Below are 140,169 nucleotides of genomic sequence, written 5' to 3' on the forward strand. Positions count from 1 at the left end.
TGCCCCGCCCCCGCCGAGGTGCAGTGCACGTTCCGCCGAGCTCCGCTCTTTTCCCCCTCTCCGATTGGCTCCCGCCACCACACGGCGGGGCCGGGGCGGGGACCTGGAGCGCGCCCCGCCCCTTGCCCGAGGCCCGGCCGAGGGGCGGGGCCTCGGGCTAACTCCGCCCCCTCGGGCGGGGCCGCGCTGGCCTGCGCTCGGGCGCTGGGCGGCGCTGGCTCGGCTCGGCTCGGCTCGGCTCGGCCTCGGGCTGCAGCTCCGGTGGGGGTGGGCGGCGGGGATGACAGCGGCGGTGGCAGCGGCTGCGGCGCGGGGCTGAGCGAGCGGCGAGCGAGCCGGGGAAGAGGAGGAAGTGGAGCTGCGGCCGCGAGCTCCAGAGTCAGCCGCCGCGCCGAGGTCCGCCCGTTTTGCAGAGCGAGCCGAGTCCGGACCTGGGCAGACTTCCCGTCGGGGCCGGCCGCCGCGGCTCCGCGCCTCCCCGCCGGCGCCCTGCCCTGCCCCGCCTGCCCCAGGCCGGTTCCGCGCCGGGACGCTCCCCGCCCCGCGGGCCGGGGCGCCGTGGCCGGGACGCCCCGAGCCGCGACGCTGAGCCAGCGCACCGGGGCGGGACGCTCCTGGCCCGCCACGGGGCCATGGCTGCGGGCTCGTTCCCAGCCTGTCTGTAGTGTGTGTCGGAGCCCCCAGCCCTCCGCCCAGGGTTAACGCAGGGTGCCCCAGCCCCCGGCTGAGTGCAGAGGACCCCGGGCGCCCCCGGCCTCCGGTTCCCCGACACCCGAACCTTCAGCTGCCTCCGACCCGGTGCTTCGGACTTGGGACCGTGCGAGCGCCCAGGAAGCCCAGGCCCGGGTCCAGCGCCCCGTGAGGGGTCCCAGGCAGGCTGGACAGTTGGACTGAACCGGTGTGGGCTGGTGCTGCGAGCCGAAGCCGCCACCTTCCTGCGCCCCAGGCGAGGGGCTCGGCTCCGCAGAGAACACTGGTGGCCCCTCTGCCCCGGCGGCTGGCGAGACCGAGAGCTGCAGGTGAGAGAGCCCCGGATGCCGGCCAGGGGCGGCCTCCCACCCACCCGGGCAGCTCCGGGCCGGCTGCGGGCACGTGCGGGGCACTAGCTGAGGCTGGAACCGGCTAGGAGGCGGCGCGGGGAAGGGAAGGGGGAAGGGAGAAAACCAGCACTTATTGAGCGCCCATTGTGTGTGGGTCTGCGCCCCACCCTTGCGCAAATGGTCCCTCATTTAAGGCTCGCTACTACTCCGTGAGATTAAAGGTGTTGTGTATCGCTATCGGCGCTTACATATGGGGAAACGGAGGCTCAACGGGATTGAGTGACCCTGCTCTTTTCACTCAGGACTGAGACTGGGGAAGAGGGTTAGGGTGGAGAGGGAAAGAAGCAGAGAGTGAAGAGAAAGAGAAAGGAAGTGGATAGCTGCCAGGCAGGAGGGGGTGGGGGGAACGGGTCAAGGTGGGGCCACTGGGGCATCCAAGAGCTGATCCTGAGGCTGGGGAGGTGGCTTCTCCTGGCCTCCTTGCCTTCCACTCCATGGCCATGTCACCTCCCAGGAAAGGTGACCCAGAGTTGAGGGCAGAGGTGGGAAGCTTCCTAGTTCCACAGCTTTTCTCCCTGTGGGCCCAGGAGCAGAGAGCAGCAGCCCCTGGCCCCTGTGTGCCAGACTCCAGGCTCCCTAAGACACTCTGGAGATCCTGAGTCTGCGTATCTGTTGGGGAAACTCAGTGTAGAGGTTCCCAATTGAAAGCCCATCAGAGCTGGAGGAAATGAGGTCCCTCAGCACTCACCCAGCTCACATCTTTCAAATTACTGACGTAGACACTGAGGCTTGGGGGCAATGTGGGGTGGGAGGTGGGGTGGCAGGGTGAGGTTGAGCCAGAAGTACATAGAAAACCTTCCCAAACACCCTTCAAGGTAGCCAGTCTCCCTCCCCAGTTAGCATCTTCTGGGTAGATGGCTGGGGTTTTCCCACCCCTGATGTGAGGTCAGGGTGACCACGTATGAGGCTGTTGTGAGAGACTGTGTGCTCCGTGCTGGGGTCTGAGACAGGCGAGCAGCCATAACCTTTGGCCCAGACTGAAGGTCTGACTTCAGCCTCTCCTGGACAGGGGAAATTGCAAGACACCTCTGATCCAGGAGGGGAGTGGCTTGCACAGGGTGTCAAGGCTGGGACTGCCAGGGCTAGGGGCATAGTCCCAGGTGTCTGGATTCCCAGGCAGGGGCTCCTTTTGCTGCCCCCTCGGGCCTTGCAGGGAGAAGGGTGTTCTGAAAGAGTGCTTGGCGTGGACTTTGTGGGCTCTTGTTCTGGGTGGGCAGGGGGAGGGGACGTGGCCTTGGTCTCAGCCCTGTGGCCTTGGCTGGGACCAGTTAACCCCTGCTGTGCCTAGCTTCCTGGAGTCAAGGGGAAACCACCTTGGAAAGCCCCTGGGAGGTGGAGGAGGGTGAAGAGGTCAGCTGAAGGCTGCAAGCTCAGTCCCCGGTGGAGGAGGTGGGGGAACGGGAAGAGAAGGTGGCAGAGGGGCTTGGGATTCCCCGCCCCCATCTGTGGGGTTTCAGATTCTCATAGTAATCCCTGATCTAAACCAACCTCCTCTTTGATGAGATCATTTCACACCTGTGATCTCATTTCATGGGGTGGTGGAAAGGACCTGGAGTGAGGTAGAACAGGGTTGGGGATCCCTCCAGGACTCTTGGGGGCATCCGTGGCTCCAAGCCTCACCTGTAAAATGGGGTCAAGGCAGGCTGTGCGTTACCTGCTTAGATTAACGGGGCCGTCACATCTGGCAAAGCGTCCAGGTCTAAAGAGTGTTTTGTGTTTGCCAAGACTGGGCTTGGTACTAATGGCACCTTGTGTGGGAAACTGAGGCTCAGAGAAGTGGAACCAGTTGCCCAGGGCCTTCGAGTTTGCTTCAGGAACTGAGTGCTGACTGCATACCAGGTGCCCTGGGAGTTACCCAAATAGCAAAGGAGTGGACTGACTAGCATGAGATTGGGTGGGCTAGGCGGCAGCCTGGAACAGCCACAGTGGTAAGTCAGACAGACCAGGCGCGTGGATCTGCTCTGCCTCCCACTGGCCAGATGGCACTGGGCGAATCACGTCACTCCTCGGAGCCCCAGTTTCTCTGTAAGTTAGAATTCCTCCCTTACAAGGTTGTCGTGAGGATTAATGGGATATAAATATACAGCACTTGGCCAAATATCTATTTCCTTTCCTATAAGGAAAGGAAGCTTGAATTTTGACGGGATGGTCAGGGAAAATTCTCAGACTTGCCTCTGATTAGAATGCAGGCTACCGTTGCACGCTCACAGACCTGGGTGTACTCAGCTGGGACTCCTGTGTGGGTCAGGCTCCTCTGTGCCTCCTCCCTGGTCCCACAGCCCTCTAGAATCTACTCGGGGACCCTGGCAAGGGTTTCTGGATTCTGAGCCCCTACCCCAGGGCTGTTGGCTTCCTGTGGGTTGGGGGAGCTGGTGTACATTCCCTCTGGCCCGTTGTCTGGTTTCCTTAGGCACAAAGGTGCAGTGAATAATTTATGGCTCCCCTCACGCTGGGAGGCAGGCTCAGGGAAATTGCTCTGGGCTCAGCTGAGCTTCTGAACCCCACCAGAGGAGGCAGGCGGTGCCTGTCAGTGCTGTGAAAAGTCGTGGATGTGGGGAGGAGGGGGGACAGGACAAGACGAAAGTGACCTGTAATCAGCCCTGGCTCTCTCCTGTTGGGGGGCAAGGTGGACCCACAGGACACAATGGAAACTAAGCTAGGTGAGCTAGGATCAAGCTATGGGTCTCTGATTCCAGATGGGTGGTGAGGGGTGGCAGAGAGAGGCCCCTGAGGACTGGAGTAACTGGGAAGGCTTCATCGAGGAGGTGTCTGGGCTGGGGCTGGGGGCAACTTGCTGTAGAGAGTAGGGGTCCTGACATTGGCTCAAGGTTGAATCCTGGCTGTGACAGTAAGCAAGACACCTGACCCTGCCAGGCCTGTTTGCTCCTCTGTAGATTGAGGGTAGTTATGGGTGACCGTGAGATCACATATGTAAAGCACGTGACATGATAGGTACTTAGTGAAAGGGTACTTTGCTGTGAACATGAGCCATGGGGTGGGCTAGTGGTGGAGGAGGTGGGATGGTGGAGTAAGCAGAGAAGGAGGACAACTCTGGGGTAATGATGCTGGGGTTTGTGGGGTCAGTGAGGGATGTGGAGAAGAGGAGTGGGTGACCAGATGGTAGAGGGCCTTGAATGTCACACAGAATTCACCTTTCCTAAGGCATCATGGAGTCCCCATTCAGAACCCTCTGTGGCTCCTTCCTGCCTGTAAGATGAAGACCAGGCCCCTTTGTTGTGCATTCAGGGCCTTGCCCACCGTAGCCACTGCATGGATGCCTGGCTCAGGGCTCATCACTGTCTCCTAAACACACCATTTGTGGCCCCATCGCTGCCCCTTTGCCTGTGGGGTTCCCCCTGTCAGAACCACCATCCCTGCCTCTTCTCTGCTCGCCTCCCCATCTGTGAGGCCCAACGCCGGTTATAAATTCCCCTAGAAACATTCCTGGATTACCCAACCCTCTGGTCACACCCCCTCTGAGTCTTTAACACATCATAGTAATAGATAATACCTACCACTGCATCACATTTTACAGTTTGTAGAATGCATCCAAATACTCATTAATATGATGATATTAGCAATAGCTAAAGCTTCGGGTACTTACTACAAGCCAGACACTGCTAAGCACTTTACAGACCCTCTCATTCCCAACTCTGGGAGGTAACTACTGTCATCCTCCAGAAACTGGGCTCAGAGAGGTGCCTTGTCTTCCTCAAGGTGACACAGCTAGACAATGGGGAGAGAGGAGTCAAACCGGTGCTCCTACCTGCCCCTGAACAGACAGCTTGACAGCTTTTAGATGTCCTGTCTCCTCAACTCCGCCCAAGTACCTCGAGAGCATCCTTCGCATGTAAAAAGCCTGGAAATGAGCCTTCTTCTCAAGGCTGAGGGAGGGCGGTGCTGGGGAGCGTGGGGTCCAGGAAGGACCGCTTGGCCAGGCATCCAGGGCCCTGGGCTCTACACTGGCTGGCTGTGTGGCTGGGGGTGAATCGGCCCCTCTCTGTGGTCCTGTTTTCCTGTGTCTACAGTGGGTGGGGTGGCGTCTGAGCTCCCCCTTTCTGCAGTGTCCTTTGTGACCCTGGAAGGTGGAGGAGGAGACCACAGCAGCAGAGCCAGAGGATGTGGTGTGGCAGGCAGCTGTGATTTTTGGCCTGGCCGCCGTCTGGGCCAGCAGGCTCTGTAGTTAGCTGCTGCCTCCCCCGAAGGAGGGTGGCGGCCTGGGCTGCTGGCAGCATGGTCATTAGCTGGGCAGAGGAGACCCTATGATTGGGAGTCGGCTGGGCCAGGCCAGATTGGCAGAGCCGGAGGCAGACTGGCTCGGCCACGGTGGGGTCATTGGCAGGGCAGCGGGCAGGGCAGCCGCCTCTTCTCCCTCCGCAGCCTCCAGGGTGGTGGCAAGCACCCCCTGGGCACCAGAGCTCTGTAGGCCAAGGCTTGTTCTTCCTCCTGTTGTGGTGGTCGTGGGAGGGGAGCAGTAAGGAGTCTACTTAGGCCCAAAGATGCCTCTTCCTAGAAGCTTCCAGGACCCCTCCCAAGCAGGTGGAATCTAGCCTTCCTCCTCTGCAGATCCACAGCCCTTGCTCACTCACTGACTGTGGTCTGTGGAGTGGGGTTGTATGGGTCTGCTTCCCTTGCCAGCTCGTCAGGACTAGATTCTCTTCACCCCAGTCCCCCCCTCCTCACAGAGTGCCTGGCACAAAGTGGCAACCACCCCGCCATCAGGGGAGACAGTGCGAGCTGCCCCTTGGGCTAGTTGCTCAACCTTTGTTCCTCTGTTTCCTTCCCTGTAGAATGGGGCTGATAATAACAGTTGCGGAGGTTAAACAAGATGACAGGAGCGAGGTGCTTGGCCAGGCCTGGCACGCAGGCAGGTGCTCCGTCAGCCTGAGTCCACTTGCCCATCCCCGTGGGAGCCTCCTGAACGAGTGACTCAGTAGGAAGCTGATTGAAGAGTTAAGCCGGTGGTGGCAGGAGGAAAGGTGTGCTGGGTGACAGGGAGGACTTCCCGGGGGAGGACACTTTGCTGCCTGGGGAGGACTCTGGGTCAGATGGGATTTGCTGGGCTACGATTCCCACTGCCTTCCCGGTGAGCAAGCAGCTGTCAGGTGTGGAGGGCCCAGAGCTAAGTTCAGGGCAGGGAGCAGGACTGGGATGTCCAGGGGCCTGGTTCTCCCCAGGCCTTAGCAGCAGGAATGACCCAGCTGGGAGGAGCCGTCAGGTTCTAGGGATCTGTGCTGTTCAGAGGGAGTCCTTCCTGAAGGGGAAGCACCGTTCATTTGGTCTCCCTCTCCCTTTCTCTTTCACACACACATCCACAACGTAACATGATTAGAGATTTTGGTCTGTGGGGGAAAGAGACATTCAACAAGTAGACATACAGACACAAAACTTCCAGATTGTGGAGAGCGAGCCCCTGAGGTGGGGGCCGTCCCATCCATGTCTGTGGATGGGGGTATAGGGTGATGCTCAGATGTCAGCCGAGTGCACGCACTCACTAGCCGTGTGACTTGGGCAAGTGATTTAACCTCTCTGGGCCTCAGTTTCCCTATCTGTAAAATGTAGCAATTATAGCACCTACTTTATAAGGTTGTGTTGAGGATTAAATGAATTATATGTGTAAAGCGCTCAGAAGAATGCCCAGCACGTAATAAGCTGTGAATGCAGGTTAGCTGTTGTTAGCTGTATCTCCAGCACCTAGCAGAGCGTCTAACAGAGAACAGGTGGTTGGGGAGTATGGAATGAATCCCAGGCAAAGGGCAGCTGCTCTGTGCAATGAATGAATGAACAGCCTGGCCTGGGATGGGAGGGCACAGAAGCAATGACAACACAGAGTGTGACAGAATGTGGCAGTGAAGGCCAGGGGTTGGGATTGTCCAGTGTTGGGCGGGGAGGGAGTCAGGAGCTGGTGCTCCCAGAGCTGAGTTTGAAAGTGTCATTTAACACACACGCGTGCACACATGTGCACACAGGCACCCTGGCACCACGATGAGGTCAGCACCAGGAATGGGTTCAGAAGGGAGTGGCTCCTGGCCCAGGGTAGCTGGCTGGGGGTAGAGCTCGGGCAGACCCCAGTTCTGCTGAACTCCACGGGCCGCCCTCTTCCCACCACCCCTCACTGTCTCGCCATCTGTGATGTTCTCCTTTGAGGGCACAAGGGAGGCAAGAAGGCAGGTGGGGAGGAAGTATGAGCTGAGGTCTGAGAGTCCCAGCTCTTCCCAGGCCTGGGATCAAATCTCCTCCCGAGAAGAATAAACAGGCCCTGCTAGGAGTTCTTGTATCTTCTTGCTCCCAAGGCACGCCCACTGGAGAGGTGGTCTTCCAGCATTAATCCTGCAGCTGTTTAGGTTTTGAATGAATGCACTCTGAAAAAAAGATGCCGTGAAGAATTCCTCTCACCCTCCCACCCAGGAGGCTCAAAGGGAAGTTTTCTTCTGCTGACAAGGGAACCAGGATCCCCCAAGTGTCTTAAAGGAGTTCATCCCAGAGAAACCCTGAAGTCAGGGTCCCTTATGCTGCCTGCACTCGTGGCTGGCTGTGGGGCCTTGAGGACACGACCTTGTCCCTTATAAATTGCCCATTTTTTGCCCCTCTTGTGAAATGGGGTCAGAGTAATAAAGTCCTTCTCTCCGTCCAGAGGTGTAGAGTGGGGAGCTTGTGAGGTGGGGGAGGTGTGAGTGGGCATCTGGGCCCATGGCTCTCAAACTTTGCTGCACACATGAGAATCATCTAGGAGCTTAAAAGTCCTGCCTAGGCCCCACCCTGCAAGCTGGGGCAAGACCTGGGTATCGGTAGTTTTTAAAGCCCCCTAGGTGATGTCAACGTGGAACCAAGACTGAGAACTACCGGGCGGCCCTCTGCGGCATGCCCCCTATAGCATCCCCAGGCCGAGACCTGCACATCCCCATGACAAGGAGCTCATCGCTTCCAGGCTGCTCCCTCCTCTGTGGTGCTGCTCTCCCTGGGACCTCCCTGCCTGGAGAAACCGGGAAATGGAAGGACTTTTGCAATTCGATAAACTGGATTCTAACACTCCTCTGCTCCCTGCTTGGGTGTCTTCTCTGAGCCTTGGTGTCCTCATCTGAAAATAGAAATAACAATAATCTATCTCTGAAACGGCCGTAGAGACCAAATGAGGACATACATGGTAAGCACCAGTGCAGTGCCTGACACGCCAGCAGCGTGCAGCAGAAGGTCACAGACAGTGGCAGAGCCGGGCTGGACTCGGACCCTGGACTCCCCTGCAGTGCTCTTCCTACTGCCTCTGAGATGGGGGCTGGTGGGGGAGGGATCAACACCCAGTCTTGGGGCCCTTCCCTGTCCCACTTCTCTCTAAGAGATAAGACAAGGCAGCAAGCATTTTGTTTTGCTCGGTTTTGTTTTAATGGCCAGAGCAGCAGGCTGTCCTCAACAATGAAGCCTTGTCTGAATCTGCTTGTTTTTCCAACCCGGACACCCAACAGCACCGCCTCCTTGGGGTCCCCGTCCCACCTGGGAGAACTGAAGAATGCCAGAGGTGTTTTTTCATCTAGGGGAGTGTCCTGGGAGACATCGGAGGCCTCTCTCTGGCCCTCTGCCATGACTGACCCCACTTAAGTCAGCTGCCTCTGTTGGAAGTCAGTTCAATAAAATTATTTCACAGTAGCTATCAGGATGGGTTTTGGAGGCAGAAAAACTTGCATTTGACTCCTTCCTGGCTTTGTCGCTTATTGGCAATATGACCCTGGGCGAGTCATTTCAGCTTTTTGAGCACCAGTTTTCTCTTCTGTAAAATGCATAAATAGGATATGCTTCCTTGGGTTGTTCTGAGAAGCAAATGAAGTGCTGGGTGTGTAAGGCTCAGTGCCTACCATATAGTGAGCACTCAGAAACTGACTGTGATTGTCCTCATTAGGAGCTGAACTCTGCCCTCTGCCCTCCGCCCCTCCCTTCTCTGGCCTGGTCCTGCCGCCTGCTCCCAGCCTGCTCCACGTGCTGGGCCAGCCAAGGCTGAGACAGTGGAGGCCTGCACACTTAGTAATGGGCGCCTGGGCAAACTGCTGTTCTGTACCCATTTGTTCCAGGCGTCGAGGAGTCTCTGAGAGCTGTTTGAGGGAGACTGTAGAAAGGGGGTTGTTGGTAGTCATGCCTGGTCTCCTCTGCTCTGCCCAGGCCAGAGAGGCTGTATCAGCCCAGGTGGACTGCCCAGACAACAGGGGCGTGGCACAGCAACGACGCGGAGTGCAGCCCGGGGCCAGCAGCCGCTTGGAGCAGTGGCCGCCCGGGGCTGAAGTTGCAAGGGGAGAAAGTGGTCAGCTCTATGGACAGGGGCTGGGGCCTGTAGTAGTCAACCCAGGAGACCTAGGATTCCTTCCTCCAGTCCCCCACTGGGGCTTCCCGCTGGGCGAACCTCCCCGGAAGCCAGTGGCAAGGAGCCCAATGCAGTCCGCTGAGATCAGCCTCCTGGGCCCCAAGCAGAGTGGAGAGGGGGCCTGGAGGGGCAAACGGAAGGCGTTCCTCACTCCGTCAGTCAAAAGCCATGGAGTCCATTGGACTCACCCTCCTTCGGATGCAGTTTAAGGATCCTCTGTTGTTACTTGAGGATACCCCTTATGAAGGGGGTCTTAGCCCCCGCCTGGAAGATGAACCAAAGCTTTCCAACTGCCTCAGGCCTCTCAGGGAGAGGCGTTCTGGGGGTCCCCATCTGTCCATCTCTGCCTCACCAGAGTTCCCTTAGCACCCCTTCAAGATTGGTGCCCACGCCCTGCCCACTGTGCCCACCACTACGTCCAGCTCCCCCCACACTGGTCCTCAGAGGACCTGGCTCTGACTTTTCTCCAGCCTGATCACCTGAACAACCTTCAGTGTGCCTCTGTCCCTCTTTGTCAGACAGTGTGGGGTAGTGGTTAGAACACAGGCTCTGAGACCAGACTTTCTCCTGAAATCCTGACTCTGCCATAACATGGTTGGGTAACTCTACAACGTGCCTCTTCATCTCTCTGTGCCGTGGTTCTGCATCTTTGAAATGGGGTAACAGAGCATCCTGCAGAGCGTTGTTGTGAAGATGAAATGGGTGAATCAGTGTGAAGTGCTCAGGATGATGCCTGGCGGGCCGGAAGTGCCCAGTAAATGACAGCCTTTACCATCGTCCCAAATAATATGGTGCGGCCAGACCATTAGTGAGGGGACAGGGACTGTCACTGCCCTCAGTCTAGACTGCCCCAGTGCCCATGCTATGGCAGTTCCCCGCAGCCTGGCCACGTTGTGGACGCTTGCCTGTCAGCTGTCCACCCCCCTCCCCCAGCCCTCTCCTGTGAAAAGTGGCCTCTCATTCCATCAAGCCTCAGTTTCCCCATCTGTGAAAGAAAGCAGTTGACTAGATGTCTCCAAGTTCTGCCCCCTGGTCTGTGCTGGGAGCTGGGAGGAAGAGGACTCAGGTTGTTCCTGCCCTGGAGGAGCCCTCGAGGTTGGGGTGGAGGGGAGTGGTCAGGGCACAGTCCAGTTCTGTTCCTCGTGGGGCAGGCTGGGTAGCCAGGAGCCGGAGACATGTGAGAACAGGAGCCCAGAGGAGAATGAGAGAAATCAGGGAGGCTCTGTGGAGAAGGGGCATTTGAAAGGAGTCTTGAAGGTAGGCTAGGACCTCCACTGGTCCACACTGGATGGGCAAGGCATCCTCAGAAGGGGGAAGGGTAAGCATAAGGCAAGGAGGCGTGGTCTTGGGGCTGCAGGAGGTGTGCGGGCATGCAACGGGATGGCGAGCAGAGCAGAGCACACAGCAGGGACTCACAGGTAGAGCCATATGTGGGGAGAACGTTCGGCTTCTGGGATCAGGCAGACCTGGGTTTGGATACTGGCTCAGTTTCTTGTTGGTTCTCTGTGGGCAGGTGGCTTGGCTTCTCTGACCCTCTGTTTCCCCATCTGTGGAATGGGGGCAAGCCCTTACAGGGCTGGGCAGTTATGTGCAAGTGCTGAGTGTGGCTCGAGGAGTCAGGCTGCCCCTTGACCCTGTGGCTGCAGAGAAATCAGGGACCCAAGGGGCCTACCTTGGTCCATGCCTCCTCCCCCAAATCAGGCTGCAGGTGGCTTCTGGGGTGGCCTTGCTAGGGACGGCCTTATCTCCAGAGTGGGGCAATGGTCACAGGTAGGCTGGTGTCAGGTGAGCTCAGGTGCATGGAGCAGTGGCCCCAGCCCAGAGCTGGCCCGTGTGTAGCCACTTGACATGCTCTCCTTAGAGCTGGACAGCCATTGGTGGCTCCAGGGGGCAGCCCTGGGCCCACATCAGCCTCTGACCCCCAGAAAGGGCCATCCACCGTGAGCTTAGGTGGCTCCTGGGAGCCTGTGAAAACCAGGTAAGGGGAGTATGGGGCCAGGCAGGCCTGGAATAGGCCATGTAGGGAGTGCTGGCCTATACAGTCCCTGTGATGGGTGCCTGGCTGTGGGATGTGGGGAGAGCATGGCATTCCTGCCAAGCAGGGAGCCAGAGGCACGGTCAGACAGAAGGTGTGTTGGGGCACATTGCATGGAAAGCACCTCAGAGGCCCCCAGGGCGTGGTGTCTTGGGGGCAGATATGCAGGCCTGGAACGCAGTGCCCTTTCGTTGTAGCTGGCCGCCACGGAGCACCCCGTCTCCCCCTAATAAGAGTGCTCGTGGCATCTCCAACAGCTCACCGTGGGCAGACTGAGTCCATCCTCTATACAAATGTGCCCCATCAGTCCCTGCAGTGAGTGAGGCAGGGAATGGAGCAACTGGGTGTTGGTTTCACCTTGCGGCTTGGGGGCCCAGCTGTCAGTGGCCAGCGCTCCTGACCGGCGTGGAATGCGGGCAGGTGCATCATCTTGACCGTTCACGCTGTGCTTGACCCATCTCCAAAAGACATGACTCTGGGGCGGTGGAGAGAGCCCTGTGCCGGGCCTAGAAGGCCTGGGTCCTGGCACCCACTTGACCTCTGTCTTGCTGTGTGGCCTGCAGCCAGTTAGCAACCTCTCTGGGCCACAGTAGGCCTGGTGGATGTCTGTGCCCCAGGCCCAGGTCTTTCCAGTGAAGATGTGTACAGTTCTGCCTGAAGACTCTTTTCCTGTGTCTCCCCGATCTGGGCTGCAGCCAGCCGGGGAAGCCGGCAGAGTAGGGTCCTGCTGGTGGCTGGTGGTAGTAGGGGCTGAGTCCACCTCTCAGACCAGGGCTCCCAAGGACAGGCAGTGAGTTCAAGATTAGATGGGGGATTCCTGGTGGGTCGGGCAGCTCCTTCCTCCTCAGACCAGGGATTTTGAGAGCCTGGATCTCCTCCTACCCTCTAGCTGAACTCATCCATCTAGAGGTCATTACGCTTGTTGAGTCCCTCCCTGGAGCAGATCCTTTCCCACGTGAGGTCTGCTGTAGTCCCTCATTTTGTGGGAGGGACACCCGAGGCTCAGAGATGAGACGCTGGCCTGAGGTGGGGAGTAGTGGGGGAGCCTGGAGCCCTCGATCCCACAGGGTCCCCATGGCCCCCGGGCTGGGCTGTGCCCTCTAGGTTCTCAGCAGGGGTGGAGCACAGGAGAGCCAGGTGGTTTCCTGTGTGGGAGGGGGCCCATGGGCTGGGGTGGGGGCTCCTGGGACTGCCGAGTCCTTCTCCCTGGGAAGAAGTTGGCCAAGGAATGCAGGAGGGGGGTGGATCAGGGACCCAGGAGTTCCGGGCTTTGGCCCGTTCTGAGTGCCCCTGTGAATGTCAGCATTTGGTTTCATGAAGGAATCCAGATATTTCTTGTTGGCTTTGGACACATAATGGTTTACCTTTACAGAACGCTTTGATATCTACCATGTCACCGGATCCTCACTGCAATCGTGCCAGGCAGTGTGGGGCTTGTTCGGGAGGGCGGGACGGGGTGAGCTCTGGAATCAGAAGACCTGGGTTTCCATTCTGGCTCCCACCAACTTGTTCTCCCCAGGGGAACGAGGCCCCAGCGGATCCTCAATGTGCTCCTCTGGGAAGGGGACAGGCATTCCTTCTGTTCCCTATCCCCTTTAAAAACAAGCCTTTCATAGTTTTGTTTGGAAACCTGTGTGAAGAGGATTGATCCCTTCCTCTCCCTGCGCAACGCCGATGGGGTTAACCTCTCGGGTCTGGGCCCTGTGAGCGCTGGCTCTTTGCTGGTAGTGGAGGCCGGCTGCCGCAGCACCCGCAACCCTGGTCTGCTGTGTTCAGCAGTAGTTTCTGCCTTTGCAGGTTTCAGGCTCCTCTCACCCGGACCCTTCATTCTGCTGCCCACAGACCCGCCTCCAGTGGCCCTGCACTTCTTTCTTCTCCCCTTTTGCTTCCGCGCGCTTGCGTGTGTGTGTGTGTGTGTGTGTGTGTGTGTGTGTGTCCTTCCTAATTTGCTGCTGCTTCCAACTGGGGACAGAGAAATGGGACAATTGAGCTTATTAGAATAGATTCATTCAGACCCGTTCAACCAGCCATTGTTGATCCTGAGTCTGGCTGGGGATTCATTCCAGTCAGCCATCCATCCATCCATCCATCCATCCATCCATCCATCCGTCCATCCATCCATCTATCCATCCATCCATCATCTGTCCTGACTGAGGACTTCTGCAGTGGCTTGTGATCATTCAAGACATGACCCCCCCTTCTGGCAGTGCACGCAGGGACGTGATGATGTCCATAGCGAGTGCTGCTACAGGACTGCAGTGTATAACCCGCCTCTGCTTGCATTACCCCACCGAATCTTCACAGCAACCCTGAGAATAGCATTGTCCCCGTTTTGCTGAGGACTAAAGCAAAGCTCAGCGGGACGAGGTCCCCTGCCCAGTGGCCAGCAGTGAGCACAGAATTGCAATTGGAACTCAGGTCTCCAGCCTGGCCTGTTACCTGTTCACTCTTCTGTGCTCCTTTTGCAAGCTGTATGATGGCCCGTTCATTTTCTGCTTCTGTCACAAAGGATTGGTGTTGGTGGCTTAGGTCAGCCATCTGCCTCTATAAAATGGTCAACGCAAGGAAGCGTGGCCTTGGCTGGGTGCAGCCACAAGTGCTCTTTAGCCCACATACCTTGTCCCACAGTGGACCTGCACACACCATCTCATTCACACTTCCCAAAATGTGCTCTGAGGAGCCCTAGTTCCCTGTGATGGTAACAGGTCCTCGGACACATGGGCCTATGAATTTGGGAAATGCTAGGTCACGAGAATCAGAGCAGGAATTCTCAGGGTCTTTAATGTGTTGGTGTGAATTAGGGATCCCCCACAGGTGGCATGGGTGCGGCCAGCCTCTCCCAGGCTTGCTTGAACATGCAAGTCCTTTGTCACAGAGCCAGGTCTGGGACTAATAGTCTAGCGACAGCACTCTGGGAAAAGCTGATCAGCAAACCCACACTCGCCCCTCTTGAACGCCGAAGCCTCCAGCTAGGGCTTGTTCCTTGCCCAGGGCTGTTATGAGAGAGGATCACAGGGAGCATTTTTAGCCCGAGGAAAGAACTGGTAATAATGGTGGAGTTTCAGGCAGCAGTGGGAAGTGGAAGGTGGAGATATTTTTCTTCTTTCATCCACCAAGCGAACGTATCTCAGACATCAACTGTGTGCCAGGCACAGAGCCAGCTTTTGGAAATGCCGACGAGCGTCTAAGAACCTTCCATTTCATTTACCCGTGCCCACTAAGGGTTTTTAAAGAAAGAAAAATACAAGCCTTAAAAGGAAGAAGTGATTTTTGAATTGTTCTGGGTCTTCATGGTAGGTGGGTGTGTGACACGTTTACTCAATTCATGTGAGCTTTGGTCCCAGGTCCTCAGGGATGTGAATGAGACGGGTCCAGGAACATCACCCCAGGCAGGGTGCGGATGCTGTAAGGGAGGTCAGGAGTGTGGGGAGGCTCAGAGGAGGGAGCGCTTCCCCTGGGATCCAGCAGCCTAGCTGGGGGCGGGGGACCTTGAGGAGGCTCTGAGGAGGAGCAGAGGGTACTGTGGGGGGCAGGCAGACTCTGGCCAACTGGGAAGGGCGTTCCTGGAAGAGTAACAGCCGCAGCAAAGGTATAGGGGGGCAACAGGTGGGTTCCACCTCAGGAGCCGGGGTGATGGGGGCAGAGGGAGGAAAGCAAGGAGGGGGCGTGTGGTTGGGAATGGGGTGGAGAAGCTGGCTGGGGCAGTCACCAGGGTCTAGACACGAGCTGAGTGGGTGCCCACCCAACTGGGAGCACCTTGAGGGCCAGACCACAACACATTCGTCGCAGTGTCCCAGCACCTGGCTGGTGCCCAGTAGGTTTGTGGACTGACAGGACTCATAACACCATGAGACCTTGGACAAGTCCTTCCCCTCTCTGGACCTTGAGTTGCTCATGGGCACGGTCAGACAAGGTCACCTAGCATGTCCCTTCCAGCTCCGAAGGGCTTTTAGGAATTCTTGGCATGTGTGCAGGGGAAGACGAGACCGGTTCTCCCCCAGTCTCGAGGTCCATGGGCTGCCCCAGCTGGGCAGGAGTCAGAGGCTCCCTGGGTCGGGGGCAGCCCGTTTGCTGGGGCAGAGGTCAGGCTGGCTCTGCTGGTAGAATTTGCTCCTCGTTCTCTCTTCCTTCAGCAGTTGGCCGCTGAGCTCGGGACGAAGTGCCCTGGTGTCCTCACTGATGGCTCTTCCAAGTCCCCAGACCGTGATTTGGGGAGAAGGGGAATTGAGCCAGGCTGGGGTTGAGGGTCGTGTACATGAAACAGCTTGGTGCAGGGTAGGAAGTTCTACTTCTTCCTTCTATGCGAAAATGGGTAAGTTACTTAACCTCTGGGCCTCGATATTCTCATCTGTAAAATGGGAACAGCAGTAACTCCACACTGGGCTTTTATGAAGATTCAATGAGATAAAGTTTGTGAAAGCGTACAGTAAACTGACTTACCCCACACACATGTAAACAGTTCTTATTGTTAGTAACATTTATTTGTCCAATTTCCATAATCCCCCAGGCCTCTGGCCACTCACCCCTTTCCCAGAGGTGCTCCCTGCGGGTCACTCACTGTTCTCAGGGCAGGCTTCTCCTCTGGGTACTCTATCTAGGCCAAAGCAGTGGGAGCCCATGCATTATGTACAAGTCGCACACACTGGCCGGGGCTGTTTGTGCTTCTGTGTCTGTGCGCGTTCCAATAGAAGGAGAAACCACGCTGCCCCTCCTGTCTGCTGGGCCCTGGGACCAGATACTGCCCTCTCCCCAGCTGCACCCCAGAGGCCTGCAGAGTGTTGGGTCCTGGCCCTGGGGAAGAGTGGAGAGCATGTGTCAGGAATTCCCCCTTCCCGGCTTATCTGTCCTGCTCACAGGCTGGGCCCAGCAGAGCCTGCTCAACTACGGAGGACTCTGCCCTGTGTCCCTGGGTAGCTGGTTGGGGCTGCTGGGCAGAACGAGACAGTCACCCCTCCAACCCCTCCACCTCCCAGTTGTTGCCAGGAGGTATCAGTCGGGGAAACTCAGATCTCTGGTGTGGACGCTGCTTTATTTCAGCAGGGCCTGGGGCATCCGCTCCAGGGGGCCCACAGCCTGTCACACAGAGTGCTTGGTCAAAGCCACCCTGCCCAGGATGGGGCGTACGGGGACAGGGCTGGGCTATGGCCAGCATCCCTTCCCCCGGAGTTCTGAGGGTCCCTCTCAATGCCCTTGCTCCTGAGTGGCACCCAGATGGTATCCTGGCCCCAACAGGGGTGGGGTCGGGGCAGACAGCTGGGCTCAGCTGGCACCCAGAGGCATCCCAGATGCTCCCTCTGCTTAGGCTGGCATGGGGGGCAGGCGGGGAGAAGGATATAGTGGAGCAGGAGCATAAACTTAAGCAGTTTATTGAAAAAAGAGCCAGTGAATATAAGCACCCACTCTCCGCCATCTTAAAATGGCCTGATACACTTGGGTTCCTGTCCCAGCTCTACCCTGTGCCTGTGCAACCTTGAATTTGTGACTTGGCCTCATCTGTAAAATGCTGATGATAAGACCGACTTCACAAGGCTGGTGTGAGGTCAAATCAAACCAGCAGGTGGGACACGCAGTAGGGTACCAGGCACATACTAGGCCACCAATTTGTAGAGAAGATCTTGTTCCAGCCCAGAGCAAAGAAATTGGGTTTTTATTTATTTATTTTTTTGTGAGGAAGATCAGCCCTGAGCTAACATCCATGCTAATCTTCTTCTTTTTGCTGAGGAAGACCGGCTCTGAGCTAACATCTATTGAGAAATTGGGTTTTTAGATACTTGATTCTCTCTAAGCAGGAAAGAGGACATTTCTTTTAAGCTCCTTGAAATGGTCAGTGCAGCTTATGTTCCCACACCCAGCAGAGGAGCCTCTAAATCACCCGGGTTCTGGGACCTTCCCTCTGGGACCAGGCAAGGCCAGGCCCTGGGTGCGAGGCCTGACTGCATATCCACCAGTGGCCTAGGGTGAGTCCCTGGTCTCCCTGTCCCTGTGAAAGGAGGTCATGGATGCCTAACTCTCAGAGAGTGAGATTCAGATGAGAAATTGTCTACAAAACTCTATTGGAAAGAAAGGATCACAACTGATACATAGTGGGTGCTTGGAGGCGTCTAGGGAAAGGTGGCCCAGGGTGCAGGCCAGTAGCTCAGGAAGGCGAGGCTGGGTTCTCCGTTCTGGTGACCAGCAGACTGTGACGGCCAGCTGAGTGGAGCCTCGTTTGCTTTTCCTAACGGGACAGCTGGTTAATTAGCCTCTGAGTACTCCTGACAGGTGCCCGCGTGAATGCTCCAACACGTGTCAGGGCCAGCCTCATCCAGATTACGTGGGTGCTCAGCTGGCCAGCCTTGGGCATGAGGCTGTGACCCACTGTCCCATCCCCTGATTCTCGGCTCGTCCCTCAGATGACCCCGTGGAGCAGTTACTGTGCTGGGGACCGAGGGAGCCAGAGACAGCCCTGCCTCAGGAGCCCTGATTCCAGATGGGCAGAAAGGAGGAATCCAGAGAAGGATCAATGGGGGGACCTGGCCAGGGGATGAGGGCAGTCAGTGCCTCCCGGCCTGGGAATAATTCTGCCTGGCTCCGCCACCAATTCCCTGTGACCTTGAGCACCTGCCCTTTCTCTCTCTGGGCCTCAGTTTTCCATCTAAAAGAGGATGTTGGGAGAGGTGGTCCCAGGAAGCTGGGGCCTAAAGCGAAGCAGTGTGGAGTGAGAGATGATCTCTGGAGCCAGCCAGGCCTGGGGTTCTCACCCTGGCTGCTCTGTCCCTGCTTGACCTCGGGCAGGTCGCCCAGCCTCTCCAAGCCTGTCTGACAGGGTGTACTGGCCCTGCTGGCACAGAGCAGACACACATCGTGGACACCTTGCCCAGCAGTGGCTGTTGTGGGTGGGCCTCAGGGCAGCTTTGGCCGTGCCCTCCTCCTTTCCCTGTTTCTCCTGCAGTGCCCAGAAGTTCCCCAGGACCTCTTGTCCCCAGGGGATCTGGGGGCCGGGGAGCATTGCTGACCTCGGTGCTGAGTCCTACTGGTTGTGCCAGGACCCCAGGGTCAGGATGGAGCTGGCCGTCCTCTGCCTCTTAAGGGCAGAGGAGTTCTAGATCCTCTAGAACTGCGGAATCTTTCTATTCCCGAATCTTGGAATCCCTGGATTATGGAACCTTAGAATCTTGGTCTATGAAATCAAGACTTCGCGAACCAGACTGGACTTGGAAGTGATCTTAGGGGGTCATCTGATCCAGACCTCCATCCAGCCCAGGCAGCCCCTCTGCAGACCCCCTGGCACCCTGGTGTTCGGGGGCTAACTCTGCAGACCCTCGTGTGGGCCTCAGGCTTCAGTCAGGTCACAAGGCCACCCACCGCGTCCTTGTGGGTCTGGTTGGCTGATGGGCGGGTGGGAAGGAACCTGGCTGCTGCTCCGCTAAGAATAGAAGGCTTTGTGCCATTTAAGTAGCAGCCTGATCACATCAGGCCTCCCAGCTAGGCCCCAGGGAGCTTATTAAGCAGGATCTGGGGCTACGGTGGGTTCAACTGGAGGGAGGAAGGAGAGGGTGGGTAGAAGGAGCTAGGGCAGCCTCGGGCTTCCCGGGGACTTGGCTCTTGTTTCCACGGGTGATGATTTTACTTGTTCCATCAAGTCAGGCTCACTGCCCCTCCCTCCTGCTCCCTGGGGCTCGCTGGGGAGCCTCAGCCAGGGTTCCTGGGGGAAATCTCCTCTGAGAAGAGTTCAAACAAACAAGCTGGCCTCTGAGAGGAGCAAACAGATCGATGAAAATGGCTTTGTCTTCAAGGAGAGAGCCGATAACAGCAGTCATTTATTGAGCACCTACTGTATGCCAGACCCTGGGCTCAGTGTTTTGTGCCCTTGCCTCATCTAACCATCACCAGGGTGCTGTGGGGAAGTGTCCTTAACCCCACGATGCAGATGAGAACACTGAGGCCCAGCTAGTACTTGGCAGAGCTGGGATTGGAATCAAGGACTGTCCCACCTCGTTCCTTCTGGCGGCAAAGGCTTCCTGAGTCAGGGGAGAGGTGAGAGTCAGAATTCTTGGAGAGTGCCCTGGGTATAAAGGACTTTGTGGCTCAGTATAACGAATCATGCTTTGCCTTGTGTTGGAGTCTGTCTGCTTTTGGCAGCCTGGCGTCGGAGAAACAGTCCTGGGTTGGGAGGAAGAATTACAATCCCGTCACAAACAGAGTAGGTGCAGGCACCTGTTCGTTGAGTGTAATGACGCCAAGCCCCCCCTGGGTCTCAGATTCCCCTTCTGTGAAGCGTGCAGAGGCTGCTTGGGGCAGGACCACGAGACCACAGCTCCAGATCCCTGGTCTTTTGCCAAGGGAGTGTCCTGGTCCCTCTCTCTACAGGTCCCTGTCCTGCCACCTACAGGTCCCTGTCCTGCCACCTCCCCCTCCTCTCAGAGATTATTCCCAATGTGAGAACTGGAAGGAATCCTGGATCACCCTCTGACTGTACAGATGGGAAGACTGGGGCCCCAGAAGGACAGGGAATGGCCCAAGGTCACACGGTAAGTGGGCCTGGGAGCACATAGTAGATGCTCAAGAACTCCCTTCTTCCAGGTCAGTGCGTGCTTCCCTTGGGGCACTGCTTTTGTTTGAAGACCTGGAGGGCCTGGGGTGGGGGGGCGAGGGCCTGGAGTCAGTGGGATCCTGGGAGGGAGGGAGACAGACAGGGACCAAAGGCCCAAGCCTCTGTCTGTAGTGCCCCAGGCTCATCTATACTTGCCCAAATCCTGCCCAACTCAAATGCTCCCTCTTCTGTAAAGCCTGCCTGGACTTCCCTCCCTAATACCCCTGCTAATCCCCCTCTCTACCCCAAGAATTGGAATTTTTTTAACTGTGGTAAAAAACACATAACATAAAATTTACCATCTTAATCATTTTTAAGTGTATAATTCAGTAGTGTTAACTATATTCACATAACTATATATTAACTATATAACTATGTTGCACAACAGATCTCCAGAACTTTTTCATCTTGCAAAACTGAAACTCTATACTCATTAAACAACAACTCCCCACCCCCCACCCCCCCAGCTCCTGGCAACCACCATTCCACTTTCTGTTTCTATGAATTTGACTACTTTAGATAGCTTATATACGTGGAATCATGCAGTATTTGTCTTTTGTGACTGGCTTATTTCACTTAGCCTGATGTCCTCCAGGTTCATCCATGTTGTAGCATGGGACAAGATATCCTTCCTTTTTAAGGCTGAGTAATACTCCATTGTATGTATGTACCGCATTTTATTTGTCCACTTGTTTGTCGATGGACACTTGGGTTGCTTCTATGGCTGCTATTGTGAAAAGAGTGGGAGTTTTGAAGATGAATGGACGTGAGTTGGATCCTGGCTTCCAGCATGACTTGAGCTGCGAGTCTGAGTCCTTTGTCACTTGCTACTGTGCCTAATGGGGTTGCCGCAAGGCTTAGAAATGGTTCGTGTAAAAATGCCTGGCAGATGGCAAGCTCCAGTAAGTGGGAGGTGGGATTCATTCTCATTCTCCACTGTCCATCTAGGGACAGGTCCCTTTTGGGGTATATAGGACCCACACAACCCAGCTCACCTCGACCCCCATCCAGGAGGCGAGCTCAGCGTCTGGTGAGTCTTAGAACAGTGGAGCTGGAGAGCACCTGGGGCAAGAGAGGGGCAGGGACTGGCCCAAGTTCACACAGCCAGTCAATGGTGTCCAGCCTCCCAGCCTGGGGACCTTCCTGCTGCAGTCCCCAGGATCCACAGGCCTTGTCCCTAGGAGGGCCTGGCTTTCCAGGGGCCTGTGTATAATCCTGCAGCAGGCAGGTCTGGAGGAGGTGGGGAGCAGGGCAATGAGCATCTCAGGAGAATCCCTGTGAGGGGCAGAGGCAGGGGGCATCTGCCAGGCTCCTGATCACCTTCTCCTCCCAGGGCTGTGGACAGTGGAGCCGCCCCAGGGACAAGGGGCTCGTGTCAGGCTCGTTTGCATGGTGTAGGCTTGTCTAAGGTCCCTGCCTGGCACCTGGGAGCTCACTCTGCTCTCGCTCACTCTCATTCAGCTGTTGATTTGCTTATTCCTTCCCTCAGTCATTTATTAAGCAAGCACTGCCTGCAGCCTGCTGGGAGCCTAGAGACCAGTTAGACCATGGAAGCAGTTAGTAAGGCATAGTGAATGGTATGGAATCTGGGGCTAAACTGCCTGGGTTCAAATCCTGGCTGTGCCAGTTGCTCACTCTGTGACCTTGGACAAGTTGCTTAACCTCTCTGTGCCTGAGATTCTTCTTCTCTAAAGTGGGAATAATGATGTTCCAGTTACTGTTGTTATATAATATATCACCCCAAAACTTAGTGACTTTATATAAAAACAATCATTTTATTATCTCAGTTTCTACAGCTCAGGAATTTAAGATGGGCTCGGCCAAGCGGTTCTGGCTCAGTCTCTCATGTGGTTACTGTCAGATGGTGCTAGAAGAGTGAGGAGCTGGAGCTGCTGGAGGTTGGCCGGACCTCTCTCGCTCTTCCTGTAATCTCAGGGCTTTGTGCCTCTGTGGGCTCGTCCGGGCTTCCCCACAGTATGGCAGCCTCAGAGCAGTCAGATTGTCTACATGGTGGCTGGGGCTCCAGCAGGAGTGTTCCAGCCAATGAGGCAGAAGTTACATCGCGTTTGATGGCCTGGCCTCGGAAGCCCGGTAGTGTCACTTCAGCCGTTAGCCCCAAGCCCTCCCAGATTCAAGTGGGGTAATGTAGACCCTACCTCTCCGTGGAAGAGTGTCCGAGTTACACTGTAAGAAGAGCATGTGGGATGAAAGGTATTGCTGCAGACGTCTTTGAAATACAGTCTGCCATAGTTGTGAGGGTTAGATAAGTCAAAACATGGGCACCATCTAGAACAGCGCCTAGGCATTGTATATAAGTGGTAGGTGTATATAGTCAAGGGTGATTTTGACCTTATGCACTGTACTCATGATGTGCTGTCTTTGGGACTTGACTCCCACTACAGAAGCCAATTCACTGAACAGAGCAGTTCCCATTTGGGTACTGAGGGATCTATAGGAGTTCGCCAAGCCAGGGCAAGTGGGAAGGCACCCCATGCAGAGGGAACTAGCTGTGTAAAGGTGTGGAGCTGGAGAATAGAGTCCCTGGGGCAGGACTTCTGGGGATCCCCTGAGGCGAGGAGGGGGAGGCCAGGAAGATGAATTGAGGCCAGGCTGAGAAAAGCTTTTCATATGGGGTGTGTTTGATCCTGTAGGTCCCAGCGAGTCCTTGGCTGTTTCTCAGACAGAGATATGAGGGCCTGGAGTGCCCTAGTAGGTGAGCCACTTCTGAGACGGAATCAGCAGGCCTTGCGGGTTATGGGGAGAGGTCAGGAATGATGCGGCTCAGGTGTTTGCTGGGGTATTTGTATCAGTTTTGCATGTGATATGCATACCCACCCTGGCCTCCTTCTCTCCCCTTCCAGTATATTGGATACTTTGTGATTTTTCTCTGCTCAGATTGTCTCTCCTGCAGTGGAAGGTAGAAGGGTGGGGGTTGACTGCCTTGGCAGAGGGGTCTGGAGGAGCCTGGCACCCAACCCTGGGGCAGCTGGCAGGGCCAGAGAACATCCAGTGGCCTCCTGCTAGTGGGGAACGGCCCCAGCACCCCTCATGGTCTCCCCGTTCAGCACCCCTCCCCACTCTGACTTCAGCCTCGCAGGGTCCAAATGGAACAGATCCCCAGGGTTGTGGTATCCAGCCCCCCTCACATCACAGATGGGGAAACTGAGGCCCAGTGACTTGCTCCAAATCCCATGGCAAGTCAGTAAAGGAGCCAGCCTCAGGCCCTTCACGTGGCTGCAGCCAGGTGCACTAGGCTCAGGGCTGCCTCCAGTGGGGGGTGGGGGTGGATAGGTACTCTTCAGGCACAGGGGTCCTTACTGGCAGACCCCCCACCCACCCTCTAAGGCCAGTGTTCCCTCTGAGGGAGATCGTGGCTGGGAACATGCTTTTTTTTTTTTTTTTTGTGAGGAAGATCAGCCCTGAGCTAACATCCATTGCCAATCTTCCTCTTTTTGCTGAGGAAGACTGGCCCTGGGCTAACGTCCGTGCCCATCTTCCTCCACTTTATATGGGACGCCGCCACAGCATGGCTTGACAAGCTGTGCATTGGTGCGTACCCAGGATCCGAACCCGGGCCGCCGCAGCAGAGCGCGTGTACTTAACTGGTGTGCGACCAGGCCAGCCCCCAGAACATGCTTTCAAGGAAAAGAAAGAAGGGCTTAGCAGCTGTGTGGCCCTGGGAAAGTCACCTGGTCTCTCTGAGCGTGGTTTTCTTGTCTGTAGAAGGAGTGGGAGAACACCGAGCCCAGCAGCCTGTCCTGAGCGTGAGATGACCTCACCCGTGCTGAGTTCTTATCTCTGATGCTGGTGCTGCATCTGGGAAAGGGAGCCGCCAAGGGCTACTGGAAGGGACATTTGAGCTGTGATTTGGAGGCAGGGCAGGACTAGGGCTGGGGAAGGGGAGATCTTGATCCTAAAAGCTCTGAGCTGTGACTGGGCTGGTGCGGCTCTCCCCTTGCATGTGAGAAGGGGCCCAAGGGAAAGATGGGGTGGGATCCAGGCAGGATCCCCTCTGGGTGCAGCCTCCTCCCCCAGCACTGAGAGGGAGGGTGTGATGAGAGAGGGCTTCCTGGAGGAAGAGTTTGTAGAAACTGAGAGGGAAGGAAGGGCTGAGACAGGCAAGAGTCCTCCAGGGCCGGGCATCCCCCGAGGCCCTGTGCTGCAGCCATGAGAGCCAGCCCTGAGCCCTGGCCAAGCCAACCTTGACTCCTGGAGCCCATGATGCCCAGGGAGGCTGGTGCCCTGAGGGAGGCAGTGGCCCAAGTCCATCCTGCTTCCGGGATGCCCTGTCCACGTGGGCCTGTCTGCAGATCTGTGTTAACCTCCGTGAGCTTGGACTGTGTGCGCATGTGTGTTTCCTGAGTCTGTCTGTATTATTATATATCTGTGTGTATGCATTTGCAGGCCCCGTATGATATCTCCCTGTAAATGGCAGACAGGTTAGAATGTCTCTAAAAGGGCACTAAGTGCTCATACGTCTTAAGCCCTGAGGAGGAGCAGAGCAAAGAGACAGCCCCTGCCCTGGGAACCTGCAGGCTGAGGGGAGATCCAGACCTCACCAATGGGGCAAATTCAGCAGAAAGACAAGTTCCCAGATTTGAGAAACCTCTCCCGGGGGCCCCTCTGTGCTGAGCTCGGGCTGGCTCAAATCAGAGCCTGATGGAGATGCCTTGAGATGGGAGAAAGGAGAGAGCAGGTTTAGGGGAATGTGGTGAGTTCCCTTTGGCCGCTGGAGGTGTGAGGTTCCTGTGGGATGTCCAGGGTGGGATGACCAGAGGGTCATTGGGTACTTGGGCCTTGAGCTTGGTCCAGGCAGAGACAGGTGGGGTGGTGCATGATATTGACCAAGGAGAATATGAAGGGCAAGGGAGGAAAAAATGGCTTGGGATCGAGGGCAGCAGCATGAGACCTGGGCAAAGAGGAGAGCCAGCCAAGGAGCTGGGGCATGGGCTGGAGGGGGAGGGGAGAAACCGGAGCTGTTGGTGTCCTGGAAGCCAGGGAAGGAGGCCGTTTCCAGAAGGAGGGCGAGGTCCACGGTGTCAGGGAGGCCTGAGAACTGTCCAGGGGGCTTACCACATGGAGGTCACCATGGAACTTGGCGGGAGCAGAGGGTGGTGGGTTAGCAGCAGGTGGGAGGGAGGAAGTGGAGACATGAGTGTAGACAACTCAGAAGTTTGGATGAGAAGGAAGGAAAGAAAGGGTGTGCCAGCTGGAAAGGCGTGGAGGAGGGCGAACTGGGTGAGACTCAGGCCTGTTTATTGCCTCCTGGAAGGAGCTGCCAAGAGGAGAGCAGGAGGGAGGAGGAGCCCCACGCCCCTCTGTGAGCACCTGCTGTAGTCCTCTGCAGCGCCCGCCTCGGAGGAGGGTGCCTAGAGGAAGTGGCTCTTCCTGGAGGGCTTGTTGTGGAGAGCAGAGGTGGAGGAGGTGGCATGGTGGCAGCCCTCAGTCCTGCCCTGAGCTCTGCCAGGCTCCAGGGCCTCCGTCCATGCGGGGTGTGGGGAGGGTTGGGGGCCCTCACCTGTGGAGACTTCTGACCTCCTGGGAGGGAGAAGTCCCGCAGACTCAGAGCATCCTCATAAACCAGGTTCCAGGCCAGTGGTTGAAGCTCAGGGCTGGGCCGGGTTGACCTCCGGTGGTTTTGTGTCTCCAGTGCTCGCCGAGGTGGCTTCATAGAGGCTTCAAAGGGAAGCATCAGGACAAGGATTCACCTACTTGCAAAGAGGCCACACCCAACCCCATCCCTGGGCCCAGCTCCCAATTACTGGGAAGTTCTTTCTCTAGGTCTAGCCTCAGCCTTTCCTGCTGTGCGTTCCCTTCTGGTGAACTTGTTTTTTTCTGGTGAACCTGCTTTGTGGAGCCAAGCCCATCAGCCCGCTGTGTTGAGTGGCGGCCAGTGTTTTTACAACTTGTTTTCATGAAGTTGGCTTGAAGTCTGCCTGCATTCCCAGAGTGTCAGACCCGCCCTGATTCACAAGGATTGACCAAAGCGGGGTCTGAGCCAACGAGAGGAATCTGAGGACTTAGTCATCCCCCTTGGATCATCCACAGAGTCTCCTGCTTTCCTTGCAGTAAATAGAAAGAAAGAAAGTGAGCTCCAATGGCCCGGAGGGGACAGCGTTCGGGGATGTGAACAGGCTCCAACGAGGCTGGCGGGTCTGGAGGGGCCTGTGCTTGGGCTCGGAGTTGGGCAGACCTCAGTGCAAGTCCCTGCTCCGCTGCCTGCTGCGTGGGCTCATCAACAACGCTAGGGCTCTGAGCCTCAGTTTCCTGATCTCAGAAACGGGAAATGAATGACACTACCTCATAGGTTGGGTGTGTAGAAGCGACCTTGAGACAAAGATTCAAGTCAGAGTGATTTATTAGGAAGTTTTCCAGAAAAAACTCTGCGAAGGGAATAGGGAAAGTAGAGCCAGAAAGAGAAGGAAGAGTGTGACTTCAAGCCGAGCCCCTTGGTCAGCAGAGGCGCTCTGGGGACACAGGCTGGAGTGGACTGTGGGGGCAGGGGTGCTCGAGAGCTTAGACCTCTGCCCTGGGGGATGGCCATGCCCGCAGGCAAAGAGACTCTGCAGCCTGAGGGCACGCGCCACACCCCTGCACAGGTGTTGGCTGTTGGGCGGGACCACACAACCCCGTGTGCCCCAGCATGGGAAAGGGTCCCAGAGGACGTGGGTGGAGCACGACAGAGGCCTGTCCTGAGGATAAGTGTGTGGATTATACACGATAAAGCATACACTGTGCCGATTACGCAGAACTTGGCACAGGGGAAGCACCAATAAGTGACAGGTCTTCTAGCCTGTTAGGAAGGGGGTTGCAGAATGGGTGCCCCAGGAGAGTGTGGTCAGTAAGAGGTAGGACCTTCTGAGAGCTGCCCTGTGTGCCTGCTGCTGCCCCAGCCCAGGTGCAGGCTCGCTCTCAGCTCCCAGGGGCAGAATCCCACAGAGCTCTCCAGCCCCCACGCTTCTCCCCGACCACTCGGCTTCAGGCAATCGCTCCAACCTCTTTATCAGCTCTGCTCTGGCCCTCAGCCCTGTCTGATTTGGAACCTGAACTAACCTCCCAGTGGGCAGGGTGAACTGAGCCGGGTACCAGAGTGGTCAGTCACTGCTATTGAGTCATTAGCTCGGCTGGCAAGCATTTATTAAGTACCTACTGTGTAAGGGCTTCTGTGCTCAGATGGGCAGGGGCCTGCTTTCACTGGGCTTAATGTCTAGTGCACTGCAAGGCTGAGCCCCATCCCAAGGCCTGGGGAACCGCAGGCCCCAGGGGTGGGTGGACATATTGTGGTGGCCACAGAGGAGGAAATGGTCTGAAATATCTGGGGCCTCCCTGCCCTCCCTGCCCAGGAGCAGGCAGGGAGCGGCTGGCCTGGGTGGTAGGTGCAGGGAAATGAGTTTGCTCCCTCCCGGGTATTTGTTGCTGCCTACGGTGGCTCCAGCACCACCGCTAGGGCTAGGGCTAGGGCTAGGGCTAGGGCTAGGCTGAGAGACGCTTTGATCCACCAGCAAGGCCCTCCTGGGCTCCTGCCCCGCTTCTGCCTCCTTTGTTCACACGTGCTCTTGGTGTGTCTGTCAACAGCATCAGACCATGGGCCCCTCCAGCAGGAGCCCCGTCTGTCCAGTGGGGCCTCGGGGCCTCTCCCAGCACACAGGACAGCTCAGGAAATGTGTGTTGGTGACTGGATCTATGGATGTCTAGACTGGCTTGGGAGTCAGAGTGTGAATCCTGGCTCTCCCACTTGCTTCACTGTGCCCTTGAGCAGGGGACCCAAACCCTCTTGAGCCTCTGTTTTGCCATCTGTAGAGTATACTGCAATATGGTTGGCTAAGAGGAGAAAGTGGGAGAACAGACAGAATCTCAGCCTCATACAAGCTATGGCCAGCCCTCCGGAAATGGCGGACAGCGCTGTACTAGATGGACTCAGCATGCGCCAGGCCAAGTAGGAAACACAAGAGAGATGGTGTTAGGCCCTCATCACATTGTTCAGCACTTTACAGTTTACAAAGCCCTGTCACATCCTGCTCACTGGATCCTCCCAGTCGTCCCATGAGGCAGTCTGGGCTGGCTGCAGTATCCCCTTGTGACAAATGAGGATGCTGACCTGCCTTCCAGTGGCCAAGCCAGGCCCAGAACCCAGGTCTTCCAGCTCTCAGTCTCCTGCTCTCCTGGACGCTCCTGCCCTCTGGAAGCTCCTAGATGTGAAAGATGCTGGGAAGGGTGGTGGGCAGGGAATGTGGAGATTTGTCAGCCCAGATGTCAGGAGGCCGAGTGTGCTTTCTGGTGGCTTTAGCCCAAAGGGTGTCACTGTCACCAATAGGCCCAGAGTAAGGGGGCGGGGGGACAGGGCATGGGTAGTGGTGGACTGAGTAGAGGTGCAGAGGAGGAGAAAGCCAGTTGTAGGGGCCACAGGTCCTTGGGTCCATTCACTCAGCCTGATGGACCAGAGGCTGCTAGGCCCTCCCACCCAGGTCCCTTCACAGATGGTGCTGGAGTATCAGGGACTCTAAGGAGTGCCAGGTCTGCATCTAAGCACCAGTGTGGAACGCTTTCTAAAAGGCAGACTCTGGGGAAGGCAGGGCTGGCTAGCTGGCCAGCTGATACTCAGCGAGATGAAGTGACCAGCACAGGTGGCCTGGGCCCCACAAAAGGGAGAGCTGGTGAGCAGGGAGTGGACAGGCAGGCCCAGCCCCAAATTTGCAGGGCCCAGGACTAAAATACAAATAGAAGCCCAATATAAATCTATCTTTGTCAGATATCTGAAGATTATAAAAGAGACCAAGAAACTCTTAAATAAAAGTTTGATTTTCCCATCTTGACAAATACATATTCATAATGTAAATTGAAATATATGTGTCAGGTTATGGTTTTATTTGACTGAAAGTGACAAGGTATCAAGGAAGACTGAATTTAATTATTATTACACATCTGGGGGTTTTGTTGGTGGGCTAGTGATGTTTGGGTGAATAATAAGACTTAGAATTCATACATTATTATTTATTTCATAAAATATATTTTATTGTCTTCATTTTAGCAGGATCACTATCATTATATAGTTGTAATCAAGATTTTCACATCATCTGAAAATTGTGTATTGATGGTAGTAATCTAAAGGACCAAAAATAAAATGCAATTGTATTTAAAGTATATAGAATTCGAATATATTTCCATCAAAAATGTAAATTAAATGTAAAGAAAGGAAAATTTATATTTTCAAAAATTGTTTTTATTCCTTGAAATTATCTATGGAAATTAAAACTATACACATCATAATTAATATCAGATTTTAAAGTAAAATTATTTCAATAGAGATGAAATATTAATTCAAATTTTTGAAGATTGTATAAAAATGAAACTATTCACAGTTCTAGCATTTAATGTCCATCTAGTTGCCAATGTCAAGAATTAGTATCTTCGTGTTACATTAATTTGAGTAATGTGAATTGTTAAATACTGTAAGTTGTTCCTGAGCTGCCATGTGCCTTTATTGTGAATACCACCCTGACTCATGAGAAGGTACTTTCAGAACCACAAATTGGAACAGGGAGAAAAGCCAAAAAAATAAAAGGATGATCAGCATTACTGGGAAACGGATACTTGGTTATGCAAGAAGCTATTGCACATTGCACTCTGAAAGGATTTGATAAGTTTAATTTATCAATTAAATTGCCTGCCCCCCCAAACATTCTTGCCACTTAGTCCCCTTCCACTGTTCCTCCCTCTCCCCCATCAGCAACGACGCAACCCACAGACCTTCCTCTGGACAGAATCACCTTTTGTTCTTCAAGCCCAAGAAATGGAGAAGAGTTTCTCTGGGGCCTGAGTGGTGTTAGGGGGGCCGGTCAGGCTTGTGGGTTCTCTGGATGTCGTGTGACAGGGGCTCCTGCATGTTCTTTAATATGCTTATCTGTGAGTGTGTTTGTGATGTGTGGGGCTCAGGGCACCGGCCCTCCTTCCCCGCGCCTAAGGGTGATTCAGGGGCTGGGTCTTCTTGCCAATGACATCTCTGTCATACAGCTGATAATAGATGAACCATGGAGCCTATGCTCCGGCCGGAGTTTAAATCTAGGTATCTGCACTCACTCATTCATTTCATTCATATGTGCATTTGTTCGTTTATTTGAAACCTACATTCACTTCCTCCAGGCCTTCATTTCATTGTGGAATGCCAGGCCATAGCAGTCTTGTAGTGCAGCCCCATGATCCTACAGATGAGGGAACTGAGGCTCAGAGAAGGGCACTGATGTCCCTAGGACCACACAGCAGAGAAGCCCACTGGCCGGGCTGCACAGTGCAGAGGATGGGTGCCAGGTCTGAGTTGCAGGTGAACTCTGAAGAGGTGTTGCTGTGTCCCAACCAGCCTCCCTCCCTTCATCAGACTCGGCCACCCCAGACTCCGCCACAGGGCCCTGGGGAGATCCTGCAGAGGTTTCTGCTTGAAGAGCCACTTCCTGTTTGGGGCCGAGCACTTCCTTCAAGTGACTCACAGGCTCCCAGTGGCCCCGTGCTGGGAACCAAGGTTGGGGGTGGAGACAGGCCTGGGCCGTATCACCTTCTGCCTATGACCCCAGCTGGGTGACCCTGAGACCAAGCAGGGCCACAGACTGGAGGTAGGAGATGGAGATGGGAGGAGGATGCTAGACTGTCCTCCTCACCCAGCCTGGTGGGCAGGGCTCTGAGAGAGCAGGGGCCTCAGGCCACGGTGGGCATGGGACAGGCTCCACAGCCAGCCATTCCCACTTGCGGTTTGCAGGGTGGCTGCTGCTGAGATGGGGGCTCACAGCAGAGCTGGGACCCCTCAGGGAGAGTTTGTGACACTTTCTCTTCCTTGCAGAAGGACAGTGAGGTGTGATGGAAAGAGCACTAGGCCGGGAGTCATGAACTTGGATTTCTGACACCAACTTTCTCATGAACTTGTCATCTCCCTGCCCCTCTCTTGGCCTCCATATCCATGTCTGGGGGAGGGCTTGCTGGCTGTGACATTTTGTGGCAGCTTGGGATTGCAGGATTTACATTACGAGATTTGAGTTTAAATCCTGGCTCTGCCATCTTGCTGGATGCGTCCACCTCTCAGAGCCTCCATTTTAAAATTTGAAATAATAATAATCACTTCAAGCATTTTACATAATTTAATCTTCACATCAACCCTGTGGGGCAGGTTTTTTTTTTATTATTATTTTTATTATTTTATATATAAGGAGCTTGAGGCACAGAGAGGTTAAGCAACTTGCCCAAGGTCACACAGTAATAGCCAAGATTCTAACTTGGGCCGTTTGACCCCAGCGCCCATGCCGTTAACAACTATGTTCTTGCTACTCAAATTGCAGTCGCTAGACTTGCAGCATCAGCATCACCTGGGAGCTTGTCAGAAATGAAGAATCTCAGGCCCCAGCCTAGACCTACCAAGTCAGACTGCATTTTAACAAAATCTCTAGGTGATTTGTTTGCACGCTGAAGTTGAGGAGCCCTGCTTTATTTATATTCCCTCTGTCTCTTAGGCCTTAGGATCATTGTGGGAGATGAAGGAAATAAGGTGTTTTGCAAACTGTAAAGTGCAGTGCATTCAGGCATTGTGAGAAACCTGGGGACTGGAGGTGGAGGGAGGCAGGGCTAGGGGTGCCTGAGGGTCCGTCTCTCAGCAGCTGGATGTCATTTCCAAGCAGTCTCTGAGCCCAGCTTCGTTCCCCTCCAGTCTGAGGCTGAGTCTGGCTGTGTGTTTCTTGCTGGTGCGTGGCTCCAGGGCCCAATCGGGTTGGAGAGAGTTCTCATGTTGGCATGGGCTTGGGCTGGGCACCAGGGCTGGGCAACTGCCCTGGGTCTGCAGGGCACCAGGAGGCTTGGGTCCCAGCCCTGGCTCTGCCTCTGACTCCCTGGCCCCTGGCCCCGCCAGCCTCAGTGTCCCCTAGTGGGCAATGTGGCAGCGTCCTCTGAAGCCTGCAGTGCTGACCCAGGGTGCCCCCCACCCCTTCCCCTCTCCCCGTGGCCTGTAGGTACTGTCTCTCCTCCCAGTTCCTGGGCAGGAGGGCCGCCCTGCCGGCTGTAGGAGCTGGCAATGGGGGAGGTGGTGCGTGAGTCAGAAGTCAGCCACATAATTGTGGTGCCCCAGATCCCGCCTCCAGCCCACCGGCCCTCCCTCAGCGGCTGCTTTGGAAGAACAGCTGGTTTGGCGGCTACCTCCAGAGAAGCAGGTCCCTGGACAGCACGAAAGGGCCTCTGCCCCCCAGGAGCCAGGCGCAGCCCCAGGTTTCACCCCAGGGGGGCTGGGCCTTGGATCGGGTTTCCATGGGTCCTGGACTGGGCAAGAGTGGTTCAGGGAGCAGGTTGCCCTGGGTTTGGGGTTGGGGCTGGTTTGTAGACAGCGTGTGTGGAGGTGGGATTGTGTGTGTGGGGTCTTGTGGCCCATGGCTGGATCTCCTGCGTCTCGTTGGCTCACCCACCAGCTTGGCAGCTTCCCCAGGGCAGGGACTAGATGTGAGCTGGCACAGGGTGGGCACTGGCTGGGGACTCACAAGGGTCGGGTGTGGGGGAGAAGGCAGGGTGGACTGATGAGTGACCTGACTGGGTTTGTCCCCTTGTCCCCTCAGCTCACCCAGTGAAGTGACATCACCACCTCTGTGGACAGGAGACCCCGGGAGCCCAGCTCACGGCCACTGGTACCTTCTTCCAGGTAAAGGAAAAAGAAAGGAAGGAGTGGGGGGAAAGGAGATAGAGAAAAGCTACAGAGAGCAGGTCACTGTGTTCGAAAACAGTGTCTGTCTCTCCCATGGGGGCAGCACTCTACAGTTTACCAATAAAAGGCAGGAGGAACAGGGATTATTATCCCGTTTTACGGGCAAGAACAAACTGAGGCTCCGAGTAGAGTGGTCTCTGGCTCACTCCAGTGTACCCAGTACCTGTCTGAGCACCTTACATGTGTTCGCTCATGTCGTCCTCATGACGTGAGGTCAGTGCTTTCACATCTCCACTTTATAGACAAGCAGAGTGGGTATAGAGGCGGTGAGGAGCCTGCTCATTTATTAAGTGGTTGAACTGGGTCTCACACCCAGGCAGGCTGGCTCTCATTGCCCATTCTCAATCCCTGTGATTTACTGCCTCTTAGAACCAAGTATTAAACTAAGTTTCCTTGACCTCCGACTGGGGGTTTAAGAGGCTCCCATTTCCAGGGCGGATTTGTATTTTAAGAGAGAATCCTGGAAGCAGTGATGCTTCAGCCAAAGGAATGAATAGCAAATGATGGAACTGGAGGCCTTGAATCATGGAATTGGCATGAACCTTCAAGGTGTGCTGGGCCAGCCAAGTCCTGGGACTTTCTTCCTCAGCATTCCAGCAAGGCTGGTTTTCTTTGGTTACTGAAGGGAAACCTGGAAATTTGAAAGAGGGGAAGAAATGTTCTGGGCCCAGGTTCTCAGACTTGCCTGGAAATAGAGTGGCTGCTGCTCTTCACAGAACACCATGATGAAGGGAGATATAAATGACGGAGGAAATCAGCATTCTGTCCTAGATCTGAGGGCGTCTTCTACTAGACCTGGGGCAGAAATGTGCAAACAGATATCAGAGGCTTAAGAAAAAATTGTGGGGGAAAATACTTAATTGAGACTTTTTTTAGTAACTTAATTTTTTCTGTAAATAGAGAAAAAGCTCATTATTATTCAGAGGCGGACTTGGGACCAGGCTCTGAAGTGGTTGTGCAGTTGTTGTTTAAGAGGCTCTGATCAGTTCCTTCTTTCCTTCCTTTGCACATTTAACCAGCTTTTCTGACTGACAGATAAACGGGCACCTCCTTGGTGCTGGCCCAGTGCAGGGACACAAGTCCCCTGCACAGTGACTCCTCTAGCGGGGATGGGGCCTGGGGTATCTTGTGTCCCCATCACCCAGTGCAGGGCCGCAGACACTGTGGATCTTCAGAAAAGCTTGGCAGAATGGATCAGAAATCTCTGCCTAGGGAAGCTCTCAGACTGGTGGAAAGACAGCCACGGAAGTGGATAATTGCTGTGCACAGAGGCCTGTGATCATGTCTCGAGAGCTCTGCCAGATGATGTGAGCACAAAGCGGGGAGGCAGTGGGCTTCTGTGGGGGGGTCAGGCCAAGCTTTGCACAGGGTCTGTTTATTAAGATGGGTGGGATTTGGATTGGGGGTGGGAGTGGGGCTCTTCTGGCAGAGGGCCCAGCAGGGGCAAAGGCGTGGAGGGGGAAGGCTGGGTAGTGTGGTGTGCTTGGAGCACGGCAGTGTGAGGAGGGGCCGAGGGAGGGCATGCCAGACAGGTAGGTGTGAGTGGAGGGAAGCAAGAGAAACATTCATTAAATGGCAGGTCTTGCTTCTCTTCCCATCCTCAGGGCCTGCTTGGGAAGCCTGTTTGTATAATAACTCTGCTATTTTACATAAATAAATAAAATAAATCATTGCTTCCATTCCCTCAGGGGGCAAAAACTGGGCAGAGACAAGTTTGCTCAGTGCAAGTCTCTGCCAGACTCAGCTTCCTCCTTCTCCTCCTCCCGTGCAGGCGGCCCCCCTTCCCCAGAACCCAGGGAGAGGCATTTGGAAAAAGCCAGCCTGGTCCCTGTGACTGAATCACTGGGCTCCTGGGAGGAGCCGGAGCGTCAACCGAGGGTGAGAGGACGGTGAAAGTCTCCCCCCTCACCGGGCTCTGGGGGAGGCCCAGCCAGAGGCCCTGGGGACATTTGCCTGCTCTGCCTGCTCCAGGGAGAACCTGTCTATGCCAGTGGGGGAGGGAGGTGGCAAGTGACAGGCTGCTCCTTTCAGGAGGGCCCTCCTACAGTCCTGGCTTAAAGAGGGAACCACTTGGCTTTCTAGGGAGGGAGGGGCCCATCACAGAGAGTATGCAAGCCTATGCAGGCCGCTGTGCTGGGGAACCACCACTAGGAGCTGTACAGGAGGAAGGGAGGCTGGACGGAACGGCTCCAGGCCTTTCCTGGTGCTCACAGTTGATGACTTTAATAGTCTGAAATCCAGGGATAGTTCTAAGATCCCTGTGGATTGCACTAGGATTCCATGGTTGTATGAGTCTCAGGTGAGGTGACTCTAAGACTCTGGTTTAGAGTTTGCAGCTGGAGATTTTTGAGTTCTGTGATGCTAAGCTCTGCTCTCTAGGCAAGGCCAGGTCACTCCGTGACTCCTGCACCCAAGCTCATAGCCCTGACTTGGAAAGAGAGGTCCTTTCTGTGCCAAGAAGACCCAAGGCCCCTGGGCAGAGTCCTGAGCCTGGCTCCTGTCCAGCCTTTAGCCCCAAACTCGTCTCAAACATGCAAGTCTGTCCCCTGAGGGCCTTAACCGAGGGTGTGGCTCAGCAGACCTATCCTGCCAACCACCAGCCTCGCACCCTTGCCTGTAAAATGGGCACCTGGTACTTACCTGCGGAGCTGGCGAGATGCTTCAATGAGACAATGTGTGTGGAGGCTCCGTGCATGTTATAATTGTAGCTGCAATGAGGTTGTCTCCTTGAAAGAAAGGTCCACGTCTGGTTCTCTGTGACTCTCTCGGCTCCCAGCAGTGCCTGGCACGTAGTGGAGGCCTCTTAAACAGTTACTGAAAGAGCTCCAGAGCCTTAGATATGGGACAGATGGCACTGGAGGCCACAGTGTGGAAGCCAGCCCTTCCCGAGGGAGAGGCAGGGAGCACCTCCTATGGGAGGGCAGCCGGGAAGGGCAGAAGAACTGGTAAAGCAAGCCTGCGGTGATGCCGTCCGCCTTGGCCTGCTCTTGGGAGGAAGGGCAATCAGAGGTCTCTTGGGACAGAAGTGTTGGGTAAACAGGAGGCCCTGGCATCTCCGTGGAAAGAGATTAATAATGACCCTAATTATGGCATGATTGATTCTTCGAGGGCTCCTGCTGAGCCCCAGCCTCAGCCACTGAGTAGCTTTTCCCCAAAGAATGAGCGCGCGTGACAGGGGGACAGGGGATGCTGGCCCACCTGGTCTTTTGATCTCCAACGCCTGCCTCCCGGCACCTCCTCCCCCAGCCTCTCCCCACTGGCAGCTGCCTCAGCGACAGACTTCCTTCCTGCCCTACCTCTGCCTACCTATGCTGATTTCATTAGAATCTAGGGCTTTCTCGGAGTCCCAGAGAAGTGGAGAGACTTACCCAGGGTCACACAGTGGGATGGTGGCAGCCCAGATCTCTCAATTCAAGCCATCTGATGAGGCCCGTGCCACAGGAAATGTGGTGAATCTGTGAGCATCCTCAAAAGCTAAGTGCAAAGGCTGTGCTGGAGGGTGGCGGGGCGGGGCCTGGGGTTAGTTAGTTCGTGGAGTGGGAAGTCCCATTATCAGCCCTGTCTCCCCACCTCTAGCCCCAGCCCTGGGGCCAGGGATTGGTTTTGTGGGTCTGGGTTTGGTTGGCTTTTCGGGGAAGCAGCCCAGCTGGTGAGCTGCCCGGGTATGCCCTGCCGCCCCTGGACCCCCAGAAGGCAGGCAGGCTCCTGAAGGCAGCAGACCCCACCGTCACCACCAGATAGAATCTGCGCGGGGCTCAACCTGCTGGACGGAGCCCTCAGCCCTGGGAGAGCCCCTGTTCACCCCTCTTGCCACCAGGCTTTCCTTGTGCTGTCCCCTTTCCCAGAGCCCCCTTCTCTCTCCCTTTTGTGCTACAAATCCTCCCTTACTTCTGAGTTCCGCGTAGATCCCGCCCTCTCTGGAAGCCGCCATGCAGTGGTCAGTGCTGGGACCTCAGGAAGCGCAAGGGCTCTGGGGCTCAGAGGAGACCCTGACCCAGGTGGGAGCGTTTGCTGGAGGAGGGGCTACTGAGCAGAGACAGTGGGAGCTTTCCAGGCCTTAAGGAGGGGCAGAGGGCCCTAGCTAAGGTGGTTCACAGGCGCACTAGCACTGGGAGCAGGGCATGGGCAAGGCAGTGAGGAAGAACCACAGGGAGCCCTGGTCTCGCTCCACAGCCATGTTGCCGGAGCACTGTGGGGAGGAGTCGCCAGGGCCCTGGGCCTTTTACACTTTGGGTTTTGCTGTAAGTCTGGGGTCATCACTGAGTTGTCCAGGCCATGACTCCCTCTACATTGGTCCCTGTCAAAGATGGTGGAGGCCCATGGGACTCAGGCGACCCGGCCCCTCATCTGTCGCAGGCCTTCTGGCAGCTTTCATCCTGGTTCGGCTGCTCCGGTCAGTGGCAGGCTCAGGGGTCCCGGCCGTTTGTCCTGGGAGTGGAGGGACTCTTCCCTTCGGACCACACAAGGACTGTGGGACTCCTCCTTCTGTCCTCCCTCAGCAGCCCCATCTCTGCTGTCCTCCTGGGGATAAGGAGAGAGCGGGTGGTTAAAGGGTTTTAGAAGATGAGTGCTAGAATGGCCCTTGGAGAGCAGCCAGTGGTGTTCAAACCCTCCCACGGTACAGACGGGAAAGCGGAGACCGGAGGCCGGTGGAGGTCCCCCACCTGCCGGGTGCTGGGCTCCGGTGGAGGCCCCGGGGAGGGTAGCCCTGGCCGAGGAGAAGGGGAGTATTTCCTCCTCCGCATGCGTGCTCTGCCTCCTTCTCTGGGGCCCTGGCAGGCTGCTGGAGAAGGTCAGGTCTCTGCCTCCCCCAGCCCCACACCCATCGGGGGCTTCCCTTTTCCTCCCTGAGATCCTGGCCCCACTACTTGCTCCTGCACCCCTGGTGCCAACCAAAATATTGAGCGTGGCCCTTTGAGATGCAGTTTGCGGTGACACAGATGCTGTGGCTGGCATAGACAGGGAAGGCGGCAGAAACATGAGCAGGCTCTCCCTCTGGGGCTGGTCTCACACGAAGACTGAGCTTTAGAGTTAGCAGCCCTGGATCACATCCGCCTTCCTCCACAATCAGCTCTTTGACCTTGGGAAATCACTTAATCCCTCAGGCCTACCTATCTACCTGCCTATCTATCCATCAATTTATTTATTTATTTTTTTTGTGTGAGGAAGATCAGCCCTGTGCTAACATCTGCCAATCCTCCTCTTTTTGCTGAGGAAGACTGGCCCTGGGCTAACATGCGTGCCCATCTTCCTCGACTTTATATGGGATGCTGCCACAGCATGGCTTGACAAGTGGTGCGTCAGTGCGCGCCCGGGATCCGAACCGGCGAACTCCGGGCCGCTGCAGTGGAGTGCGCGCACTTAACTGCTTGCGCCACTGGGCTGGCCCCAATATAGATATTTAAATATGTGTATTGAATTAATAGACTTTATGTCTTTTTAGAATAGTTTTATGTTTACAGAAAAATTGATCAGAAAGTGCAGAGAGTGCCTACATACTATCCCTCCCCCACCCTAGTTTCCCCTATTATTAACATCTGACATTAGGGTGGTGCATTTGTTACAATTGATTAGCTAACCTTGATACGATATTATTAACTAAAGTCCATAGTTTAATTAGAGTTTACTCTTTGTGTTGGGCATTCTATGGATTTAGACAAATATATAATGACATGTGTCTGTCATTATAGTGTCATACAGAATGGTTTCACTGCCCTAAAAATTTCCTGTGCCCCTGGCAACCACTGATCGTTTTACTGCCTTTTGGTTTTGTTTTTTCCAGAATGTCGTGGTTTTTCCAGATGGTTTTGCCTTTTCCAGAATGTCTTATAGTTGGAATCATACAGTGTGTAGCCTTTTCAGATTAGCTTCTGTCACTTAGCAATGTGCTTCTAAGGTTCCTTCATACCTCTTTGTGGCTTGATAGCTCATTTCTTTTTATTGCTGAGTAATTTTCCATTGTCTGGATGGACCACAGTTTGTTCATCCATTCACCTGGAGCCCGTATTCTAATCTGTGAAAGAAGCCTGTTGAGCTCTACTTTGGAAGGTTGTCATCAGGAGATGGCACAGGTTCATTGCTCAGCATGGTGCCTACAAGCCCCCACACCACCTACTGTAACTAGCTTCTTTCACTTAGCATAATGTTTTCAAGCTTCATTCATGTTGTAGCATGTATCAATGTTTTATTCCTTTTTATTACAGACCTGGGCCCTTTTATTGTCCTCTCATCTAGTCCCCATTTCTCAGATGTGTAAAGTAAGGCTCAGAGACAGCTAGTGACCTGTCCGAGGTCACCAGCAAGTCAGTTGAAGGAGACCAGGCTGGATCCCAGGCACTGACACCAGCCAGAAACTCCTTCCACTCGCAGGAAAGAGTGTGGGCGTGGGGCCGGAGGCAGTGGAGTCTGGGGACAGTGAGAGCCTGGCTGGGAGGGAGGAGGAGCAGGGAAGTGGGTCAGGGTTCCCAGGATGTCAGGATGGGAGAGGACCCTGGAGGTGTGGGCTCAGCCAACATCCCGCTCCCGCTCCATAGCGGGCACTCACTCCATCCCAGGCCTGACTCCTGGAAGGCCCTTCCCTGTGCAAACAGGAGGCTGTGGAAGTTCAGGGCACGGACCAAGGATTCAGAAGAAAATGCGACTTTGGGCTGAGGGGCGCCCCTGAACCTCAGGCTCAGAGGTGAGGGTTTTCTCTTGTCCCAGAGCCAGCAGTGGCTCCAGGCAGGGGATTTCTTGGGAACTTGGCTGATAGCAGCAGCCCTGGGAGGTGGCTTGGAGAAATCTATAGATCCTAAGTAATGCCATTAACCCTGGCAGAAGGAGCGGGTAGGAGGGGAGGGCAAGGAGAGTCTGGTCTCCGGCAGCTTGTCCGACTGCTCGGTGTCTGAGCAGCACGTCTCTGTTAGCAGAACTTCCAGGCCTCCTCAGAAGTATAGTCCAGGAATCCCCTGGGGCTGCCTCCTCTTGCTGTCCTGTGCTGGCCACTGGGGACGTGGGAATAACCTAGGTCATCCCATGGGAGGATCCAGGCGTGTCAACAGTGCTCACACTGGGTACCCAGGAAGAATCAGGGACGTCCAGGGCTATGGGAGGCCAGGGAGCCTCTAACCAAACCTGGGGCTCAGGGGAGGCACCTTGGAGGAGGTGACGTCTGAGCTGAGACTCCAAGGATCGGGAGGTATCAGCCAGATGAAGGGACAAAAAGTTCTGGAAGGTGAGGCTGGAAGAGCCAGAGGCCAGATCCTGGTCATTTGCCTGTTAAAAATCTCACTCTGGCTGCAGGTGAGAGCTTGGATGGAGGGGTGTAGCCCAGAGGGCTACATAGGGAGGCCAGAAGATTCCCCATCTTGGGGAGAGATGAGACCTGGGCCAGGACAGTGGCCAAGTGGTTGGTGAGAAAGGACTTTGAGAGGTGTTAGAAGCAGATTGGAGGTGGTGGAGAGGTCGATGTGGCCATGCTGGGTCTGTAGGGCCTGGGTGACAACCCCTGGGGATAGCCAGGAGCTGAGGGCTATCTCAGTTGAGAGGCAGAGACTGGGGGGTCTCGGCTGTGCCAGGTAACCAATGCCATGGGAGTGGATGAGATGGCCCCAAGAGAACATGCAGAGGAAAGAGAAGGAGGTTTGCCTCCCAAAGATGCCCCTGCAGTTATGAATTGTGTGAAAATTCACCTGGGAGAGGCGAAGCCCAGAGCCACAGTCAGCTGAGGCCTGGTGCAGGCAGTTCTACTTCCTTCTTTTCCAGATTTGAAATGGAAATTCCACTCCTGGGTGGGTTGTAGTGCTCAGTTGTGGGGGCGTGGGGGGTGGGAAGAGGGCACGTGAGAATCAGTCCAGGGTCAAGGGGGTCCTGGGACAGGAACGTGAGGGAAGGTAGGGGACCCTGGGTGTGGGCTCCTCTCGCAGAATGTCCACCTGCTGTACCTCGGTCGTTGCAACAATGTGCCCTCCTGGCTCCCCCATCATCTGGTCTCCTATAGAAGTCAAGGCAAAGGCTGTTACCTGCTTTTTACAGATTCAGAAGCCAAGGCTCAGGGAAGAGCCTTAGGGCCCCAGCCACAGAGCAAGTCAGTGGCCGATGCAGAACGAGTCCAGGCCTCTTTCCACATATCAGCTGCCTCCTCCCTTCCTGCAGAGGTGGGGGCAGATGTGGTGGTCGACCTGACAGTAGAGGCCCTAGTCTGGGGGTGCACAGGGTGAAATCTGGCTCCCTGGCTGTGGACTCTGGTCTTTTACCCCCCAGGAAGGTGTGAATGTGGGAGTGCATTTGTGAGCACACAAACTCCTTCCAGGGTGGAGTAAAGCTCAGAGCATCCCCGCACTTACCCCCTCAGACTTCCCCAACTCTGTGGGAACTAAGCAGACTGCAGCAGCATCCCCATCCCATACTGTCCCCTAAGCCCTGGGCTCAGCTTGGCTCAGAGAGCCCCCAGCAGCTGCACCATATTCCATATGCCTCCCCAGGGAGCCACGGGCATGGAGGCTGCACCAGAAAATTCCCAGCAAGTGGGAGGCTTCGGGTCAGTCGATATTCCCAGCAAGCCCCTAATGAATCTCCCCGCTCAGAGTGGAGGTTGTAATCCCTGTGCTGAGGTTGAAATTTGGTGGGGGAGGGGGTGGGTGGCGGGGTAGGTAGAGGCCCTGAGTGAGGCCCAGAGGTGGAAGTCGTGGGTGGACTCATGATGCAGGCCCTGGGGTGGGCATTTAGAGTGGTATCGTAGGAGCTCATCTGACAGGCCTCAGCTCAGAGCGGCCTCCAGGAAGCGCGCCCTGAGCCCCCCTGCACCGTGTTAAGTGCCCACAGCCTCTTTTACTGTCTCGACCATACGCTGACTTAGGATAGCGGCTCCTGAGCCATCATAGCCTGGTGGTTGCAGGAATCAGCCAGCTTTCCCTGTAAGGGGCCAGGCAGTCAGTATTTTAGGCTTTGTGGGCCATACGGTCCCTGTTGTAACTACTCAACTACTCAACTGTTATAGTTAAAGCAGCCATGGACAATACACAAAGAAATGAGCGTGGCTGCATCCAATAAAACTTTATTTATGGAAATTTACAGTCAAATTACTGAAATTACTGAAATTTGACTCTCGTATAATTTTCATGTGTCACAAAATATTCTTGCTTTGATTTTTTTCCCCCAGCCATTTAAAAATGGAAAAGCCATTCTTAGCTTGTGGGCTATACACCCAAAAATAGGTGGCTGGTCAGATTTGGCCCATGAGTTATAGTTTGCCAACCCCTGGGTTAGAGCAAGGCCCCTGGAGCCAGACCGCCTGGCTCTGCTGTGTGACCTTCGGGAAATGCCAAACGTTTCTGTGCTTCAGATTTCTCATCTGTAAAATGGGGATGATAATGTTAATACTTTGGGGAGGTAAAATGGTGCAGCTGCTTGGGGAAAATGGCTTTTAGCAGTTCTTCAAAAGGTTAACCGTAGAGTTACCATATGACCCAGCAATTCCATCCCAAGGTATGTACCCAAGAGTAATAAAAACACACATTTACACACAAAAGTTATTCATAACAACCAAAAAGTGGGAACAGCCCAAATGTCCATCAATTGATGAATGGATAAAATGGTCTAGCCGTACAATGGAATATTATTCAGCCATAAAAAGGAATGCAGTACTGATTCATGTATAACATGGAAGAATCTTGAAAACATTACGTTAAGTGAACGAAGCCAGACACAAAAGGCCATATATCATATGATTCCATTTATATGAAATGTTCAGGACAGGCAAATCTATAGAGACAGAAAGTGGATTAGTGGTTGCCAGGGGCTGGGGGTAGGCTGGGGTGGACCAGGGAGTGACTGCTACTGGGTGTGGAGTTTTCGTTGGGATGTTGAAAATGCTTGGATTAGATGGTTGCACAACTTTGTGACTATACTAAAAATAGAATATGCTAAATACTGAATTGTACACTTTAAAAGGGTGGATTTTACAGTGTGTGAAGTATATCTTGATAAAAACTTACTGATAACACTTAGCTCATAGTGTTGCTGTTAGAGTTCATGCATGGCCAGCACTTGGAACGGGGCCTGGAGCATAGTGCCGGGTTGTGCCCCTCGCTGGTCCTCTGAGTGCCCTGAGGGGTCACCGTGTCTGTCCTGTTCACACTGTCTCGGGGCCTAGGACCGGGCCTGGTACAGAACATATGGCTTAGAGTTTCTGGAGTCCCTCAGACCACAGGGTGAGTCCTGACTCCTTGGGCAAATTGTTTTGCTGCTCTGAGCCCCAGGCTCCTCATCTGTAAAATGGGTCAGTAATAACAGTGGCGTTGAGGATCAGATGATGCCCGACATCAGGGTGTGTGAGGTCCCCAAGCCAACGGTCACCTGGCCACACTTGGCCAACGCTGGCACCCAGAGACCGAGCCCCCAGCAGGTACCCCCAGGGCACCAAGCAGGGCTGGAGCAGTTGCTGCTGGTGGCAGCAACTCAACCCACAAGATACCTCCCATTGTTCTGGCAGCCTCCCACAAGCCCCACCGGGCTGGGCTCCCTGAGCCTGAGGGATTGAACACTGGGACACCAGAGCAGATTCCCAGAGTGACCACAGCCAGCTGTACGACTGCAGGCCAGGCACTGCCTCTTTCTCCCTGAGCCACGGTTTGTTCTACTGTCAGGTGGGTTTAGGACACAGTACCTACCACTTCGGGTGGTTGTGACAGTGAGAGGGGACAATGAAGGTGAAGTGCTCACACAGTGCCTGGTGTGTTTTAAGTGCTCAATACATGTCAGCTTTTATAATAATTTATTTTAAAATATTTATTTTTGGGGGTGGGAAGATTGACCCTGCGCTAACATCTGTTGCCTCTTTTTCTTTTTTCTCCCCAAAGCCCCAGTACATAGTTGTATATCCTAGTTGTAGAGTTGTAGTTCTTCTGTGTGGGACGCCTCCTCAGTATGGCTTGATGAGCAGTGAGTAGGTCTGCACCCAGGATCCGAACCAGCGAACCCTGGGCGACCGAAGCAGAATGTGCGAACTTAACTGCTGCACCACCGCGCCAGCCCTCTAAAATATTTATTTTGAAAGCCTACTATGTGCTAGGCACTATTCTAGTTTCTGGGGTTACAGCAGAGAATAAAACAGACAAAATCCTTGCCTTTGTGAAACTTACATTATAGGGGGGTAGGCAGACAAGAAACAAAATAAGTCAATTATATTTGAGAATATGATAGAGAAAAAGCTGAGAATGGCTGAGGGAGTGGGGAGGTGTTACAGTTTTACAGAAGGTGACCTGGGCAAGCCTGGTTGCGAAAAGGACATTTGAGCAAAGGCCTGAGGAGAGGAGGAGAAGGAGGGAGCCACGCATGGTTCTAAGGGGAGAGCAGTCCAGGCAGAGGAAGCAGCAGCAGTGTGCTGGGCAAGTGTGGCTGGAGGCGGGGGGTGATTAGGTCAGGTGTGGAGGGCAGGGGACTGTGCAACTCTGAGTGAGACTGGGACCTACTACAGGGCTCTGTGCAGAGGCTGACCTGCCCTGACCCAGGCTGCAATGACTTTTGCTGTGTCTGGGGCCAGCTCCTTGCCCCTCCCCTGCCTCACAGCTCTGTGCTTCCTCCCACAGGACCAGCCGGTGGCCTCCATGGGCGCCTGAGGGCCGGGCGCCAGGGCCTTGGGCACGAGCATGGTGAGACACCAGCCCCTGCAGTACTATGAACCACAGCTGTGCCTCTCCTGCCTCACAGGCATCTATGGCTGCCGCTGGAAACGCTACCAGCGCTCCCACGATGACACTACACCGGTGAGCCACGCTGGGATGGGGTCAGAAGGACCCAGGGAGCTCCAGGGTCTGGGGGGAGGGGTGTCAGCTCTGTCACTCTGCTCTGTGGCTCTGGACAGGTCAAAGCCCCTTCTGGGTTTCAGTTTCTTCCTCTGTAGAATGGGCCCATGGTCATTCCTGACTATACCCGACTAGGTGGGCAAGGAGGTGTCATGGATACAGCCAGCTGTTAACTCTCCTCTGCCAGCCTGGGGGCTGGGCTGCTCCTGAGGTCTGGGCAGGGAGGAGTGCTCCAGGAGGGCCACTCCAGGAGGAAGGGGTTACCCCAAGGTGAGCAGAAGTTCTCACCATCCTGGCGGATCCGGATGGGCAGGCAAGCAAGTGGGTGGCTGGTGGGAAGGGTGAGGAGGTGGCCAGGCCATCCTGGATCCTGGGAGCTGGCAGGGCCATGGCCTGGCACCAGGGCCCAGTCACCTGAGCTGCAGACCTGCCAGAGCTGGCAGCAGGTGCTCAGCTGGATAAAGAAAGCCTCCTTCAGTGTCCGGCTTCCCAGGCCAGGCCCCAGGCCGCACTTCCGTCCCTGGGGCGCTATCAGCCAGTGGATCTAGTTTCTTGTCTGAAGGAACTCTATTCCTTCAGGAGGGAATGGAGAGAGACAAATGGTGTTTATCTGAAAGCTTCACTGCCTGGAAAACAGCTTTCCTCCTCCCTCCTGTTTGTGTGAACAAAGAAGCCAGCCTCCAAATTCAGCCAGCCCCAAAACAGGCTGGGTTGGCCAAGGGTGGGGGTGGCGTCTAAGGTCAGAGGCCAAGCATCACAGGGCTATCTGGATGCGGAGGTTGGGGAAACTTGTCCGCCTGTCTGTCCTCCTCCTCTGCCTGTGCTGGTGAGGGACTGAGCGCTAGACAGAGTCAGGGGCCTGGGTTCATGACCTCCAAATGGTGAGAGCAGGTACCACCTGATGGGCACCTGGCCTGACTCGTTGCCACGTCCCCACTCCCAGCACAGAGGAGGCGACATGCCAGACTGAGGCAAGAGAGAGGAAGGGGGCTGCCCAAGGCCACAGAGCAGGTCCCTGCAGGGCTGAGATGGCAGCTCCCGTCTCTCCACCCCAGCCCTCCCTGGGACAGCCTTTCCCTTTGACGTGGCCATAGGATCTGCCTCCAGGGGTGCAGGCCGTGTGGTCGGGAGTCAGGCAGACCTCCAGTTCAAACTGTGCCATTTCTATTTGCACCTACTTGACTTCAAGCTTTCTTACCTGTGAAATAGCACACACCCCTCTCCAGAAGCTGCTGGGCGGATGCGATAACAACATGAAGTAGCCAGTGCAGTGCCAGCTGTGACCAGTCATTGAGACGAGTCATTCCCAACTCCCATTCCTTGGTCTCTCCGTCTCTGAAATGGATGAGGGGTTGGGTGAAGACTTCAGAATTCCTTGGCACTCTGCTTTGCTCTGAGCTCCATTCTCCCCAGCAACTGGGGGCCGGCGGCAGGGCCCCCCTGTGTTGGGAAAGTCAGGCGCACAGCAGTCAGCTGGCACCCCGTGTGCGTGTCCCAGGCGCTGTGCTCAGCACTCACACACAGCCACTCGTGTGTCTCCCCACGAGCCCAGGAGCTAGATGTCATTGCCACCATTTCCCTTGGGGAAAAGAAGCCTGGACATCAGTGACTGGGCCTCGGTCACACAGCCAGTGAGGGGCAGGGCTCGGATGTGACCCCGGGCGGTGCAGGTCCAGCATCTCCTGTGGGGGGGTGGGGGGGAGACGACTGAGGCTGAGGAAGGGAGGAGAGGGATGGCTGAGCTCCCAAGCAGAGAGCGCTTCGGCCGTTGGGGTAGATGCCGGAGGAAGGCGTATTTCCCAGGTCATCTCACACTGCTTGGTGGGCTGTGGAGTCAGGAAATGGTGGGTCTCGGCCCAGAGGGGAGGAATGGTGGGCTGAGGCCGGTTTTGAGCTCGCTGGGAGCCCGAGCAGTGCAGGCTCTGCAGGTGCCAAGGTCTGGGGTGCCAGGTATGGGCAAAGCCAGGAGGGGCCAGGAGGCTACACGCCAGCTTGTCTGGGAGAGGGGAGAGGGTTTTGCAGCAACTCTGAGTGACAGGGCCTCTGCAGAAAGGGCTGAGCTCACCTCAGGGGGCCCTGAGACTCCCAGCTGAGGACGAGCATCCTCCCTTTCCTGTCACTCATCTCACTCCGCTACTTCCCCTCCCACTTCCTGGGTTCCAGCCTCAGCCTGCTCACCCTGTCTCTTTCTCTCTCCTCTCCTCTCCTCTCCTCCTCTCCCCTCCCCTCCCTTCCCCTCCCCTCTCCTCTCCTCTCCTCTTCTCTCTCCCCAGTCCCTTCCGAGACAGCTGGGCAGGGACCATGATGGGGGGCCGGGCTCTGGTCTGACACAGGGAAGGGAACAGCAATCCCGTGTCTCCGAGTCAGGGCTGGTACAGAGACGGTGCTCTGTAAATGTTGCTGAACAACTCAAGGCCCTGGAGTGAGCTCAGCGGGGGGGTGTCCAACTTTGGACCTGCGCCTTTCCTCATCCCCACCATCCCCTCCTCTTTTGGGGACCCCCCCCATCCAAGCACTGCCTCCCTTCAGGTCCTCTTTGGGGAGCCCTCCTGCATCTCCCAACTCAGAGAAGCCTGGGGTCAAGTTCTTCTGTGAAGCCAGACCTTTCTGGGCCTCATCTGTGAAAAGGGGTGAGCATTTCACTCTGGTCCGCGGGCTGGGAAATGAAGTGTAAAAGAGTAAGAGTAAGAGTTGAAAGTTATTGAGTGCTTACTGTATGCAGGGAGCAAGTGGTTTGCATGCGTTGCCCTGCTAATTGTCATAACACCCTGTGGGGCATGTTTCCTTGTTATGCATTGAGAAATCCAGGCTTAGAGCCATGTCACACCTGGAGACACACCTGGAGTCTGGGATAGATTTGCAGCAAGAGCCTCCGGAACATGGAAGCTGGAGGTGGGGAGGACATGTGTGTTTTGAGTCTGTGTGTTTTAAATGAGAGCTTGTGAGAAGAAAGGAGGGGCAGAGAGGAGGACTTGGGGAGCTGCCTGATGGAGGGGACAGAGCACTGGACCAGGAGCATTTGGGACAAGATAGGGAGTGGTTGAATGCCAGACTAGGAGCCCTCTGTGTTTCCCAGGTTAAGCTGTGTCCTGCACTACTGGAATGGATCCTGGGGAGCATGGAGGGTGGGCAGAGAGCTGGGGAAGGCGCCCCCTCCTCTCCATCCAAGCTGGCCTCCTTCTGTCCTGCCCCGCCAGCCTGACACATTCCCACCTCCTCCAAGGGCACCCTGTCCCCTCCCCACTTGACAAATAAGGAAACAGGAAACTGAGGACTCAGAGGTGAAATGACCTATTCTCCTGCCCCCAGTGCAGAGGGAGTGGAGGAGCCTGGCAGCAGGAGGCCGGCTCAGTCTACGGCCAGGAAGGGGAAGCGAAGCTTTTTATAACTGGGGATAATTAATTGGTTGTTGTCTGTGACTCATTACTCTACTACTGCCAATTAAGGACTTGGTAGGACAGAAGACAATTCTCAGGCCGTCCGCACACGGCCCCCTGAAGACTGCATCTGTGGGAGGCAGCACAGTGTCAAAACCAGCTTCTCTGTAGCAAGAGGGATGTAGGCCAGACACCTGGAGGAACTTCCCGGCCCGAGACACTGAAGACTGACAGTGACAGTCAACTCTCCTGCATTTCTGTAGTCCGCTTGCCTTTTGAAGGCTGTTTTGAACTTGTTTGACCCCCTCTGTCTTACAGATGGGGCTCCAGGAAGAGTAAGTGATTTATTCAAGCCGAGGAGTTGCACTGCCCTGCTCACACCCGCAGTCCTGTGCCCTCTCCCCTGTTCTACTCCAAACAGTCTTGTCTGGGATGCACTGGTTACTTATTCAGTCAACAAACCTGTCCTGATACCTGCTCTGGGCCAGAGGGTCACGGGTGTGTCAGACCTGGTTCCCCACTCCCTTGATGGGCTCTCAGGCAGGTGGGGGAGCAGACAAGAACGGACACACCCAGACCACTCAGGGTGATCACTGTGGAGGCCCAGGGGAGGCCCAGGCAGGAAAGCTTGCCAGAGCCGGTGTCAGAGTCAGCCCCGTCACACCAGAGTGGGAAAGTGCCCAAGGCAGGGGGGAGCTGCGGGTACAAGAGTATCTTGTGTTTGGGAACTGAAAGCAATTTGGCCCAGTGTGGCTCTGGTGTGAGGACGGGAAGAGTGTTGCCCAGGGGCTGAGTCTGAGGCTGTGCTGGGGAGTCTGCCTCCATCCTGGACAGGGGGAGCCCAGTCAGACTCCGGCTGTGCAAGGACCACTCTGGTGACATCATGGAAAACATGCTGAGGGCCCTTGAGTGGAGGTGGGGATAGCAGGGAGCCAGATGAGAAAGGCTGAGACCTCAACACAGGGAGAGGTACGCAGGGATGTAGAAAAGGGAGGGATTCTAGAGATACCTAGAGGGTGCAATCAGCAGACTGGCTGTGGAAGAGATCCCCCATCATCCCATGATTTCCAGCCTGGCTGGATGGGGCCATTCCTGGAGACAGGAAACCATGCTGTGCCCAGGGGTGTGGGAGAGGGGAGAGTGGTCTCGGTAGAGTCCAGGAATAGCGCAGTGGGGGTGGGTGGAACACAGACAAAATAAACCTCCCCACCCCCAGTTGCCTGCCTCCTGTGATGGGAGCCCCTCCCACCATGGCAGGAAGACATCTACTGGGGAAACCCATCAGCACCCTCGCCACCCCACCACATTTCCACTGCAGCCATCCCAGGATAACCTCACCCTTTCACCCGCCCTGCCTTCCTCAGGCGTCCCCTCTGCCTGGAAGGCCCTTTCTCTCTTGTCTCTGCCTCTCAAGTTTCATCGCAAGTGTCTGTTCTTCTAAGAAGTCCTTCCTTCAAGCAAAAAGAGTCAGGCCTCCTTCCCTTCCTCCCTCCCTCCTGGGCCTCCCACAGCACCTGGGCCTGGGCTGCCCATGGGGATTGTGACTTGTGTTTCTCCCGCTGGACTCGGAGTGTTCTGAGGGCAGTGTCTGAGCGGGTGAGTTGAAGAGCGAGTGAGGAAGCCAGTTAGGGAACGTGCCTGCCTTGTGCTGACTGTGTGCGGAGAGGCAGGACCCTCAGGAGCTCTCAGTGTCAGGCGGTCTGGAGAGGGCGGCTGCATGCTGCATTCCTGTGCCCCTGGCTGGGGCTGGCAGAGGAGGGTGCTGACTCGGCCATGGGACCTCCCAGGCCACCCTTGGAGCTGGGGTTGGGCTCTGCCAGTGGGCAAGAGGAGGGGGTGAGTTTCCCAGCTGGCTCCCCACCTCCCTGTCCTGTCAACACCATGTGGGCCTGTGACAGGGACATGGGGCAGGGAAGAGTGGATCTTACCGAGAATCAAGTTGGGCTCCCGGGATGAAGCAGCCTTTGGGATGGGCTTTAGGGTGTGAGTGGAGTCAGCCAGAAGCACCCAGGCATTCCTGGCTAAGGGAGCTGCACCTAAACTCTGCCCTGCCTCCTCCAGTGACTTAGTGTGTGACCTTAGGCAAGGCCAGGTCCTCTCTGGGCCTCAGCTTGCTTGTGGGTTAGATGGAAGTACAGATCCATGCCCCGAGGGTTCTGTTAGTTAATGGATACCCATGTGCCTCGTGTCCTGTACCGGAGAGACCACTGTTCCAACCTTTGGGAAACCATGTCCTCCCTACAGACTTTCAAAGGGATGGCTTCCCTTCTCTGATGCTTTGGGGAAAGGGACCCAGCAGGTCAGAGAGGAGCCTTCTGAGCTTCAGTTTTCCCATTTCTAAAATGGGGGTGATAAGACGCCATTTTATCCTTTAAACTTTGCAAGGTTTCCACGAGGATAAGAAAATGGGAGATGGTATTGTTGCGTCCATGAGAGAGAGAGGAGAGGCAGGCAGAGCCCCGGTTTGTTGCAGCACAGGGAGCTGAGGATTTATCGCTGCAATAAAGCCGTGCCGTCTTGGGCCTTCAGGAACCCCCGCACCACACCTAGCTCCTCTCTGGACGGTGCTGAGACAGCCCGGCATGGCCGTGCCATGCTCCAGGGGAAGCGGCTAAGCTCCTGTTCATGACATTCTGTGACAGACTGGAGCATCTGCTTAGGGAGCGGGCATGGGGCAGGAGATGATGGGGCATCAGCGGGGGGCTGTGGCCACCCACTGCCCTGTGGCCTTGGCAGGGCCCTCTGAGGGGCTCTGGGTAATCCCTCCTGAGGGCCCCGGCTCTTCTGCTCCTGTCAACCCACAGGATGGGCGAGGAGAGACGAGGCTCCAGGCTGGGCCTGGTTTCCTTCTCCTGCCTAATGAGCCACTCTGAGTGACCCCAGCAGAAGCAAGGGCAGACAGAGGCCTAATTGCCCAGCTCTCTGTAGCCCAGAAAAATAAATCCAGCCTCTTAGGCTGTCAGGAGCTGGCTGGGGTTGGGGACTCTAATCCCTTCCCCTGCTTGGCCCTGATGCTGTAATGCAGTTCAACCCTCCCCCAAATCTCCTGGGTCACGGCCAGAGTAATCCTCCCAGGACCCGCCCGTCTCTCCCTTCCGGGAGCTCTCTGCACCCTTCCCAGCTGACATTTCCTAAGCTCTCCCTGTTCATCAGTCCTCCCATTCGGAACTTGGCGAGGCTGAAACAGGCTGCTGATTGGAGGAGCTGGCGCGTGACATCTAGCCTGCAGGTGGGCAGACCCGGCGGGTAGGCACCGTCCATCCCTCTCCTGTCTCTGCAGGGCCGTGTGGTGCTGAGGGCACAGCTGGACTCTGGAACCTGAAAGCAGAGCCAGGACCACAGGGGTGCACAGGGAGCAGAGCTCAGCTGCACAGAAGGAGCCGTGCCAGGCAGAGCCAGCACTTGGGCCAAGGGACAGACTGGAAAACCTAGAAACAAGGCACATGCATCTGAGAATGTGCTGTGTGGTAGAGGAACGTGGATGTGGTGGCAAATATCACACGTGGTATGGAGATGGCTGAAGTGTCCATTTGGTGAAAGTAAAATTAGATCCCTGCCTCTTACCTCAAACCAAAATAAATTCCAGATGGATTAAAATGTATTTTTTTTCCTATTTTTAAACTCCTTTTTTCTATTTAGGAAGTGCACATTTGTCGAGAAAATTCAAACAACTTGGAAAAATATAAAGTAAAAGAAATTCTAATCTTAATGCTTTAGAGGAAAGGCTTTCAAACCTCTCCATACACGTGACGTCCACATGGAGCTCTGGATAGATGGGTGGATTACAGATTTAAGTGTAGACAAGGAAGCCAAGAAATTACCAGGATAAAATAGGAGTTAAATGTATAATCTTGGGCCACCTTCCTTAAACACAATACAAAGGCAAAACCTATAAAAGAAATGAGGGATGGATTTGACTGCATAAAAATTTAAATTTTTATACAAAAAGCATGAAAACAAAATTAAAGTCAAATGATAAAATAAGAAAAAATATGCAAAAAATATACTCTTACATAGAGAAAGCTTTTATAAACCCTCAAGAAACAAAGCCAATTCCCCCAGACAAAACCTCCTGTGCTCTGTGTCTTTGCATCTTCCCTTCCTTCCCTCTGCCTGAATCCCTAACCTTGTCTTTCTAATAAGCCCATTCCTTCCAGCTTTACTGCAGGCATCTCCTCCTCCAGGAAGCCCTCCAGACCACCCCTGCCCATAACTAGCAGTGTGTTCCTAAGCAGCCCCAGGCTTGCCTCATTCACCCCACTCATTCCTAGGATGGGAGTTGCCTGCTGGCTGCTCAGTCATCTGTGTGGGTTCTCAGAGTGGAGTCCAGACCTGATTTATCTCCCAGGGTCCAGGGCTCAGCATGTGTGTGTAGAATGACTGGAAGAGGGTGGTGGTGAGGACATGGAAGGGAGACGGTGGAATTTAGTTTGGTATGGGGTGTGAGGTAGGGGTCCAATTGTATTTTTAACCCAATGGATGTTCAGATGTCCCCACACCATCTGTTGAATTCTCCATCCTTTCTGCACTAATTTACTGTGTATAAATCCTGTGCCCATGCTTCCAGGCCATCCCCCTTCTTTGGGTCTCAGTTTCTCCATTTCTTAACTGGACCTGCAGAGCATGAGGTGAGATGATCTCTGAAATCTTCGCTGACTCTGAAATTCCAGGATTCCACCCTGGCACTGCATATGTGACCTTAGGCCAGGCCCTGCCCCTCTGAGCCAATTTCCTCCTTGGTCAGACAAGGATAATTACATGTCCTGCTTCTTGTTGCTTTGGGACAGTTGAGGGTACTGGAGGCACCAGACCTGGGTGTGAATTCTGGCTCCACCATGACATTCGCCCTTGGTGGCCTTGGGCAAGTCACCTCCCGTCTCTGAGCCCTGGTTTCCTCCAACTCGATCGCTTGCTTGCAGAGCTGTGGAGAGGATGAGATGAACAAGTAGAGGACTCTTAGGATCCCTCCGCCTCAGCTCTGTGAAGAGCTGGGTAGGGCTCTGTCCCCCGGAGCCAGCGATGGGGGGCCGTGAGGGGGTTGGGGCTGCTGCTGTGCCAGGGTCGTCTTCCTCCATCCGTGCCGGCTCCTAGACTGCAGCCTGCAGAGCTGGGCCTGACCTCGGCGTCCCGCTGACCATGGCACCCACCCTGGGCGGGGGGTGGGCCTTGTGCTGGCTGTCCTCAGCAGCCGGAGAAATTTGATGCAGAGCAGGGGCCGGGGGAAGACTTGATCAGTGTCTTCACATAATTAAAGGGCTGTCGACGCGAAATGATAATTATAGGAACGATGGTGGATTTGGCGACTTAGAAATTACATCTGTAATCACATTGGGGCCTGGCCCTCCCGTGAGGTAGAGGTGATGTCATCTCGTGAGCAGAGGTGGGGGTCCTGAGCCGTTGGCCCATAGTCACGCGGCTCGTGGGTCCAAGGGCTGGGAATTCAAGTCCAGCTCTTGATTATGTTCCCCCACCGTTGGTCATTTGACCCCAGTTTTTCTTGCCCTTTTGCTGGACTTGTTCCATGTGGGGTCAGAGAACCAGCTGCAGGGTGGCAGTGGAGGAGGCAGATTTCAGCTGCCCCTCAGGGAGGGACCGAGGGAAGGGAAATAACTCCTACTGCCCTCCCGTCATCACTTTGCAGATCCTCCTGATCTGTGCAGCGTGCCAACACTGCTGTCCCATTTTACAGGCAGGAGGCTGGCACTCAGAGAGGATAAATAAATGTCTTCTCCAAGGTCACCCATTCCGCAGGTGGCCAGTCTGGGATTCAAACCGAGTGTTACTGGGCTCCCAAATGCAGCCTGCCCCTGTCTGGCTGCTGTCTTGGGAGGAAGAACTTTAGGTCCAGAGGAGAAGCAGGCAGCATCCAGAGGGAGAATGCCCATCCCTGGACCTGCGGGAGCGGAAACAGGGTGAGCTCCTGTCCTGGAGGCTGCAGAGGCAGTCTCTGCCCCAGGGGTGACAGGCAGGGGGCAGGAGTCCAGTGAGACAGCTCTGGCTCAGCAACTCTGACTCTGACGTCTGTGATGGTGCCAAGGCCAGGGAGGTGGCTTCCACTCAAGTGCTGTCCCAACACAGAGTTCAGGTTCCAGGTTCTGTTTGGGGGCCCAGGGGAGGTGCTCTGGACCCTGCAGGGTCCCCAGGAGTGGGAGCAGTGTCTATGTGCGTCCTGGCCTGGGGCCGAGGTCCGGGGCCACAAACGGCAGCAGCAGGGCTAGTGCCCGAACTTGGTGTGTGGGGCTGGAGTTTGTGGCTGCAGCCCATCCTCTGTGACTGTGTGAGCCCCAGCTGCTAATAAGCTCCTTCCACACGTTTTTTCTCTGAATGCGGAGGCTCTGGGGTGGGCGGGTGAGGAGAAGACGTGACAGTCAGCAGGAGACAGTGAGGAGGAGCAGCGGCCTCGGGGAAATTGGCACAGCGTTGCTCCAGCGGAGGCAGGGTCTCATCTTCTTGGAGGGCCGGGACCAGAACGGGAGCAGATGAGGCGAGGAGTGTGGGGCTGAATGCCCGTAGCCTCTGGGCTGGGGCCTCTGGGATTCTCGTCACAGCCACCCCCTGGGAGCAGGGATAGCGCATCCTACCCCATCCACAGCCAGGCCCACCCCCTTCCCCAGCTGCTCTCAGCCGTCTCCTTGTCCCTGCTGTGGCCAGGCAGGTCAGGAGCTGCCTGACCTTTGTGCTGCTCCCAGGAGGCTGCAAGGCTCTGAAAGGAAGGAGGCTGGGGTGGCACAGGAGCTCTTTCCCTTGGTTCCCTGAGGCCCCCGGGCTCAGCCTGAGGATGAGTCTGGGGGTGGATGACAGCCTTGTCCTGGTGGCCCTGAAGCCTCCCTGTGTGACAGTCACAGTCACACCTTCTTCTGTTCCTCACACCATATCTGAGCACCACCTTGTGCCCTGCAGGACGTGGGCCCAGGGCACACAGAGATATCTTGAACATCCCTGCCCCAAAGGAGTCCACAACCCAGTGAACTGTCCCTTATTATGCATCAAGTGTGCCACTTGATGTCCATCGCCTCATTTAACATCAACCCTCCCAGGTAGGGGTTATTATGCCCATTTTACAGGTGAGAAACTGAGGCTCAAAGGGGTTAAATAACTTGCCCAAGTGGCAGAGCGGAGTCTGTCTACCGCTTGAGCTGGGTTCTTTCCGTCTCCACCATTCAGGATGTGATTGAGGGTCAAGTTGGTGGGTACCTAGGTCTGTGCGGAAGCGGTCAGGGAAGGGAGGTCTTCAGGGGCTGAAGGGATGGGAAGCCTTCCTGAAGGAGAAAGAGGTTTGGCCTCGAGGGGGACCCCAGAGAGAGAGGAGAGAGGAATCCCAGGGGGGTGAACTGCGCCTAGATGGCCATACTGGGTCCTGGAAGGCAAGGGTGGGTTTTGGGGAGAGCTGTTGGGGGCTGGCTCCCTAGGAGGCCTGCAGAGGACTGCCTCCTGTCAGGACACCTGGGTTCAGTCCCACCTCCACTCCTCCCCAACTCGGTGACCTGGGGTACGCTGCCCAACCTCTGACTCACCTCCACGCACCTGGATCGGGCCTTTGCGCAAATTAGCAAGAGGCGCCCCTTCCCCAGGACCCTTGACGGGTGTCTGCTGGAAAACTGTCATGACAAAGCTGTGCGTGGAAGTGACCACCATGTGAGGGGCACTGCTCAGTGGCGGGGCCACAACCTGCTCAGCCACATGTGGTGGTCCTCCTCTGAGGCTCGGTGTCTTCACTTGCTCTCGGATGGGGAGATACCCGCAGATAAATAACCCCGGGCATCGTGCAGACCGGGAGAGGTGATCGGGGGAGGACAGTGGATCCACCGTCCCCCCAGCGTGGCAGTGGCCCACAGCCCGCGTCTCCAGGGAGCAGGGCCAGGCTGGCGTGTTAAGGGATGGAACAGGCCTCTCTTCTGTAATGCCCCCGACAAGGACCATTAGTGCCGTGAACAGAGCACGTGAACTCTGTCAGTGGAGCTGCTCCCCTCACTTCCTCGCACCACTTCCTGGCCTTCCCCTCCCCTTTCTCCCAGCCCCTGCCCCTCAGGTTTTTCCTCTGATTGTTCTGAGTGGCCGTCTCCCTCCCCCGCCGTGGTGGGGCCTCTTCACCCCCATCTGCAGGCTCCCTGTAGCCCTGCGGTCTCTGGCTTCCAGCTCCCCGGACTTTCGTCCCTAGGGGGCCCCCACCCCAGCTCCTGACCGGCTCTGATAATGGGGTTCTTAGGTCCTTGTTGCTTAGGCCCTGCCCACATCCCTGCCATGCCCTGGGTGCCTCACCCACCTGCCTCTAATCTCATCACCCTGGCTGGTTCCCAGGGGAGGGGTAGGACAGCCATCATTCTTGCCCTGTCCTCCCTGCCCCACTGTCAGGATCTGGCCAAGTGAGGACAGTGTGCACAAGACCCCTGTCTGTCGTGGGCCCTCCCTGCCTCTGCAGTCTTCCTTGCTTGCAATGCAGTCAGCATTGCTCCTGGGTCCTACATCACAGCTCGCCACAGGACATCTCCCCCACATCTTCATCAGTGTCCCTGCCCCTGCCACTAGCCCCCTGGTCCCACCACATATCAACTTCCGGGCTGCTTGCCTGGGACAGGGCCAATCATAGGCCGAGGCTCGCCCCTCACTGGGCCCCTCTCAGAACCTTCTCTGCTGGTCAGAGCTGCAGCGGCCTTGTGCCTGCTGAGGTAGAGCCATCTCTGTGGACAGGTGGCCACTCACCACGGCCAGCACGAGATCCACAGAAGACTAAGGGCTCCTCTGTGGGGGTGGGTGTTAAGCCCCCGGTGAACTCTCTCCTGGGTGGGTATACTCATGTCGGGGTAGGAAAAAGGGTGTTTCCTCACCTACCACTTCCTTACCAAATCTTTCTTAAGTTCCTACCCCACCCTGGGGATGTGAAGACCACCCAGATCTTCGAGGCACTTACATTAAAGCAGGGGAGACTGACACACAGTCAGACAGTTGTAGAACTGCAGGGTCTGTGCTATAACAGACACGGGCGCAAGGGTTGTAGGAGCTCTGAGGGGATGAGAGTCTCCCTGCTGGGACAGGGACGGCCTCGGGGAGGAGCAGGAGTTGCCCCGTGGACCAGGCTGCTTTCTAGGTGGAGGGTATGGCTTATGCAAAGGCCCGGGGCTTGAAAGCCTGTTTGAAGAACTACGCGTGATTTGCTGCATGGCGTGTAAAGTGCGTGTATGGAGCAGAGGCGGGGGCTGGGGCCGCAGAGGTGGCCCTGGGCTGCGGGGCTCAGGCCAGTGGGACTCTCAAGCTGGGGCGTGACATGACCACAGGTGGATCAGTCTTGGGAGACCCAGATGTTTCAGCGGGCCGGGACCCGCCAGCGGCATCTGCGGGAAATCAGGGCAAATGATTTCTTATTTGCTCACTCTTAGAAAGACTAGCCTGGGGGATACTGGGCCGGCCATGGTGGGATTGCTGGCTCAGATGTGGCAGGTAGGCCAGCCCCTCTGGAGCCAGGGCCCCAGGGCCCAGCCACAGGAAGCAGGACTGAACTGCAGCCCTTCTCCGCTCTTCCCGACAGTCCCAGTCATTCTCTGGCCGGTGGCTGCCAGGGTTCCATTGCTCCAGGAGGGCACATGGCTTGCCCTGCTCCTGGCCAGGGTCTTCATTCCTGAGCAAGGCTGGGCCTCGCCGCGCCTGGCGCTGGGGCTCATGCCATTCTGCATGAGGGGGGCAGATGCAAGTGGCCTATTCTCTGAGAAGCCATCCCTCCACCTGCTGGAGAGACAGCTCAGGCTGTTGTCACCTTCACATCTCTGTCTAGGTACAAAGTGGGGCTAAGCAGGGTGGTCTGGCTCTGCACGTGACCGTGAATGGAGATTGTCACCCAGGCTCGATCCCCCTGGGCCTGAGCTAGGCCCGCAGCGGGTGCTGAGAGTGTGGGGTCATGACTCATCGGGGCCTGAGGGCCTCTCCTGCGTGCCAGGAGAGGAAAGCATGCCCGCAGATGCGTTGACTGAGCGCTGACTGCTTGCCAGCCGTGGTCTGAGCACTCGACTTGTATCATCTCATTTAATTCCCACATCAACCCCATGGTGTGAGTGCTATCATTGTCCTCATTTCACAGAGGAGGAAACTGAGGCACAGAGCGGTTCTGTCCGAGCTTATACAGCACCTAGGTGGTGGGCAGGGAGTCCGGAGGACGCATGACCACTGCACTGTGGCGTCTCCTGGCGGCCTAGGCTGGAGGTATCCTGGGCAGTGAGGGAACTTGCCCTCCTCTTCTGACAGTTGTGAATACTAAGGGAGTAGAGGCAGGCTCGGTCCCTGTCCTTGCAGAGCCCAAGGGGACACAAGGTTGTCGTCTGGGAGACACAGTCACACAAGTAGGTCACAGTGCACAGAGTGCGAGTGTAAAGGCAGGGACACTGATGCTGTAGGAGCCCTGAGGAGGGAGCATGGGTAGCAGGGGCCGAGTCCAGGCAGGCTTCACAGAGGAGGTGACATTTGAGCTGACTTGACAGGTTAATGGGAATGTTAGGTGCAGAAGCCCAGGGGGCAGGGGCCCTTCCATGGTGAGGGAAGTGGTGGGGGGATGAAGCTAGAGAGGGCCTGGGGCCACCCCCAGAGGGGCCTCCTTGCTTGGCTCAGCAGTGAGGAGCCATCAGGAGGGTAAACTGGGGTTAGAGCTGGTGCCCTGAGCTGGCTGACCTGTGCTGGCCAAGGTGAGCTGCAGAGACTGGCAAGGGGCCCGGGCGGGGCCCAGGTGAGAGCTGCCCTGGCTACTCCAGTCCCAGCCCCTCAAGGGCCTGTGGTCTTGGTTCCCTCTTGACTGACCCCCTCGCGGGCTGTTGGTCTGTTCTGATGATCTCAGCAGTTTCCCAGGGAGCAGGATGTGCTGAGCTCGCTGTGCGTCCGAGATAAGGGGCCGGATGGAGGCAGGGGTAGACCTGAGCCCGGCCAGAAGTGCCTGCGGACCTCTGAGCTGGCCCTCAGGAAGCAGCAGGGGCCATCAGCAGCCCCTGCCCCCCGACCCCTACCCCTGCAGCAGACAGAGGGGCCCGTGCCCAGTGGTAGGTGGCAGAATACTTCCTCACATCAAGAGGGAAGGGGGCGCTGGTCTTTCATCCTCCACTAACTTGCTCTGTGACTTGGGCAAGTTGCTTTGCCGCTCAGGCCTCAGTGTTTTCATCGCTAGCATAGGCGGAGGTGGGGAAGAGCAACGCCTGCTTCGTAGGCGTGTGTGGGGAGGGAAAGAGGTGAGGGATGTGACCGCGCCAGTGCAAAGGCTTAGGGCACACCCGGCCTTTGCTCCTGGGGGCCATCGCCAGAATGGGGGGACCACACGCACTGGAAAGGCTGCAGCAAAAGAGCCCAGCTCTGGGGTGGACCCTGCCCCTGCTCCTAGCTCCCCTCCAGTTTGTGACTTCTGTGATGTTGGACAGGTCCCTTCCCCTCTCCGAGCCTAGGGTCCCGCCAGTGTGAAGACGGCGGTAAGCCCTATCTGGCAGTTTTGGCTACACAGGGGGAGGAAGGGGGAGCATTCGGGTGGGACGCAGCCTGAGGGGCCAGCCCTGACACTTGACCCCTTTCCTCACTCTGCTCTTCCAGTGGGAGCGCCTCTGGTTCCTGCTCCTCACCATCACCTTCGGCCTCACGCTCACCTGGCTCTACTTCTGGTGGGAAGCTCACAATGACTACGACGAATTCAACTGGTGAGTGGGTGTGGGGTGGGCAGGGGGACAGGGGCCTGGGCCCTGAGAATCCGGTGGCTGGGACTGGGGGGCTTGGGTTTGAGCCTCTCCCAGGCTGGCCCTCAGAGCTCTGCCACCAGCTCTGTGTGGCCTTGGGGCCAGGTCCCCTGGGAAGCACAAAGGCTTAGCAGGAGCCGAGACCAGCTGGGGAGGACATGGAGCTCCTTCCTGGCCCTGCTTTCATGGGAAAGAGGAGTGTAGGACGGGGATGGGGCACAGCGCAGAGCAGGGGCCTCCGGCCCCCTTCATAGACAAGAATTCCAAGGCCAGAGAGACCAAGGCCTCAGCAGAGGTGGTGGCCCCGGACCCCAGGCCTTGTAACCCCCTGAGCAGGGCCTTGGGTGGCAGGGCTGGAAGGTGGTTTGGTTCTGGGACAGCTCAGGTTCTTTGTGAGCACCAGCCTCAGGTCTGGGGCCGGTACCTGGATACAGGAGGGCACCTGTTTCTTCCTCGCTCGTGCCTCCACTGCCTGCCTTTGTCAAGTGGTGAAAGGCCATGGGAGGAGGGGAAGGACCCTGGATTCTAGTGGGAACTCCTCCATTGACAGGTGTGGAAACTGAGGCCCAAGGTCACTCAGCCATTTGGGGTCAGAGCTGGGGCTTGGAAGCCAGACCTCCTCACTCCGCATCCAGTGCTGTCAGAAGTTCAGCTCAGTGTGACTGTGAACAAGTCTCTGGTCCTCTCTGAGCCTCAGTGTCCTCTTCTGTGAAAAGGGGACCTCATCAGGTCTTTCTGAGAATGAAATGAGCTGATGGACTTGAGAGGGCTCAAAGCTCCACCTACATCTGAGGGCTGCTTCCTGGGAGGCCGAATCTCCAGCTGGAAGGTGGCCATGGTGTTAGAATTTGGGGTTTCTGGGACTGTGGGCTTCTGATGGGCCATGGTTCTGAGAGTCTGTGATGATCCTAAGATTCTATTCATGGAATGAGCATCCACTCCCTCTGCAGGGCACCAGGCTGTGCCTCTGTTATTAATAACCCCATAAAGGATGTGCTACTGCCCCCCGCAGCCTGGCGAGATGAGCCGGAGCCCCAGCTGAGTCCCAGAGGTGGCCTCTGGCCTTTATTAAATACCATAAATCAATTATTCATCCTTGCAGGTGTCCAAGGCACAGGGACTCTTGTGGGTAAATGGGGACAGTCCCTGCTGGTCCTCAACTGCAGACTGGACAGTTCTGCTGAACTGGAGGTCTGCTGCCTGGAAGATCATCGGGTCCACCCCCTCACGTACAGATGGGGAAAGTAAGGCCCAGAGAGGGGCAGGACTCACCCATGGCCACATAACCAGTTAGGGCCAAAAACACGTGTCAAAGACAGTCAGAGGAAACTGAGGCTCAGAGAGGTTAAGTAGCCTTCCAAAGTCACACAGCGAGAGGCAGACAGATCTAGGACGGAGACTTGAGCCTGACTGACTGTATCATGTTGTCCATGGAGCTACCCCACTCTGCCCAGAGGGTGAGCTCCCTGTCACTGGGTGGCTCAAGTGGAGGATGGGTGCCTGCCCCATTGGGGAGGCTGCAGAAGGCAGGCCTGCCTGGGACTCAGGGATGGCCTGCAGACCTGCAGCACCCTCAGCCTGTCACCCCAGGTTCTGGGAGTCAGTGCTGGGGTTCAGGAGACCCTGGCCCAGCCCTCCTGGTCTCGAGTCTCTGGGATGGTTCCTGCAGTAAGAGGATGTGAGCGAGACCAGGTGGTCAGGGCTGGGCGAGGAGAGCAGGGAGGGGCCGTCTGGGCTGTTGCTGTGGAGGACTCCCTGTCAAACGTGAGAGACAGTGGAACCAGAACATCTGTCAGTTAGAGGAGCAGGGCCGCCCCTCTTTGGGCCTCAGTTTCCCCAGCCATACAGTAAGAAGAGTGCACTCAGTGATCTTCCAGGCAGTAGCTTTCTACCGGAATCTGAGGGGAGGGGCCAGGGAAGGGCACAGGGGCAGGCAGAAGCCCTCGATGTCCTCCTGGTGTCCCCTCAAAGCCTCCTGCCAAGGGCCAAGATGGCAGCAGGCCTGAAATTGCCTGGCGCCGGCTAGATTCTCTGACCACCGTGAGCAAGTTGCTGACTTCTCTGAGCCGCAGTTTCCCCGGTAGTACAGGGAGGATGTGGGTGGTTCAGTCTTTCTGGAGGCAACTAAGCAGTACTCATCAGGAGCATTAAAAGGCCCTCTCTATAATTCTATTTGTAGGAGTTCATCCTAAAGAAATAATTACTAATACAGAAAGATACACACACAGTTTTCATTTTCGTGTTACTTTGTAATAGTGAATAATTGAACTATTAATTGCCGTTAGTAGCAGGTTGGCTACATATGGTACATTAATTCCGTAGAAGACCATGTAGCTGTTGAAAAATCACATTTCCTCAGGATTTATACTGACATCAGTAAATGCTCTTGTTAATAAGGAGAGAATTGGTTGAGCCCCTACGTGGCTCGCTCACTTCCTCCTCAGGAAACCCCATGCAGGGCGTTAGTTATTCCCACATCCTCACCGGAGGGAACTAAGGCTCAGAGAAGGCAGCTGTTACATTGTGTCAATTCGGAAACCCCATATTTTCACAATTCAACATTGACATTGAGATGACTATCACAACTGGTGGCATCTTAGAATCAGCGAAGCCTGTCACCTCCGCAGGGTCCTACAAGCCAGTGAGAGGCGGAGTGGGGATTTGAATCTGCATGTACCTCCCTCCAGAGCCCAAACCCGGACCGCTGTGCACCACGCAGTGGGTCCCAGCTTTGCTGTTTATACAAATATATAAGCATAGAGGAGGGAACCCACTGGAAGAAAATTCAGCAAATTCTTGGTAATGGTTCCTTGTGGGCAGTAGAATTACGAAGAATTGTTAGTTTCTTCTTTATGCTTCGTGGCATGCCCAGGTGTCCACCGTGAACCCTCGGCAGGCCTGACTGATGATCAGGGAAACAGTGACGTCATTGCTGAGTAGGCAGGGCCTGGCCACTGAGCCTGGCCGCGTGAGAGCCGGCCAGCCTGAGAGAGCCTCCTGGTTCCCTGGTGGAGGCCTGACCCCTGTCCCTTCTCCCCCTGGCAGGTACCTCTACAACCGCATGGGCTACTGGAGTGACTGGTCCGTGCCCATTCTCATGACCACAGCCGCCGCCTTCACTTACATTGCGGGCCTCCTGGTACGTGGGGCTGTCAGGGGGCAGGTGGCCCTGCTCCCAGGGGAAGGGAGCCTTGGCCTGTGCTGGGCTGATGGGGGGGCCTACCCTTGTCTAAAGAGGGCAGCGGGCTTTTCCCTGGGCCTCTTGGGCTGCTGCAGCTCTGAGGCCTGGTTCCTTCAAGGTGGGAGGTCATCTTGCTCTTGCCCCATCCTGGAATGTTTCTCCCTGACCTGGTGAGAGCATCCCATTCTTAGGGCCCACAGCAGACTCTCTCTTCCAGAAACTTCTGCTTTGGTTCCTGCTCCCAATTCTCTACTCCCTCAGACTCCGGTCAATCCTCGTGCTGGACTGGGGGCTCCTTGGGGACAAGGCTCAAGTCTGCTTCAGAATCCTGGGGCCTGGAACTCTGGCCACATTGATTGGGCAGTCCAAGTGCAGCAGGGCCCAGGGACCTCTTAAGGGAGAAATCCTAGAGGAAGAGGAGCCTGGAGGCCTGGAATAATCTGGGAGGAGGCCAGGCCTGGCTGGGCTGGGCTGGGCTGGGCATTCCCATTGCCTGTGGGGAGGATTTGCTGACTGCTCTGAGCCAGGCCCTGCGCAGCAATGGGAGAAGGGGGCCTGGGGAAGTGGAGGAAGCAGGAAGCCTTCAGGTCACACCTGGTGCCTGAACGCCCCACTTCTGTCCCCTCTTCAGGTCCTGGCACTATGTCACATCGCTGTGGGGCAGCAGATGAACCTGCACTGGCTGCACAAGGTAAGGGCTGCCTCCACGGGGCCGGGAGAGGGGAGGGGAGGCTGGAGGCCACAGCAGCAGAGGAGGAGCTGGACACATCACCCCTCAGTGGACCATGATTATTATTGTTCTAGTAGCCAACACAGGGTCCTCCCCATGTGACCAGCACTGTCCTCACTGTCTGGCCTGTATTAACTCACTTAACCCTCACCGCAGCTCTGGGATGTAAATGCTGTTATCATCCCATTTTGCAGTTGGGGGAACTGAGGTACAAAGAAGTTAAGTAACATGCCCAAGGTCCCCCACTTAAGTGGAGGATCCAGGATCCTGGCTCTGCAGCCGCGTGATTAACGGACCCAGGTCACAGCTCCGCCCTCTGGCTGGCTCTGCCTCTGTCTCACCTTCTCCTGTGCATTCTTCAGTGAGCTCATTTTAAAACTCTGATCCAGTGTTGTAATTCCTCAACTTAAAACCCTTTCCACCACTCCCATTGCTCCTAGGATGATCCAAACTGCCCAACCTGGCATTAAGGCCCTTAGATGGCTCCTAATGCTGTTGTAGGACGGTTACCCTCAGCTTCTGCCGCGTGAGACATCTCAGGCCCTCCCAGCATATCAGGCTCTTCTCTACTTAACCCTCCACTCTCGCCCTCCCTTTCTCTCTCTTTTGGACCCTTCCTTGGTTCTCCTCCCCGACCTGCACAGGCTGCTGGGGCTCCCCTGCCGCAGTCCTGAGCGTCTGTGTTGTCCACCTCTGTCTAGCTCCCTGACCCCAGCCATCCCCGGCCTGGGAGCTCCTTGCAGGCCAGAATCAGCTGGGCCCAGAGCAGGGAGGCATCTTCCATTCCCAGCCTCAGCTCTCTCGTCGCCGTTCATTGCGTGCATGGTACTGAATGTATGTGGCTGATGCCTGCTCTTCTTGAGGCCCCAGTGGGCTCAGAAGGGGCACAGAGCTGACCAAGAGAGACCCCCTCCCTCCCGGGAGCACCTGGGCCTTGGAGGGAGGGCTGGGCCATCTCTCCTTGCCCAGAGCCTCGCTCAGTGGGAGGCTGTCACACCATTTAGGAAGGGGTAGAAATGTCCAGAAGTAACCATGAGCCCATGAGATGGGTCGAGTGACTGAGGAGAGGGGCTCACTTCCAGCCAGGAGGACATGGGCCGGGAACCAGAAGAAGGACGTGGGAGCTCCATTTGGGCTGTGTGGAGTGGGAGGTGCCATGGGCATCTAGGGGCCCTCCATGATCTGGAGCTGGGCAGTCGGAGCCGGGTGACTGCAGTCCTGGAGCAGGGAAGAGCAGCCAGCAGCCTCTGGTCCCCTCCCACCTTCCTCCTGCTTGTCTCTATCCTGAGGTCTCCTCTGGGCTTCTGAAGTCCCCTCTGTGAGGCACTTTCTTCTCCCGGCTGCAAAGCTGACACTTGAAAGAACTACACCAGCTGGCACCCCGGGTGGGGTTGGCTCACACTGTGGTCACCCCCTCTGGGTGAGGCCTGGCTCTCAGCAGGCCAGGTCACATCTACTTGATCCTGGTGGAGGGGCCCCGGGGGCACTGAGGCAGCCAGGGTGGCAGATCAGTGCAGGGAGTCTTCTCCTGGGGGCAGGAGGATCAGATCCCTTTATCCGTGCCGAGGCCAGCTCCCGGGGTGCCAGCCCTACCTTTCTTGCCCCTCTGCACCACGACCCCCACCCATGCAATCTCAGCACGAGGAAGGGCCTTCCAGGCAGAGTGAGCTCAGCCGGACCTGCTGCGCCTGGAGGGAGGGAGTTCCCAGGGGCTCAGAGTATTCAAGTAGAGGCTGGAAATCCTATTCTGTTTCCAAGATTCTATCGTTGATTCTAAGATTCTAAGGAATCCATATTCTTTTTCTTTGTTTTAACCAATTTTTGATCATCTAATACATTGACATGGTTCAAAATTAAAAAGGTCCAAAAAGTACACAGTGTAAATCTCCCTACTGTGTTCCCAGAGATATTCTAAGTACATACAAATAGACGTATACATTTCCTTTTTCTTTAAACACAAGTAGTAGCCTGCTCTCCCCTCTCTTCTGCACCTTAGCAAAATCCTTGGAGCTCCTTCTCCTTCAGTGCATTAAGAGCATTCCCATCGGTGTCCGTCCCTTGCTCCTGTCCCCTGGTCTAATCCCAAGTTCCCGAGGTCCCTAGCCAGTCCCCTGTTGACGGGCCTGATCGACATCCCGGTTGCTTTCAGTTGATTGCCAGGACGATGTGGCAGTGACCTGGGTGGGGAGCTGCCATGTAAAGAGTGCGCACTTCTGTAATTGTGAGAATTCTTGCCAAATTGCCTCCTTGCCAGGTTCCACCAATTCATGCTCCTCCGCCGTGTGTGACTGTGCCTACGAAAACCCCCTTGCCCATGAAGCGTGTGCACATTTCTTGACTTTTGCCCATGGGTGAAAATGGTACTTCGATGGAGTTTTCATTTGCATTGCGCTTATGATGAGTTAGATTTGGCAACTTTCACCTGCTTGAGTTGTTTGCATCTCCTTTTCTGTAAACTATCTCCTCACATCTTTTGCCCTTTTTGCTCTGGGATTTGCTTTTTGCTTATTAATTTCCGAGAGCTCTGTATAAATTCCGAAAATTAGCCTTTGGCTGATGAACTGCAAATAATTCCTCCTAGCTTGTCATCTATCTTTTGACTTGCTTGTTGTATTTCTGCTGTAGGAATTTTTTTATTCTTAAGAATCTGTCATCTCTTTTATGGCTCCTGGGTTTTCTGTCAGACCCTGAAGAAAGTCTTCCCACTCCACGATTATACAGAAGTTCTCTGTGGTATCATTTGGTAATTATACGTTTCTTCTTTTTTTCAACATTTAAATTTTTTATCTTGTTGGCAGTTATTTTGGGGTACAGGGTGCTTGTACTTTGTTCTTTTCAGATGGCTCCCCAATGTCCCTGACTCTCTTGAGTTATCCATCCTTCCCCCTCTAATTCGAGATGCCACCTCTATCATATACTAAACTTTTAAAAATGTATTTAGATCTGTTTCTGAGCTTTTTATTTACCTTCATTTATCTCTCTGGTCTTATACTAGTATCATACTGCTTTAAATACCACAGTTTTATATTATGTTTCTATCATGATCTTTATTTTGAGAGACCCTGGTTCCTCTGAGTCCCAGGAGGGGCGGGCAGAGGACAGAGGCGCCCAGGATGGCTGGGGGAGGGAGCCGTTTGGGGCAGGCTGGGTGCAGTGAGGGGATCTAGGTGCCCACTTGGGGACCTTCCCCCTCAGCCCCCAGTCCTCCCACAGCTCCTATTTCCCAGAAACTCCTCCTCACTGAGCCTCCAGCAGAAGTCCAGGGGCCTAGGAGGTGAGGAAGAAGGTCGAAGGGGGCTTGGGGGCTTTACAGGAAACAGGAGGCCCTTTCCCTGAGATGCCCCCCTTCCTGCCCCTCCCACCACCCCAGAATCAGCTCAGATGCCATGGCTGTGAGGGGCTTTGATCACAGCCCCCACCTCCCCAGGCTGTCCCCGTCCTAGCACCGATCATTCCACGCTGCTCCTGTCTGTGTCCTCGCCCGACTGCCCTGCCATGGTGGCAGCAGCCCCCCGCCCAGGCCCCATCGGCGCCTCTGCTTGCATCTCTCCACGTTCTCTTCATCAACACTCCCGGTGAATTCAGACTTCCCTCCAAACAACCGGCCCAGGCTCCACAGTTCTTCTCAGTGTCTAGCCTCTGTCCCTCCAGCTGCAGTCTAGGAAGGCACATTCTTGGAGAGCCTCCTGCATGTCAGGCTCTGTGCTCGTCATAACAGCCATGACCATCATTTATTGGGCACTTACTCTACATATGTCAGGCACTTTCCACACAGTGTGTCATTTACTCCTTGTAATAATCCTATTCATTTGTATTATGCCAACTTTTAAAAATTATACCACTAACTTTTTTTGTTGTTGTTGTTGAGCAAGATCAGCCCTGAGCTAACATCTGATGCCAATCCCCCTCTTTTTGCTGAGGAAGATTGGCCCTGGGCTAACATCCGTGCCCATCTTCTTCTACTTTATATGTGGGACGCCTGCTACAGCATGGCTTGATAAGCGGTGCGTAGGTCCGCATCTGGGATCCGAACCTGCGAACCCCGGGCCGTGGAAGGGGAGTGCGCACACTTAACCACTGTGCCACCGGGCTGGCGCCAATACCGCTAACATTTAGTAAGCACTTACTATTTTGGTGCCTGTGCTCAGCACTTCCTTGCATTTTCTCATTTCTCTTCCCAAGCTCCTTCCAGGTGGGCACTCACTCTCCCCATTCACAGCCCAGGGAACAGGCTCTGAGAGGTTAGCCTCCCCCATTAGTCAGAGTCCCCAAGGGATGTGACTCAAGTGCGGCCCTGAACCCTGCACCAACCATCTGCCATGTGGACCACAGAACCCGGGTTCCAGCCGCCCCCAGAGGCCGCCCTGTTCACCTCTGCAAGGCTGGGCTCCACCTCCTCTCGGGCCCCGCACCCAAGCGAGGCTCCCTGAATGAACGATGTCCCCTGTCCCTCCCACTGTCATCACAAACCACAGTCCCACCACACAGGAAACCAAAGACTGCTTTCTCAGAGAGGACCCACTCTTCTGGGTGGGATTTAACCCTCTGAGTCAGGTTTAAGGAATGGGGGTCCCATTGTTGGGAGTCTGTGCTGTTACTGTGGCTTAAGGACACAGTGTGGGGGGGGAATCCCACAGACATTGAATGTTTTAATAATGCTGCTGAGCCTAATGGTTGCCACTGGAAAACTCAGAGAGAATAAATTTCTAATTGCATTAGGATGATGGGGAATCAGTTTTATTGCCAGTATTTACACTAGCGGTTAAATATTGTAATAAGATGCTCTGGGAAACTGCCCTTCCGAGACACTTGCTGGGCCCGGGGCCTGCCTGGAGGGGGCCGCAGCGGGCAGGGAGCCTGCGTGTTGAGGGGGGATTCTCAGGGATGGTCAGGATACTCCTTGGGCTCCAGCATCACTGCAGTGTGATGTCCCAGAAAGAGCACGACCTCTGAGACAGGCAGAATGGGGTTGGTTCTGGAACCATCCCCTCAGAGCTGCGTGGCAGGCAGACCCTGTGCTCTCTGAGCCCCACTGCCTCTGTGAAAAATGAACATGGTAACACCTCACCTGGGACGAGACGAGACAGGAGTAAACACGAGGAAGATGGGAAGTGCCTCCCCCAGACCCGGCACACTCCGGCCCTCCGTGTCCCTGCATTCCTCCCCTTCCCGTGTCCCCAGGCCGGCACATCACAGTCTGTAAAGGCCCCGACCCATCTCAGCCTTATTACTGCTTCTTATTGGAACATTCGTTTCCAGGCTGATGGGCTGGGATGACAGACCTCCCAAGGAAAACTTAATCCCAAGCCAGAATGAACCTTCCCTGTCTGGCAGGGAACCAGATAGATGGGCCGCTGTCTCTGCCCTCACCATCTAGAAACTCAATTTAGAGCTGGTTCGGTTGCTGGAGGTTTCTCAGAATGCGGCTGCAGAGCTCTAGGAAAGGCAGTGCAGGAGGAGAAGGAGGGCGAGAGCCCTGCTGGCAGGAGATCAGCTTGAGGCGGCGGTGGGAAGGCAGTGGGAGCAGGCTGTGGCGTCCTGGATGGCCCATTATGGAGCGTGGGGGCTGTGAACAAAGGCTTTGGGGTAGAGGGGGGACCTGGGCTTCAGGAGGTGGGCTCAGTAATGCGGGGAAGGTGGGCAGGGTGAGAGCCAGGACTCAAGGCGGGCGATGGGGGCTGAGTAGCCCGAAACCAGACTTCACTTCATTTCAGGGAGCATCTTGTGTTGCATGAGGTGTTTCAGATCCCATCTGTCCGCAGAGATCTCTGTCCTGTGAAGGTTCCCTCTCGTCCTCCATCAGAGCTGTGTTCCTTGCTTTCTCTTGCTGAGAGGGCAGCCCCCATAAACACATACAAAGCTGGAAGCTCAGAGGCTGGAGCAGAGAGCATGCCTTGGGACAGGGCGGCTGGGGCAGAGCCTGCCTCACTGCTCTCTCCAGCCTAATGTGCAGCTGTGAGCCCAGCCAAGGGTGCGAGGAGGGACTGGGTATCAGGCTCCTGCAGGGGACCCAGCTCCTCATCCTCCTGCCCCTGAGACCTGGGCCCACCTCTCAGTGGGGCCTCGGTTTCCTCATCTGTTGTGCTGGATGAAAGGTTGCTGGGGCTGCTGGGTGAGGGCATGGATGACCTGCTGGGCCCAGGGGAGGCTCCCATTTGTGGAGTGTCTTCCCTTCTCACACCCTCAGTGAAGCTGAGCGCTGGGGCTGCCTCTCCACCTTACCCCAGCTCCCTCACCTTGTCTCCTCTCCATCTTCCCTTCTATTTCTCTTTCTGTCCCTCCTTTGCTGGGTCTGCCTGCCTCCTCTTGCCTCTGTCTCTCATGTCCTCTCTGTCTGGCTTTCTTTCAGCCCATGCCTGTCTCATTCCTGCTCCCCTCTCCCCTGCCGGCCTCTCTTGCTCTGTCCGTTTCTCCACTGTCTGTCTCTCAGTCTCTCCCTCTCTCAGACACACTGGGGACCCTCGGACTGTCCAGGCTCTGACCCTGCTCTGACCCTCTGTCTGGTGGCTCTGCCCCTTCCAGATAGGACTGGTGGTCATCCTGGTGTCCACGGTGGTGGCCATGTCAGCCGTGGCCCAGCTGTGGGAGGACGAGTGGGAGGTGCTGCTCATCTCCCTGCAGGTGAGTGGGGTCAGGGGGCAGGGCGGCTGCTGCCCCAGGACCCTCAAAACAGGCAGCACCTTTTTGTCGCTCCTGTTTCTCCAGACCCAGGCCCAGAGGTGGCAGGGAGGGGTCCAGGTCACATAGCAAGTCAGACACGGGGAGGAGGCTACAACCCAGTTTGGATCCAGTTTCCCCTGTTGAAGAATGCAGACAGAGTTGCCTGCCCCGTGGCTAGAGATAGGCCGTCAGGATGTTGGTGACTGGAGGGTCTGGGCGCGGCTGGGAGCCAATAGTTCTTCCTGCTGCTTCCCACACACCAGGGCACAGCGCCGTTCCTGCACGTGGGGGCCCTGGCTGCCGTCACCGCGCTCTCCTGGGTCGTGGCAGGACAGTTCGCCCGCGCAGAGCGGTCCTGTAAGTACAGCTGGGCAGGACCTGCCCCCCCGTGCCCTCCAAGTACCAAGGCCAGCTGTCCTGTCCTCACCCGGACTTTACCTGGGTGACCTGGGGATAGGGTGGGGCCCTCACTCTCAGTGTGGGGGGTTCTGGTCCAGAGTGGCCCACAGGTTCCACAGAGGGTTGCAGCCTCGGTCGGCCTTGCTTGTTTCCTCCTCCGTATCTCTGTGTCTGTGTCTGAGTTAGAGGCCGGGTTCACCTTCCCAGCAAGAATGGGGGCTGCCCTTGGTGCGGGGTCCCTCAGAGCATCTGCATCCTAACAGGTGGAGGGAAGAGGGGTCCAGCATCCCCCCCCCAACCTGCCCAGGGCTCATGATTGGGCCTGGTGGGAGCCCAATGGCCCACCAGGCAGCACTCACACCCCGTGTCTCCAGCCTCCCAGATGGCCATTCTCTGTACCTTCTTCGCCGTGGTGTTTGCCCTCTACCTGGTCCCTCTCTCCATCTCCTCTCCCTGCATCATGGAGAAAAAGGACCTGGGCCCCAAGCCTGCCCTCATCGGCCACCGCGGGGCCCCCATGGTAAGTGCCATCTGAGGGTCCTAACAGACCAGGGTGGGGGCAGAGCTGCCATTCTGGAGGGAGATGGGCAAAGACCCCAGGGGGAAGACCTTGTTGGGAAATGGATGTAATACGTGTAATGTAATAATAGCAACGATTTTTACCCCTTTTGAGGGGTATATGGGAAGGATTAGTGAAAAGGCTGGAAAGCTTAGATGGGATCAAATCCTGAAGATCCCTGAAGGCATCTTGCTAAAAAGATTGGACGTTTACCCCGAGAGCCCTGGAAAGACGCAGAAGGGCTTTAGGCCGGCCAGATACCGCTGGGTTATGCGGTAGGAAGGCCCAGGAGAGAGGGACGCCGGGTGTGGGGTGGAGACATGGCCCATGGCTCTGATGAGGCACCAGGAGAACCTGCCAGGCTTTGGGGGCGGGAAAGCGAGTGCAGCTCAGAGCCCACTGCTGAGGGGCAGTCAGGTGAACTGGGCTGAACTGGAGAGAGAGGAAGGAGTCAAAGTCAGCGCCCTGCTACTCCACTGACGTACCGTGACCCAGCAGTGGACCCTCCCTCGAGAGGGGCCCCCAGAGCCAGGCTTCCTCAGACCCTGGCCACTGTGGGAGCCCGGCCTCATTCCCCCCTTCTCTGTGCCTGGTTTCCTCGTCTTGTACACTGGGATAGTGCGAGTCCTGCGCCGAGGGCTGAGAAGCAGGAGTTAGCCTTGTGGCCAGCCCAGCTGTGAGCCTGGCACACAGAGGAAGAGGTGGACGGTCCTGTCACCTTGGGCAGGCCCTCCCCCTTCTCTGGACAAAGGTTTCTTCACCCACCAACGCCTTGACCCTTGGTTCTCTGCAGAGGCAGTACCACTCCCCTCCCCCAGGGGGCGTTAGGGGACTTGGTGAGAGCTTTTTCTCTGTGCTCACAATGACTGGGAGTTCCACGGTGTCATTGAATTTCAGGGTAGTCAAGGGAGCCTCACAAAGTCACTGTTTTAAAAGGAGTTGAGTCTGATGGGGCTGCGAATCACCCTGAAGGTCCTTCCCCTCTGCGTATGGTGGGCCTTATTGTACCCTCTTGCCATATAAGGCTCAGAGGCCTGTGTCCCTGAGCTGGCCCCAGTGCCCTCCCACCACAACCCGTGCTGGTCCCGGCACCTCCTAGAGGCAACCAGCTAGACAGGCCATGGCTTTGGAGTCAGGGACAGGATTTGGGGTCTAGTTTCACCACATGCTGCCTGTGTGTCTCGGGGGCTTGCTGGTCCCCTCAGCCTCACGCTGCTGGCTTTTGTGATGATAAATGAGAAGCACAGCCTTCCCACAGGTGGGGCCCCAGATGATAGCTCCTCTTCCCTCCATGACCCAGATTACCCACCCCACCTGCTCTGGAGGCCAGGAGACAAGAGGGTGTGCTGACCTGACGCCGGGGAAGAGGGGGCAAGGGGAAGGGGCAAGGCCCCAGCGTGGATTGTTTTTTTAGTAGAAAAAAATTTTTTTTTTTTAAAGATTTTATTTATTTATTTTTCCCCCAAAGCCCCAGTAGATAGTTGTCTGTCATAGCTGCACATCCTTCTAGTTGCTGTATGTGGGACGCCTCCTCAGTATGGCCAGAGAAGCGGTGCGTCGGTGCGCACCCGGGATCCGAACCCCGGGCCGCCGGCAGCGGAGCGCGCACACTTAACCACTAAGCCACGGGGCCGGCCCTAGTAGAGAATTTTTAATTCCTAATTATTATCTAATATAGAATCCATGTTCAGTTTTCCTTTATCATCTCAAAAATATCTTTTTACAGTTGAGTTGTTTAAAATCAGGATCCACATGGGGTCCACATAGTGCCAGGTTTCCACGCCTCTTTCTCCAGGAGGCCAGCACCTAACCTAGGGAGACCTGATGTGAAAGAGACTCTGCCCCTTCCAGACACTTCCTCTGCCCCCCAAGGTCTCCACAGCCCCTGCTCCGCCCACTGTGTCTATCCACAGTCTACCTTCTGCAGCCCCAGCCACCCGGGAGGGAGCACTGGTACCTCTTGGGTGGTCACTCATGGGAGGCCTGGCCGCAGGACATTAGAGTGAGGTGGCGGGAACTCCACCTCTGGGTGGGGCTTCACACAGCCCACTGGACTGGGGGACAGTAGGTTCCCCAAGGCTGCTGTGCCCCAGGGAAAGGGGAAGAAAGGAGCTCACCTTATAGAGACCGCTGGTGTCTGGTAGCTCACCACTGAGCTTGATAGCATTGGCCCTTATAGCTAAAGAAACCGAGGTTCCCGAAGGTGAGGCGATGGCCCGGGGTGGTGACTGGGAAGTGGAGTTGCTCCTTCTCAGTCAGCTCCAAAGCCCTTGCCATGGCTGGCTCCTCCGGGCCAGGCTGCCTCCCAGAGGAAGGAAATATGTTACACGTTGGGAAACAGCATGGCCAGAGGGAGAGAAGATGGGCATGAGTGTGACTTGCCAGGGATGAGCTCAGCCCTGGGGAGCCTTTCCACCCCATCCCTTCTGCCCTGCGCCTGGTCCTAGCCCAGTCCTTGGTATGGTGCTGACCCCCAGTGGCAGCAACGGGTATGACAGGGTCCTCAGACCAGACACAACTAGGGAGGGAGACTTAGAACCCTGACTCTCCCAACTGGAAGGACCCTCAGAGAACAGTGAATATATGCCCCGAAGTGGCAAATGGGGAAACTGAGGTCCATAGGAGAAAGAGATGCACATGAGGTCACAAAGCTATTTAATGGCAGAGTCAAGGCTAGAATTAGGGTCTTCTGATGTATGTGTTATAGGGTTAACAGTTGTCATTTGTTAAGCACTTACTGTATATCAGGCAACATGCTAGGGGTTTTCAGTCTGTGTTAACAGTCCAGGGGATGGTCTGTAAAGATGAGGTATCTGGTCACCCCACTGAAACTCTGCCATGCTATCTACCCTCTCCTCTCCCTCTGGGGTCTCCACCTGGACTCAGGGTGCAACCAGGAGGAAACCTGGCATTCGGCCCTAGCCTAAGACTGCCATCAGGCAGAGGGCTGTAAAAAAGCACTCCCACCCCAGTGTCTAGCTCAGTGCCTGGAATACAACGGTGATAATATAATGACCATGGCTACTACTTATTAAGTGCTAGCTATATGTCAGGCATTTGTATACATCAACTCTAACTACCCCTGCCCTCCCCTCCCCTCAAAAAACCCCGTGAGGCAGCATGATTTAACAGATGAGGAAACAGTTTCAGAGCAGCTGTGTGGGTGCCCAAGGTCACACAGCTACTGCGTGGAAGGGTCCACCCAGCCTCCCGACGTGGAAGATTTTCTGCTGGCTGGGGAGGGGCCCAGCAGCTAAATCTCTGCCTTCCCCTCACCACCCTCTTCCTCCCCAGCTGGCCCCAGAGCACACGCTGATGTCCTTCCGGAAGGCCCTTGAGCAGAAGCTGTATGGACTCCAGGCTGACGTCACCATCAGGTAGGGGGTGGGGTTGAGAGGATGGCACCTCCTCCTGTCCCCGCTGCATCCACATCCAGGTCTCTGCTGGAGGAACCTCCCATCCCAGAGCCTTGGAGACGGGAGAGGGGAGGCCGGGATATCCACTGCAGGGCAGGCACCCTGTTCGTGCAAATAAATCTTGTGCCAAACTCCAGGATATAACATAGAGAAAAGAGCAGATGCTCTTGGGTCAAGCAGTGGTGGAAGGTGGGGATCTGGAGTCCTGCCACAGATGCACTTGAGGGAAACACTAGATCTATATGGCTTAGCAAGATGGAGCTCAAATACTCTAAGAAATAAGCAAATCACAGAGCGATACATTCACTTGATGTCAATTATGTTTTAAAAGACCACATAAAAGTAATTTATACGTTTTCTATATGTAGATATATAAGTATGTATTAGTATAAAGGGCAAGAAGAACCCACACCAATCTCATAACAGATTATCTCTGAGAAGGCGAGAGAGCAGGGCTGCCAGATATAGTTGTGCAGGTTGTGTACTGAACAAGTACACCACATATATGAGGAGACTGTTCCCAGTATAGACATCACAGGATTGTGTATTTATCAAAACTTTCTAGCAGATGGTGGTAAAATGCCTTGAGGAAGGGAGGCACAGATGTCTTTTACTGTTTCACACCATATGAGCTATTGGCAGCCCCAGTGGGGTAGACCAGGATGGTGGTGGGGTGGAATTTGTCAAAGGGGCCTGCATTTGCACTGTTCTCATTACGGCATCACATGGACTGGGTTCTAGGTCAGGTTTCACCACTTACTGGCTTGTGGGCCTTGAGCTAGGTACTTCCCTCTCCCAGCCTCAGTTTCCCCATTATCAAATGAGGTAGCACCTACATTCCAAGGTTGCTAAGAGAACAGGCCCAGCCCTCCTTCCTCAGCAGTCCCCACGCCCATCTGACCCTCAGAGAGAGAGTCAGAGAGAGTTGCTTAGCAGCCCACTGTCCTCCCTGTGCAGATGGGGAGCCGCAGGCCCAGAGAGGGGCAGAGCCTGCCTGGGTCCCACGGTGGGTTGGTGTAAGTAGGTGGGGAGGGATTGTGTGTCTGGGGGGTGATCATTGGTGGGCAGGTGAGGGACTGGGTTGGCAGTGACTCGGCGGCTCCCTGCTCCCGCAGCCTGGACGGCGTGCCCTTCCTCATGCATGACGCCACCCTGCGGCGCACCACCAACGTGGAGGAGGAGTTCCCGGAGCTCGCCCGCAGGCCCGCCGCCATGCTCAACTGGACTGTCCTACAGAGGCTCAATGCCGGCCAGTGGTTCCTGAAGGTCTGGCTGCACCTGTCCCCGTCCTAGGCACAGAAAGCACAGGCGGGGACCCTACGGAGTGAGGGGGCGGGGGCGGCTCTCAGCTCAGGTGACCCCCACTCCGGAGCTTCCCTGACTCACAGCCAGGCTGGTAAGCGGCCTCCTTGGGCTCCTGCCACTGCAGCCCGGATATCATAGTTGTAACTGCTTCTTCTGGTTCTGTCCCCCCCAACAGAAAAAGTGGATGGTGATGATAATAGTTAATAGTTAAAATTGTTAACTCTGTAAAACTCTAGGGGGAGGTTGGTTCTCTGGTCTGAAACGCTGCTACAGGAGAAGTGTGCTGGGTCTGGGAGACGGTCCCCGCAAGCGATTCTTTTGGTAAGCAGGGTGGGAAAGAGAGGTTAGGATCTCCTAGAGGCCTCGCGGGGCCACAGCCGTCAATTTGCCTGGCATGCACACACCAGCAAGCACTGGCAGCACAGGGGTCTCCACGCTCAGTTGCCAGGAAGGCACGCGGGTGCCCCAAAGGGCTGGTGACGCAGCCATGCGTGTCCCTGTCTCTTCCAGACGGACCCCTTCTGGACTGCCAGCTCCCTGTCGCCCTCCGACCACAGGGAGGCCCAGAACCAGTCCATCTGCAGCCTAGCAGAGCTCCTGGAGCTGGCCAAGGGCAATGCCACGCTGTTGCTCAACCTGCGCGACCCGCCGCGGGAGCACCCCTACCGCGGCAGCTTCCTCAATGTCACGCTGGAGGCCCTGCTGCGCTCGGGCTTCCCCCAGCACCACGTGAGACCCTGCGGCCCGGCCCCGCCCCCAGGAAGCCCAGCTCCGCCCAGCCCCTTGGAGGAGCCCCGCCTTCCCCAGCCCCTTGGAGGAGCCCCGCCTTCCCCAGCCCCTTGGAGGAGCCCCGCCCCCAGGAAGCCCCGCCCTTCCCAGGCCCTTGAAGGAGCCCTGCCCCGCCCCCAGGGAGCCCCGGCCGGAGTCCTGCTCCAGTGTAAACTCACCGTGTCCCCTCTCCAGACCTCAGCTTCCACATTTGTAAAATGGGGCTAGGATGCGTTGTCCACAGCCTTGTGGTGTAATATTTGGGGATCAGAGGAATCCGACACCAGCTTGTGACAGCACACTAGACGTTGGTAGCCACGTGCAGAGCAATTGTTTGGGTTATCAGTCTCGTTGTGACAAGATCCTAGAGGGGAAACTTCCAGAGTTGCTGCCAGAGCAATTCGCAGCCTTGCTGGGCCCCTGATGATGATTATTACGTGGGAGCCTTCACTGTGTGCCAGTCCCCAGGGGCTCTGTGGGGGGTAGACACCCTAACCCCATTTTACAGGAGAGCAATCTGAGCCAGCGCCCCCTGCCTGCAGGTCATGTGGCTGCCTAACAGGCAGAGGCCCTTGGTGCGGAAGGTGGCTCCTGGCTTCCAGCAGACGTCCGGCTCCAAGGAGGCGGCTGCCAGCCTGCGGAGAGGCCACATCCAGCGGCTGAACCTGCGCTACACGCAGGTGTCCCGCCAGGAGCTCAGGTGCCCCTCCCAGCCCGCCCCAGGCTCACCCAGAGGAGGGGGAGACAGTCTCCCCCATTCCTGTTACCCTCACACATCTGGGCACATCTGGGCTGGATGCACAGGGGCTCCTGGTTCAAAGAGGAGAGGTTGTGAGCATTGGGCAGACCTGGGTTTGTACCTGAGCTGAGCCCTCTGGGAGTAGAGATTCCTTCCTCTGGGGACCGTTGTGAGGATGGCATGAGGTTGTGAAGGGGACATGCTTTACAGGTTCCCCACGCTGGGCTTGGAACTTACAGGCTCCCCACGCTGCCCCACAGGGACTATGCATCCTGGAACCTGAGCGTGAACCTCTACACGGTCAACGCACCGTGGCTCTTCTCCCTGCTGTGGTGCGCGGGGGTCCCGTCCGTCACCTCCGACAACTCCCACACCCTGTCCCAGGTGCCTTCCCCCCTCTGGATCATGGTGAGTTAGGGGGTTGTGGGGGGGGGGGCACAGGGCACCTGGAGGGGCAGAGTGCTGCCTGTGGCCTGCCCCAGCCGTGCCACAAGCTCTCAGGGTGGGGGGAGCACAGGGTGGGGGGACAGGCTTGAGGCATAAGGAGGATTTCCATGGCCTCTGGGGTCTGCACTAAGGTGCTGGTTGGTGGGAGGAACCTGGGCCTGACCCACAGAGAGAGAAGCATCACTTAAGGGCCCTTGAGAAATAAACAACTACTTGGGATTTTTGGTTTGGGGATTGTTTATTTTGTGTCATTTTAAAGGAAGGAAAATCTGTGGAAATAGAGGGTAACAGGACAAGAATAGGGAACATGCAAATCTGCTCAGAGAATACAGGAATACAACCATTTTTCACCTGGTTGACTGAGCACTTGCAGACAGGCCCGAGTCCCAGTCCCAGCTCTGCCACTGGGGCTTGGGGAGTCCCTCACCTCCCTCCTGTGCTCCCACTGCCACCTCCCTGAGGACGTGAAAGGCAGATGGAGGGTCTCGTCACGGCTAAGACAGGGCCAGGGTCAGCGAGTCGGATTGAGGTTACGGATGGTTATGTCCATCCACCTGCCCATTGTCCTTGAAAACCTCCGAGGGCTCAGCTCGGAGTGAGAGGAAATAACTGACTGTGGCAGCAGTAGCCATGAGCGCACTTGAATTTTCAGGCCACAGGAGTTGGCCACCAGTAAGAAGTGCCCCCCATCCTCCCCCTGACCCAGCCCCTCCTCCACAGTTGACCTGAGAGCCAGGAGGGTCGAGGCCGGGCTGCACTGGAGGCTGTGCCCTCCCTGGTCCTCCTGTGGTCCCTGGAGGGGAAGCCCCCATGCTCCACACCCTGCAGTGACACATGGACTCTTACACCCATAGGGGTGCCACACACCTCTACACACACACCTGTGCACCTGTTGGTCATGCCACAACCTTGCATTCATCCATTTGTCTCTCGTTATTCGGCCCTTGCTTTGAGGCCCCTTAAACACACAAACCCTCCAGGCTTAATACTCACCACCTCTACCTTGAACACTGCACAGATCTCTTTATCCTGTACACACACACACACACTCTCCAGACCCCAGGCCCACAGTGCCCAGAGCCCACTCCTACAAAATATCATCTCAAGCCCCCAAGCCCCTCCAGGTTCTACCCTGCCCCTCCCCAATGGTGACATGGGGTCCTCCTGCCCCTGGACCCTCAGTCTGGAGCCCCACTGTGGACCAGCTGTGACTGGAAGCTGGCCGCGGGCCATCTGTCCACAGCCCCCGGACGAGTACTGTCTCATGTGGGTCACCGCCGACCTGATCTCCTTCATCCTCGTCGTTGGCATTTTCGTGCTCCAGAAGTAAGTAGGCTCTGGCCACCTTCCGTGGTCTTCCCTGCCCTGCGACAGACTCAGCCCCTACCCCAGCCAGGGGAACCTTCTGAGTCCTCAGCTAGGAGAAGGCCTGGCCAGGTGGCCCTGTTCAGGGGAGAAGGAGGACTCCCAGTGGCCCTCAGCCCATCCCCCTCAGCCAGAGCTGGGTGGCTTCTGGAATGCACACCCAGCCCGGATCCCAGAGCCAAGCTCTGCCGAGATTTGCTGTGTGGACTTTGGCGAGTTTCGGCACCTCTCCGGCTTGCCTCCTCACCCCTTTACCCAGGGCATGGGTTCCCACAGCACTCGGCACTCGGCCGTGCCCTGCTGGAGACCGCCCCACCCCTCAGACGACAGCTGGGACGGTGGTTGTAGTGGGGAGGTGGGGTTGGTCCAGGGGAGGGTGTAGGGCCCTGCCGGGCGGTGTTTTATTCCTGACTGACATTCTCTCTCTGTCCCATCCTGCTCTGATCCGGCGCATGTCCCTCCTCTCCCCCCTCCCCTCTCTCTGCTGCACTCTGGCATCTCACAGCTATCACTTGATCAGGTAATTCTGGTGTGGGCTTCCGCCTCCTGTTCCTCTTTCTCCCCGCTCCTTGCCACTCCCTTCTCCGGTTCCCTCTGAAAACCTTCCTCACACCAAGCCCAGTGCCCAGGTCAGGCTTCCCCACCGGCCACCCTCCCAGACACCCACCCTCGCCGGAAGCCTGCTCCCTCCCCTTCTCTCCCCCAGTCCTCCCTTCTCTCTTCCCATCTTGCCGTGTGTGTCCCTCCGCTCTCTTGGTTCTGTCTGCTGTTTCTGCAGACGGGGAACCAGCTTTTCCTTGCAGGTTGCTCACCTGGCATCTCCCTCTGGCACTCGCAGGGCACCACTGCCCAGCACACGCCCCACCGAGCTCTGTCTCTCCTCTCCCATCTGTTACTTGCTCCTCTCCGGGTCTGCCTCTCCCATTGCTCACTCTCTCTGTCTCTGTGGCTCCCTCATCTCTATCTCTTTTTCACTTCCTGTCTCTGACTCCTGCCCCGACCCTCTCCCCCCATGCGCACAGCCTCCCCGCTTCCCCCTGGGGAGGACCCTACAGTGGTTGAGTCTCCTGTCCTAGATGTGCTGCCTGCAGAGACCCTGCCTGACACTTTCCTTCTGGGTTTAATATTCATTTCCAAGATGAGACCTAGGTCTTTGGGATCCAGGTCCCCCTCGGTCAAGTGCGTTAGGCGCTTCTGGGTCAGGCGGCTTCACCGTCCAGCTTCTAGGAGGAGAAACTGCTCCCCGGCTGTGGGACTGAGCCCAGCGAAGGCACATCTACCCAGTGCTTCCTCCATTCTCTCGGGCGGCAGACATCCACGTGTGCTGGCTGGTGCCGGGGTGGGGCCTGCCGCAAGGAGTCAGGCCTTCGTGCATGGAGCCCCCAGTGTGCTGGGGAGGCTGGCCCGTGATGGTCCAGGGGCTGGGATGGACATGCTGGGCCTGCTTGACATATAGCCAGGGCGGTGTCATTGTCTTCCTGGGGGTCAGGAGAGGCCTGAGGGAGGAGGGGACCCTGGGGGGAAAAGATCATTTCCCCGTGGGCCTCATTCTTCCATTCATTCACTCAACAAATACTTAGGGGCACCCGCCACGCAGCAGGCACTGCAGTTGGTGCCAGGGACACAGTGATAAGTAAGAGACCCAGTTGCTGCCCTCAAGGACGTGTGGGGCGGCCAGCCCAGCCAGAGCACAGGCTGCCTTCCCCTCTGCCTCATGCTTTCCCCCTGTCTGTCTGCTCCGTTCACCCACCCGTCTGCCTGTCCATCTGTCTGTCCACTTCTGCTGTGCTGACCCCATGTGGAAATAATTGATTTCTCGTGGAGTCTGGGCTCCCTCCACCCAGCCCAGCAGGGCTCAGTGCCCTGGGGCGTTGGGTCCTTGTTTCCGAGCTGAGCCCGCTTCTCTTGGTGGGAGTTGGGGTGGGGGCCAGTGAATCCTTCTGTCTGGGTCGCAGGAAGAGTCGAAATTCAGAGGCCAGGGATTTGGGGCTAGTTTGGAGGAACTGCAGCAGCAAAGCAGTGCCCTGGGCTGGGCGCAGGAACCCGAGACCTCCTGGCCCTGCCTGGCCCCTGCACATCCTGTGCAGCCAGCCTCTCAGCCCACCTTGCTCCTGCCTCAGCCATCAGAGGGATTAATGCCCCAGCCTGTCCCTCCCCATCAGGGAATGTACACCTCACTCTTCCAGGATGTTGGAACAGAGCAGCAGGCCCCGCCCCAAGTCTCTCTAACCCCCCTGCCCTGTGAACCTGTGAAGACAAGCCCCTCCGCCCCCCGCTGTCTCCCTCACCTCCCTGCTTTCCTTCCCTTCCTCTCTGGGGTTTCCCCACTGGCTTCGCTCAGCCTGGTCCTGATGGCGGAGCTGTAGGAGACATCAGCGGGGACTCCTCGAGATTGGTGTGTACCCCAGGGCGGGTCATCAGCTAAGCGCCCCCTCCCCAGGTTTGTCCCATCTAAAGAGAGCCAGGTATATAACTGGGGGCACCTGAGACAGAACTAACCAACCTCCACCCAACTTCCTGGACAAGGGGAGCAGATCTGGGGTTCCGGAGGTAAGAGGGAGGCAGGTGTGCCCTGGCTGAGTCAGCAAACTCTGAGTCAAGCCCCAGCTCTGCCCTTCTCTGGGCCTCAGTTTCCCCATCGGTACAGTCAGACAAGAGTCCTGCTGGTCCCTCAGGCCAAAACCAGAGAAGCTCTGGACTGAGCAGGACCCCTGCTCCAGGGAAGGGTGGAGAAGGACCTGATGCCCGCGGGGCCATCTCTGCAGGTGGCGCCTGGGTGGCATACAGAGCTACAACCCTGAGCAGATCATGCTGAGCGCTGCGGTGCGCCGGACCAGCCGAGACGTCAGCATCATGAAGGAGAAGCTCATCTTCTCAGGTGTGCAGCCCCGCAGACAGGCTGAGACGGGCCCTGAGCTTGGTCCTCTGTACCCCACACATGCACACAGGTGTGTGCACACACATTCACACGCAGCACATACAGGCAGGGACTCGGCATGGACACACATATACCCAGCCAGCTTCACGCCCACACGCAAATGGAGGCCCCCGTACACATACAGAAACACATACCCGCCCACGTGCAGTCATGAACTCCAGGTCCTTGGCTCAGTGTCAGCCCCATGGGTGGTGGGCAGGGGTGATGGGTCACGGCTGGGGAGGAGTCTGCTTTGAAGGCCCATCCCCCTTTGCCTGGTTCATAGAGACCCCACAAATATTGATTTCACCCCTGCTTGTTGCCCACCCCTGCTGACATTCCCAGTCTGATGGAGAGGCAGCTGGATAAACAAACGCATGGGAAATTGGGTGTCACTCGATCTCTAACAGATGGGATGCTGAGCCAGAGTGGGGTGCACAGGAGGAGAAGGTGGTCAGAGCTCCCTGGGGCAGTGAGGAAGGTTTGAGGGCCCACTTTGCAAGGAGGTGACGTAGCTGAAACGGGAAGGATGGGCCTGGATGATGGGTTTGAGGTGAGGGCTGGGCGAGCAGAGGGAAGGAAGGGCATTCCAGGCAGAACAGCTTGTGTTCAGAGGAAGTGAGGCAGCACTGCTTGCCGGGGCACCAGGAACTAAGTCTGACTCCATGTGGCTTGAGGGGAGAGGCCTCTGGCTGGCTCACCCCAAGATGGCACTGGGGAGGCATGCGGGCCTCGAGTTTGCGATCAGGAGCTCGGGCTTCATTCTGAAAGCAGAGGAGAGTCGTGGGCAGATTTGTGTTTGTTACCATAGGGCTGTAACAAAGTACCACAGACTGAGGGGCTTAGACAACAGAAATTTATTGTCTCACAGTGCTGGAGGCTAGAAGTCCAAGATCGAGGTGTTGGCGGGGTCGGTTCGTTCTGAGGGCCATGAGGGAAGGATCTGGTCGAGGCCTCTCTCCCTGGCTTGTAGACGGTCACCTTCGTGTTTACACAGCATTCTCTCAGAATGCATCTGTGTCCAAATTTCCCCTCTTTATAAGGACACTAGCCATATTGGATGAGGGCCCACCTGAATGACCTCATCTTAACCAGTTACATCTGCAACGACCTTATTTTCAAATAAGGTCACATTATGAGGTACTGGGGGTTAGGACTTCCAACATACGAATTTTGGGGGACACAATTCAACCTATAACAAGTGTGGAGGGTGGATCAGAGGCAAGGAAACCAATAATTCAGGCAAGAGACCTGGGCATGGGAACAGACGGGAGAGATCTGAGAGAGAGATAGGACCTGGATTCAAATCCCAGCTCTGTCCTCAATTAGCTGTGTGAACTGGGCACATGATCCAACCTCCCTCAGCATCACACTCCACCTGTTAAATGGGCTAGCTCTCCCTCATGGGGTACTGGTGAGGGTTAGCATCACGCCCGGCCAAGGGGTGCTTGGTCAACACTGCTTGAATGAATGGGAGCCAGTGGGGGTGACTGTGGGTTTGGGGCTGACTCCAAGGATCATGTGCACATCCACTTACTTATTCACTCCTTTTTTATTAATTCCTTCAATAGATGAATGCCAGGCACTGTCTTAGGTGCCTAGATACAGATTCTTGCCTGTGAGGCACTTACATTCCTCCTACCTTCTCTCAAAAAAACCTCCTCCTCCTGGGAGCCTTCCCTGAGCACCGAGGCTGGGTTGGAGTGCCTCCCCTGGGGTCCCACAGCCCTCTGACCACACTGGGGAGCTCCTGGAAGGAAGGGCCAGTCCAGGGCACCTGGGGTTCGCAGGCTCCTGCACTGTGCCTGCCTGCAGAAGTCAGAAGGGACAGGCAGAATGAATGGAAGGCAGGAGGCCAGCCCCTAGGCCTGGCAGGTTCTGCCCATCCAGCCCCCGCCTCTCCTGCAGGGCTGAAGGCCATTGACTGAGTACCTCCTGAGGAGTGGGCCACAGTCCTCACCCCCTGCCCACTCCAGGTTGAGAGGTCCTCCCCAGAGACCCTCAGCCCCACCAACGCACCCTGAGTCCCCTCAGGGTGGGCTCAGCTCCACTCAGCAAACCTTTCCTGAGCCTCTGCTCTGTGTCCAGTGCTGTGCCAGGCACTGGGGACACCGATGCCCAGACCTCACTTGTCCTTGAAGTGCTCCAGTCGGTGGGGGCCACAGACAGTGACAGTATAGGATGTGATGGGACAGGTGGAAGCAGGGGCTAGGGTGGCCATGAGGAGGCCCCATCCCAGCCTGGGGGGGCTCAGGGGAGGCTTTCAGGGGGCTGCAATAACAGAGATGAGAAGAATTGGGCCCGATTTTGAGAAAAGGGGGTGTTGATGGGGAGGTCACTCCCAGGAGAGGGGCCAGTATGTACAAAGGAGAGTAAGTGCCCGGGGTGCCAAGCTCAGGAGGGTGTAGATGGTTTTCTGTGGCTGGAAAGTGCAGTTCCAGGGAGAGCAGACTGAGGGTGTTTGCAGAGACCAAGGGGGGCCTTGAATGCCGAGCTCAATACCAAACCTGCACCCAGTGGTTTCATTAGCCTCCAGGTGCCTTACCAGGACTTGGTGCAGGCCATCCTTCCCACTGCACCTGGCGGCCATCCTTGTCAACTCCCCCTCCCCCACTCACATTCTGCCTTCCTCTGGCCCAACAGAGATCAGCGATGGCATGGAGGTCTCCGATGAGCTCTCTGTTTGTTCAGACAACAGTTACGACACATACGCCAACAGCGCCACCACCCCTGTGGACCCCCGAGGGAGGGGCAGCCGCGCCAAGACCTTCACAGACCGGAGTGGGCGTTAGCTGAAGACCTGTCTGTCCCAGCCTGTACCAAACGTGGAGACCAGGAACCCAGGAGAGCTGGCAGGAGCATATCTGGACTTGGAGTGCTCTGGGAGCTGGCTCCAAGGCCTCCTCGTTGGCTCCAGCCTCTTGTCAGCCATGGCCTCTCTTGGAGGGGGCACCCCTCTCCCCTGAGGCCCAGGTGGGCCAGGACTCCAGCCTCTCAGATGCCCCTGCAGGCCTGGGGCTCCCTCTGGGAAGTTTGGGGCCCGGGGCCTGGTCCTCCCTCTTAGGCCCTCCTTGCATCGTGATCTGGAAGCTTTGATGGGTCACTGGGCCATCCCATGCCCCCTGTGGATGGAGGATGTGGATGCCCACGTGTGTCCGTCCTCCTGTCCATGCTGTGAGGCAGCTGACTTCTCTGTGTTTCTCCTGCCTTGAGGGCCTGGGCAGGGCCTCCACCGTCAGCAGCTCTGCTCCTCACGTCCATCTCAAAGCACAAGGAGGTTCGGCCCAGGAGAAAGCCTGCTGTGGTGGTGGAGACACTCCTCCGCCCCCACCAGCCTCCCACCGCCGCCATCCCTGCCCCAGGAGAGGGCCTGAGCCATGTCCTGTAGGAGCAGCTAGAGATGCCAAAAGGGCAGGCTCAGGGCTGCTCGATCCTGTGCCCAAGTGTCCAACAGGCGTCTGGGGCAGAGTGGCCTGGAGTCCACAGACTGACATGACTTCAAGTTTCCACATCAGTGGCCAAAGGGCAGGGGCCATCTGGGAAAAGTGTTCTGGGCATGTACAAGGGTGGGTGTGTGGCCAAGGAAGCCTGCAGTGGAGGGAGCCCGAGGGGCCTTGGCCAACATGATTAATGCTGCCATCTTGACATGTGTCCTCTCGGATTTGTCCGTGTGGGGGGCGGGGGGACAGAGCTTGCTGGGTTTGAGATTCAGTTTGGGCCCCATCATTTGAGGAGGAACCATTCTCAGAAATGAATGGGAGAGTGGCAGGGTGGCTGAGCCCTACCCTGCGTCACCATGGCACCAGGGGTTCCTTAACAGCCCTGGGGGGGGAACCAGTACCCCTATATTGTGGTGGGGGAGACAGTCCTGGAGAGTTAAAATGACCGTCCAAGGTGACAGAACTTAGAACAGGTAAAGCCAGAATCCCATGCATGCTCTTGCCCCAGTGTGTCCATGCGCCTTCCATAAGCAGCGGGAATGGCATGGCAGGTGGGGAGGGCTTCTGGGTCCCATACAGGCCTGGGCAGTGGGACTAGCAGGTCCCCTCACGGCCACATGGAGGCTCTGAGCCCCTGGCCTATGGAGGGACGGGCCCTCAGCCAGCAGATGCCTCTCCCCCATGGTGGCGGTCTGGCTTTGACTTCTCAGGGCTTTGGACCTGACCGAAGAGGGCCCACCCCCATTCCTGCCACAGTGGGGCACCTGGGCTGAAAGCTAAAATACAGCCCCTGAGACCACAGATGTCCCTTCCTGTCTTTCAGTCCTTGGACCTCTGCCCTCTGCCCCCTGTGGGAAGGGCTTGGCAGCAGAGTCAGGGCAGGTCTGTAACTCCCATCTTTGTCCTACGAGTCTGCGTGGTCTTGGGTGTGTCCTAAGGGAGAAGGAGGTGAACCCCTGCTCCAGCCTGCATTAAATAAAAGTGGTGCCTCCTGAAAGCCAAGGGGTGTGTCTCTTCTCCAAACAGGGGTCTTCTGGAAAGAATTCTTGGGGTCTTAGTGATTCTGACACCTTGGAGGAAAGAAAAAGAAACTGCTTCCAAATGTTGGAACCCGGACTGGGCCCCCCACATTAACCTCTAGGACTGCCCCTCCTTTCTCCTCACTGAATAGCTGGCAAGTGCTTCCCTTCCTGGGGCAGAGGTCAGCTCCCACCTCTCCCTGGGCGCAGGGAGTATGAGTGCAACCCAGAACAGCTGGGTCAGAAGTGGGGTACACGGCCCTACCCAAAATGCCCCAACAACCTCCTCTTCACCCTCCTGCAGGCCCACCTGGGAAAGCGGATTTGAGCTTTCATGCTGGCCCCTCCCTGTCCAGGAAGTGCCCCTGACCAGGGTGTCCCAGCCTCCTGGCTACACCTGGGCAACTTGAGATATCCCGGAATCTTCAGGAGGGGGTGGAGGGGGCTGGGAGTTCTGAGTAGAACAGCCAGTCAGAGTTCCACTCTCCCCACGGCCCTACACTGTACCCCCCAACTCCCCAGTGCAGAGGCAGTCCAGCTGCTTCCCCTCACCCCAGACAATGGAGGGAGGATGGAGGCCAACCCCAGTGGGGCAGATGGCCAGGCCTTCTCCACCCTCAGCTGAGCCACAGCCTGTGGTCAACCCTGGCTCCTGTCCCTTGACCTGAGGGATTACTGAGAACCCCGCCTTCCTGATGTCCACCCCATGTCCTCCCCTTGTCTGTGGAGGACAGCCTGACTGCCCATTCACAGGGAAACAGGGGACGGGTCCCCTCCCCTTCCTGCCACCCCCTGCAGACCCACTCCTTCCTTCCTCCCTTGGACCTGAGCGGGTGAGGCCTCCCCCAGGCTGAGCCGGCCCTCCATCTCCTCTAGGGCCCTCCGTGAACCCTCAGCCCCTCCTTCCCAAGTATACATACAAAGGTGCCCGACTCTCTCACATCCTTTAACAAACAGTAACACATACCACCCTTTTTTAGGGCGAAGGGATATACGCCATTTCCTGGAGCAGGGTCCATGGAACAGACTATCCTGCCAGGCCTCGGGACACACACTTGGCCAGCATCACAGTGACCCCTCCCATCAGGCTCCTTCCACAAACTCGACCTGCCTGAGGCTGGCCAGGATGGCCCCTGCAGCACACGGGCCTCACTGACTCCACATGGCACATGGCTTTCACTCACAAACCCTCTCTAGTGTCACAGCAATGCTATACCATAGGCAGAGCAGGAATCATGATTCTCTCTCCTGATGAGATGAAGGGCCGGGGCCAAGGGGTGGGCAGTGATCTGTGAAGGGCTACACGGCACATGAGCACCAGGCCCCAGGTGCCCCGGGCCCATCCGGACTCTTGTCAAGGCAACCTCCTCCCAAACTGCTGTCCTTGTCCATGAAGCCAAATCCCCTCCCCCGCCCCATGGACTTCAGGTCCTGCAGCCCTTTGTAGAGGCAGCAAACGATCAGGCACCAGCCTACGGAGTGGCTTCCCTCTGGCTCCAGGAGGCCAAGCTGACCCAGAGCTGCCTCATTCTCCTCCACCCCAACAGGCCTGCCCAGTTCCACCACGCCCCGCCCCACCGGGCCCCCTCCAAGGCAGGTGCATTGTTGAGTGAAAACCACCCTGACTCAAGCCAGACCACAGACAGAGGGCCACATGCTGTCCACACACACCACACGGTCCATGGAGACACAGACCCATCATGCATAGACAGACTGCTGTCACAAAGAAATTATCACATAGAGACACAAAGAGATGCGGACACACAAGGCATATAACCAGACACACCAAGTCCCACAACGACACGTCTGCTGTCAAGCAGGAACACAGACACAGCACAGAGTCACACAGAGGCAGGAGGGAAACCTAGACCTCTAAGCCGTGCAGTCACATTCTTGGTCACACACCCACCCCAATGCTATGCCGTCACCGTGTCCCATGCACTCCCACACTCCCACACCGGTACCCTGCAATGCCTGCACGCTCACAACCACCAGATTACACCCTGTCTCCCTGGGGCAGGCAACCCCACACACACACCACCCTCACACCTGTGCATCGTTCAGGTGCACGGCTCACGCCAAGTCACCCTCAATCCAGGCACACAGATCCTGGAGATGTACATAGTTGATTCCACGCATACTCCTGCCTCCTCCCTCTTTCCTTCCCTGCCAGGGCTGGTCCAAGAGTGGAACAAAAGCCCAGCGTCCCCTCCTCCCCTTTTCTCCCCTCCCCTCCCCCCTGGCGTCCAGCCCCTTTGTCCTCCTGCAGCTGAGCCTGAGCAGAGTCCGGGCAGAGCGGCAGGGACACTGGAGCTCAGGCTGCCCAGGACAGACAGGAGTGGTCCCTGTGAGAGCAGCAGCTGCGGGCACCTGGGAGAGGGCGCGGCCAGGTAAGTGCCAGGTACCTCGGGGGCGGGACTTAGGACACGGGGCTGCCCTGGCTGTGTGGTGTCTACAAGTCTGAGCGTGTGTTTCTGTGAGAGGGTGTAGGTGTGAAAAAGAGACAGGGTGGCATGTCAACTTCTAGGGGCCGGGTCACTCAGTCCACATCAGGACCCAAGGCTTAGGGCGCCTAGACTCTTAGCTGGGATGGGAGAACGCCGGATCCAGCCCCACCTGGGAATCCTCACCTTCCTTGTTCCAACTACACATCCTCCGGCCCCCGGACTGGGAATCCCAGGGTGGGAACTGGGTCCGATGTTCCCGTGTGTCCACAGTGCCCAGAGCCATAGACGGCAGTGACATGAATGAAAAAGTACTTGTGCACTCCCCAGGAGGGGACTCCCTCCTCCCCTAGTCAGCCCCGTGCCAGGGGACTTCTCTGCAGGCAGAAGCCCCTCCTCATGCTGATAAGTCTGCCTCCTGGATCTCAGCTCAGAGTGCGGCCACTTCCTCAGCCAGGGGAGAAGAGAATGGGGGCAGCATGCTCTGATGACTTCTCTCACCTCCCTTCGCTGGTCCTGGGCTGCTCCTCGGGACACGCCCCCACTCTAGCAAGTGTGGCTGAGCTGCTAGGCGCAGGGTCTGGAGCCAGGTGGGTTCAGAGCCCAGCCCTTCTACTTGGGCAAAGTAGTTAGCTTCCCGGGACCCTGCCCATTTCCTGTGATTCTGAGGCAGGGGACCCACTGGTCATCCACTGCCCAGGATGACCCAGGCACGATCAGTGAAAGCCAGGGTGACACTGGGCAAGATCTGATCTCCAGGGCAGAGCGGTCTCAGAGGAGGCAGAGCAGCTAGGGTCAGGAGAATGGAGGGAGAGGCAAGGGGCAGAGGCCAGCGGTGCGCACCCCTAGAGTAAGTTGCCACATAAAGGAGTGAGCTCCCTGTCCCTGGAGGTGTCTGTTCTAAACAGCCAGATCACAACCAGCACAGTACAGCCCTTCAGTCTATCGGGTGCTTTCACGAACACCCCTCCTTCGATCCTCACAGCACCTCTGAAGGGCAGGTTCCCTCTGCGTGCTCGTTTGCTCACGACAAACTTAAAACAGAAGGGTGAGGGGCTCTAAAGAAACTTCTCAGGGCTGTGGGGATCCAGTGAAATGCTGTACAAAAAAGCACCTCGCACATGTGGCGTGCTCCCTTTCTCTTCAGTGAAAGCAACGTCAGGAAACGTTTGTTGAGTTTGTACTATGTACCCAGCACTTTTCATGCATCCCATTTAACAGTCACAGCAACCCTGTGAGGTAGGCCTTATGAGCCCATTTCAGATGAGGAAACTGAAGAGGAGTCACACAGGTCACACAGCGAGTCAGTGATAGAGGTAGATTCGAACCCGGATCAGTCCTCAGAGCCAGCTCTTTTCCCTTCCCCACAGCGCTTCCTTGAGAACACAGAGAACTCACTAGAGGGCCAAATGCCCTCAGCCTGGGCTCTAATTTCATGCTCTCCCTCCCTCTGGGCCTTTGCACAGGCTGTTCTCTCAGCTGCAGACTTCCTCCCTCCACTTCCTTCTCTTCACCTGGCTAGTCTTACCTATCCTTCTCAGTCTGAAGGTCCCCTTGCCAGGGACACCGTCCCTGACTCCCCTCCAACTGGGTTTAGTGCCCCTTCTATGAGCTCTCCTAATACTCTGTCTGGTGGTCTAGTGGTTAAGATTTGGCACTGTCACCACCACGGCCCAGGTTCGTTTCCTCGGCAAGGAACCACACCACCTGTCTGTCGGTTCTCATACTGTGGTGGCTGTGTGTTGCCGTGATGCTGAAAGCTGTGCCACCAGTATTTCAAATACCAGCAGGGTCACCCACACTGGAGAGGTATCAGGGGAGCTGCCAGACTAAGCCACACTAGGAAGAAGGACCCGGCCACCCACTCCGAAAAAACTGGCCATGAAAATTCTATGAATAGCAGCCGACCACTGTCTGATATAGCACCAAAAGATGAGAGAATGGTGCAAAAAGACTGGGCAGGGTTCTGCTCTGCTGTACACAGGGTCGCTACGAGTGGGAATCTAAGCCACAGCACCACCACCACCAATACTCTGTACTTCCCTATGGGACCCCCGCCAAGCTGTGAGCTCCAGGAGGGGAGGGACTATGACTGTCTTGCTCACTGCCTGGCACAGAAAAGTCTCTCAATAAATACCGTTTAATATATTCACTCGACCTTGAACAGGTTTTGAGCACCTACAATGGGCCAGATTCTGTGCTGCCGGGGGAAGGGCAGATATTTAATAGACCCATCCGAGTTTGGTCAATGGGAAGCGCCTAGAGGAGATCCGCAGGAGACCCGGATGGGGTGAGGAGAGGGAGGCAGAGTTATACCCCCACACACACTGGGTCTCTGTGGGGTAGCCTGAATCCCTCGACCAAAGGCTACAGCTCCTGTCAGGGGCCCTCCCTAGACAGATATTTTGAGCACGTCCCAGTAACCTCCCAGCCCTCTCCTTTCAGACCTGGGAGAGGTAAAATCTCCCCGCTGTTGGTGGCCACGTGGCACTGCTCTATCCCTTGGGGGGGGGAGTCCCTAAACACTGTCTACGCTTTTGTAAATCGCTCCTTTATTAGACTCTCCTCAAATTACCCCATTTGAGAGCGTGCCATCTGTCTCCTGCTGACACTGATAGGAAAAAGCTTAGCGAGTCTGAAGAACAGAAAGGGCAATATGGCTGAGTGGGGAAGCCAGGGAGAAAAGGTGGTACAGCTCAGGCAGGGCCCAGCCCTTCAGGTAGGCAGGGACTAGATCGCTGCAGCCATCAGGAACCCGGCTGGGTGGATGGAAGGAAGAGTGGTTGCCGAATGAAAGCGCACTCGTTACGTTCACGGACGCCTGCATGAAAAAACTAGTGAAGAAACGGGGGAACGAGTGGATGGGGGCCTCCCGCCCTCTAATCCAGCCCCGGCCACGCGGATCTCCCGACGCTATCTGTGTTCTCTACCCAGCAGGATGCGGGAGAGCCCCGTGCCGGAGGAGTCGGAGCCGGGCTCCGGGGCGCCGTGCGCGGGCTCCTGCCACGCGCAGCGCGTCCTGCAGACCCTCAACGCTTACCGGCGGAGCGGCACCCTCACCGACGTGGTGCTGCGCGCCGGCGGCCGCGACTTCCCGTGCCACCGCGCGGCGCTCAGCGCGGGCAGCGCCTACTTCCGCAGCCTGTTCGCGGCCGGGCGGCCCGAGCGCGGCCTGGCCCTGGTGCCCGTGGCGCCCGAAGCTCCGGGTGGGGGGCCCACCGGGGCGGCGGCGGCGGCGGCGGCGGCGGCGCTGGCCGTGGTGCTCGACTACGTGTACGGCGCGGGCGTGCGGCTGCGCGCCGAGGACGAGGCGGCCGCCGTGCTGGCGCTGGCCGAGCGGCTGGGCGTGGCGGGCCTGCGGGAGGCCTGTGCGCGCTTCCTCGAGGGCCGCCTGCGCGCCGCCAACAGCCTGGCGCTGCGCCGCGTCGCCGCCGCCTTCTCGCTCACCTCGCTGGCCGAGCGCTGCGGCCGCGTGCTGCGCCAGGCCTTCGCCGAGGTGGCGCGCCACGCCGACTTCCTGGAGCTGGGGCCCGACGAGGTGGTGGCGCTGCTGGCCGACCCGGCGCTGGGCGTGGCGCGCGAGGAGGCCGTGTTCGAGGCGGCCATGCGCTGGGTGCGCCACGACGCGCCGGCCCGCCGAGGGCAGCTGCGGCGCCTGCTGGAGCACGTGCGCCTGCCCCTGCTGGCGCCCGCCTACTTCCTGGAGAAGGTGGAGGGTGACGAGCTGCTGCAGACCTGCGGCGAGTGCCGCCCGCTGCTGCTCGAGGCCCGCGCCTGCTTCATCCTGGGCCGCGAGGCCGGCGCGCTGCGGGCCCGGCCGCGGAGGTACGGCCCCTCGCCCCCCTTGCCTCCTGCCCTCCGTCATTCCCGCGTTCTTCAACCGCTCCCTCATTCTACCGTCATCCTTTAATTCAGTCACTTGATCGTGTCTTTTAAAAAAATTTAAAAATTCAGTCATTCATTCAGCAAACATTTCATAGGCTTGGTGCTGGGAATTCAGCCCTTGAAGAGTTAACAGTCCAATGAGGGAGATGCAGGGATCTCACACCTTGCGCACATTCTTTTTCTTGCCCATCTATCCATAATTCTGAGTGTTCCCTCTGTGCAGGTCTTTTGCTGGGAGACCGGGACTCGGCAGTGATTTGGAAACACCCTTTATGCTCCGGGAGCTCAGACTAGTAAGGGATATAAATAGGCAGGGCCTGGGGAAAAAAATGAGAGAGACTTACTCCCACCCCTGGAACGCCATGCCGCGAGACTTTGGGTGGAGTAGTCTGAGATGGTGTGTCACCCTCCCAGGGATAGAAGACAGGGATGCCTCTGTCTTACTCACCACTGTATGTCCAACACTAAGCTCAGGTCCTGGTACAAAGAAGATGCTCAGTATTTGTCAAAGGAATTAGGTAGGAAACCAGTGGCTAAAGGGTTTGGAAATTCTGGTGGGGTCAGAAGACTGAGAGGTCAGTGGGAGGGGAGAATGCTTTGCTGAAAGGGTGTGTAGCCTGGTTTAGTGGAATTAGTGATTAGGGTATGGATTTAGGAGATGGTTATAGGAGGAGAAGGGCAGTGGAATTAGTGCAGTCGGGGATGGAAGTCTGAAAAGGGAAAGAGAATGGATTAGCGTCAGACAAACCTGGGCTTGAATTCCAGCTCTGACACTTATTGACTACATGACTCTGAGCAAGCCAAACTCTGTGAGCCTCAGTTTCCTCCTCTGTAAAAAGAGTAATAGTCACTGTCTAACAGAACTGTCATAAAGATAAACCAGGTGATTTTTCTAGAGAAGGCTAAGGGCTCTGTAAAGATTCCTTTCCTGAAATTTAGAGGTCAGTAGAATGGGGTAAGGATTAGTGACTCTCTTCCCATCAATAGCCAGAGGGGAGGTTGGAAGTGGCGGAGTCCAGCATGGGGAAGGGGGTGCCGGGGACGGACGAAGCGCCAGAGGGCATGAAAGGGCAGCAGGACCGTACGGAGTGGTCAACGAGAGGGTGAGAGAGGGGCGCAACTTGGGTGCGGGTCAACGGGCATTGGGCTTATCCCCACACCAGATTCATGGACCTAGCTGAAGTGATCGTGGTCATCGGCGGTTGTGACCGTAAGGGGCTCCTGCAGCTGCCCTTCGCCGACGCCTACCACCCAGAGAGCAGGCGCTGGACGCCACTGCCCAGCCTGCCGGGCTACGCGCGCTCGGAGTTCGCCGCCTGTGCTCTCCGCAATGACGTCTACATCTCCGGTGAGGGCGGGGCCGCAATGGAAGCCCCACGGGATTGGCTCATCGCCTCCTGCGCGCCGCCCCCTTTGTTTTTACCTCTAACCGGGAGGTGGGGGGGGGTGTTCCTGATAATCTACCGTTATTGGCTGAAATGGGGGTCCTGCAGAGCCAATCACTCGTGTGACTCCGCCCTTTAGTCAGCAATGTCCGCTTCAATTCGTATTAGTATTAATCACTTCTCTTTATCTAGGCTACTACGTGCCTGGCATTACGTTAAGCAGCTTACATTAGTTATTATTTAATTCCTCCTCTAACCCCATTTTACAGATGAGAAAACAGGCTCAGAGAGGTTAAGAATTTCCCCATTGTCTCAAAAACGGCAAAAGCTAGGAGGAACACAGATCTGTTTGATGCTAAGGGACTGTGCCCTCCTTGAGATTAAAGCCCTAGAGCCTCAGAGAATAAACACAGCCCCTGCTCCCCTGGAGCACCCTGGAGAGCAGGAGACGGAGACTTCACTTCACCACCAGGCAGAAGTTGATGGGAGCTATCCAAGTCCTCAGATGATCCGGAATCCCACTCGGAATCTGGCCCAACTTCATGGAAAGGATGACTTTTCAGCTGGACCTTGAAAGTCGGAGGGAACAGCATAGGCAAAAGCATGGAGGCAGGAACCTGCAAACGAACCCCGGGGTACTGAGGGGTTTGAAGTGCAAGTTGAGTGTATCTGGGAGAGGAGGGGAAGCTATTGTAGCTGAGGCACGAAAGGGATTCTGGAGCCAGATCAGGCAGGCTTTACTCCAGGCCTAGGTAGACTGCACTTGACATTGTAGGAAGCTATGGGTGCCTGGGAAGGATAAGGAGCAGAAGAACGAGACAGGAAGGCCTTAGAGACTAGCCAGGCCACACTTTATTACTAGACAACTTATCCAAGGACACTGACGGCCTCTGAGCAACATGCAGGGCCTCTGCTGGGTGCTGCTGAGAATACACTGAGGCAAGGGCTACAAGACAGAGATGTGGCTTGGGTTACAGGCTGAGGCTGAGGGGTGCAGTCAGGGTTGTCCCTGGGGAGGCTACTCCTGAGAGGTGAGTCCCTGATCAGGAACCCCAGGCAGCCAGGCACGGGGAGGAAGAGCCCACAGCCTGCATCCCCAGTGCCTGGCCCCATAGGACCTACCAATGCCGAGCTTGGGGCACTGGAAGGTCTGGTTCTGGTCATTGCTCTGGCTGTGAAAGGCCTTGGCCTTTAGCATGTCATTCCTGGTCTCTAAGCCTCATCTGAGTTTCTCATCTGTAAACTGGGTATGATAATCCCAACACCTCAAGGGGGGATGAGAACAGACCTGAAATCATGAAGGTGAAGGCAGCAGTGAGCAGGATTATTGGGTCACCTTCTCCCCATCCCCGCCCCAGTGCAGGAGCTCTGCTTCCTCTGTGCCCCAGCAGATTCCTGATCCTTGTCTTGGGCACCCTTTGCACTCCTACCTTCATTGGAGTTCTAAGTGCCTCCCTTTTGGCTTCCCTGAGCACAGAGCCTGGCACACCACCACAAGGCACCCAGTGAAGACTAGTTCCTTCTCCCTGATTCTCTCAGGCCTCTCCTCTCAAGAGTCCCTGCCTGTTGTCCTACCTGCTGACCTTCCCAGCACTCGTTCAAAGCACACTGTCTAGGTCACAGGCCCAGAGTCTCACACCAGCCCAGGGGAAAGTCCGTCTTGCTGTCTGGCCTTAACCCTTCCTTTGTTCCTGGGGGCCTTGTTTCTAGCTCTTTGGGGGAGGTGGGGATAGCAAGAGGGCCAGGGGGCAACAGCTGCTTCTCTCTCCCCAGGAGGCCACGTCAACAGCCGTGACGTGTGGATGTTTAGCTCCCATCTGCACACCTGGATCAAGGTGGCCTCCCTGCACAAGGGCAGGTGGAGGCACAAGATGGCAGTCGTGCAGGGCCAGGTAGGGACACGCAGCAGCTGCTGCCCTGGGGCCCAAGGTACAGATCTACCATCATCCTGGGGGAAGGCCCTCTGAGGCCCTCTCTTTGTAAGAAGGGATCTGAGGCCCCAAAAAGGAGAGGGACTTGCCCCAGGTCACATAATAATGCTAATGCTAATAATAATAGTAATTACTGTAATAGTACAGCCTAGCAGTCAAGGGTGTGGCTCTGGGGCCAAACAGCCTAGGTCTGAATCTTGACTCTACCACTTAAGACCAAAAAAAAAAAAAATCTGCCCAGTATCCTTGTAAGTAAGCTACATCCCGAATTCAGAAATGCAAATAAAAGTGATTCTTAGAATCATTTAAGAGGCGGTAAACCCTTAATAAATTACTAGCTATTATTATTAAGTATCAGCTTGGTGCAGGTATATTACAGATCTAATCCGCATTCAGTACTCATCCTCGAGACCGATCTCATTAGCCCCGGTTGATAGAGGGCACCTGCTAAGGGAGGCTCAGTAATTGGGTGGAGGTCGCCCAGGCGGTGGCGGCGCTGGGATGCGCCCAGGTTGACCTGGCCCTTACGCTGGGGTGGAATAGTCTCCCGCACACAGCCGGAGGTGGTGGGGCCGAGACGCAGGCAGCCCTGACGCCCGACGCACCGGCCCTTGTCCTCACTCGCAGCTGTTCGCGGTGGGCGGCTTCGACGGCCTGCGGCGCTTGCGCAGTGTGGAGCGCTACGACCCCTTCTCCAACACCTGGGTTGCCGTGGCACCCCTCCCGGAGGCTGTGAGCTCGGCCGCGGTGGCGCCCTGCGCCGGCCAGCTCTACGTGATCGGGGGCGCGGGCCAGGACGGCGTCAGCACGGACAAGGTGGGCGCGGAGAGGCCGTTGGAGGCCTGCTGTGTGCCGGGCGCAGAGCTGGCGCCTTCGTGTCATCGTGCGTTTTCTCACTTAACCCCGTCAACAGCCCTGAAGAGTCACCCCCATGTTTCAGGCAAGGCAGTGAGTTCAGAGAGATGACCCCAAGGTCACCCAGCGGGTCAGCAGCACAGTTGGACCCAAATGTTTGGGCTGGTGCCATGTGGTTTCATAGATTTTAAAAATTAAGTGAGGGCAAGGGTGGGATTAGTTAAAATGTTTTTCCTCCATTCAAAAAATACACTCATTATTGAAAATTTAGAAAATACAGAAATAGGGCCGGCCGGTGGCTTAGTGGTTAAGTGCGCATGCTCCACTACTGGCGGCCTGGGTTAGGACTCTGGGCGTGCACCAACGCACCGCTTCTCCAGCCATGCTGAGGCCCTGTCCCACATACAGCAACTAGAAGGATGTGCAGCTATGACGTACAACTATCTACTGGGGCTTTGGGGGAAAAAAGGAGGAAGATTGGCAATAGATGTTAGCTCAGAGCCGGTCTTCCTCAGCAAAAAAAAAAAAAAAAAAAGAGGATTAGCATGGATGTTAGCTCAGGGCTGATCTTCCTCACACACACACACACAAAAATACAGAAATAGAAAAAAACCCACCCATAATCCCACCACCTAAGGGTAACTACTATTACTGATAATATTTTGGTGCATTGCCTTCCAGGCTTCCTCTGAATTGAGTTTTGCTTTTCTTTTTTTTTTTTTTTGGTGAGGAAGATTAGCCCAGAGCTAACATTCCAATGCCAATCCTCCTCTTTTTGCTGAGGAAGATTGGCCCTGGGCTAACACCCATGCCCATCTTCTTCTACTTTATATGGGACACTGCCACAGCATGGCTTGACAAGCGGTGCATCGGTGCGCGCCCAGGATCTGCACTGTGGGCCGCTGAAGCGGAGCGCGGGAACTTAACCGCTATGCCACCAGGCCAGCACCAACTTTTGCTTTTCTGTTTCACTTTTGTGTTCTTACTGTTAGTAAACTTTTGCCTTCTGCTTTCTATTCTTCTAAGTAGAGCACTTTCCACGTGCTTAGCAACTCTTCACAGCCAGCATTTCAGTGTCTGTGTAACAGGCCACTGGGTGGACGAACCATAGTCTACTAATCTAATTTTCTGTTGTTGGATATTCAGGCTTTTTGTGGATAAAAACTAATCTTCATCGTGGCAGCGCCCTCCCCCCACTGATGGCGTCATAGGCCTGTGGCCCTGAGATCTGACTCTTTCCCAAACTGGGATTCTTCACCCCTTCTTATTCCCGGACCCCATTCCCCAGCACACCTTCCTGGAGCTGGCTAGGGGAACTGGCCCATTTAGTAGCCTCTTGTGCAGCACTGATTTGTTATAGGCCCTTCTGCAGGTCTCCAAGGAAACAACTGAAACAGGGAGTAAAGGTGAGCAGGCAGGTACAGATGTGAACCCTCAGAAATTGTGAAAGGCATCATAGACGCCCGTGGGCCTGGGAGGCCTGTGGACAGCTGTAGGAATGGGAGCTGGATGACACGCCAGCTGGAATCTGGTCATGACCTCAGAGCACAAGGGAAAGAGAAGGGGGTTGACAATGCACGCAGCCAGGAATACATCTCCATGGGGGACCTGCTCTGAGGACTCTCTATAGCACTAACGCAGACTTCTCCCTGGATCTTGAAAGATGAGGCTTGCCACACAGGGAGTCCAGGGATAGGGGCTAGAATGCAGAACCAGACTGAGTACACTTGAGGGCAGGGGCGATGGGTCTCCCCTACCCTCCCAGACTTCGCTAGCTCAGGCCTGGCGGACACAGGCAAATATTGTTGTGTTGATTGAGTCCCCCTCACAGAGGTGGGAGGGCATGGGCAGCAGGGCAGTTGGGGATGCAGCTTCACCACTGCTGCTCCTCCCACCCCTCAGGTGCAGTGCTTTGACCCCAAGGAGGACAGGTGGAGCCTGCGGTCCCCAGCGCCCTTCTCGCAGCGGTGTCTCGAGGCTGTGTCCCTCGAGGACACCATATATGTGGTGGGGGGCCTCATGAGCAGAATCTTCACCTACGACCCTGGCACAGATGTCTGGGGGGAGGCAGCTATCCTCCCCAGCCGTGTGGTAAGTGGATGCTCCTGGGCATGGGCCCTGGCACTGGTTCCATTCAGGAGAGTGGAGATCCACTTCAAAGGATCTGGATCTCAGAGGGAGTGTCTTGGTCTGACTCCCTGCTAGGCCGTTTTACAGTTTTCTAGCTTTGTTCTCACAATGATAATCAGCCTTGCTTTTCACATATGAGGACACTGGCCTTAGAGAGGTCGAGGCCCCAGCCCAAGGCCACCAGTTAGGCCACGTTAAGGCAGAGCCTGGAATCCCAGTTTGCAGTGCTGTAGCCTTGAGTGGAGAGCTTGGTCTAAATGATCCTGCAGTCTCTCCTGCCCTGAAGGCCCCCAGCTGGTAGCCAACTGTTGAGGGGTTGGGGGTGGAGAAGGGACTGTAAAGTTCCCCTGTTCCAGTGATGTCAGAGAAGGGAGGCCTGGCCCGGGATGCTCTGGCCCCTGCATTCCTTGCCTCCCCCACCTTCGATCTCCCTCCCCTGAAACTCCAGAGAGGCTATATAAGGGGTGTGGTTGGACTGGTGGTCCCTGCCAGTTCTGACCTTCCGTGATCCTAAGGTGGTGGTGGTGGTGGGAATTACTATTATCGTTACTGAGGTGCTTACTATATTCCAGGCACTACGTAAAATGCTTTATATGCTCACCCCCATTAACTGTTAAGGGAACCTTATGAGGAAGGTACTGCTGTTCTTCTCACTTTGCAGATAAGGAGACTGAGGCCCAGAGAGGCTAAGTGACTAAGGCTATCGTTTAGGAAGGGTCACGCCAGAGCTTGAACTCAGGTTCTCCAATTTTCTGCCTCTCTGCCATCCAGACTGCCTGCTCATATTCTGTGTGTCAAGGTTTTGTTGTCTGGCCTGGCCAGCTAGGGACAGTGGGAGCCCCAGGCTGGACCCAGTAGCTGACTGTCTTTCTGTCTGTCCACCCAGGAGAGCTGTGGCGTGACTGTGTGTGACGGGAAGGTCCACATCCTTGGCGGGCGGGATGATCGCGGGGAAAGCACCGACAGGACCTTCACCTTTGACCCCAGCAGTGGGCAGGTGGAGGCCCAGCCGTCCCTGCAGCGCTGCACCAGCTCCCATGGCTGTGTCACCATCGTCCAGAGCCTGGGCAGGTGACTAAACTTGGACAGCCTGAGCCAGGGGGCAGAGAGAGAAGGGAGAACCCGGGCTCACCACTCTGCTCCCCTCCTGGCCTCCATGTAAATAGCCCCTTAACTTATTGCCCCCTTTCCTTGTAGAAATAAAACCTCGTTCAAAGGTTGGGTCTGTGTTCCGGCTCGAGCCTGCTTTGCCTGGAGAAGTAATGCCCAGTATCTTCTCCCTGCTTTGACTCCTTACAAAGCACCTTCATACGTTTCCTCATTTACTTTCACAATAGCAGTGTGGACATTTTTTTTTTTAATTTTTTTTTTTTTTTGTGAGGAAGACCCTGAGCTAACATCTGCCAATCCTCCTCTTTCTGCTGAGGAAGACTGGCCCTGGGCTAACATCTATGCCCATCTTCCTCCACTTTATATGGGACACTGCCACAGCATGGCTGGACAAGCAGTACATTGGTGTACTCCTGGGATCCGACCCGACAAACCCCGGGCCACCGCAGTGGAGCGCGAGCACTTAACCACTTGCGCCACCAGGCCAGCCCCTAGTATGGACATTTTTTTTTTAATTATGAAATATTTCATGCTTAAAAGAATATACATTGGGGCCAGCCCGGTGGTGTAGCGGTTAAGTTCGGGCGCTCCACTTCAGCAGCCTGGGGTTCGCGGGTTCAGATCCTAGGCACGGACTAATGCACCGCTTGTCAAGCCACGATGTGGTGGCGTCCCATATAAAGTAGAGGAAGATGGACACGGATGTTAGCCCAGGGACAATCTTCCTCAGGAAAAAAAAGGAGGATTGGCAACAGAGGTTAGCTCAGGGCTAATCTTCCTCACAAAAACAAAACAAAAAGCAAAATTCCTCAAACTTTCTGAAGCTAATAAAGATACAGAATACAACATTAAAACAAAAAAGTATATATTTTTGTATAGTTAAGAATAATAAAATATCTGTGTTCCCACTACCTAGCTTAAGAAATAGGTGGTTACAAATGCCTTTGTAGGACCCTGTCTATTCCCAAACCCACCCCTTCCCACACTCCTCCCATAGGTAATAATGATCCTTCAATTTCAGATTATCAGCACTTTTTATTTTTTTTTTTTAGTGAGCTAGTTATTAATATCAGTATCTTACAGAGAAGGAACTGCCTTAAAAAGATGAGAATTCGCCAAAGGCCACGTACTTAGCATGTGGCAGAGTCTGTGACTCTTAAGATTTCATGAAGCTTCAGAATCTATGAGGCACTCCTGGTCAGGATGGTTCTTTCTAAACCACCCTCTCCAATTCAAACACCTAGCAAGGACAGAGAAAATGAAAAGCCAGACAACTGAAACGACAGAGGCATAGCTTATAAGAAACCAAACATATCGAGGAGCAGAAACGAGAGAATACAAAATTCTGTGAGGAAAATTCCTGTGAGGAAGGCAGAAGCTTGAGCTCTGGGGTTTAGACTCTGGGAGGAAGGCCTTAGAAACAGGATCCAAAACGGCTCACTGCTGGAAGCCAGGGCCCAGGTAGGACTCCTCCACACAAGAAAGAAGCTGAAACAAAATACAACAAACCTAGGTAGCCTTGGGGTGGAGGCTCGCAGCAAACTGCGGGCCCAGGGTGGCAGGTGCCAGAGCCACAAGCCTGAGAACCCAGCCAGCCAGGCTCTGCACCTGGATCCCCAACGTCAACAGGGGGCACAAACCCTGATGCCATTATACGTACCCAGGTTGGCCTCGGGCTCTAGGGACAGAACATAAAACTGCTGGGTAAGGAGGGGTGAGCTCAGAGGGGAGAGACAGATTCTGCGAGGCAGAGGCCCAGCGGTTCAGGTTCTGTGCCTCTGTTTCTGAGGCCTAAGGGGCTGGCCAGACCCCAGCTGGGGCTCCCCTTCATTTGCACTCAGATTGCCTTTTTAAGAGCTGTCCTCTGCACCTGTCATCCCCTCCAGCACAAGGCCAGCCCCACACCCCTCCCATCTTCCAAAGCCCCAGGGCCCTGTGTGCAGGGTCTCTCCAGCTGGGGCTGGCCCGTCATAGCCCAGCACAAAGGTCCAGGTCCCAGCTGAGCTCCTACCCTCCGATTATCCCAGATTAGGGAGCCTGTCACCATCTGGACACAACTGATAATGGCAGAAGGGGGAGGGGTTTGGGGTAGAGGCCCAGCCCCTCAGAGCCTCTCTGCCCCCACCCCACAGATAACACCCAGGACAAAGCTTAGAAGGTGCCATATTGCTTGCCTACCCCTGCAAGAGCCCAAGTGGAAAAGTAGGGGCAAATCTAGAGCAAGCTCTCTCCAAGGACATGGTGGCCTCACCTGGGCTGGGTACTTCCTGTGTGCCAAGCAGACTGCTCCATTTCCCCTACGATGACCATTCGTGCCCTCAACGCTTTTTCGTGCAAGTGCCGATGCCCTTTCCTGCAGTCTGCCTGGGCCGACTCGACATCTCCACCCTGGAGCTGACCTCTCCCCTTGTGCCCCTTCCTTATCTGCCCCTCTTCCATCACCTGACATATGGCCAGGCCTTTATGTGTGATGTCTTTAGTCTCCCCTGACACACCCATAGGATGCCCTCTGAGGCAGGAAAGGTGTCAGCTTCATCTCTTGTATCCCCCAGTGCCTGGAACAAACCTGCGCCTCCCCTCCCCACCCCCCGAATACACTAAATCAAAGTTTCCTGGATTTCTATCTCATAATACCTGTGAGGTAGGTACAATTGCCCCCTCCCCTTTACAAATGGGCAAACAGAGACTCAGAGTTGTGAAGTGACTTGCTTACTAAGGTCACTGGGCTGGTGGGTGAGTGGTGGCAGAGCCAGGATTCCAACCTGGGTCCAGCTATCTCCAAAGCCTGCTCTTTCCATGTGGCCTCACCTAGGCTCTGCTAACCTAAGAAAACAGTGTTGAGGGCAGCCCAGGAGTTGTTTAGAGGTAGGAGATGTATCACTTCCACCATGGGAAATCCAGCCCAATGGGATATTGTCCCTGTCTTTGTGGGCCTCCAACTGGATAAGTGGAAACATGGTTCATGTCCCTGGTGTGTGAGGCTCACAGGAACACAAGCAAGTGGCACCCCATGTGTGCTAATTTCCTAGGACTACTGGTTAGATTGAGAGACCATATATGGAGGGTCTCCCTGGCTCCTAGTCCTCTGCTCTTTGGCCTCTCCCCCAAGCTGCCTGCTGAATGGGAGGGACTGTTACCATTCAGCGGGAGGCCAGACCCCAAGTCCTGAGCACTGACCCCTTAGCCACACAGGATTGCCATCCTCTCCCCAGCTGAGAACAGAGACTTAAGTCTTGGTATACCTTCAGAAACCATTGGACCCAAATTTAGTTTTTAAGTTTCTTTGAGCAGCTCTAACTATTTATAAGGACTAAACTGTTATTCTTTCTAATGGGCTTCAAGAACGATGAGAAAATTAACTTATTTTTTTAAAAAATAGAATGAAACTTATTCTATTTTATAATCACCATATGGTCTCATTTATAAATCTAAAATACATTATGAGATCTTGATGAACTTATTTTCCCTATATATTGAAAAACTTTGCTGTTTCATTATCCTAAAAATTATTTCATCTTATTCATCAATTATTCCCAACTATGCCAAACAAGATGATAAGAAAATGGAAGAATGATGGTATTGCCTAGAAGATGCAATAATGAAATAAACCATCACTATTATATGATCCTTCAGTTTCCATATTGCATTTCCCAAAGTATTGTATATATCATCTTTCAAGAAGGTACAAAAGAAATCCAGAGACATTGGTTGAGAATTAAGGGATTTTTCATTTTCTACTCATAACAATAAGAAAAGAAACTTGACAGAGAACATTTCACACTTATTAGACAAATCAGAAAATGAATGTTCTAGTCTTTCTCAAACTCAAGAATTGGTGAGTGAACAATATATTTCTAAAGACAGAAAGGAAATATGGTATTTTAAGTTAAGTCATTATTTAGTTAAGTCATTCAACAGGAAGGATTTCATCACACAATATTTTAAGACAAAAACCTGGACCATCCTGTTTTGCTAAAAGGTGATGTGACAATATTCATCTTTTATGATGCCTATGCCCTAAAATTTACTTGATACAGTTTGTTACAGTTCATAAGTGGAGAAATGCTGAAGGCAGTTGTGTACACAGGCGATTAGAGGGAAATAGATGCTGTAGAAATTTTTAAAAATTCATTGATTTGGTCATTTGAATTGATCTTTATAAATCTAAAAAAGAAAATGTTTTAAAATTATGAAGCAAAGAAAGTGCCTGTCCTGTCTTCAACAAAATTATGAGCCATTAAAAATTTTTAAAATATTGTGTGTTGACAAGTGCAAAAGAAAACAAACAAAAGTCCCAGAAGCAATGATAAGCTAGAGACCATTAGAAATCTGAAATCAGTAGTTACAAGATGAGTATGTTCCAGCTTCACACACAGCAGTTAAGGAGCATTTCATTGCATTCAAAGGATGTTGCTCATTTTGGCTACATATACCTTCGAGACAAGGAAAATATGAAATTGCTATGTTTTAATTCATATATATGTGTGTGTGTGTATATACACATTACATATTTTCATATATCTATGAATGGCAACTTTACTGAGATATAATTCACATAGCATAAAATCCACCCATTTGAAGGGTACAACTCAGTGGTTTTTAGTATAGACTTGTGCTGTTAATACTTGTTAAAATTTATAATAAAACTGTTTTCCACTATCCCTTTATTCTTACTTCTGTGAAGTATCTGTAATATGACTTAAAATATAAAGGTGGGATACCTCTTGGACCCAAACAGGAAAAAGATGACTCTTTTTCCTGATATATTGAGGGTAAAACCAGTGGGCAAGATCCTTTTCTCTGACAGGTAGGAAAGCAGCCCTCTTGCTGTGCTTATGGTCTCCCTTCCGCGCCCTCTAAAAAGCATAAATGTTCTTAATTAAAGGCCAGGGGAGCCCTACCCTCTCTATGCAATTTAGGATTCAAAGAGTCCAGCTCCGCTGGCTCACTGCACAAAGGGTGCCTGGTGCAGGCTGGTCATGGGGGCAGTCGATGGCCCAGCAGTGGGGGAGAGATGAATCCATCACAGCAGTACTCCCACTTGGTGGACAAAGGCCCAGCTGCACCTGGTTAGCGGAGCTGTTAGTACAATACAGGACTGAGCAGCAGAGGCGTGGTTTTATTTGAATTTCAGAGCTACTGGGGCTCCATCTTTTTTTTTAAATTGAGGGTTTGGGATCAGACAACTTGTTCCCAACCTAGAGTCTCATGTTATTTGTTTTCAAATCAGAAATGGGGATCTTGAGATATTCTAAATACTGTCCAAAGCCTGAGAGAAATCACACAGGGATGTACTGCACAGTTAAAATTGCTCTGAAATGAGGTTAGTACTGCAGTGGAATCTGCCCATTACAGGGATGTGGAAGACTAAATGAGATGTTCACAGCAGGCTCAGGGAATGTTAACAATTATCTTCTCACCATGCTCATGCTGCTTACCAAGTTATAAATACAGCTTTGATTAATAACAAATAGGGAAATGGTTTGTTTCATAGATAAAATATCAAAATCTCACATCCCTGAGGAAGAAAACTATCTTTTGAGGTTGAAAGTGTTGACTCTCAAGGATAACTAAATGTTTTCCTGCTCTGATGTTGACAGCCCTGACATAGAACAGCTGCATTTATTTATTTATTTATTTTTTCTGAGGAAGATCAGCCCTGAGCTAACATCCATGCTAATCCTCTTCTTTTTGCTGAGGAAGACCGGCTCTGAGCTAACATCTATTGCCAATCCTCCTCCTTTTTTTTTTTTTTTTTTTTGCCCCCAAAGCCCCAGTAGATAGTTGTGTGTCATAGTTGCATATCCGTCTAGTTGCTGTATGTGGGATGCGGCCTCAGCATGGCCGGAGAAGCGGTGCGTCGGTGCGCGCCCGGGATCTGAACCCGGGCCGCCAGTAGTGGAGTGCGCACACTTGACCGCTAAGCCACGGGGCCAGCCCAGAACAGCTGCATTTATACACAGCAACATCAGAGCTCAGAAACAATCACTTGGATGGATCACGGCACAGAAAAAGGCCAACTTCGCCCCCTGTAAAATGGGGCTAATGACACCTGTCCAGCTATGCCCACTTCCCAGTAGAAGCAGAAAGCACGGCCCCCTCAGTTAGGATGGGAGAATCCATTACCATGAAGTTAGCTATCAGTCATTTTCAAGAGGACATGCTTAAGGTAGTAACAACAGCTAGCATTTTCTGAGCCCTTACTAAGGGTCAGGCACTGTGTGAAGAACTCCATATGCAGATGAGCAAACAGAGGCAGAGATGTGTACCTGATGTGCCCATGCTCATATTGCTAAATTGTGGACCTGGTTTTAAATCCAGTCTGGATTGAAGGCCTGGGCTCTTTTATGTCTCCAAACAAATATACTAAATTATAAAAACTAGAGAAATGCATTTAGATTTCCTTTAACTCCCACAACTTGCCCTGTGAGATAACTGAGAATCAGAAAGGTCCAAAATCACCCTCAGTGCATCAGTGCTTGTGTCAGGATTTGAACCCAGGTCTCTAATTGCAAAGCCCATCTTTTCCAGCACAACCTCACCTTTGTCAAGTGCTCTGCAGAGAAAGGTGTCCTCCACCCCCACAGGGCTGACCTCCGCATAGCCTTTGCCTCATTTCCCAGGTAGGAGTGGGGAGGATTGTCTGACTGGAGGAGAGGAGCAGGCCCCACAGATGACCACCATCTGCTGTGGGCTCCAGCAGGTCTGCAAGCCCAGATTTTGTCTGGGGGCAGAAACCCCTCTAAAACCTTTACCCATTGTCCTCTGACCCCCCAGTTTGTTCTTCCTGGGTCTCCACACTGACAGTGCTATCCCCTTGTCCCCGACCCTTGCTGCCCTCTGGGCCTGTTCCCAAGTTCTCACATTGCAGCTGCTGCTCTTTTCCTTGCCTGATGGGCAAGCTGGCCAATCAGCTCCCAGCTCCTGTTTGAGCCCCATCACCAGCTGCCAGGAATCCTAATGATCAGAACCTAACTTCAGAGCCTGACAGTAGCCTTTTGGTGAAAAGTCAATGAAAGGCTATGGCACTTGCTTCCATGTTGCCAACAGCCACACTTCCAGGGTTCCAAGGGCTATTTCACCATAGTTTTAGCTGTCCAGCATCAACACCCTACCTATTGAAGGGACAGGGGGCACTGTGCAAGGCAAAGGGGCCAGCTCTTTCTCCCTACCCCCCAGACACCAGGCTTGACCAGTCAGATGCTCACACCTGGAATCTTCAAACTTGAAGGGAGTGACACAAAGAAAAGGACAGCTGAAAACTCATTCACTGGGAGAGTCTGCGGGTGGCGGTGATGACATCCTCTAGGGTAGCTTGCATTTCTCAATGGGCTGTGGTTAGGGAGTGCTCACCTAAGCCCTACATTTATCTTGTGTGGTTTTCTGAAATAAAGATTTAAAAAAATCCTAAACTCTCTCCCTTTCTTGATCTGAATGGTGGCTATACAGGGGTGTTCGTGCTTGTAATTCAAGCTGTAGACTGGTACACTAATAATTTGCACCTTTCTGTGTCCTACTTCCATGAGTTACTTTTTCCTTCCCAAGCTGCTGCTTTGGTGGACATTCCTGTTACAGCACCTCCTGGTGGGAAGTTAACAGCACTACGGAATCCCACAGACTTGACTTCCAGTTCTTAAGTGGATTGAGGTTTGTAGAAAACTCATGAGGAAAATTTAAAAGATCACTTAATCAAATATACAAATACCTGTTACTGGCTGTGCCAGTACTAGATGCTAAGATTTGAGATGACCAGGACTGTCTTAACCTGTTTCCAGCACCCAGTACTCTGGATGCTCAAATTAGAACTAGTTTCACTACCAATCTCACAACTAACTGCATCACAAGTCCAGGAATAAAGGAGTTGAGCTCAGTTCCAACACTAACATTTTCAGTAAACTGCAAAATGCCAATAGTTTTACCCACAAGGGATAAATAAAACCTTATAAACACACCCAGCTCCCAGGGTAGCCAACAGCACAATAGCTGCCTATATTGTATTAGATTTGGAGGGTAGGCACACAATCATTTATTCAAAGGCATTTAAATCTCACTTTACCCATGTGCAGTTATGAGGTGACCCAACACTAGCCAGTCTGCTCAAAACCACCTACCTATTAGCCCTTCGCAGGAAACTTGCATTAGCTTGAGAAAGGGCTCATTCCTGGAAATGTGTCACCCCAGAGTGAGGGGAAGCGAAAACCATTTTTGTATTCAGGCTCCAGTTCTTAGCCACAATATATACAAATCCACTCTCTGGAACACATTACATGGATAACACATTAGCTATGCCAGTGGTTAGAGAAGAATCTAGAGACTGTCTCTAAGACATAGTCTCAGTTACATTAACACTGACAAAAACAGTGAGACGTTACCGTCTAGACAAAGTCAGTACAGCCATATGTCACTTAATGACAGGGATACATTCTGAGAAATGCTGGGTGATTTCGTCAGTGTGATCATCACCGAGTGTACTAACACAAACCTAGATGGTAAAGCCTACTACACACCTAGGCTACATGGTACAAATCTTCTGGGACCACCATCATATACGCAGTATGGCGCTGACTGAAATGTTATGTGGTGCATGACTGTACAGACATCATCAAAGGCTGTATTAAAAAGGGAGGAGGGACACATGAGATACATTTGTCAGTGTGCTCCCAACATAATTCATTAATTCACTCTAATTAGTCTTGTAGGATTTTCATGCCAGCCTGTCCCTCACTAGTTTCACCTAAGAGCACCCAATTTCTTATAAAAAGACATCACTGGAAAACACTTCAAAATGACAGATTAAACTGTAAACAAACATTCTTTATACTTTTCTAGAGCATAATGGCTGAGAATAGGACAGAGAAATGTGAATTCTAATCACAGCTCTACAATGCTTAGGCCAATTTACTTCTGAGCCTCAGACTCATCAATGGCACAAATACCCTTTATACTTTATAGATGCTGAGGATTAAATGAGAATGTATGTAAAGCACAACACCTAGAGCACAGTATGACCCAAGACATGACAGCCACTGTTATTCTGTGTGCAATACAGGAAATCATTAGATATATACCTCTTCTAAACCTGTAACCCTGAACCACAGGTGAGTCAATCAAGGTGCTGGCCCTGTTAGCAATCAGCCTTCACGGTCACCAGATATACTCCCCCACAGGACATTTTCCTGCTTAGCTCTCCTTGGGTCTTCCTGTTCTGGCCCTTGCCTGACAAGTTCAGTCGAAACCAAGAGGGGCCGGCCCCGTAGCTTAGCGGTTAAGTGCGCGCGCTCCGCTGCTGGCAGCTTGGGTTCGGATCCTGGGCGCGCACCGACGCACTGCTTCTCTGGCCATGCTGAGGCCGCGTCCCACATACAGCAACTAGAAGGATGTGCAGCTATGACATACAACTATCTACTGGGGCTTTGGGGGAAAAATAAATAAATAAATAAAATTAAAAAAAAAAAAAAAAGAAACCAAGAGGATTCCAGGGAAAGCACAGCAACATCGTGGGCCAGGTAGCCCTAAGATAATCAAGTAACGCTCCCATGGGGCGACATGACCCTCAATCTGAATACTGGACATAGAGTCTGGTCAGGCCACATCGTATCTTTTAAAAAGATTTTATTAAAGGTCTTTATAGAGCAACATCCAGACTCCAGATTCAGCTGCCAAGGAGACCCTGAAACCAAATAAAGCACAACAGTAAGAAAAGAAATTTCATCTGAGTACCAGGTTCTTTCATTTACCAAATGGGGAAACACTCCCACTCAGGGTTTGCATGAAGATTAACAAACACACACAGAACACCTAGAAACAGAAAAACAGCTGCTGGGCATAGGAGAGGCTTCATGTTACTGCTTTATGGGGGGCTGCTGAAACAGATAGCTAACTACTAGCAAGAGGGCCTTGAAATCTTTGAGCAAGTAAAGGAGGACAATAAAGGAAAACTCCTATTTCAAATAGTGGTAAATGTAGGAACTTCTTCAAGAGACCAAAGGCAAACACCTTTCCCAACAGAACCCCAGGTTAAACGGGCCCCTGGCTCCAACCTGTGTTTTCCCATGAGAAGCAAGTGTAACCCAATTTTTATTCACCAAGTGCATAGCACAGCACAGGATACAAGTATTAACAGGGAGACAAAGGAATAGGGTTCTATCCAGCCCCAAGAGGCCCCCATGGACATACCTGTTATGCTGTGGGTACCGGCTGGGGCATGGCAGGCGGTTCTGGCTTCCCACCTTTCTGTTCTGAGATGGGGGTGGTGGGCAGTATCTCATCTTTGGGTTCCACAATGCTCACATGGTCAGGCAGGGGCTTCTTAGGGCCAATCTTACCACTTGGGTCCCAAGGCAGCATGATCTTCACTTTGATGCCCAGCACACCTAGAGGATGCCATAGTTAGGATCTAACTGTGGTTTCACCAGCTCCCACTACACAACAGAATACAGCACAGGGGAGAGAACAGTAAGCTACTCAGGCACCTCTGGCTCTGGTCCCTTCTCAGACAAATGCCTCTAATCAATCAATGACCAGGACACTTTTGCAAAAGGAACCCATGCACAGCACCACAGAACGTGGCACTGACAAGGACCAAGAGCAGGACGTGACCTTTCTGACTCGTCATCGTATCATCACTGAAGGGTACACCGGTGGCTGAGACAAGGACAAACCAACTCTCAGATCTGACTGATCTCAGCCAATTCACTTCTTACAGTTCAATGCAGCTAATCAACAACCCAAGGAGTACAAACATGCTCCACTACTCCCAGGGTGAATTCCCCAAACACTGAGGCATGCATGGAAATCACATCTACCCGCTAAGGACCTTTGCCCCAAGCACTCCCGGCTGCTCACCCTGTCTGAGCAGCACATGACGCACGGCGGTGTCAACGTAGTAGTTAACAGGGTCCCCACTGTGGATCATCAGGCCATCCACAAACTTCATGGATTTAGCCCTCTGTCCTCGGAGTTTCCCAGACACCACGACCTCGCAGCCTTTGGCTCCACTCTCCATGATGAACCGCAGAACACCATAGCAGGCCCTTTGGGAAAGCAAGAGACAGACATCCGCTTGTGTTATCATCAACAACAGGACTGTTCAACCCCACCCCACCCCACCCCCATGACGTTAAAAAACAAAACAGTAAGACTTATTAATCTGCCCTGATTGTCTTCAATGTTCCTTTCTCTTCCTCCCATCACACCTAACCTTAGGCTAATTCCTTAGGGAATGCATGCCAAGTTCCTTCTAACCAAGTGTTTTCCAACCTTGGCTGCACATCAGAATCACATCAAGAAAGTTAAAATTATAAAAATGAATAATAAAATAAAAAAATAAAATTACAAAAAAAAGTTAAAATTAAAACAAAAACAAAAACCCCCTGAAGCCTAGGCCCTAGGCCAGGCCAATTAAATGGTAGGGGTGGTAAAGTTCAGCCAAAGGTATTTAAAAAATACTGCCTAGGCAATTCTAATGTGCAACTAAAGTTGACAACTGTGCTGCTCCTGAACTCACGATTATCAAGGTGACGACCTCTCCTCCATTCTGGAGCAGGCCCTTCCAGTCCAGTACATCTTTGCAAACTCAGGATTTCTGAATTAGGCAAGCAATCAGTAAAAACCTAGAAACATTTCAGTTGCTGAGTGACCCCTTCATAGATTACTGAAATATTCTTCAACCTCCAGCACTCATGTTCATTAGGAACCCTAACTATCAATTTAGGCTCCTAGCTGCCTCGACTAGAGTGGTGGAGAAAAACATTTCTAGGTCTATAAAATTGACAGCAAGCCTTAAAATATCATGCTCTCTAACTCATTCATTAGTTTACACTCTGCGAGACACTAACTGGAAAGCTAGCCACCACTTTCAACAGGGAAAGGAAAGGCGTAAGACCTACCACCATGCCCCAGGCCCTTTCACATCACCTCATTTAACCCTCATGAAGAGAAGAGATGGTATGATGATCTCCATTCAGAGATAGGAGATCCAAGGGTCAGAGAAGCTCAATAAGTTGCTCGGCTCTCAGAACTTTCAAGTCAAACCTCAGTGTACAAAACCCACCTGGAGGGCCTGTTTAGACAGAGTGCTGGGCTACACTCCCACTCTGTTTCAGTGGGTCTAGGGAGGAGACTGGGAATTTTTATTTCTAACAAGTCCTCAGATGATGGCAGTGATGTTAGCCCAGGGACCAAACTTTTGAGAACCACTGTTCAAAGTTGTGTAGCTGGCATTCAAACTAGGCGAGCAGTCTTTTCCACACGTCCTTGCCTACAGCCTTGCCAACCACCCATCCCCACGTCAGTCTGCCTACAGCGCAGCTATCATTTCCTTAATCTGCTGAAAAACCTCCCAGGGCTCTGCATTAAGTACTGACTAAATTCCAAACACCCAGGCAAAGCATTCCAATTACTTCACAAATAGCCAAACTGCACCAAGAACTGCCTGCTGAAATCTTTTCAGAAGGCACAGCTCCAGGGCCAATCTAACCACCGCACGTCCTTTACAGCCCATCCTACTCACTATCTACACACAGCTTACGGAGGTAAGTGACTAGATTTTAAGCTCTCTCCCATCAGGACTATGTCTTATCTCTCTATAGTCCCCAGAGGAGTCAACATGATGGATCTGCATGACTCCAAGAGGAAGCCTAACCTCCCCTACCCAGAGAGCTCTATTTTGGTTCTACTCCCAAAGCACCCACAACAGGTCTCCACTACAGCACTGACCACTCTTTAAAAACTTGTTTTGGGCCGGCCCGGTGGCGTAAGCGGTTAAGTGCGCGCGCTCCGCTGCGGCGGCCCGGGGTTCGCTGGTTCGGATCCCGGGCGCGCACCGACGCACTGCTTGGTAAGCCATGCTGTGGCGGCGTCCCATATAAAGTGGAGGAAGATAGGCACAGATGTTAGCCCAGGGCCGTCTTCCTCAGCAAAAAAAGAGGAGGATTGGCGGATGTTAGCTCAGGGCTGATCTCCTCACAAAAAAAAAAAAAAAAAAAAAAAAAAAACTTGTTTTTTCACTCGTCTTCCTTGCTAGACTGTCAGTTCAGCAAGGACATGGATTGCCAACCTCAGAGACTAGCAGAGCCTGCCACGTACAAAGAGTTCATTTGCTGAATTAGCAAGATGTAAGACACACCATATTCTGATCCACAAAAACGGGCACAACCATTAAAAGTCTCAGGACACTTACCTCCGCACAGCAAGGCCTCCCAGGAGTTTGTAACGCAGAGACTCTGCCTGGGCAATGGCACAGAGACCTCTTGTGGCCACCTTTTCAGCATAAAGCTTTAAGAAGGAAACAAGGCACATCCTTAAACCTGTTACCATCACCACTGTACACATCACTGCAGTATCCCTCAAGCACTAAAGCACCTCTAGCATCCACACCTAGCACACACTGTGACTGAGGCTGAACCACTCCACTCCTGCCCTTCCACTCCTACCTCTTCCTATGGCCAGACCAAGAAGACGGATGGGGCAGCCAATCCATCATACATATCATTACTATACCCAAGTTGAATGCAAAATCCCTTAACCAAGAAATGAGTAGAACAGGCCTGTAAAATTAAGCCCACTGCTTATTAAGAGAACTTCAACAAAATACCAATCCATTTGTAATACTCATTAATCATGAATAAACAAAGTCTTCAGGGTGATGGTAAGGGTTTTTAGAAGTACCATCCTAAAGAGCCATTTCCAGGTCCACAGTAACCTCTGGCACAAGCCAGGATCCCTCACCTCTACACTGCCCTCAGGGAAGCCAAATCTCTTCTGAACCACAGCGGTCAATTCCCGGATCCGCCGGCCCTTCTCACCAAGAACATTCTGTGTCCTGGAGAAAATAAAAAGGGACAATTCATAGCTCTCACAAAAATTCCAGACATACCTTTTTTTTTGTTTTTGTGAGGAAGATCAGCCCTGTGTTAACATCTGCCAATACGCCTCCTTTTTTTTTTTTTTTTTTTTTTGCTGAGGAAGACTGGCCCAGGGCTAACATCCGTGCCCATCTTTCTCCACTTTATATGGGATGCCGCCACAGCATGGCTTGCCAAGCAGTGTATCACTGCGCGCCCGGGATCCCAACCGGTGGACCCCGGGCCACTGCAGCAGAGCGCGTGCACTTAACTGCTTGCGCCACCGGGCTGGCCCCCAGACATACCTTTAAATCTTGTATATATTTGGTAGTAAAGTCTCATTCAACTGACAAACAAGTATAAATTTTGAATGACAAGAACTAGAGTTGGATAAAAAATGCAGTTTGAAAAAAATTCCATTTGCTAAGGCCAAATTCACTAGCTGTCCCCTTAGGTTTACAGAATAAACCATCTTAGTAGATACAACAATTATAGGTGATAGCCAGGAAAACAAGTTTTTACCTGGTGGCCAAGATGATGATTTCTGTCCTGGTTGGTGTCACTCGGACCTCAACTCCAGAGTAGCCATCTTCAGCCAGCTCCCGAGTGAGAAACTCGTTCAGTTCAGCTTTGAAGATGCCATCAGCGACAAACTAACCAAAAAGCAAAATTCAAAATTACGACATGGGTGCAGGCTCACTTTCTCCTGCCTAGACTTTCAGCCAATTTCATCAAAATTCAGCACCTCCAACAAATCATCCATCATCAATTCTATTACCCTCCTTCCAACAGGAATGTAGCAACCCTTCTCAGACAAATGCCTCTATGTCATCTCTCAGAAGTTACTCTGACCCAGGACCCTTAACACTGTGCCACAGAACGCAGCACGGAATAGGAGCCACCAGGACAAAGATGACACTTTCAGTCAGACTCGTCATCTTCTCTTCATTGAAGGGTTTTCAAGACTCATTTATATGCAAACACGCTACACAGAAAACTACTCCGAAAAAGCACATTTACAACTCATTCATTCCACACAGCAGGGACACTCCGCTTGAAACTAGCGAAAAGGACAGACAATAACTGAAGTTAAGCAGTCTCCCTTGTGGACACAACTTGGACCATCAGAAGAACCCCAGCCACGTTGTCTCGCCTCCCTTAAGGTAGCTGTGTCTTACAGAGCTGGCAAATCCCAACTCACAAAAGCGTGTGGATTTCATCTTAACATCGATGTATGTACACACGAAATGGCAAACTGCCTGTTTCTAAAGCAAATGGACTTTACACGTTTCTCTCCCATGGAAATGCGAAAAGTTAAACTTCAGAAAGTGTTCGTCCCAGGTCCCCTCCCTCCACTCGCCCACCCCTTTTCCTTGGACCCCGGATGGAGTAAGAAACTGTCGGTAGCCTCTCCAACTGCGGTCTTTGGGGCCAGACGGCCGCACTCAGACACGACTAGTAAGAAGGCAAGAATACGTACACGGCTACCTCCCTCCCCAAAACAACGGTGCCCTCAAATACAACGCCTTTACCAATTTTATTTGTTGACCAGTAAATGCTCACAAGCCCCTTCTCCGGAGCAGAAGCGGCGCCGGGTGCTTATGTCTGCTCTCCGCCCGGAACCGGCGGAAATCTGTCTTTCCCTTCCCCGCCACACTGCGCTCGCCCGGCTCAGGCCCCGCACTCAATCCACCACCATCCGCGGCCCCCGGGGACGCCACACGGCCCAAGCCGCTTCCCACGGCCGGGCACGGAGCTGCGGGTCTTGCGGCGGCACCTCGAGAAGCCTCTGAACTGCGCGAGGCCGCAATCCCACGGACCCGGGCCCCAGCGTCTCACCTTCCTCTTCTTGGAAATCTGGACCGCCATCTTGCCGCCGCGCGCCGCCGAAAGGAAAGGAAGTGGCTCTCGGGCGGAAGTGGGTATAAAGGGCGCGGAGCGACGACAAAGAACTGCGCGACGTCGACGCCTGTGGGCCCTCATGGGAAATGTAGTTTTTACCTTAGCATTAAAGGAAGAAGAAAAGTGATGGAGACACCTGTAGGCAGAAACAGGAAAGGGAGCGGATCGTGAGAACTTCAGAACTGCAAGGGAGCTTAGAGTCCAATTCTCATTGGTTTAAAAAAGAGCAAGAGGGCTGGCCTGGTGGCTTAGCGGTTAAGTGGCAGCGCTCTGCTACTGGCGGCCTGGGTTGGGAACCCTGGGCGCCCACCGACACAGTTTCTGGGACATGCTGAGGCCGTGTCCCACATACAGCAACTAGAAGGATGTGCAACTGTAACATACAACTATCTACTGGGGCTTTGGGGAAAAAAGGAGGAGGATTGGCAATAGATGTTAGCTCAGAGCTGGTCTTCCTGAGCAAAAAAAAAGGAGGAGGATTAGCATGGATGTTAGCTCAGGGCTGATCTTCCTCACAAAAAAAAAAAAATGAGGAATGTGATGTGCAGAGATGGGAATTACAGGCATTGAGCTCACAGAGCAACAGCGTTTAACAAGCATGGAACCCTGGTCCCTCCACTCTACACTGTAATGAAAATCCACCAAAAGCCCTCAGTGAAATTCAGTTAGGCGCCCAGCTCCTCCATTCTGTGTCCATTTCCTTCGTTCCAAGTGATAATATCTAATGTTTATTAAGTATTCTACAGACTGTTCTATGCCCTTTATATTATTAACTCATTTACCCCACCCCACTTTCATAAAGTCGGTTACAACTTGTAACAAAAGTCACAAAGCAGTGGCTCATGGGCTCACAATTCTTTTTCAATTAAAAGAATTTCCCCCCATATTTTATTATGAAACTTTTCAAGCGTACAGAAAAGTTGAAAGAGTTGTGCAGTGCACATCCGTATACACATCACCTAGCTGCTACAATGAACATTTTTGCTATTTGCTTCGTTACATATCTATCCATCCCTCCACCCACCCACCAATGCATCTTTTGGTGCATTTCAAAGTACAGTGCAGATGTCAGTACACTTCACTAAACACTCTAACAATGATTTTATTTTAAATTTGAATAGTTTGCTTGCATTTAAAAATCAGGAAATTTCTCTATAAAACCCTTTTAGGTTATTCTTAAAAATATATAAAGATCTAGCAAAATACCAGGCCCACATGTCCTCGTGACTGTGCTCTCCTTCCCTGGTAAATGGAAAAGCGCTTTGCAATGTGCCACAGTCCCTGGCAGCTTCGCCCATTTGTGGTCTGGTCCTAGAAGCCATTTGAGCTTTTCCCTAGCACTAAAACAACTCTGATGCAAAGATCTGTCCTATAATCGTGGACAGAATTCTGGGGGGAGCTGAGCAGAGGGACCAGGGAAGAAGTGGATGAACCAAAGAGATGGATAGGCTGTGGACTCAGTGTATCTCGATGACAGATTGAGGTTGAGGGGGCATTGAGAATGATGGTCCGGATTCTGACTCCAGTGGTGGATATTTGGTGATGACTGTCACTGAGATGGGGAACCTGGGAACAGGCTCTTTCTCTGTGTGTCCTCTCCCTCTGCTCTTCACTCCCCTCCTCATCCAGATCACTGTTAATTCAGTGGTGTCAGGCTGCTAAAAGCTCAACCCTGATGTATCTGTCTACTTGACCTGTCTACACCCTCATTCAGGATGTGGGTGCTGTGAGAGAGCACCCAGCCTTGCATGCTGGGGCCAGAATACTTCCTCATTCAGATATGCCCCTCATTCTCCTATGGTGCTTATTGTAATCTTTGTCAAATCAGAGCCTCCCCCTCACTCTCAGCAGTCAACCTCCCTCCTAACCCCTTGCCCCCTAAGTAGATTGTACAGGCAAGAACTGCCCCTCATTTACCCTATAATTGTATGTGTCCTTGGTCATCCTTCCTTTCTCCTTCCCTGTTCTTGCCCATGGTCACCCTCCTCTATGTGTTCTGGTGCAAGTTTAGTTCTGTTCCCTTGAGACCTTTCTCCAGTGGTCATGCCCTCCCTTTCCTATGATATTCTTCCTTTACTGGCTCTTTCCTTCCCCACCATCATGTTAAATATGTCTTTTCCTCCAGGGTTGGGCCTCTCCTAGTTGCTCCCATAACCACAACACTCATCTCACTGGGTTGGAATGGCCTCTTCATGTGTTTCTCCCACTGGACTGTAAGCTCCGTAAGAGCCGAGACCAAGCCTGTTTTGTTCATTAGATGCTGAGCCAAGAACATGGCCTGGCTCAGGCCCAGTGTCAATACAAGTTTGATAAACAAATCACTGCATGGATTCTGGTTTTAGATCAGTTCTTGGTAGCGTGGTTCAAATGAATTTGCTTGCAAAGGCCATGTCTTACCTGGGATGCTCACAAAACCAAGTTCAGGAGACTCAGAGCTGAGGACCAGACCATGGCAGGTTCTCTGAGGTAAATGCCACCTCTGGAGGCTCCATGGTAGCTCATCTGCTGTCCTTTCCCAGTGACACCAGGAGGCTGCCTGCCTGGATATTGTCCTCTGGTCCCAGGAGAAAGCCCACGAAGCAAGCCTTTGTCTTTATCATGATACTTTCATTTTATCTAAGACCATTATAAGAAGACGACATTATATGGCTTAAAATAATGCTGTAAAAAGAGTAGTCACAATACACTGAATTCTAATTAAGAGCAGGGCCTGTGAGAGAGCCTTAATCTCTGCCGTGGTATCCAAACTGTAAACAAGGGCTAATCTGTTTAGCCCACAGTGCCACGGAAGTGTCCCTGGAACTGTGAAGAGAGGGCCATGTGTCTGAGAACACATATGGCCTTGTTGCCACCCTCAGGCCATGCCTGGGCCCTGTGAGTGCCACACAGGTCCTGTCCTGGAATTCCTAAAAATCAGAGTTGTGATTTGCCCTGGTTCAACGAATATAGACCACAGTTTTAGAGAATGTAGACCACGATTTAGTCACTTTAAGACTAGTACAGTGGAATCTCATAGAAAGCATTTAACTTACCTGGATCCAACGGGAGGAGCTTGGAAAAAAAGAAGAGAAAATTTTAAAGATTTTATTTATTTATTTATTTATTTACTTATTTATTTACTTATTTATTTATTTTATTTTCTATTTTCTTCCGCCCAAAGCCCCAGTAGATAGTTGTATGTCATAGCTGCACATCCTTCTAGTTGCTGCATGTGGGACGCAGCCTCAGCATGGCCGGAGAAGCGGTGCGTCAGTGTGCGCCCGGGATCTGAACCCCGGGCCGCCAGCAGCTGAGCGTGCACTTAACCCTCAGCCATGGGGCCGGCCCTTTTTTTTTTTTTTAAAGATTTTATTTATTTATTAAAAGAAGAGAAAATTTAAACAGTGTGAGGGAAGGTGGGTGTGCCTGTCTTCCTGCTCCAAGAGCCCTGGGGCTCAGAGTGAGGAGGGAGGACAGAGGGGCCTTCTGCTTTCCCAGGCAGCCTAGGTCTGCCTTCCCTGAGGACCTTCTCTGAGCATCTAGCTGGGCTGATTTTCAAAGATTTATGTTTTTTTCTACAAGACCTCCGAATAAGCTAACAACTTATCTAGTGTTCAACCAAAGAACCAGGGGTCTGTGCCAGTCTTGGAGGGAACTGGATTCACGGAGAGAGGGCCCATCCGTCTCCACCAGGGCACCTCTTAAGGGATTATTGTTCTAGGATAATATTGACCATATTTGGTTGTCACTTACTTTAGATAATAACGCCCCCAGTAAGACATGATGATGTCGTCAGGTTCTCATTGATTTGATTAAAATTGAGCAGTGACTCACTCTGGGTGGGCCTGGAACTGAGTCTTTGGATATGAATAGAATACTGCAGAATAAATATTTTAATAATTTTTTTTTCACTGCTTTTGTATCATTGCTAACACTCACACTTCTGTTTTTCTTTTTTTGGTAAGGAAGATTCACCCTGAGCTAACATCTGTTGCCAATCTTCCTCTTTTTGCTTGAGGAAGATTGGCCCTGGGCTAACATCTGTGCCAGTCTTCCTCTATTTTGTATGTGGGATGCTGCCACAGCATACTTGATGAGTGGTGTGTAGGTCTGCACCCGGGATCCGAACCCATGAACCCTCGGCTGCCAGAGTGGAGTGCGTGAACTTAACCACAACACCACTGGGCCAGCCCAGACTCATACTTCTGATACCTCTACTTACAATAAAAATAAGATCTAGTGTATGGAAAGATGTGAGAAAACCAGCATCCTCATACTGTAGGAGGGGTGTGAATTGGGCTTCCTTTTGGAGGGCGACTGGACACTACCTACCATAATTTAAGATGTAGATTCCCTTTGGCCCAGCAAATACAGTCCTTTTATCTATTCCAGAAAAACACTTATACAAATACAAATGGAAGTGGGTGCAAGAATGCTCATTAAAGTACTATTAGTAATAATGAAAAAATAAATTGAAAACAGCCGAAAAGCTCCCCCAGTAGGGAATTGGTTATGGGATATGACAAGGTGATTAAAAAGACTGAGGTGGATCTGTGTACACACATGAAAAGAGCTCCAAGAAATAGCGCTACCTGACAACACCAAACTGCAGAACAATACGGATTGTGTAATATTTATGTACAATAAAATAAAATATATATGAATCTAAATGCATAGAAGGATCTAGACCCAACTGATAGATAACTAAGCATACTTCTGGGAACGGAGCAGTATTGGGAGAGGTTAAGGGGCAATTTATTTTATTGTTTGACTTTTCTTATAATAAAAATACAATCACATATTACTAGTGAAATTAAAAACAAATAAAAATGGAAAAATACAAAAGCCACATCCTCTATGGATTTTTGATCACGTGGCTATTAGTGAAACATGTGAATGTCCCAGCCTCCAACACCAAATCCTGTAATCTTTTCTTCTGAAAGCTCAGGGTAAAGGAAAGTTTATTCTCTTAATCAGACTATAAACCTGTACTGTCCCATATGGTGGCCACTGGCCTCCTGGGGCTCTTGAGCGCTTGAAATGTGGCTAATCTGAGTGAAAAGTTGCTGTTAAGTGTAAAATACACACCAGATTTTAAAGTATTAAAAAAAAGAACATCTCATTAATTGTTTTTTATATTGACTACATATTGAAATAATAACATTTTAGATATATTGAGTAAAATGAAATATGCTATTAAACTTAAGTTCACCTGTTTCTTTTGCTTTTTTTTTTCATGTGGCTTCTAGGAAATTTAGAATTACACGTGGTGGCCCCCATATTTCTGTTGGACAGTGCTGCTATCTTCCTTTCAACCATGGAGATCAGTGGTGTCTTATTTCTCTGTGTCCGTGAGGTTAGGCACAGTGATTGGAAGAGAGTGGGCACTTAGTAAATGTCACAGGCTTCATGAACAAAAGGAAGCCTGTGGAGTGTCACGTGCCAATCTTGTCCCCCTGTTTGCCCGGGGCCCTAGGAAACTCAGAGCTAAATTTGATGCTCAGTTGAGTTCCTGAGGCCCCACCTTGGCCCAGATCAGCTCTAGACGGTGCAGGAGGCTGATCAGGCAGAATTCAGGATTGTTCCTGGAGCCAGGAACGTGAGACCACGCAGACCCCCTCTTCCACACACACACGCCCTTTCTCTCTGTAAACTGAGGCCCAAGTGGTCCATGAATGAGTAGAAGTGAACTCAGTGAGAGCAACTATTTAACCTTGTTCGGGTTTTTCTGAGAAAACTGCCCGTGTGACCGCTGGGTCCACAGCGGGCTGGGGTATGGGTTTAAATCCCTGCCTTAGTGCCAGCCAAAACATCTTTCAGGCTGAGTGATACTTTGGGAAAACTCTCGTTTTTCTCATTCAGCAAGACTTTCTCAAGCGTCTATTTGGTATGGCATAGTGTTTAAAGTCATAGACTTGAGCCACACAGCCTGCGTTCACATCCCTCGTCTGGTTGTTTACCAGCTATGTGACCTGAGTTGAGTTATCTCTGCATAAGTTTCCTCACCTGTAACATGAGATAAAGATAGTAATAAACCTACCTCGTGGGATGGTTGTGAGATTAAATGATCGATACAGACAGAGTACTTAGCACATAGTAAAGCACGTGGAACACAGTAAGTGCTCAATTAGCATTAGTTATTATTGCTCGGATCCACTGCCTGTGCCAGTCAGACATGAATCCGACTCAGCTCCTGCCCTGCAGGAGCTCAGAGCTGGGGTCAGGGGCTGGGGAGACAGATAAATAAATGTGTGATGAGCATCATAACCATTTGCCAAACCAACGGACACATCAGGCAGAATGAATGGGAGCAAAAGGACTTCCCCCCATTATGAAAATAGTTTTCTGATTCAAAAAATAAAATACATTCAAAGCCGGGTACCTGAGTGTTACTGTAAATATTCAATAAGATTACTTTTCCGCTTTGTTCCCAACACAGACATAGATGAAAAGAAGTTAATCTTGTCAATTTGCTGTTTTCTTATTTAACCTAAGGAGTGACTCAAGGGTCCCAAGGATTTATGAGCTTGTTTTACAGAGGAAAAAGAATGTCTTTGAGGATCACCAGACAACCAGCCCCCAGCTGCTGTTGACCCCAGAAGTCAGATTGCCCAAGGGCTTATGGGGAGTGAAACACAGATTAACTCTCTGTTTCTCTGAAGCTCCTCCTGCAAGCCCCTTAGCTCTATAAAACCCCCTGCTTTCTGCTCTTGTTAAGGTGGATTTGAGAGCACCTATCCTCCTGCCTTCTTGTTTTGACCAATTCAAATAAAACTTTCTCCATCTCCAAGCCCACGTCTCAGTGATTGGTTTACTGCACATCGGGCTCATGAACTTGAGATTAAGACGTTCAGTATCACATTCCTAAAAAATATTGAAAAGGATAAAGAAGCAAATAAAAAGAACACTGTTCTGGTTAAGCAATGTAAACATTTTGGGACACATTTCCAGATCTCTCTTTAGGCAGTGAGATACACTGTGATGAATAGGTACACACCTGCAATGTCACACAAATGGGGTCACCACAATGCATGGGTGCCATGAAGGATGCTGGTGCCATGCCAGGAGGGTGCAGAGGGAGGGGATAGCTCAGTCAGAGGTGGGGCAGTATGGGAATAATGAAGCCAGCTCAGTCTGTTTCATATCCCAGTGCTGCCACTTACAAGCTCTGTGATCTCAGGCAAGTCACTTAACCTTTCTGAGTCTCAGATTCTTCATCTGGAAAGTGGAGAAATGATCATTAACCTCCTAGGATTTCTATGGTTGAATTAAATGGTATCTTTTTTTTTTTTTTTTGCGAGGAAGATTTGCTCTGAGCTGACATCTGTTGACTATCTTCCTCTATTTTGTATGTGGGTTGCCACCACAGCATGGCCACCGAGGAGTAGTGTAGGTCCACACCTGGGGAACCAAACCTGGGCCACTGAAGTGGAGTGTGCTGACCTTAACCACTAGGCCACTGAGCCAGCCCCTAAATGGTACCTTTAAAGCACTCAGCACTGTGCCCAGTAGTGGAAAAATGTTTGTTAAATGGGACAGATTATCATTGCTCTTTGTGCAAATAAACAACTGGGCATTTAGGTTTACATTAATCTTCAATGTTTTTGGTTAGGGTGAGTCACCTTGCCAAGTACCACCCACCACTAACACATGGGCTCACACCTCTGCTCTTTGCAGACGGCCACACACACCAGGACTTTTCATTCCCACATACACCAGGCACTGTTTGAATACAGGTAGAAGGACCATACTATTATAATATATAGAGCAGAGAAATCTTCCTTAAAGGAAAGATGTGGAAACAATTGGGCCAGAGATCAGACTGCTGACACAGAAAGACATGGCCAAGGGAGAGAAAAAGGCCAGGGAGGTCCCAACCATCAGGATTCTCCCGGGGGTGTGGGATCAGCGTCTGGTCTGGAGAGGTGGGACCAGCGGTAAGAAGGGCGTGCCCAGGGCCAGTGAGGGCTAGGAGTGGGAGGGCAGTGTGTGAGGGGGCAGGCAGGCAAGAAAGACCAGCTGAAGCCTTCCTGAGGGGATGTTCCCGAGCCCAGCTGGAGGATGGGGAACACAGTTGGAGCCAGACACAGTAAGTTTGTCCAGTCTAATTTTATTTTATTTATTTATTCATTTATTTATTTATTTATTTGTGAGGAAGATCAGCCCTGAGCTAACATCCGTGCTAATCCTCCTCTTTTTGCTGAGGAAAACCAGCTGTGAGCTAGCATCTATTGCCAATTCTCCTCCTTTTTTTTTTCCCCAAAGCCCCAGTAGATAGTTGTATGTCATAGCTGCACATCCTTCTAGTTGTTGTATGTGGGACGCCGCCTCAGCATGGCCGGAGAAGCAGTGTGCTGGTGCGTGCCCAGGATCTGAACCCAGGTCACCAGTAGCAGAGCGCACGCACTTAACTGCTAAGCCACGGGGTGGGGGGGGGGTGTGGGTGGCCTGTCCAGTCTAATTTTAGAACGCGGAGATTCCATCTTTCCTAAGTGGCTCTCCCAAAGCTCTGCATACCTTGCCCTCTGGCGGCCACAACCGGCAACTACAGGGCCTTGGTCACACTCTTTCCCAGAAAGGGGTGAGGCTGCTGCTCTCCCCAGCAGGCACTTCTTACCCCTCCCACTGGTCCGCCAGCGAGTGGGCATCTTTGGGAGCCCCATTCAAGGGACTGAGAATGTGGGACAGTACATAGCTAGGAGGTGGTGTGCTCCACAGAAACAAGAGACAGGAGGCCGGCTTCCCAGGATTTGACTAGGGAAGCCCACGCATAAGGGACAGAATTTACTGTGACTCCACAGAGGTGACCCGAGGACAGGAACAAGATGGTCACAAGCCAGTGCTACCAAGAGCCTAGCTTCCTGCCCAGAGCAAGGCCGTGTGAACCGACAGCTGGTTAGCTCGGAGACAAAGGGAGAGGGCAAGACCCAAGGGCTGGCATGCAGCCAACACTGCCCAGGGGCAGGAGCCAGGCCTGGGGGATGATGGGCTGCCTGCGAGAGCAGAGAGGGATCTTTCTTAGAGATGAGGCTTCTGGCTTCTGAAGAGAGAAGCCATTAGAACCATCTAATGGAGTTTTCCAGACCCTGACTCCACAGGCTCAGAAGGCCTGGGATTCTGGCTCCAAGTAACCTTTGCGCTTCTGCAGAGAGACAATGGACACGTCTGCCTAGTCAGTGTCGCAGACCTCCACCCAGTCATCCAGTGTTGGGGAGGATTCCCAGCAATGGAACTCGCCTCCACTGGGTGGACGTAAATTAGCACAGCTGCTTTGGAAAGTTCGGCATCCTTGAGGAATGTTGGTTGTGCGTCCCCAAAACCCAGAAATTCCACTCCTGGGTATACGGCCTGGGGCCTGGTCTTCAAAATTTTGTGCTCACATTCTCCCTACAAGAATTTGAAGGATGCGGTTTTCCTTTGTACATTCTACGTTATGTGGAACTTTAACATAGGTACAACTTTTCACCATAAGTTTAAATAAACTTGCAAAGATTATAATTTCCAGCATTATCATAATGTCAACACTTTAAAATAAAGCAGCTAGTCACTCTTTTAAATGTATCCATTGGAATATAAATACCACAGTGATTTGATACCCACAATTATTCACTTTAAACATACAAAAGCAAGTTTTTCTTGAACAGTTGCACATTTTGTATTGTTTCATCTTTTCCTTGAACTTATATTTCCATTCTGTACAACCCTGGGAATGTCTTCACACACCCTGGAAAACCCAGAGTTCCCTGCAGAGTGGATGCATGACCTCTTCCCTGTCCATTCTCCCTTCCTGGCTTGGCTGAGTTAACTCAGGTTTGGTTTAGCTGGTGATTTTCCTGATCTGGAAGATCCTGAACCAGCTGGGTGTTTTCCCAGCTCGGTGACCTGCTGAAATTTAGTTTCTTGCCTTTACTCTCTGTTTACTCATCAACAAGGGTCTGAACCAGGGTCCTGCATGCAGGGGCACAAGGGCTTCGAGCCACAACAGTCTTAAAAGATTGCTGCTGGGGCCGGCCCAGTGGCGTAGTGGTCAAGTTCACGCACTCCGCCTCAGCAGCCCACGGTTCTCGGGTTCCAATCCCGCACAGACCTACACACCACTCAGGAGCCATGCTGTGGTAGAGTCCCACATGTAAAATAGAGGAAGATTGGCAACAGATGTTAGCTCGGGGCCAATCTTCCTCACCAAAAAAAAAAAAAAAGATTGCTGCTTATGTCAACAATAAATAACTGCACATACTAACAGCTACATATATTCAGAGTTCATAATGTACGAGCACTGTGCTAAGTACTTCATATACATTATTGCCCCATAATCCTCACCATGCAGTTTAACCTATTTACCATACTATTAACCGTTTTACCAACAAAAGGAAACTGCCATCTAAGACCCAAAACCTAGCCCTCTAAATAAAATTACTTATTTTTTGTGTGTGAGGAAGATCAACCCTGAGCTAACATCCATGCCAATCCTCTTTTTTTTTTTTTGCTGAGGAAGACCAGCCCTGAGCTAACATCTATTGCCAATCTTCCTCCTTTTTTCCTTTTTCTTCCCAAAGCCCCAGTAGATAGTTGTATGTCATAGTTGCACATCCTTCTAGTTGCTGTATGTGGGACGCCCCCTCAGCATGGCCGGGCAAGTAGTGTGTCGGTGCACGCCGGGGATCCGAACCGGCCCGGCTGCCAGTAGCGGAGCGTACGCACTTAACCGCTAATCCACGGGGGTCGCCCCTAAAATTACTTATTAACATCCAGGAATTGAAAGGGTTGGGCAATGCCGTTTTCCAGACATTACTGATAATTTTCCACCAACCAGAAGCCACAGCTGGAGAAGAGATTCCTGAGACATCTTCATGGTATTGACACCTGTTGAGAAGATAGTAACTAGGGACCGGATACTTCCTAAATTCTTTCTGTAAAGCGACGTTGAGTTAACTAAAATCAAAATAAGTGGTTTGGGACCACGAGATGTTTTTCAGGAATCCGAGTCCGGCCCGGTCCCACCACGAAGATGGGATGCCGCTGCAGAGCAGGACAGCTTGGAAGAGGAGCCGCTAGAGGGCGGCAGAGCACAGCGGACCCGGAGCGGTCACGGACGCCCGGCCGCGGTCCTATTGTCCAGTGAACCCAAGTGAAGAAGCCTGGCGGGGACCCCATCCGACTGCCCAGCCCTCGCCACCGAGCCCACGGCTTCTCACCAAGGCCAAGGGAGGCAGGTGTCTGGAGGACGGTTATGGACCAGCGCTGTCCAGTAGAAATACAATGTGAGCCAGATACGTATTTTCCAGTTTTCTAGTAGCCACTTAGAAAAGGAACAGGTGACGTTAATTTTAATATTTTTCATTTACCCCCATATACCCAAAATGTTATCATTTCAACATGTAATTAATATTAAAATTATTGATATCTTACTTTTTTTTTAAGTCTTTGAAATCCGACGTGTGTTTTCTGTGTACAGCCCGTCTCAATTTGGACTAGCCGCATTTCACAGGTTCAGTAGGCACTTGTGATTGTAGACATTTAATTTCCGTCGGGTAAGTACCTCCTGCAGGACAGGGCCCTTACGAGGATTCCAGTAGCGTCCCAGGGAGAAGGTCAGGCCAAGGACCTCTCTGGCCCTGCCTACAGCCTGGACCTACAGCACCCCACCCCCAGCACCTCGTGCAGATCCGTCCCCCAGCACACTGCTCTCTCCTCACCTCTCAGGCCCCTCAGCTACACCAGAGCTGCTTTCTAAAATGCACTCAGCCTGTCAGGCCCCGATTAGGACCCTTGTGTGGCTTCCCAGTCCCCTCTGTTGCCCTCTGTTCCGAGACTGCAGTCTGGGCTGCTCAGTCTTGTGGAGGGTCTGGAGTTTAGCGAGCTCCACTTCAGAAGAGCGCAGTGATTGGGAAGACGCCAACAACAGCTTGGTTCTAGATCCAGTTTCCCACTGAGAGAGGCAGATCCTCCAGGAGGTGAGAGCAGGCTCTGCTTTAACCAAGCCTGGCGTGGATCCCAGCTATGCTGGCCGTGGGCAAATGGCTTAAAGCTCTCTCAACGCTTCAGTTTCCTCATCTGTTCTTTTTTTTCTTTTTCTCCCCAAAACCCCAGTAGATAGTTGTATGTCATAGTTGCACATCCTTCTAGCTGCTGTATGTGGGACGCCGCCTCAGCGTGGCGGGACACGCGGTGCGTCTGTGCGCGCCCAGGATCTGAATCCCCGGCCACCAATAGCGGAGCGCACGCACTTAACCGCTAAGCCACAGGGTGGCCCCTCAGTTTCCTCATCTGTAACATGAGGATAATGATAGTACTTATCCAATAGGCTTGTTGTGAGGATTAAATGAGATACTTATAATAGTACTTGGCACATAGTAAGAACAAAATAAATGTTAACCCTTAAAAATCTATATTCGCACAACTGCATTTCAAAGTGTTTAAACAATTATTATTTGGGAAAATATATAAACTGCTGAGAACTGTCTCAGCTGCTGTGCTGCCAGATGGGCCTGATGATCTGATCAAACCCTTGTCTGTGGTCCCTGGATGGGGCTGTAACATCATTACCTCCTGTCACCTTCAGCCAGATGGATCCCATCATGACCAGTATGCCAACTAAAATTTTTAAATGACATAAAGAAAAAGATTACCGATTAAAATACCTTTAAAAGCAATTTACTTATTCACTGATAAATGGTTAACGCTTACTGGATGCTTGCAAAGCGTCTGGTGTTTTTTTAATTAACATGCTTTAACTCATTTAATTTCCACAACAACTTTATGGATTTGATTCCATATTTTATGGAGGAGGAGACAGGTCACACAGCTAGGAAGTGGCAGAAGTAAGATTCAAATCCAGATCATCTGGCTCCAGAGTCCGAGCCCAGGCCACCCGTTTCTGCTTTTCACCAGCAAATCTATTCCTTTGACCCTTAGGCCTCACCTTAAAGGCTCTTACCTTTGTGAAGCCCTTTCAGACGCCCTGGCCCCACCCTGACCATCCTGTGCTCCTGGGCCTGTGTTCCCAGGCACTCGGTTCAGGCCGCCTGTCACCTGTCACGTGACATCACTGTGAGTTATGCTGGAATCCACTTCCTCATACCAGGGTGTCAGCCTCCCGCCTGGTGACAAGGCCCAGGCCCGGGCCCAGGGTGGGGAGCCCGACAGTCTGAGGTTTGATTTCTGGCTCCGCCACCTGCTTTGTGGGGGCCTTCACCCAAAGGCTTATTCACTGTACCTCCAAGGTTCATGAGAGCTGTTGGCAGGAGGTATAAAGTCCCCGACACACAATAGATGTTTTATAAATCATGGTTTCTTATCATCAAAGACAATGACTGCTATGTTTTTCCCTGAATTAAAAAATAATTTCTTTACAATCATGAATTGATAATCAATGAATTGATAAGGAAGGCAATTTGGTTACAGCCTAAAACACTTGAAATACACTTGCCCTTTGACCCAGCACTTCCACTTCTAGGTAATTACCTACAAATATATTCCCATATGTAGAAATTATATGTGCACAAGATAGTCATTGTAGCAAAAGATTGGAAACCACCAAAATGTCCAACACTAGGGAACTGTATAAACGAATTGTAATATATCCATCCAGATGGGATAAAGTGAAATCCTGAACAACAATGACATGGCTCTATGTACAGTAGGATGGACTACTTTCTAAGATTAAAAAAAAAAAGCAAAGCGCAGAAGAGTGTGGAAAATGTTATGAACTGTGTAAAAACTAAAAAGATAGGCTGAATGTGTAAGTGCTTATATGTGCATTGAATATCTCTGGAAGAAAATCCCAGAAACAGTTCTGCATGTGGTCTCTGAGAGGGGGCTGCAGAGCTGGGCTTCAGACATAGGAAGGAGGCTGACTTTTCGCTGGCTACTCTTTTTGAATGTTGTATGATGTGCATGTATATCGATTAAATTTTTAATTCATTAATAATAAAAAATGCACAGCTGAAGATAATCAATCTTAGTCATAACATTTTTCCAAAGATAATATACAAATGGCCAACAGATATATGAAAAGATGCTCAATGTCACTTATCAAAACCATAAGGAGGTATCACCTCACACCTGTTAGAATGGCTACCACCAAAAAGACAAGAAATAACAAGTGTTGGTGAGGATGTGCAGGAAAGGGAACCCTCGTGCACTGTTGGTGGGAATGTAAATTGGTGCAGCCACTATGGAACCCAGTATGGAGGTTCCTCAAAAAATTAAAAATAGAGCTACCATATGATCCAGCAATCCTACTTGTGGGTATTTATCTGAAGGAAATGAAAACACTATCTCAAAGAGATATCTGCACCCCCATGTTCATTGCAGCATTATTCACAATGGCCAAGACATGGAAGCAATCTAGGTGTCCATTGATAGATGAATGGATAAAGAAAATGGGGTATATATATATACAATGAAATATTATTCAGCCATAAAAAAGAAGGAAGTTCTGTCATTTACCACAACATGGATGAACTTTGAGGGCAGTGTGCAAAGAGAAATAAGTCAGACAGAGAAAGACCAATACTGTGGAATCTTATATGTGGAATCTTAAAAAAACTCCTGAACTCGTAGAAACAGAGAGTAGATTGGTGGTTGCCGAAGGCTAAGGCGGGGGGGGAGATGGGTGAAGGTGATCAAAGGGCACAAACTTCCAGTTATAAGGCAAATAAGCTCTGGGGATGTCATGTACAGCACGGTGACTTATAGTTAACAATACTGTATTGTATACTCGCAGGTTGCTAAGAGTATAGATCTTAAAAGTTCTTACCACATACACACAGAAGGTAGCGATGTGAGGTGATGACGTGTTAACTACTCTTACTGTGGTAATCATTTTACAGTATATACATACACCAGATCATCACATTGAATACCTTAAACTTACACAATGTTATATTTATTTGGGATAATTATAGCCCAAAAAACCAGAAGTCCGAATCTCCCCGGGAAGCACACCCGGAATCTGGGAGAGCTTCGAGGGCAGGCTCACGGGGCCTCTCCTACTCAGGATTTGGGGAGGTGGGGACCCTGGGGGTTGGGCCCACTGGGCCTGGCAGGGGTCCCTGGGAGAGAGGAGAAGATTCAGAGGCTGGAGGCCGTGGATGAGACTGTCCAGTCATTCGATAAAGTTTATTTATTGAGCTCTCACTGTGTGCCAGGTGCTGTGCTAGGTGCTGGGGAGGCGTCAGCCACCAGGCAGAGCTGGTTCCATACCTCTCAGGTGGGCAGGCGTGGAAGGTGCAGGCAGCGAGCATGGTCCACACTGTCCAGGAGAGGGCGTCCAGAGGACCGGCCTGACTAGTGTGGGGGCAGAGGGGTATCAGCGGGTGGTGAGTCCAGCCCTGGACCTATGTGGAGTCCAAGGTGCCTGAGATACCCAGAGCCAGGGCCAGGAGGCAGAAGAACTGGGGGTCTGGGCTAGGGAGAGAAATGTGGCAGAAGACCTCGGGGAGGGTGGGATGGCGAGAGCTGGTAAGAGAGAGAGAATAGGATGAGGATAGAGCCTGGGAGCCTCAGTGTTTAGGGACAGTGAGGACACTTACAGGAAATGGTCAGAGAGGTAGGTAGGGGTTGACGTCAGGAGGGCCAGTGGGGAAGAGAGTTCCCAGGAGGGGGCGGTGGACAGCTGGCAGCACTGCTGAGAGGCGGGCGGGCTGGAGGCGGCGATGGAAGGCACTGAAGACACTAGCCAGTACAGTTCTGGGCATCACACTGTAGGAGGAACAGTCACGGGCAGAGAAGATCCATGGGAGGACCAGGTGTCATTTGGAGAAATGTTTGAAAGAACTAGGGATGCCAGCATGAGAAGGGAGTCTCCCAGGGCCCTGAGCCCCCGTAGCTGCAGTCCCTCAGACTCAGAGCGCCTGGGATAGTACCCTCTGCCCCTGGCTCACTCTGCTCCAACTCAGCTGGACTGCCAGGGGCTTCCACCTCAGGGCCTTTGCACCTGCTGTTCCCCCTGCCTAGAACACTTCCCCAGTACATCCTCATCTCCTTCAGGCCTTTCCTCAAATGTTGTCTTCTCCATTAGCGTTTCCCTGACAATCGATTTAAAATAGCAGCACCCCCTTGCAGCATTACCTAGTCCCGTTCCCTACTTTATTTTTCTTCATTTCACATTTATCATCATCTAATAAAACCTAGACTAAATTAAAATTTTTTTTGTTTTGATTTGAATGGATAATACATTCACGTGGTTAGGTTCAAAGTTGTGTGTTTGCTGTTACAAATAGTGCTTCAATCAATAACCTGAGCCTACATCATTTTTCACTGTGCAGATGAAGCCCTAGGCGAAAGTCTAGCCATCCCAGAAATGGGATTGCTGGGTCAAGGGGTAAATGCATTTATAATTTCATCTTACTTGTTGATTTTCCCCTGCTGTCCTGACTAGAATGTAAGTTCCATGACAGGGCAGGAATTTTTAAACTTTTATGTATTGCTGTATCCCCAGTGCTTCAAACAAGGGGACACAATAGGTGCTCAATAAGTACACGTTGAATGAATGAATGAATAAATGAACCCATTCCTAGAAGCCTGAAGATGTGCTCCTGATGACCATCCCAACTTCAGGGCTCTGGATCCCTAGAGATCCTTGAACACAGCGCATAGTCCCCACCGGCCCCACAGCCCCTCCGGAAATCGAAAGCCTTTTCCTCAGCAGATAAGGGGGGCTGTTCTAAGGCCAGTATTCTCTCCCTCTGCTTCCCTTACTTTACCCGGGAAAGCAGTTAAAAAAATTTGTCTACAAAACAGCACGTGTCATTTCACCTCTAAATTCCCTTCCTTGGCTACAGTTTTCTCTTTTCTAATAATTTACAAAATCACTGAATAATTGAAGAACTATCAGGGGGCAGAGAGAGTGGGCTAATTTGCAAGAGGGAAATTCATTCACGGAGTGTTTACTTTGCGCCTGGCCCTGTGCTGGCAATGAGAATAGACGACGAAACATGATGAAAGTCGTCCTGCCGTCAGGGGTTTGTCATTCACAGGGAGAGAGCACCCAGGGAGTTTCCTTGAGGGCAGGGACTCAGTGTCTGGCATATTCAAGATATCCACCCGCCCCACTGAAAAAAAAAAAAATTAGCTGGTAAATGTCACCCAGGCTTCTAAGGCAACACCGAAGAGGTTGACGTGAATAATTCTTTGATTTTCCCTCACCTGTCAAAAGGACCGTTTCTGTTGGTTGGTTGGTTGACTTTTGGTTTCATGTTTCTGGGAGTGTCTGTTGATATTTGTCTGAGTCAACTGTTTAACTGCAGGAAACTTGGCTGTTCTGATTCCCTTTGGGGCTCTCAGGGAATACCCAGGTCACCTTAGGACTTCTCCCTTGGCTCCCAGCTTCCATGGGAGTGAGGAGGAAGGAGAAGGGGGTAAAATATGGAGCCGGACTGACCTGGGTTCAAACTCTGGCCTGACCACTTGGTAGCTGTGAGGTCTTGGGCAGCTGAGATCAAAGCTCCCTTCATCTTGTGTTCCAGCCCTGCCTGTCCTCTCTGCCCTTCCTGTAACCAGCCACCAGATAAAGAGGAGAGAAGGACTAATCAAGTCCAGAACCTATGACCCAGGGTTGGGCCAGAGGCAGAAAATTCCGTGATGGCAATCTGTGTGCCCCAGCCCAGGCCACATCCACATCTCCGTGGTCAGGAGGGCTCTTTATAACAAAACCCGGGATCCACGGCTGCAGATAGTTCCTGAGTGTCTTTTGTGGCTGTAGCTCCAAACACCTTTTGGCTCCTAAGCTAAACTTTCTGGATTTTCTGAGAAGTTCACATATCAATCAGAGCCATGTCTGCATATCTTTAATCCCATCTGGCTCTCAAGTGTCCATAGCATGTGTAACCAGGGGCAATCTTAATGACCTTTAGTAAGCAGAAGAGTCCAGAAGATTTCTAGACATTGGACACCTGCCTCAGTGTTTACGCCGGAACAGGGGACCCCAAATTTCTATATAGACTGGACCACCAAGAAAAGGTCCTTTAAGACCAAAAGAAATCGGAGATTCTTTTGACTCTAAAGAAACTGAAGATTTGAGAGAGCTTGAAGCAGCCGGAACTTAAAGACTGCCCAGTGGTTATTTCAGGAGACAATAGTGATTAAGACAAGGGATTTGGCCTTAAAGCAGGAGCAAAACAATCCTTGCAGATTTTAGAGGGTGACTGGATCAGCAGAGAAGGAAATGTCATTGTAAGTCCCTAAACGGTGCTGTCCAAGTGGAGCATTCCCCTGTGGCCTGGGAGAGATTTAGGAGACATAGCAACTAGATGCAATATTTTATTTTATTTTATTTTATTTTATTTTATTTCATTTCATTTCATTTCATTTCATTTCATTTCATTTCATTTCATTTTGTTTTCCTCCCCAAAGCCCCAGTGCATGGTTGTATATCCTAGTTGTAAGTCCATCTAGTTCTTCTATGTGAGCTGCCACCACAGCATGGCAACTGACAGACGGGTGGTATGGTTCCGTGACTGGGAAGCGAACCTGGGCCACCAAAGCCGTGACAGCACCGAACCTTAACCACTAGGCCATCAGGGCTGGCTCTAGGTACAATCAATAGACCTTGTTTGGATCCTGATTCAAACAAACCAGCTGTAAAAAAGGGAAAAAAACGTGAGACATTTAGGGAAATTTGAAAACTGACTAGATATTTGTGATGGGTACATGGGGTTCAGTTTGCTATTCTTTCTACATCTGCATATGTTTAATTTTTCCATAATAAAAGTAAAATAAATTAAGGCCAAAAAAATAAAATATTTCATATGTTAAGGTCAAATGCTTCACTTTCCTTAGATGTCATCAATTGCTTACAATCATGCCATGTTTTTGTTTACTTCATATTTGAATCACTATTTTCTGGTACAGTTTTGCATTTTTCCTGAAGCTTCTTGGCACCTTTTTTATTCCTTTCTGAGAAAAGAAACATGTACCTTCTTTGCCATATGACTAAGAGCTTCTAGCTTCTTAATTGTACTTTCTGTTGACTGGAATCCACTTCACTCTTGAAGACATTTTTAAGACATTGTTATCAGATCCTTCTGTTTTCCTGTTCTACTTTAAATCAAATACTTCTAGGCGAACAGTTAGCACCCTGGGGTTTCTTTTCAATATGTGTCTGGCTTAGTTCTATTGTTTCTTGGATATTATGTGTCTTAGGTCAGGCTCCCCAGAAGCAGAGCCTGAGACAAGGATTCTTGTGAAAGTGAGACCACTCCGCCAGTTAATCGCTGTCACTAGGACAGAACGGGGGAAGAAAGCTAAGCAAGGAGGTGCTCTTGGCTGGAGACTAGCTTCAGCCTGGTCCCATGGAGACTCTGGAGTTTGTCCCACCTTGAGACAGGGGAGCATTTTGTGCAGCAACTCACAGCTGCAGGGTGATGGCTGCATGGGACTGGTGAAGGGGATTTGAAAGCACCATCCACGACCCCAGTTAATTCTCAAACTTGTGAAAACACAGATCACTGGGCCCCATCCTCAGAGTTTCTCATTTAATAGGTCCGGGATGGGGCCTGAGAATTTGCGTTTCTAACACATTGCCAGATGCCGCTCCTGGAACTATGCTTTAAGAATCAAAGCACGACATTATATCTTTCCTTTTTTGTTTTCCTGGAGCACAAGCTCAAGTAATTTTTTTCAGCAAAAGTGCATAGGAAGTGAACTTTATTCATTCTCACAAGTCTATTTTGCCCCTACACTTGTTTTTTTTTTTTAACTTTATTTGTTTATTTTTCCCCCCAAAGCCCCAGTAGATAGTTGTATGTCATAGTTCCACATCCTTCTAGTTGCTGTATGTGGGACGCGGCCTCAGCATGGCCGGAGAAGCGGTGCATGGGCGCGCGCCCGAGATCCGAACCCCGGCCGCCAGCAGTGGAGCGCACGCACCTAACCACTAAGCCACGGGGCCAGCCCCCTACGCTTGTCTTTTAGTTTGGCTGGTTCAGGAACATTTTCCCTCAGCACTTTGCAGCCATTATTTCCTAGCTTCTATCTTCAGAGAAGCCCAATGCTAATTTGATCTTTATTCCTTTATAGATAATCTGTTTATTTGTTTTCAGTTTCCAGAAGCTGTTGGGCTTTCTGAAACCTCATGAAGCCCTAGGTATGTATGTTTTTTTCTTTGATTCTGCTCAGAATTCAATGGGCACTTTTAATCTAAAGATTCATTTTTTGGTTGCTTTTGGGAAATTTTCTTCTATTATTTCTCTGATTATTTTCTTGCATCTATTGTCCCTTTTCTCTCCGAAATTCTCATGACACAGATCTCAGGCCTCTTGAATTGATCCTTTATGATTCAATTTTTTTCCCTCATTTAAATTAATTCTTTTTTCTCTCTGTATTCTTGGAGAATTCCATGACTTTTGCTTCTAGACATTTTTAAAGTAAATTTTCTTATTTTGGAATAATTTTAGATTTATAGAGAAGTTGCAAAGATAATGAAGGCAGTTCACATATACCCTTCACCCAGTTTTCTCTCACATTAGCATCTTACATAACCACAGGACATCCGAATGAAGAAATGCACATTCATACATTACCATTATCGAAACTCCAGATTTTATTAGAATTTCAACAGTTTTTCCACTAATGCTTCTTTTCTGTTCCAGGACCCAGTCCAGTATGCCACATTGTATTTAGTCATCATGTCTCCTGAGTCTACAGTGTGACAGTTTCTCATTCTTCCCTTGTGTGTTTTTTTTTTTTTTTTTTTTTAATCACTGTCAGTTTTGAAGAGTACTAGTCAGGTATTTTGTAGAACATCCCTCAATTTTGATTTTTTTCTCCTGATTAGGGGGTGAGGTGATTTGGGGGAGAACACCACAAAGGTGAAGTGCCCCTCTCATCACATGACATCAGCTAGTGATGGTACCCTTGATCGCTTGAATAAGCAGTGTGTCAGATTTCTCCACTGTCAAGCTACTATTTTTTTCCCTTTCCATACTCTATTCTTTGGAAGTGAGTCACCAAATCCAGCTCACATTCACGGTGGGAGAGCCAATTAAGCTCCATCTGGAGGGGAGAGAAGCTACATATGTTATCTGGAATTCTCTGTAAGGAAGATTTGTTCCTTCTCCCTGTGTATTTATTTATTCAATCGTTTATTTATATCAGCATGGACTTAAGTATATTTATCTTATGCTTTGGGTTTATACTCCAATCCTACACTATTTATTTTGTTGCTCAAATTGTCCCAGCTTTGGCTACTGAGAGCTCTTTCAGGATGGCTCCTGTGTGCCTTTGACACACCCCATCTTGATTTATTTAAGCGCTTCCTTACTTTCCGGTGCTAGCTTCCAGACTTTCAAATGATATTTTTAATTTTCACAATCATAGTTTTTATTTCCCAGAACTCTTTCATGTTTTCTGATTGATCCTTATTCTCAGCATTCCTTTCTTGTTTTATGGACCCAATATAATCTCAAGTTAGAATTTATTTCTAATCACAATATTGTATGTGCTGTTGACTGGATTTAAATGATCAGAATGACTCTCTAGATAAAGCACCAAAGACGTAATTATAGTTACAGAACATATGTAAATATGATAACTCTTGGCAATGTAAAAGTAAGGGTATAGGTGTCTGAGTCGGCAGGCTGGGGTGGAGGAGAGGTGAACTAGAGCGCAGGTGCGAAGCTCTTCATTTTACAGGGTAGAAACCACGAGATAGAGCTAAAGTGGATGGAACTGGAAATAAAGGTTTTAAGTGATTATTGAGCTTGAAGAAGTAACCAATAGAAGAATGAACTAACACTATAACTAACACAATGTGGAAGGAATTGGAAGATGAGCAGTCGTGTAAGTGAGCAGATTTCTTCATTTTTTCATGAAGGGAGTCAATAAATACTAATTCAGTTGCTAAACCAAGCAATGGAAGTATATGCATGTTAATCAGATTTGTGGTGAAAGCCACCACACCTCAAAGCAGAAAAGGTTACTGGTTTCCTCTAGAGAGGGGATATAGGGCCGGGTGGGCTGGGCTGGAGCAAGACTGAGTGTTTCCTTAGTAATGTTCTGTATTGAGCATTTTGAAAAAACAAACAAGTATTACTTTTATAAAAATAATTTAAATGTATGTAAGTGCTGAAGGCAGAAACACATTGGTGGAGCTTTGACAGAAGGTGCAGAGTGGGAGGGGACATGACGGGGCTAGATGAGGGCAGTGTGTGCAGGGTTGTGGCTGCAGAAAACAGCCCACCTTGGGTAGGTGTGGTCCCAGAGGCACGGCCCCTCTGCTCCTTCAGCATGGCCATTCATCCAACAATTTACCTCGCACTTGCTGAGCTTCAGAGCTGTTTTGGGGCTGAGGATATGGATATCTATTTGTCTTTCCTTACACCAGTACCATTCCGTCTTCACGACTGGAGCTTGATATTAAGTTTTGAAATCATGTCGTATGGGTCCTCCGACTTGTCCTTTTTTTCCCCCAAGATTGATTTAGCTCTTTCCATATAAATTTTATATATATATATATTTTGTGTGTGTGTGTGTGTGTGAGAAAGATCAGCCCTGAGCTAACATCCATGCTAATCCTCCTCTTTTTGCTGAGGAAGACCGGCTCTGAGCTAACATCTATTGCCAATCCTCCTCCTTTTTTTCCCCAAAGCCCCAGTAGATAGTTGTATGTCATACGTGCACATCCTTCTAGTTGCTGTATGTGGGATGTGGCCTCAGCATGGCGGGAGAAGCGGTATGTCGGTGCGCGCCCGGGATCCGGACCCAGGCTACCAGTAGCGGAGCGCGCACTTAACCGCTAAGCCACGGGGCTGGCCCTCCATATAAATTTTTCATATCAGTGTCTACTTAAAAAAAAAACCTTATTGAGATTTTGATTGGGATTCTATTGAATTTATAGATCAGTTTTGGGAAAATAGCCCAATACTGAGTCTTTCAAACCCTGAACTTGGTATATTTCTTCATTTATTTGGATCTCCTTTGATTTCTCTCAACAATGTGTTATGATTTTCAGTGTAAGGGTAAAGGTCTTGCATGTCTTTTGTTAAATTTATTCCTAAGTATTTTATGTTTTTTGATGCTGTTGTAAATAGAATTTTAAATTTAATTTTCAGTTCTGTCATGCTAGGATATAGATATACAATTGATTTTTTATATATTGACTTCATTTATTAATTCTAGTAGTTGTTTGTACATCCCTTAGTATTTTCCATGTTAACAATCATGTCATCTGCAAATACAGACAGCGCTACTTCTTTCCTTCCAATCTTTGTGCATTTTGTTTCTTTTTATTCCTTAGTGCAATGATTAAGATCTCTGGTATCACGTTAAACAGATGTGGTGAGAACTGAGGTCCTTGCCTTGTTCCTGATCTTAAGGGGAAAGCATTCAGTATTTCAAGTTTAAGTATCACATTAGTTGTAGGCTTTTCATAGTTCCCCTTTATTAAGTTGAGGAGGTATCCTTTTATTGCTAATTTGCTGAGTGAGAGTTTTTATCATGAGTGTTGAATTTTGCCAAATGCTTTTATCTGCATCTATTGGGATGGTCATCTGGCTTTTCTCCTTTAATCTATTAAGGTAGTAAATTACACTGATTTTAGAATGTTGAGCCAACCTTATATCCTGAGATAAATCCCACAGGGTCATGACGTATTGTGTCTTTCATCTACAGCTGGATTCAATTTGCTTACAATTTTTTTGCATCTAGATTCATGTGGAATACTATTTATCTACAGTTTTTTTTTTCTTGTAATATCTTTTTTAGGTGTTGGTATCAGGATTATTCTGGCCACATAAAACAAGTCGGGAAGTGTTCCTTCCTTTATGTTCTGAGCATTTTTGTGCAAGATTGGTATTACTTCTTCCTTAAATGTTTTTTATAATTCACCATTGAAATCCTTTAGACATGGAGTTTCTTTGTGACAAGGTTTTTGATAATGAAATTAGATTTGATTATGAATTCAGATTTTCTATTCTTTTCGTGTCCGTTTTGGTAATTTGTGTCTTTCAAGGAATTTACCCATTTCATCTAAGTTGTTGAATTTATTGGCATAAAGTTGTTCATAATTTCCCTCATCATCCATATTATGTCTATAGAATCTGTGTGATAATTCTCATTTTCATTCTTGATTTTAGTAACTTGTATTTACTTTAAAAAAATCAGTGTTAAAGGGATTTAATAATCTT

At 53.0% G+C, this 140,169-nt stretch overlaps 3 protein-coding genes and 2 non-coding genes across 9 annotated transcripts; 2 read left to right on the forward strand and 3 right to left on the reverse strand.

Moving 5' to 3' along the window:
* Positions 1-747: 747 nt before the first annotated feature.
* GDPD5 (glycerophosphodiester phosphodiesterase domain containing 5) lies at positions 748-86,577 on the forward strand. 5 transcript variants are annotated; one of them, XM_058545588.1, is made up of 18 exons: positions 748-1,019; positions 19,854-19,992; positions 32,633-32,715; positions 44,346-44,522; positions 59,492-59,595; positions 62,677-62,770; positions 63,444-63,503; positions 70,065-70,163; positions 70,466-70,559; positions 70,976-71,121; positions 74,455-74,537; positions 75,692-75,842; positions 76,392-76,610; positions 77,192-77,349; positions 77,649-77,796; positions 79,079-79,161; positions 81,966-82,078; positions 84,761-86,577. In XM_058545588.1, exons 4-18 carry the CDS (start codon positions 44,406-44,408, stop codon positions 84,907-84,909), a joined length of 1,818 nt encoding a protein of 605 aa, XP_058401571.1. In that variant the 5' UTR covers positions 748-1,019; positions 19,854-19,992; positions 32,633-32,715; positions 44,346-44,405; the 3' UTR covers positions 84,910-86,577. The 5 variants fall into 5 exon arrangements, with proteins under 5 accessions (XP_058401571.1, XP_058401570.1, XP_058401574.1 ...); XM_058545587.1 differs by lacking the exon at positions 19,854-19,992; XM_058545591.1 differs by lacking the exons at positions 19,854-19,992; positions 32,633-32,715.
* A 5,333-nt stretch (positions 86,578-91,910) lies between these two features.
* On the forward strand, positions 91,911-100,520 carry KLHL35 (kelch like family member 35). The gene is made up of 6 exons (XM_058545593.1): positions 91,911-92,845; positions 94,069-94,253; positions 96,064-96,182; positions 96,849-97,037; positions 98,979-99,167; positions 100,093-100,520. Exons 1-6 carry the CDS (start codon positions 91,959-91,961, stop codon positions 100,279-100,281), a joined length of 1,758 nt encoding a protein of 585 aa, XP_058401576.1. The 5' UTR covers positions 91,911-91,958; the 3' UTR covers positions 100,282-100,520.
* A 9,393-nt stretch (positions 100,521-109,913) lies between these two features.
* On the reverse strand, positions 109,914-116,079 carry RPS3 (ribosomal protein S3). The gene is made up of 7 exons (XM_058545594.1): positions 116,000-116,079; positions 114,683-114,813; positions 114,045-114,138; positions 113,497-113,591; positions 111,162-111,349; positions 110,493-110,689; positions 109,914-109,986 (listed from the first exon to the last, which is right to left on the reverse strand). Exons 1-6 carry the CDS (start codon positions 116,027-116,029, stop codon positions 110,496-110,498), a joined length of 732 nt encoding a protein of 243 aa, XP_058401577.1. The 5' UTR covers positions 116,030-116,079; the 3' UTR covers positions 109,914-109,986; positions 110,493-110,495.
* Positions 110,803-110,947, reverse strand: LOC131409179 (small nucleolar RNA SNORD15). Its single transcript, XR_009220859.1, has one exon. It is a non-coding gene; the product is annotated as a small nucleolar RNA SNORD15 (small nucleolar RNA).
* Positions 114,965-115,114, reverse strand: LOC131409180 (small nucleolar RNA SNORD15). Its single transcript, XR_009220860.1, has one exon. It is a non-coding gene; the product is annotated as a small nucleolar RNA SNORD15 (small nucleolar RNA).
* Positions 116,080-140,169: the final 24,090 nt, after the last annotated feature.

Source organism: Diceros bicornis, chromosome 7 (genome assembly GCF_020826845.1).
Source record: "Diceros bicornis minor isolate mBicDic1 chromosome 7, mDicBic1.mat.cur, whole genome shotgun sequence".
NCBI classification, from domain to species: domain Eukaryota; kingdom Metazoa; phylum Chordata; class Mammalia; order Perissodactyla; family Rhinocerotidae; genus Diceros; species Diceros bicornis.

Coding starts and splice junctions, on each gene's coding strand:
- GDPD5 (XM_058545588.1), top strand. CDS start 44,406: ATGGTGAGACACCAGCCCCTGCAGTACTATGAACCACAGCTGTGCCTC. Junction 63,504..70,064: donor ACCTGCACTGGCTGCACAAG/GTAAGGGCTGCC, acceptor TGCCCCTTCCAG/ATAGGACTGGTGGTCATCCT. Junction 71,122..74,454: donor GCCACCGCGGGGCCCCCATG/GTAAGTGCCATC, acceptor CTTCCTCCCCAG/CTGGCCCCAGAGCACACGCT.
- KLHL35 (XM_058545593.1), top strand. CDS start 91,959: ATGCGGGAGAGCCCCGTGCCGGAGGAGTCGGAGCCGGGCTCCGGGGCG. Junction 96,183..96,848: donor TGGCAGTCGTGCAGGGCCAG/GTAGGGACACGC, acceptor CCTCACTCGCAG/CTGTTCGCGGTGGGCGGCTT. Junction 99,168..100,092: donor CTATCCTCCCCAGCCGTGTG/GTAAGTGGATGC, acceptor CTGTCCACCCAG/GAGAGCTGTGGCGTGACTGT.
- RPS3 (XM_058545594.1), bottom strand. CDS start 116,029: ATGGCGGTCCAGATTTCCAAGAAGAGGAAG. Junction 114,814..115,999: donor AGATTTCCAAGAAGAGGAAG/GTGAGACGCTGG, acceptor CTTTTTGGTTAG/TTTGTCGCTGATGGCATCTT. Junction 111,350..113,496: donor GGAGGCCTTGCTGTGCGGAG/GTAAGTGTCCTG, acceptor GCTTTCCCAAAG/GGCCTGCTATGGTGTTCTGC.